Source organism: Hydractinia symbiolongicarpus, chromosome 11, assembly GCF_029227915.1.
Source record: "Hydractinia symbiolongicarpus strain clone_291-10 chromosome 11, HSymV2.1, whole genome shotgun sequence".
NCBI classification, from domain to species: Eukaryota; Metazoa; Cnidaria; class Hydrozoa; order Anthoathecata; family Hydractiniidae; genus Hydractinia; species Hydractinia symbiolongicarpus.
Genome location: NC_079885.1, coordinates 21,178,293 through 21,308,081, shown reverse-complemented (window position 1 = coordinate 21,308,081; position 129,789 = coordinate 21,178,293). Strand labels below are relative to the sequence as shown.

General features: G+C 34.1%; 10 protein-coding genes and 1 long non-coding RNA gene across 11 annotated transcripts; 7 read left to right on the top strand and 4 right to left on the bottom strand.

Annotated features, from left to right (window-relative positions):
* Positions 1 to 11,894: 11,894 nt before the first annotated feature.
* LOC130613516 (uncharacterized) lies at positions 11,895 to 14,577 on the top strand. The gene is made up of 9 exons (XM_057434849.1): positions 11,895 to 12,057; positions 12,165 to 12,339; positions 12,649 to 12,786; positions 12,856 to 13,005; positions 13,063 to 13,147; positions 13,315 to 13,569; positions 13,625 to 13,781; positions 14,092 to 14,226; positions 14,573 to 14,577. Exons 1-9 carry the CDS (start codon positions 11,895 to 11,897, stop codon positions 14,575 to 14,577), a joined length of 1,263 nt encoding a protein of 420 aa, XP_057290832.1.
* Positions 14,578 to 16,910: 2,333 nt separating this feature from the next.
* Positions 16,911 to 25,400, top strand: LOC130614510 (probable myosin light chain kinase DDB_G0271550). The gene is made up of 2 exons (XM_057435939.1): positions 16,911 to 18,320; positions 22,801 to 25,400. The coding sequence occupies exons 1-2, from the start codon at positions 17,475 to 17,477 to the stop codon at positions 23,908 to 23,910; spliced, it is 1,956 nt and encodes a 651-aa protein (XP_057291922.1). The 5' UTR covers positions 16,911 to 17,474; the 3' UTR covers positions 23,911 to 25,400.
* Positions 25,401 to 29,798: 4,398 nt separating this feature from the next.
* Positions 29,799 to 36,683, bottom strand: LOC130614579 (calbindin-like). The gene is made up of 11 exons (XM_057436004.1): positions 36,452 to 36,683; positions 36,013 to 36,083; positions 35,422 to 35,511; positions 34,604 to 34,690; positions 34,108 to 34,164; positions 33,690 to 33,767; positions 32,825 to 32,874; positions 32,565 to 32,604; positions 32,344 to 32,400; positions 30,978 to 31,049; positions 29,799 to 30,406 (listed from the first exon to the last, which is right to left on the bottom strand). Exons 1-11 carry the CDS (start codon positions 36,579 to 36,581, stop codon positions 30,293 to 30,295), a joined length of 846 nt encoding a protein of 281 aa, XP_057291987.1. The 5' UTR covers positions 36,582 to 36,683; the 3' UTR covers positions 29,799 to 30,292.
* A 2,110-nt stretch (positions 36,684 to 38,793) lies between these two features.
* Positions 38,794 to 45,839, top strand: LOC130613515 (uncharacterized). Its single transcript, XM_057434848.1, has 6 exons — positions 38,794 to 40,033; positions 40,161 to 41,249; positions 41,600 to 41,682; positions 42,044 to 45,389; positions 45,518 to 45,606; positions 45,758 to 45,839. Exons 1-5 carry the CDS (start codon positions 38,794 to 38,796, stop codon positions 45,592 to 45,594), a joined length of 5,835 nt encoding a protein of 1,944 aa, XP_057290831.1. The 3' UTR covers positions 45,595 to 45,606; positions 45,758 to 45,839.
* Positions 45,840 to 48,934: 3,095 nt separating this feature from the next.
* LOC130613513 (uncharacterized) lies at positions 48,935 to 53,109 on the top strand. Its single transcript, XM_057434847.1, has 3 exons — positions 48,935 to 50,668; positions 50,713 to 52,116; positions 52,897 to 53,109. The coding sequence occupies exons 1-3, from the start codon at positions 48,935 to 48,937 to the stop codon at positions 53,107 to 53,109; spliced, it is 3,351 nt and encodes a 1,116-aa protein (XP_057290830.1).
* Positions 53,110 to 56,049: 2,940 nt separating this feature from the next.
* Positions 56,050 to 60,929, top strand: LOC130614042 (52 kDa repressor of the inhibitor of the protein kinase-like). Its single transcript, XM_057435439.1, has 2 exons — positions 56,050 to 56,765; positions 57,124 to 60,929. The coding sequence occupies exons 1-2, from the start codon at positions 56,380 to 56,382 to the stop codon at positions 60,179 to 60,181; spliced, it is 3,444 nt and encodes a 1,147-aa protein (XP_057291422.1). The 5' UTR covers positions 56,050 to 56,379; the 3' UTR covers positions 60,182 to 60,929.
* Positions 60,930 to 73,162: 12,233 nt separating this feature from the next.
* On the bottom strand, positions 73,163 to 73,779 carry LOC130613512 (uncharacterized). Its single transcript, XM_057434846.1, has 3 exons — positions 73,713 to 73,779; positions 73,464 to 73,599; positions 73,163 to 73,382 (listed from the first exon to the last, which is right to left on the bottom strand). Exons 1-3 carry the CDS (start codon positions 73,777 to 73,779, stop codon positions 73,163 to 73,165), a joined length of 423 nt encoding a protein of 140 aa, XP_057290829.1.
* A 17,103-nt stretch (positions 73,780 to 90,882) lies between these two features.
* On the bottom strand, positions 90,883 to 91,574 carry LOC130614641 (uncharacterized). Its single transcript, XR_008975926.1, has 3 exons — positions 91,331 to 91,574; positions 91,040 to 91,069; positions 90,883 to 90,931 (listed from the first exon to the last, which is right to left on the bottom strand). It is a non-coding gene; the product is annotated as an uncharacterized LOC130614641 (long non-coding RNA).
* A 7,954-nt stretch (positions 91,575 to 99,528) lies between these two features.
* Positions 99,529 to 99,954, bottom strand: LOC130613511 (uncharacterized). Its single transcript, XM_057434845.1, has 2 exons — positions 99,943 to 99,954; positions 99,529 to 99,891 (listed from the first exon to the last, which is right to left on the bottom strand). Exons 1-2 carry the CDS (start codon positions 99,952 to 99,954, stop codon positions 99,529 to 99,531), a joined length of 375 nt encoding a protein of 124 aa, XP_057290828.1.
* A 117-nt stretch (positions 99,955 to 100,071) lies between these two features.
* On the top strand, positions 100,072 to 100,741 carry LOC130613510 (uncharacterized). The gene is made up of 2 exons (XM_057434844.1): positions 100,072 to 100,199; positions 100,264 to 100,741. Exons 1-2 carry the CDS (start codon positions 100,072 to 100,074, stop codon positions 100,739 to 100,741), a joined length of 606 nt encoding a protein of 201 aa, XP_057290827.1.
* Positions 100,742 to 114,515: 13,774 nt separating this feature from the next.
* On the top strand, positions 114,516 to 119,125 carry LOC130614602 (ankyrin-1-like). Its single transcript, XM_057436038.1, has one exon. The coding sequence runs from the start codon at positions 114,621 to 114,623 to the stop codon at positions 119,064 to 119,066; it is 4,446 nt and encodes a 1,481-aa protein (XP_057292021.1). The 5' UTR covers positions 114,516 to 114,620; the 3' UTR covers positions 119,067 to 119,125.
* Positions 119,126 to 129,789: the final 10,664 nt, after the last annotated feature.

The window sequence follows — 129,789 nt, the reverse complement described above, 5'->3', positions numbered from 1 at the left end:
ATATTGTTAAGTAGGTACAAGGATGTTATCTGGTTGTTAGTTGTGTTGTTTTAATGAATCTTGTTAAAACAAAAAACAGGGCAAAAAGTACGTTAAATCAAAAACTGTCGGACGTACGCTTTTTAATTATATCATCGTTTACCTGAATCGCTATGTTTTTATGACGAGTTTGAATGTAAAACATCATCTTTATGTCATTCATTGATACTTAGACTACTTCTCATGTTTTGAAAACAATTCTACTCAATGAAATCTTATTTTCAAGAAAGAATTTACTGTCGGACGTGCGTTTAATTTATTTGCAAGCGCATATTTGACAAATATCAGATTTAAATTTACTAGAAACAGTGGAAAAATGACTTTATCAAGGAAATAAAAGTTAAAACGTCAAAGTGATTCTACAATAACATTTTCATTAGTCTGGACTGACGTTAAGAACTGCGTACGCCGGCAGTCGAAACACAATAGATAGAATGGTGTAGGGGTCAGTATAATGATGTTAATTCATAATTAACAAATTTTACGCTGAAAACCGAAAAATACAATGTCTATAATCTTTGAAAATGAGCTAATTTATCCTTTTATGCGAATTTGGCGTTACTTAATTCAAAACACACTCAGTAGTTACGACTTTATATTTCTAAAAACAGGCGTGTATGTTTTGTGTGAGTGTGTGTGAACTTTTAAATCGGTTTCAATTTATCTTTTGTATACAAAGGGAATTCAGGCCGTTTGAAATTCGAATGAGCTTTTACTTGTCAAGTTTTGCCAAGTATGGTTCCTTTTAAATATGAAACTTCTCCCTAATTAAACTATTTAAAACCAGAAACTGCGGTTGACATAATTTGATGCCAAAAATGTTTGCAAATATTTAAACTTACGTAAACAAAGAAAAAAATTGAAAATAATAAGAATTATTCTAGTAGACAGAGTTAATAAAATTACTTTTTCGGTTTATATATCTTTCACACACGACTAAGAAGTTTTTGTGTTCACACGGGATCAATAAAACATCCATTAGAATTCGCCAGTCGCAGCAAAGTCGATAAAAACTATATTGCATTTGTTATTTGTAGCTTGAAGTCTTTCCGTGCGTGGTTATCAAGAACCATTTTTGACCGACAGACAATATACAGATATTATTATCGCTATAACTAAAGGCAAAAATACACCAACATTCTCTAATGATCATTGAAAATAAAACATGATGGTTTAAATTTATCCTTAAAAGACAAAAAATCTGTCAAAAAAGTTTGTACTTCCTGACATGAAAAAAAATTAGAAAAATTACAGGAAGTCTTCTTGGCTGGTATTACACTTCAGTTTACCAAATTCTAAAAGACTCTTGTAAACCGTAACATACATTCTTCAAAAAGTATTATTACATCATGATAACGCGGTTTTCTCCTTTAAGAGCACTTGGGAAACTTTAAATACATTTATAATGGCAACATGATTATAAACTGCATGGATTACAGATACATACAATTGCAGGATAAAGAAAAAAAATAGGTTTAGTGATTTAAACACAACACTGTGTGTCAAAAACTGATAATAAAATAATTTTGAAACACATTGCAATTTGCAGTAAAACTTGTCAAATAATATGAAACGTAATTGTATCCACTTTCTAAACTTGTATACATTTGTTCTTTATATAAAAAGATCCTCGTTGCCTTTATGGTATGGTTGGTTTCTTCATGAATTTTGATTGGCTAATCTACAAGAAATATATGCTATAATTTTATTCAATATTTACTTTCTACAGTCCAAAAAGCTTATATTTTCTTTTGATTGGTGAAGTAAAGCTATTCTTGAAAAGCAAAACTTGTCGGTAAATTAATTCCAAAAGTTTGACTCCAAAAAAAAAGTAATGAAACGAAGATAAATATTTGAATTTCAATTAATTTATTTGAATTTAAATTTTGATAAAGGAGCCACTGTTAGTTCACTGTGACTTCAGAGAGATTTATAACATGTTGAAGGACACTTGCGCTTTATTTGATTAATCAAAATAAGGAAATTTATCATAAATAAAAAGACACGATCATATATATTATCTTGCAATAACTTTATTCGCTGTCGAACAAAAAAGTTTATCAACCATGACTGAAATAGAACAATGATCTAACATTATTCATGCTCGGTTTATATGATAAACCAGTTCTTGCACTTTTCTGGAAAAATCTCATAGACATGGTCTAAAGCTGACACCTCTATATAACGGACACTATTCCTTGAAACGGACTGATTTCAGGTCAAAATCTCACAAGATAATCTCCATAAGGTGGACAGTTATAAGGCGGACACTTTATAAAACGGACACTTTTTTTCGCACCAAATGACATTTTTCCTTTAAAAAGCTCTGTGTAATGCGGACACATGAAAAAAACCAAACTATTTTTGACGAGAAAAGTCAAGAATGCTGTCATCAGTTTCAAAAAAATGGAGGAACTTCAAATATAAAAAAGAAAGCAAACTTCAATCCAAGATTTCTTCATGTAGATTATGAAATACAATGTATTTTTAGTTGGTATTTGTTTTTGTTTGTATAACAATACAGCGTATAGGTAATACAAGTTAACATTCATTAAATTATGCGTCTCATTTCCTTGATTTGAAAGGAATAGAACAAAGAAAAAACGTATATGTACAAAAAAGTCATGTTTTCCGCAAAATTTTGCTCTAAAGTGGTTTTTGGATACAATCTCTATAAAGCGAACACCTCTATAAGACGGACACTTTTTTTTGCACCAATGGTGTCCGCTTTAGAGAGATTCCACTGTACTATACAACACTGCTCTATTGCATATGCATAAGGAAATTCTTTAGTGTCCCACATCATCTTTTCTCGGCAATGCAAAACTGGAAAACCTGTCCCAAGATTATGGAAGCAAAATAGATTTGAATCTAATCTGAATATATTTTTTCCAGGGACTTGTTTATGTTGTGAAGCATAATTGCGCCCTTTTAAATATGTCTCGTCTTGTTGCCATCATTTCAAGCATACTACAGCTGAATCATTTGAATAAAGGAAATATATAGTAAAATAAAAGGAACAAGCATGTTCCTGTGTTTGGTGGATTCAAATTAAAGATGATCATGCACATAGAACTTTGCAGCATCAATCCCTCGCTCCTCGAGATACGTTTTCACGCGTGTGCAACGGGACATGCTGCATAGCACACGCATGGAGAAACTTTCTCGTGACCCCCTTACCTATATGTTTGACCATTTTTTCTTACTGTATCATTTTAATAAAGTAATTAAATGCGCAAAGTCATACAGAATGTTAATAAACAACCAGAAAGATATAGATAGAAAGAAACACAAGTTATCTTTTGTAACACTTGTAACAAAAATCTAATGGATGCGGGCTAGCTCAATTGCCGGTCTGGCTTTTGACTTGTGTTTATATGCAAAAAATACTGCCTCGGTTAGACGGGCTGGCTCTGAACAATGAAAACATTATTGATGTAGAACAAAACAAATAATTTCCATAACAAAAGAATATAATTACTACAGCATAATAAACCATCTTGCTTAGGCGCGCTAACCTGCTTTGTTACTGATTATATGAAGTTTTATCCAGCTGCTTGCCGAGATCTCGGGTAAAATAAGCGAGATCTCGGAAAGTGGGACATCTCGCCTCTCCATATAAACGAAATTTTAAATTCCTATGAAAATAGCATTTAGGCGGGATCGCAGACCTACAAGCGGGCTAGATCGGCTTCCATATAAACAGCCCCTAATTGATTGAAGAAAAATACGGTACACATTTTCCGTGAATATATTTATAAACTAATACAATTGACAACTCCTTTAATTCGCTTTTTTTTGAACGAAATTGCAAATTGCATTGCAAACTATGATATATTTTTTAAAACATACATTTAGACAAAGGCCGCCTAATTTATGCAACAAAGTCTCATTGCGCATGTGCATAAGCAACCAGTATCGTGGCACTTGCGTGCACTGAACAGCCGCACAAGCAAGTAAAAAGTTCAGGATCGTAGGCACGTAAACACTAAGGAAGATAAAGCACTATGGAAAGTGAGCACGCAGACCTGGATTGCTTTACACACAATCTGATGCCCCATAACTATTCTTATCTCGATATTGACTACGTGAGCAAAGAACAATAGAATTAACCAATCAAAAAGCCTCAGGAAAATTTGAGACCCAGCTTAATTTTTCCAACCTTCACTATTCAGATAATCTGGTGATAAGAAAGATTATGCTTGGGTAATTGTACTGAAGTTCTCCTTGCAAAGTTGTGTTTAGAAGAACACTGCGCTCGAACGTTTTCTTTTTATTATCTATAGGAGCCTTAATTCGGACAATTTTAAATGAGTAGCTTTTTAAAAGAAATTCCAGTTGGCTGAAGTTATTTTAGTGGGGAGGTCCCCTTTAAGTGTTGAATGGTTTTTAATTAACATTTAACAACTCTATAAATCAGTATTTAAGAAAGAAAAACAAAGACATTGCCACAACGCTATTATTGAAGAATAAAATTCAAACACTGTCTGATTTTTTCAGACACCATTGTTTCACTCCGGATGTTGGTTATTTTTTTGCCAAAAAAGTTAGAATTATGGACAGTGCGTGCTGTTCTGTGCCTATCTTTAATTCCTTTTGCTATGATTTGTAAACTCGGCCTCGATTTGTAATCTTTTTGGTCCCATTTGTAATGACCAAGTCATACCCTCTAAAATAAAATTTACCAACTAAAATACCAACTAAAAGTCGATAATTTCAACGTTTTCTGTTTTTACAAACTATATTTTTCATAACAAATGGTAATAAGCCATATTAGCTAACACAAAGCATGGATGGTTAAAGACTCTACAGAACGGCTGTTTGTTTTCGAGCTGATAACGGCGAAAAACAAAAATGGCTATTTTTCCGGCATGTATGTAATTTACAAACTCGAACATATAGATATATTTACAATTTTCATCTTCTCCAGCCTAGGTCATGTTTTCATTCAGAATGAGTCTCGCAGAAATATTTCTTTGTAATATACTTTTCGAAAAAAAAATTGAACCAGCGAGCAAAGTGCGCTGGTCTGTTCATTGCGCAAAACGCGTTTTCCGGATTTTTAATATGTGCGCGGGATATACGGAATGTGAGCATCTTACCCGGTTCGTAGCCCCTTTAAAGTTTATAGACTCTGCACAAATAAAATCTATTTTTATAATGCAAAACCTTACTGGCAACGTATACAAAAATGGAGACAATCACGAAAAATAATTTGAAAAAAGGGATGATTTGAGGAATACAAAACCGTACAAGAAGAGAATACAAGCTGGGACAAAGAAATTATGAATCGAGGTAAATGGACTAGAAACAGATAATTAAAAAAATAAAAATTAGGTTTATTCGATAATTAAAAATTGGGCAAGAACAGAATACAAAATGGGATAAATTACTGCAAAACGCATAGGTTTCGCGCACGCCACTCCCCTCAAACTTCCAGCAACGCATGACTATTAAAAATTAAAAGCACTTTATACGCTATCAAGTTTTGTTACCAAGTAAACATATCATTCTAAATTTTTTCCAACAAGTAAAAACAATAGACGATTAGTCCGTCCTATGAAGCGCATTTCGGTTTACATCTGAAATAAATACGAGCTAAAAAAATGAAAAAGGGCTGGTAATAAGTTGACCCTTGTCTTTTTCTGTTTGCGTCATTATTCTTAGTTTTCCAGTACAAGCTTAGCCTAGTCAACTAAGCTTTCTTCGGAGATATCTAATTCAGTTTCTCTCAAACAAGAGCTTAGACGCAAAAAAAATCAGAGCAAATCCCTAAAATTTAAATTCCACAGCAAACCCCGAATTACAAACAACCAATAAGCACAACGCCGGCGTGGTCACAATGCAAAATAAACAATATAATAAACAATACAAAAATTATCTATATTTGTTCAGGTGAGTGAAGCCATTTAACTTAAAGATTTTGCGCACGCTTATTATCGACAAACTTAGTCGGCATGTAAAGTCGGTATAAAAAGTTTGATCGGTACAAAATGTCTGTGTTTATTAACTCTATTGACTTTACTCAACTAACAAAGGCGCCGCCAAATTCATTTTTAAAAACCTTGCATATAAAAAATTCATCCCGGACTCAGACAAAGCCAAGACTCGCCATTAAAATTGTTGTTTACATCTGTGACAGCCTTGCTAATGCAATATTACGTCATAAGTCTACATTATAATTTCACGACGGCTGTGTGCCAAAGAAAGTAGATAAACGTAATCTCCCTTCATTATCTTGCACGGAATTTATGTTTTTGCTGTTTTTATTTGGGACGAATTTGATTCTACACTAGTGCATAAAATAAGAAGGAAAATAGAATTAAAATAAATCAGAAAAGAAAAGAATGATCTTTGGTACGTTTTTTGTCACTTTAGGGGTCGTGTTGTTAAAAGAAGTAGGAAATTAAGCTTCAGAGTTGGGTCTTTATTTTTTCACCTCCTCTTTTACTTACAATTCAATGCAGGATTAATCTTCGAAATACAAAATATAATTTTACTATGAGAATTTTTATAAGAGGTATAAAAATATCTTTCCTGGAAGTCAATGATCGTAACAAATGTTTTATTAAAAATTCGCGAAAATTAATGCACGCAAAAATCAGTACGCTTAAATTAGTCGTAAAATACGCTGTGTTATGGCTTTATGCTCTAGCCAAACAAAACAAGTAGTGTCAATATTTTGCGCAGCCATACCATTCCTCTTAAGACGTGTTTTTTTCTGTACTCCAAAAATAATAGTTTGGAGACTCTAAAATAATGTTAAAAATCATTGAGTTTTTTTTGGAAAAAGGCTCTTTAACAGAGAATTACCAACATTCTTTTTTGTTCCTGTCTATTAGAATCACATTACGTCTCACACATTCTCCACTCAGCTTTGGTTTAAATTGCGGTGGCGAGGCATAAACAAACTTCTATCAAATTTGCCCAACTTTAACGCTGATATAACATGTATAGTGGTTTTTGACGCCAGTGATCAAAACAAAGCGAGAATGACGAAAATATCAACATCTTCATTATTTTCGTTCTTAAACAACGAGTTTAAGTTCAATTCATCAAATCCAAATATGTGTAAAGATTTACGCCATCTGATATACATTCATTTTAACTTTAAAATTAAGACATTTTAGTAAATTTGAATAAATTCGTACGTAATAATTAGGTTAGGTCGTTTTTATGCAAAATATATTTTTCCATATATATTTCCAAATGCAAAGCATTGTTGGAAAAGAGATATTAAAACCAACTAATCTTTAGTCTTCCGAGATAAATTTTGTTGCGCCTTGGCAAGGTGACAAAATTTTGTAACATGATACAACATATTGAAAAAAAGTAGACTAAACGTAGTTGGCAATCACGCTGCTCTCATACTTGAGAAAATTATCATTCGATTCACAAATGGCATCCTTTACCAAACAAATTAATCGGCTGCAATGTTTTTGGAACAACATTGTAATTTCATTGGCATGCAATCGTCTCATGATGATGTCACTGCACTGTGGCATTTTAAAACAGCGATGCACTTAAATGTTATAGCCAATCAAAATTTACTTTAAGTGGATCTATCTTTGTTATGACGAAAGGGAAAAAAAAACACACGTCATCATGTTTTTCTCTTCATGTAAACCAATTCAAATATATTTCTATTTGTTGCTAAAAACTTTTAGTGTGAAAGAAAAAAAAATCCGCTTTCCTAATAGGCTGTATCACCGCACGATAGAGGTAAATCAAGCTATTAAGACGGACATTTTAAATAGTAAGTCGTTGTCACAGAAACAGCCGAAACATGGTGGAAATACTCCAATACTAATGGAACATTAGTCCCAGTCTTTTTTTGTAAGTAACTTAAAAACGCCTCAATCACTTCATTTAAAAAAGTAAAAATTATTTTTTGATGTAAATTTATACACAAACTGAGTATCATAACATCATATCGTAACAACACCATATGATAACTTGTTCCCATCGTCCCACGCCTTTCTTCGTTGTTTTGTTAAAGCGTATAGTCTTGAGTTTGGTACAAATAGAGTTTGCTGCGTCCCTACATGTTCAAAGATTTAATAAGGGTGCGATTAAAAAAGAATGAAATCACAAAAACCTAGTGTTTACCTGGGTTATACATTTTTGTGGAAGTAATTGTCAGTAAATTTACTGAAAATGCAGGTTAATCATTTCACGGTTTTTCTATAACAAGATATTTTGCGGGTTTAATGGTTCTTCCTTCATCCGTAGAATAGACCGCCTACAACGCCACACCCCTCAACCGCCTCCGACGTTAACCGCAATGAAGATAACATAAATAATACTGCCATAAAATAATAATATATCAAGCGCTTAAGCATTTTAATCCAATTTAAAATCTGATGAGCCCATAAAGGTATTGTAGAAATATAATTATCTTAAAAGTTTTTTCATTTGTAAAATAAATTGAATTATTTTGTAAAAAAATTTACATCATACGCGCAAAACTTTGGAGGCATTATTATCAAATCACTTGAGACGAGGTTAAAATCCTTCAAAAGGTAAAACAATTCGTAAGCGCAACGAGTTTTCGATATATTCCTTGTTTTGAAAGTTTGGCAAGTGTTGCACGAAAAAGAGATTTGAAACACATTTTAGTCGATAGCATCAAAAATAAAAAATGTGAATTTGATCTTTTAAAGTAGATTCAACAAGCAACAAGTCAGCAACTGAAAGTTTAAAAGAAAGCTTTTCTTCATTGGTTTATGTGTAACTGACTCCATTTAATTATTATCAACAAAAACGCAAACTTAAATATAACTTAGATATATTGCACTGGTAATGAAACAAAATCTAAAAAGAGTCTGTTTAATTTAATATTATAATAACAAATATTATTTATAATTTATATAAGTTATATCTTTGTACCCACTTTTTTCAAGGAAAAGAATATAATGCAATGTTAATCCACCCTGTAAACTTCTAAATGGTAATCAGCACCATAAACCCGGCTGATAATATTTATCCTGTCAAAAACTAAATACAAACAATGTAAATAAAAACTGCAGTTGTTTTACCCTAACAGGGCGTGAAATTAAGCGACGCCCATTACAGCTCGGTGCGATATAAGGAACCTGCAGTTTAAACGGAAATACAACGTAACACTTCCTTATGAATGAACCATCGCTTACAGCACGTGTGACTCACAAGAAGTGAATCGTGCCATATTATAAGTGGTCTTCTTATCGGCGGAACAATCACGTGCAAAAGCAGTACCACGAATATTTAATATTTATTTGGAAAACGTGACGTGGTTATTTGACTGTGGACAAAGAGATTAATAATAAATCTAAGTTTATTAACACGTCGTCAACATTATACCACACACCGCTCTTTCGACTGTTTACCTATTAATGCTTGCTATTTGGATTTGTTACTCATTTCACTAGAGCAAAGGTTCTTTTTTTATTCTATAGATTTTATCAAAACTATCATATTATAGAAACTTAGTCGGTGACCTGTGAAAAAATCCATGAGTTCGCCCGTCCTTTTTATAACGCATTGCGTGCATCTCGCTACATGTGGTAACATTTTGTATGACAGACAGACGTGTGTATTAAAGTCAAATGAAAAAGAGCCTACGAATTGCAGAGGGTTGTAATGGGGGGTAATACGGACATATAATACGTATATTCAAGACTCGTGTTGATTGCTAAACCTACATAAAGGTGAATGTCCACTCCAAAGCAAAGTTAAATTTGATAGGTTAGCTGCTAATTCAGTTCGCTTGCATTGTATCTTTTTGTAAGATTATGTCAGCATACTGTTTACATTACTAGCCACTGATTGCCCTAATTTCATTGGCGTTAACTCTTGAAGTTGACAAACCACGTTAACTTAATTGACGTAGAAATTTTCACGTGTTTTACCGTGTTAATTTTATTGACCGATATTCTTCAAAAAGTTAATTTTCTATAATATATCTGTTTACAGTTAGTACCGCTCAATAAAAAAGATTTACCTTAAAGATAATATATGCACCATTTTTTTGTAATTTAAAAGGAGCAAAAACTTTACCCTTAACCTTTCTAATACCAACTAGCAGCTTTTACTGCCTTTTGGTTTGTAATCCATGAGATAGTAAAGCACAATAATAAATAAAGGTATGCGATGACTGAAAATATCTGAGTATTTTTTCACAGCTAAAAACTAGTTTAATTTAATTTTCTTATATAGGCATTGATACGTTTAATTTTTTTAACATTGACGGAGTCGATAAAAAAGATAAGATTTACAATATTTAGTCAGTAGGTATGAAGTGGGAACATAAATTAGTCACTAAAAACTTCACCTTCTTTTTTTTTGTGATAAGTTACAAAACTAGTCTATTATGCTAATTCTCTACTTCCGCCAGTCAGCCTGTGTGTGTGGCTGTAGCTTTTGCAACAGCAACTGAAGTATGAAATGAAATCCACTAACCATGTCTTCCTTCCTCTAATTGAAAACAAAAAAAATAGCTTGGTTTATGAAAAACTCCTTTTGAATATCAACGTTCAGAAGTTTTGAGACAGTCGTCAAATATTAGGATGCCTATGTCTGCTCTTTTGTAAGCACTGTTGGTCAACATGAGTCAACATGACATCATGTCAAGTTGCTCATATTTGTAGCTTTGTGTGAAAAAAAAAGATTGGCGTTTTCTGTGTTTGCATTCTGTTCAAAACATAAACACTTCGTTAAATGAGAAACATGTTATAGGAAAGTGTCGCTTACAGGTACTTGCTAACGCCCAAATACTAAAGTTTATAAAAAATCATGTACGGGTATTACTAGTGTTGTTAACATTTTTAAAGGCAAATATAAAAATACAAAGATTCCTTCGCTGTGTTTAAATATTGTTATAGGGAATTAAAACATGTGATTTATGAGAGGAAACTAGAGCGCCAAGTTTCAGTCGGAAAAATAACAAAATAAAATTGTCTTCACTGTGTATTCAAAAATTTCATAGTACTTCATTGTGCACACACAACGGTAAGTTTAACTTTGGATCAAAAAGTAGCTTTCCAACGATGGATTAGTTATCGCCTGTGTGTCCTGATGCAAAATAGGATAGAAACCAGTATGAAATCACTACAAAGGGTTTTAAACCAACGCAGGAGCCTATATTTTAAAATTTTCTGTAGGTAGGACCCAGTTTAAAGATGAAATGAAGGTACAAAGTATCAAAACGAAAACGCAGATGCGTACCAACGTAGCTACGTCATTAGTCGTACCTACCAAAATGCACAATCTTTTAATTTAGCTGAGACTATAAATAAAATACTTGATCCCCCTTAAAGGTTTAAAAGAGGTAAATGCTTGGGTAAGCAGTAACAGAGAGTATACACGATACATCTAGCAAAAAGGTTCAAGGGATCGAAAATCATCAATACGCTTTAAAATGGCGATTCTCACTCGGTTTAATGCCCTGAACAAAGTTGTTTTATTATTTTACCTGTTTGAAAGAAACTTTATTTAACTAACGAAATAACTTTGGCGATGTATTTGACACACTCTGACAAAAGAAAACATCGACTACTTGTTCGGAAAGAATGACTTTGATTACGTTTTAAACAAAAATACTCAAGTGAGAGAGATGAGTGTGGAGTTTTTTGCTTTTATAAGCCAACAAATATTCTTAAACTTATTTGCACTGGGTGAGTGCCACCACCAACTCCCTTTTTTATTATAACACCGAAAATGCTGCTCCAGCAGAGATTTAAGTAGAAAAAAATATTTAAAATCAATAGCAATTAACATCATGCCGCCACATGTCATCCTAGGAAGAATTCTATTACTAATTATCTGTATCGTATCAAAAGGTAATGCCATGAAGGGCTATAACATGGGAATCGTTTATGAAACAAAAATTGATAATCAACCCAATCTATAGTCAAACTTTTGACGAAAAAGTTGTGGAGATAAAGAAGGCTATGAAGAAAGTGAAAAACAATGAAAATAACTATGCAGCAGTAAGAGCTCAGAAATTCGAAGAAAAAGTGATTAATTTAGAGGACAAGAGTTGAAAGAATAATCTGAGGTTTTGGAATAATAAAAAGTATCGTATCAAAAAAATTGAAACTAGAAAAAGAAATTTTACAACTGAACAAAAAAAATTTTTAAACAAGAGCTTTCTTTGAATGACTGGTCTTTTATTAAAGATATAGAAGATGTAAACTTACTGTATAAATGTTCCTGCAACTCTATTTTAAAATTCTATGACAAAAGATTTCCGATTCAAACAAAATCAGCTAAAATAAAAACACTACAGACACCTTGGATAAGTAAAGGAAAAAGAAAATCGTCTAAAAAGAAACAACGGCTTTTTATAAAGTTTTTAAAAACCAAAACTCACGTAGCAGAACAGGAATATAAAGATTAAAAAAATTAAAAAAGAAAAGCAAAAAGGAATTTTTATTCAACACAAATAAAAAAACATAACAACAATTCTAAGAAAACTTGGGAAGTAATGAAAGAAATAATTGGAAAAACTAAAATTAAAGGAAAACACGTTTCCTAAACTATTACATACAGAAAACGGACCAGAAGATAGTCAATCTAAGATGGCTAAAGAATTCAATACATTGTTTACTAATATTTGACCTAAATTAGCTACAATCAGGGACATAAATATGTGGCCAAACAACAAAAATATAAGCTCATTACGCAGAAACTGTCTCCCTGCCTGCCTATATCAAAGTTTCAACGAAATTCAGTGCATGACACAAAACAAAACATTGATAGTGGGGGGTAGGGTGCTACAGTTAATATTTTCACTATTTTTGATGGTTTGGTCACATTTTTTACCCCTGATTGTAGTAAGATTCCAGATGTTTCTAATTCTATTGAAGATTATCTAACAAGAACTGAAAATAAAATTGGTGATAGTGACTTAACATTTGAAGAATTTGAAACGGCGTTTAAGTCTACTCCAAAAAAACAAAGCAACTGGAACAGACAGCCTCTGGTGTAACTTAATGATAGAGATCTACAAAGAAATCAAAGATTCACTTTTTTTATTTTCAGTAAATGTATAAATAAGAGTATTTTTCCTGACGATCTCAAAACAGCCAAAGTTATACCCATTTTTAAAGCAGGTGATTCAACTGGAGTAGGAAATTACCGACCTATATTTGTTCTTCCAATTTTTTTAAAAATTTTAAAGCGCATTATATGTAATAGAACTTATTCGATACAGTAAATCATGAGATCTTATTACAAAATTAGAATATTACGGTGTCACAAACAAAACTCACAAACTGTTAAAAAATTACCTAGAATAGAAAGCAGCATGTTTCTTATGATAATGACAAACTTTCAGAAGCTTTGAATATAATTTGTGGAGTACCACAGGGTTCAATTCTTAGACCACTGTTGTTTATAATATGTATCAACGATCTCTATAAAGCCTCATCAAAACTTTTTAACGTCATGTTTGCAGACCATACAAACTTATTTAAATCAGGTAAAAACGTTCAAGATCTTTTTGTAGAAATGAATCTTGAACTCCGAAAAATTTCATTATGGTTTAAGGCAAATAAGTTATCATTCTAAAAGTAAATACTCAATCTTTCATTCACAATATCAGAAGAAAAATATTCCTTCTACCCTTTCAAAACTTCAAATTGATAATACAGAGATTAAGAGAGACAAAGTTACAAAATTTTTAGGGATATATATTGATGAAAATTTAACATGGAAATATCATATTGATACAATATGTAGCAAAATTTCCAGGAGCATAGGTATCCTATATAAATCAAGAAACTTATTGCCAAAGTATCTGCTTAAACAATTATTCTTTTCCTTCGTCCATAGTCACTTATCATATGGTAATATAGCTTGGGCAGGTAACAATAAAACTAAGCTATTAAGACTTTACAGGAAACAAAAACAAGCAATCCGAGTTATTACTTTTGAAGATTGTCTAACACCTTCTAAGCCACTGCTTGAAGGATTAAAAATCCAAGCCCTAATGGAAATTAATATTTATCAAAACCTTTGTTTTATGTTTAAATGTAAAATAGGCTTGTATTTTTCATAACTTGTATACAGAAAAGTTATCAGGAAAATACAATACAAGATCAAAACAACTCAAAGAACCAATAATAAAAACAAAGTATGAAGAATTTTGCATCAGCTGTCGTGCACCACACATATGGAACAAAATTACACCTTTAATTTTAGAAGGTACAGAAATATATTCTTTAAACGTTTTTAAGAATAAAGTTAAAGCAAATATCAAAACCTTACAAGAAATTGATTCATATTTTTAAAATTATCTTGAAAAACATGATAAGAAAAAATATCTTATTATTCTACTAAATCGAAAGCTTTAATTTAGAGAATTAACCAGTTTTCTACATCGGTTCTCGGTGACAAGACTCACATGAAGTCTTCTTCGAGTTGCCCGAACTTTCTCTACACTTACACGAAACTATAGAAAACGACACGCGATTTATATAGTTGATTTTGATTAGTCAGCGTTTTATTTAGTATATTGATGTTATTCACGATTATTTTTTTTTTGTTTTAGACTAGATTCTAGTTAATGTAGTTAAAGTAGAAATAAGCTATCTATCTATCTATCTATCTACCTATAATGGTCAGCAGACAATGACGTCATAGCAAGAAAAGAAATTTTTACCCCATCAATCAATTCAATCAATCAATTATACTATACTTCTGCCATATTTACTAAACATAGCCTTTTAAAGTTATTTGAGGTGGTTAAATTCTTTCCTCCCAAGGAAATGTAAACAGAGTTACACAAAAATATTCCCTGATTTTTTAGTAGGTCAATTTTTCTATAGACCCGTTTGTGACCTCCCACAACGATAAACAAAGTTAGATCGCTAGTTGAATGAAATATGTTTGCGCGTTATTAGCAACGAAAGGGCTTGTTGATCTAATTAGCTTAACACAACATTCATGTTGGCTAAACAAACAAAAAACAGCCTAGGAATTACTAAGTACCCTTGTGTTTGAGAAAAAAATGAGAAAAAGAATTTTGCTGCGAAGGAGAAGTACATATAAAGGCGGATATCTTTTTCCAAGAAATTTTTTCGCAGGTTCTCATAGTTTGTACACGTGTGTTTTATTTGGTTGTTTGAAACTTTAGGAATGTATGCTTGACATCAATTATTATCATTTTTTTGTCTTTTGCATTTCAAAGACTTAAACTGTTCTTAAAGTGGTTCTGATAAATGACAAAGTGAGAAACTATCTAAGCAGCTTTAGCAATGTTTCCAGTTTAGAAGGCAAACCTAGAATGTATTTGTTAAGTTCTTGAACAATCAAAATCTCGTGTCTTGTTTAACAATCACAGAACTCTTTATAACTTGAAGTCTTTTTAACTTTCATTACAAGTTATTCTCTAAAACTAGTTAAGATAGTATTAATCAAAAGGTAGTACCTAGCTACATTTAAATATTTGAACTTCCAATTCTCTGAAAAATTCCTAAAGTCCCTATGTAAAATATAAATTAACCTTATTGAGACTGAGTCTTTTAACTAAAGTCCAGCAGAAGGAGTGGAGAGACGGTAACGGGAGAGGGAAGAGGAGGGGAAGTGTAACTCTTCTTAACGGGAAGAGTAATAGACATGGCATTATGCGCGCACATAGCCATTAAAGATAACGTTTGCACAAAAGTTGGATGACGTCCTCGACTTTATAATGACGTCATCTTTTATTAACAAGCCTGTAAATACCTTTCGTGCAATTTTAGCACTAAGTAAGTCTTGCATTACGGTTATATATATATATATATATATAGATAATATACTTGTTATAGAAATTATAAAAAAATGGCATTCCTACAATATAAAATAATTTTTTTAGGTTACAAATTTTCTCAAATTCAGGTCGTAAAAGACTCTTACAGAGTATTTTCTTATATTATTACCTTGGTGGCGATTCAATATGGGCGAGTGAATGTTACCATATCTCTGGCTTAACTCAAACTATGTGAGGGAAATTGGGGAGATGGCGCACTTTGTGGGCCGTTGGATGTAGCAGGGAGTTGTCTGTGGACTCAAATTGGGTCTGCGTTGCTTGAAATAAGTATTAAATACTTTAGGACTCCTCATCGAAGCCATGGCCCCTCCTGGAAATAATAGACAAATTATACCCCTCTATATTTGTGAAGCTAGCTGTGTAAAATATGCACATCTCTCTCTCTCTCTTTATTAAAACTGACTACTTTAGTTAGACGAAAGAACTAAAAACACAACCATAATAATGAAAATAACGGAAACCAACAGGAAAGGCTAAATTTAAGACATATTTTTGCCAATCCAACATCACAACAAAACATAGAATTTTTTCTGACTGATAGCTTTGTAAACCTTCAATGAAACAATAACAAATTTCAAAAAGAATGAACGAAAACAAAAATAAAAATATAAAGTCAGTTGAAGTGTAATTTCTATATCTCATGTCATCTTTATTTTTTTATTTGACCATACAAGCTTAAGACTTGTCTTCATCAGTGTTTTTGAAGTGTCCAACATTCCAAACTAATGGCGAACATTGCATCACAAGTAGAATATTAGGACAAGATATCGGAGCATTATTTTGCCGGATGACCAACGTGGTATAAGAAGATGAACATCGCTGTATCACAACCAAAGGAATAATATTGCATGAGAAGAGGAACATTGTCAATACTATTATCAAATTTAAGATTATTTTTACTTCATCAAATGTTATAGGAGTGCTATAATATCATCTTATCATGATTTTTTGACAGCCCTGATTTGACGAAGACGCTGGCAGCTCTACTTTTGGGATAGTTTTTTTTGGTGCCAGTATTTAGTGCAACCTCTACCTGCAGATTGTAAATAGACGAGCGTTGATGGTTTGTTTATGAAAACCTTTCTACTGGTAAACGCCATAGCGCCAATAAACACAACGTAAAGAAAAGGCGTTAATTAAAGTGCTCAGGGCTTCTGTTTAAGGGCGTTTTAAAGCAGTTAAATAAAGTTTAAAGTTAAGTTATAAATTTGGGAAAGCAACACGTTAGGTATCGTTTAGAAATAGGTAGATGGCAGTGTTGGTGTACTTGTGACGTCAAGAGCAATTGGTAATCGACGTCAAAGTACCACTTCTTTATCGGCTTTATGATTTAAAAAAGGCGTCACGTATTTACATCTTTACAAATCAATCATTTTAATTTTTTTGCTTGAAGTATATTCATGGTGTCGAATTACAAATGTAAGCTGTAACAAGAGGCTTGGTGAAGGGTTAGAAAAGACTGGAAACTAACTGATTTGTTAAACAAATATTTTACATTGTTTTTCTAGTGTTTTATTTACAAAAGTCGAAAGCTAAACAATATTCTAACAAATCATAACACACGATTTCAAACAAGTTGGAACACAAGACGAGTGAGAGTTGATATAAACATTGAATCGCGCGGTGAACTACATCATTTATTATGGGCTGTCCAATAAGCAAAGGCAGTTACCAGGGGAGAGGTTATAATGGCTATTTTGAATACATGCCAGAAAATAATGGGAAGAAAGTTATAAAGAAAAAAATGCAAGAAAGGACGTTGAGTACGCGACAGAGCAAAATAATTAGAGATCCGAAGTTAACATCTAAGTACGACATTAAAAGCTTAATAGGTGTCGGGACTTTTAGCGACGTCTTTTTTGTTGTTGACAAAGTTACCAAGTATCCGTATGCAATAAAGGTTATTGAACTAAGCTGTTTGAAAACTCAAAGAGTTTTTCAATCTGAGTCTGAAGCTCTCCAGAAGATTCAGGAAGCTTCTAAAATCTCGCATCCTAATCTTGTGAAGTTAAAAGAAATTATAACATGTAATTTCTCAGCTTATATTATTATGGAACTAGCGACCGGTGGGGATTTATTTGAACGGATTCAAGTAAGCGGACACATTAAGGAGACTGAGTCGATAAGAATAACGAAGATGCTACTTCAGGCTGTATCCTTTCTCCACCGTCATGGCATAACCCATCGTGATTTGAAACCCGAGAATGTCCTATTTTATACTCCCGGTGAAGATTCGAGAATTATTATAACAGATTTTGGTTTTGCAAGTTGTCGGGATCCGAATTCTTTACTTGAAACTTATTGCGGGACTTTAGAATATCTCAGTCCTGAAATTATACTAGGTAAAGCTTATTCAAACAAAGTAGACATCTGGGCTATCGGTGTGATTGTATATCACATGTTAAGCGGAACAATCCCATTCTACGGACGGGATGTTGTTTCTTTTTACGAAGAAATATCGAAAAGCCAACCATCCTTTAAACGGGAGGTAAATTCTTTATTTTTTTATATTGCATTTTATTTTACCTCTTAACACATCTATGTTTGTTATTTTGTTCTGTATATTACTTTTTATATGCTGCCACAGTTTTGATAAACCATTGATTTTTTATCGATAAGTTGAGTCGACGGCCCAACGCAAAAAAACATTTTATTTTTTCTCAGACATACTTGGAAGAGCTGCCAAAATCGTTTTAATTTCGATTTTCAGATTCGTCTTTTCGTTTTTGTTTCCCGTGAAAGTGCAGCTCCTCTCAAATTTCGTGTCACGACTAGCTCCACGCTATTGCATGGATAAAGAAAACAGACGAAAAACCAGACATTAAATAAATGGAAGAAAAATGAATAGCTATTTTTAGCAATTTGATTCTCCCCTTCTTTGTATAAATGCATTCAGAAGCAGTAGAAAGAAATTCCAAAAGATTTATGTTATAAGTAGGGTCTTATATCCACGACTAATATTCTTAGATGTTTATTTTCGGTTGTTATTGTCTTCTGTGTTGTGGCTGATAATTTATGTGCCTTCAATCTTGGTGCTTTGAGTCCTAATTCGTGACAACTCTAATTGAGTCTTCCAACTTTTCTAATTCAAGGGTAATTTTATTCGGGGAAGTTTCATTACTTTTCTCCGAAAAATATTTTCCTAGCAAAGCAACGTTGTGGCAGTACACACCTATAAAATTAATAGTGGGAAAAGAAAGCTTTGAAGGAGAAATTTTTCTAGTATCAATTTCGGATTAAGGTACAAACAGTCTGTGAAATGTGACTAAAATTAAGCTCAGTGTCCGTTTTGCCGCCTAACGTCAGTGGATTCGCACCCAATAAATAAAAACAACACAATTGTTGTAGGAATAGCTTAAATATTGCCTATTTTATCTCAAAACATGCTTGTTTCGATGAAAAAGTATTTTTCTCTTACTTTTTTCTGAAACTAGTCGGAAAAATGTGTGCAAGCGATTAGTGTTTTCACCACCTTAAGATTTTCACGACAACGTTTTTGCCGCCTCTTTTTGATAATGCATGCATAGTAGTAACCAAAGCATACAAACCACTGCCATGATTTAATAACTATGTCTGTTGTTTATGCATCCCAGTGTATGTACCTCAATCCATTTTTGTTCAACAAATACAGTAACTTAATATTAAGCCAACACCTTCCGCAACGTAAACTGTGTGTCTTACTTCATAGACATCATTCATCGTGGCTTATGTGTCACAATGTATTCACATCTGTGTTAATAGGGACACTGAATATTGTAAAACTTCTCGAGATATTCTCAAGTTTTGCTAATTAAAGTCTTTAAGAAAAATTTCAAAAATATTTTAGACATAATAATTGTAACACCATAAAAGCACATTCTGTTTCTATTTTTAGTAATGTTTTTGGGTATTAAGCCACGTGTCTTAAACTAGCCGTCATGCTTTTGCTTACGCTTCTTCTTTCATAAATTATCCTTATAAAACGGCAGATTTTAAAACATGATCTGTAATTCATATATCCTAATTCGTGTGTCTTAAAAAAACATTACATTATTCATGTTAAGAAGACAATGAAAACTAACGGACCGTAACATTTCCAATGATGATGTCCTGGTCATCGTCACTGCATCATAAGCTTAAAGAAGCATTAGGGACAGGTTACTGGAGAGGACGAAAAAGTCAAGAAAGAGTCATAAAGCTCCTTTAAAAATTATAGACACAAAATGGGAAAGTATGAAACACAGATTTTTTAGGTTTAACTCGCTGTTGAAATGTTACACATCTTTAAATTTGAAATCCTTTAACCTATTGTTCAAAAGGGCAATAACGTGGGCTGAAAAATCAGGAAAGTTCATTTACAAAGACACATTTGTAGTTAAAAAAATTAACGCCAACGTTTTACCGAAATTTGGCAACTGATGGTTTCACATCTCTCTTATAACAGAAAATAGCTGTCAGGCTGTGGAAAGATCTACTTGTTGCAAAAGAAAATTGGCACAACAAAACAAATGACACTAACTTTTAATTTGCACAAATCTAAGTCACACGCACAAAACATAGTCACAAAATTTATCAACATAGTTAATTTTTGCCGCAAAATCTTCTCGAAAAATTGATAAAAACCCATTTTTTAACAATCATACCAGTAACGTAATCTGATAAATTCCCCTTAAAATATATACTGAAAATATTCGACATTTGTACCCTTTTATTCTGGTCGTTAATGCACTAAAAAAAAAGGAGCAAAAACCGGGTAAAATTTAGTCAATAAAATTTTTTTTTATCAAATGGCAGTAAAACATTTAGGTAGGTAGTACATATTGATCACTGGACGAAAGTTTGGTCACGTTTACCGACTGCTTTGTACCGATAATAAGGCAAGAAATCTGTAAGTTATTTAGGCCATCAAATTTCCAATCATCTTTTGAACAATCTAATCAAGAATGAAAATGAAGCAAAAATCATCCGGGCTCTTTGTTGTTTTTTTAAAAAAGATTAAAATAAGTTTGACGACGATGTTAACTTTTAGTCGCTGTACGTCTGCACGTTGTGGCTATGTTAAATTGGCTAATAAGTTTTATTAGGAAAATCTCAAACAGTCTATCGTTTAGTGTTGTATGTCAAACAATTTTTGGTCAGACCACACGGGCTTACAAAATGGAGGTCATGTAGTTTCAGTTAGTTGAACTGTCAAACCTCTCTTTCTTTTCTTGTTTTGAAGAGAGAAAAAATATTTGTTTTGTTGATAAATGTAAATAAAAATATAACAAATAATCATTTTTTAAATCCCAGAGGGATTTTAATCTATTTTACAAAAATAAAAGGTGACAGCAAGCACCAGCCTTTTTGTCCTTCTGTCCTGTTGACAAAGGATCTGTCAAGGATCTGTTAGTATTCCCTGCAGATTTTGAAGCCGGTAGTGTTCCAGAAAAAGACTTGCTAAATCTTGCCACAACAAAGGAAATAGATATGGTGCGCCAAACATAGATGTTTACTAGCCAGCGTTTGTTTCGAAAAATACCATTCATTTTCAGGAGTATCGGTACATCCGCCATTTTGTTTCCAGTGAATTTACTTTTTTTTCTCAGGCACTTTAGGTGCCGGTATGTGAGTACATGCTTGTTTAACAGGAAGCTCTAATCAAGTTGATGTTGTTTCTACGGCTCGGTTCAAATTTCAGGTTTCTTAGATTTTTTTTAAGTAAAACAGATTTTGTCAACTTGGTTTTAAGTCAAAGCCAACAAATCTGTTCCTGGATTGCACTTTCCATTCAAGAAGGTTTTTCCTCTAGAAATTATGCACGTGGAATTGCAAGAAATTTTTTTTTGCGAAAGCTTATATAAGACATGAAGGTCAAGATGTCCATTGATATAGTTACCGAAAACTGAATGTAATTTTAATTTCAATCTTTAGACCTTTGTAACTTTTTTTAAGTAATTAAGAAATTTATTTCGAAAAAAAAAACACATTACTAGACCACCCAAAATTTGAGAAATTTTGAGACCAAATATTAAAATCTTTCTCTATAAGAAGCGATACAGAAGGGAAAAGGAGGAAGATTTTATTATTAAAAATTTCTTAGTTTTGTAAGCACCATATTTTGCAACTTAAAATTGCTATGTAAAAGTTTTACGAAAGAAACTTTCAGAACTAGACTCTCCCCAGTTTTTTTTTTACATAATGAAGAACCGCTGTTTGGAAATTTTCCAAAATTCATTCATGCTATTAAAAGTTACGGTATACGAATTTTTAAATGTTGACAAACATCTGTTTTAAACATAAACAGTGGTTTGTTTACTTTGGCAAATTTACGGACAAATAAATGCTCATTTAAAAAAATAACATTTCTTGCATAAAAAACCCCCGGAGTATTTTATCACCCTCGATCTCAGTGCTTTTTTATGTACAGGAGAAGCTCGAGTGTGGGCTTACGTCATATAGTATTTACACGAGTTATGCTCTCCAGCGTTGCCATCTTTTCCATAACTTATCCGGAAAATTTCCCTTCGAAAACAATTTCCGTTTTTTCACGGCGCTGCCTTCCTTTTTTGAAGATATTTGAGATTTAAAAACATGTGAAGGAGAGTGATATGTTTGTTTACAAATATCATGTTGAATTCCTGAGTAAAAATTGTTTAATTTTTGTGAAATATTTAGCAAATTTCACTGTGTGTAGAATTTTAAATAATTTTCCCCAACTTTATATTTCGACATGGAATATATACGTGTAAACACTAGTATTAAAACGTTAAAGCAGTAATGCTTTGAAAAACCGAAAAAGATTTTTTTGGAAAGAGTAAAAATCTATTTTGATTTAGAGCCTAATGCCACCCACTTTGAATTTTACTTGCTTGTAAGTCACTAACCAAACATGACTAAACGGTAGATAAACAAAATATACTTATATTTATATATAAATATATACTTATATATTTTATACTTATATAACCATGAAAATATTTAACAAATAATATTTTTTTTCTTTCTAGGTTTGGCAAACGATTTCTTTAAAAGCAAAGCAATTTATCCAATGCGCGTTAACAAAGAAGGAAGAACAACGCTTTGACGCGGAGTCAGCGTTGAATCACCCATGGCTGAAGAAGACATGTCGCGTGAAGAACACCTCACACAAAGGTAATAACCCTGTGAATTCTTGTTCAATGCATTCTCATGGAAAGAAACGAGAAGTTGTCGAATTCGATGAATTACCAACCATAGAGGACGTTCAGTCATTAAAACCACAAGTTTCCGAGCAAACCATGGAATGTCGTACGTCAAATACTGATAAGATGGAATGTCGTACGTCAAATACTGATAAAGAGACGTCAGACAATACGAATAATTGCAACACAACTGGCATTTGTAATAAGGCTTACGAAAATAGTACAAAGGTTAGTACGGAGCATAATTTTAGCAATACGTATCTAAATCCTGAAAAGGTTTTCGTGATACCTTGGAAGGCAACGGATAACAAGCGTATATCAAAAGAGGATTTATTTGCGGACACAAACAGTTCTTACTCGACTTATTGCGAAACGAGACAAAGCGAAGACGTATGCTCCCACAATGCAACGCCTTCCCTAGATGCATTATCTTACCAAGAGACAACCAATAACCAAAGGATACAAGTATCTACAACAGAAAGAAATATATGCAAGGATAATGTGTCTCCAAATGATGCAAGAAACTCACAAATTGTCCAACTGCCTTCTCTATTTAAGCGTTCATTATCAAGTACCCCAGCCCTGAACGTGACCCCTTGCTCTGGACTTAAAAAATATTCAATGCCAAATATCAATATGCCTGTACAAGCTTTAGATCATAATAAACTTGACGCGTTGTTTGCAGTGCGGTCAAGGTCAACTTCACCAAAACCGCCGCAACGAATCAATGCTTGGTCAAACTCACAAACTAACTCAGTCAACAAAAAGAGTAGAGTTGAGGAATGGCTTAATCATAATGAAAATAAAACAGCTGGAACTGATTTAGGGTGTCTTCCATACGTCAAGAAGCATAAGTACAGTGAACAGCGCGACCGTCAAACATGGATGAAGTTAAACGAAAAAATGCCTTCTGAAGCTTTATCAAAATCCTTGTGAAACATAATGCATCCGATTTATGTTTCAGTAGATAGTAGATAAAAGGCAAGAAATATTTAAAATTCTGTTCGACTGATTACGCATAATTTGATGCATCAGAATCTTCCTTAAACGTTAAGGGGTAAGGTCTCTTTCTTTAAACAGATCTTTATAAAATAGATTTACACGGAAAACATCAAATGAAGCCTTTAACACATACGAAGTTCACTTTCTTAAACAAATAAACAAAATGCTTTGTTAGGAAGCCATCTGAAGCAGAAAATTTATTTTTGTTTTTTTATTTTATTTGTTTCTTGTTGTTTTGTTTCAAAAGATACATTTATTTGTTTATTATATATATGTTTAATATGCCCGTGCATATATAAGCTTGTTTCGCATATTCGTGACCAGCGGATCGTGTATTTGCGCCTTTGTTGGGCATATCTGCCTTCTTTGATCTTAAAGTTCTCGATTTATTTATTCAAGTGTCATGAAGAGTATTAATTACAAATAGAATCTTTTTTATATTCTTGCGAAATATTACTTTATAGACTTGGCGGAATAAACCCATTTATTACGTGTTATAAAGCTGTTACATGTATTCTCACAGATAACGTTTTCTGGGAACATTCGTAACCATTCCGCGAATATTATTTTTTGCAATCACCTTCCAAGAATTGTAACAAATGTATCATTTACATGTACAGACTTGTATCCTTACAGTTTAGGCAACTTTTTTAACTTTTTGAGAGTCAGTTTTGTTTTTTTCTTTATCTGTCTCAAACTTCTTGTACGACCATCTTTTTTACACAATTATTTACTTCATGTAATTTAATCGGTTACCGGCAATTTTTTGTTTATATAAAAGCACGTGTATATATTTTGTATATCATATATTATATATTAGCTTTTTGTTACAATTCGGTTGTATAGATTATACATATTTTCTATTATTCATTTTTTTATAGTAATGTATATAGCATTTTTTGTATTTTTGATTTCAGAAATTTTAATTAATAATGGCAGATTGTGAAGTTTCACACATGCATATATAATCAGGTTTGCGCTAAGAATTATGGGTATGCAGACAATTCTGTAGCGAAGTATTCTGAAATTCTGATGAAATTCTGATGAAATTAAAAAAGAGCTTTTCGAATTTTTTTTTAAATTTTCAACAACAAGTGAATCGTCGTAATATTTTTAGCAAAATGATGCACTCCTTCCATCTACAACCTTGTCTATTTTGAACATGGTGGCTTTTTACCAAATTTTCTCTGAAACTTTTCTTAATTTCGACCAAATTATTCAGTCCCTTGCGAAGTCGATATGGCTAATAATTATTTGTTTCTTATTGACTCTTTTTACATTGACATCAATTTTTACAACATGGCGTAAAAAAAATCAAAGTTATGACGCCAATATTTAAAAACAACGCAAATTATGGCCGGTGTATAAAGAGCCAATGAGATTTTTATTTTGTTACCCAGCCGTTGTAAATATGTTTATATTGGATTCAAAGCAGAGTAATATATCTCTTCAGAAATACATACCATATACAACAATAACTGTCCATGTTTCAAATTTTTTCTAGTACAGAATCCTGTCCAAATACTGTACAGAGGTATCAGTATTTTTTCGTTTTTCGTAAGGATTATTCCTGACAACCCATCGTGTAAACTGCCAAATGGATACTACCATGCAGACGTGACGAAATAAAGGTTTTAAAGCAAATGTAATTAGAAAAGATGGAGGACAGTGCTAAATAATTATACCTCTATATTTGGTACGCATGAAAAAGACAAAAGAATCTAAATAAGGATATTTTGCAATGACTTTGTACAAAACCTTATGCGTGTGAACTTTAGTTTTTTTCTCCGTTAAGCACTGGGTAAGATTCACATATCAATTCCTGCAGCTACTTACCATCACAGTTTCACAGGTTTATCTATTGCCGTATCTAATGCGGAGGTCGTGTAGTGTTAACGCATTCGACTTGTAATCATAAGGTCTTTGGTTCGAGTCCCCACTCCGGCGCACTTCAAATGTAGTGTTGTTGTAGTACTCTTCAAATAAGGATATCCAGATAGAATATTAAAGTATCATGACAAAAATGAAGTTTTTAGAGCAATATAATATTTTGGTTGGATTTTATTTAGATTTAAAGAAAGTAATTATTTTGAAAACGATGCTACTCTTAGGAAGCTCGGCTATACCTGAAGGGCTTGATCGTAACTTTCAGCTCGGAATTGAGGCACTTAACGAACGATAATATTTACGAAGTTGGGTAATTTGTTATACCTTTTAATAAGGAATTCAGGGATAAGAATAATTTTTAGTATCGACGTCTTTAATTAAGTTTGGCATAATTAAGAAAATAGGGAAAAGTTTATTGGTGCCATCTACTAACCGCTAACCGGCTTGTGTGGCAGGCAAGAAAGCTAAAGCAATGCTATACGTATCTCTTGCCGTAATGTAACATAGTCGGAGGGGAGGAAGAGCCAACCATTAGGAGGGAATCCACAAGGACATTAAAACTTCCGTTACTTACTTACTTGCTTAATGTTATTGTTTATATTTTGGCGCCAATCCATAATAACAAGTCCATCTTCTGTCAAATTTTGAACACTCGAAAGTGGTGAACTCTACTCTTTGGGCCAATGTTTCGGGCTGTAAAGGTTTGAATGAACAATATCATAACATCAGGTCAAACAAAATTGGCTCAATTTATTTCGGCGATTGGTCAAAATTAAATTACAGTAAACGTTCGTTAATTCGAATGTCGCTTAATTCGAACTTTCCATTATTTCGAACGGATTGCCAAGTCCCTTGAGTTTGGTTTACTAAAGTCTTATATTTTGAGCTGCTCTATTGGAACTCCGATAATTCGAACATTTCGCTAATTCGAACAATTTTTTAGTCCCAGGGCTGCATTATGCTCGTTAATTCAAACTTTTGTGTATCGATAAATAAAATCTTATGCGAAAATAAAAAAAAAGTGAAGATGAACCTGTGGAGTGCTCCAGCCGAAACGAACTTCTCGATCTGGTAGAAATAATGAAGCAATTTGCATTATTTTCACACATGACGGGGAAGGTCAATCGTATGCTAATAGGATTCGTCGCAAAATTGCCCAGCATTTTGCGCAAACAACGTTAAAAGATTTTTATAAAAAGTTGTAATGAAGTTATATTAACATAAAACATTTCTGAATTTCCGATAATCTGAAGATTCGTCAATTCGAACAAATAATTTAGTCCCTTGCAAGTTTATTAATTAACGAACGTCTACTGTATTTGACGTGAATTGAGGTTTACGAAGGGTAAATTTGGCGTGAATTTTAATTCAGTAACTGACTAAATAATTTTGAATTGGAAACTTCAACAAGATTTAGATGATAATACATATTACTGAAAACATATTAGGAATGGAATACATGATGTTGAAATTATTGTAGGCAGCAAAAAGTTGCATTTTTAATTCTTAGAATAGTAAGTAAAAGTTTTGCCTTTATTATAACTTCCTGGAAAAAGATTACAGCATGCTATAGCGTGTATATTTGCATGTTTATCAATGTTCAACAAGGATCTGCATGAGTACTTTTATCTAAATGAAACTTTTATTAAACATTAACTTTCAAAATTTCATCATGAAAAACAAGATTCTTCCTCCAAGGTTACACGCACTTTACAGGCATGTATGTTATTCAATTTTTGGATGATCAGTCAGTGCATGTAACGACCATCATCCACTTCTAAAATGACCATTTTTCTCGTTATTCTTGTGCATGGTTTGACAACTTCATAAGTAGCTGCATTGATGCAAATTCATAAAGAAATTATATCAGAAAGACCTACTGTCAAAACGTTTTATTTCTACCAATAGGAGGCTGTCTTTTTCATAGCTGGCTAAGAAATTTATTCTCTTATTCTTGGTGGTCATCCCCTTTGCGTCCGATCCAGGTTAATGTGCTTAAAGTTTTGGCGTGCTTATAAAAAAAAAAAAAAAAAAAAAAAAAAAAAAAAATAGGTTGTTACAAAAGATGAAAAATTTTGATTTTATTTTCTCATAGTTTGGTTTCCTTTTTTATTCATGGCTACTGGTTCCACTTGTGATATATGAAGAAAAAAGAAAGAAGAACTTGTGGATATAAAAACCACAAATTTAGAAAAAACATTACTTGGCATACTGTCTCATATGGTTATTAATTTAACCTGACTGTGCAATAGCATTTTTAATGTCGCAAAATGTTATTTCTTTGCTTGTTTGTTTAAAGAGTCCAATACTTTTTTTTTGCGAAATTTGTTAATTTTTACTTTTTAGCAAAGCTACCTACTATTAAAAGATTTGGGCTAGCTTGTATAAATCCTGTATTCGTCCCCTGCGAATGATGTATCTATGTTTGAATAGGAGGAACTCCCTTTCATGGCATACACATAAAATTACAAATTTTAATTTGGTCAACATTTCATCTACTGAAGATGGCAAATAATCAAATTAATAAAAACATCAGGTGCTTACATTGGCGCAAGTAATGTTATGAACACAACAAAGCAAAGCAGGCGAACAATATCGTTTTTGCAAAATTAAAACATGCTTTTATAGAAATGTTTTATGATTTGAACTTTAACATTGTCTTTTCCCTATTCGCAAAATTAAACTCCGCAATGTTCACTTTTAAGAGCAAAGTGCAATAAGTTCCGCATTATTTTTTTTTACAGAAAAATACATTTGAGATTTTTGAACACCGCGAGTAAAACGATACAGTTTATAAAACATACTTTTGATGTTTGACACGATATTGCGATGCACTAAAAAATATTCTTCCCTTTTAGTTTCCATAAATAAAGGTTCCAAACCCAAGCACAAATGGCGTTGTTTTTCGTGAGAACTTCAAACGCAGAACAATGTTTAACATAAACACATTCTAGTTGTGAAAATCGTTTTTGCAAAACACAGGTTAATGATAAAAAATATTGGTACAAGCAGACATATACCAGTGTACTTAGTTATATATAGCTAAGTATAATAGCAAAGTCCATTGAAAAGCAAGATCACTGCCGTTCTGCACTGGTGTTCAGTAACGTTCACTCCACTTCAATAACGGCTAACACTTTGGATATTAATTTTTAGATATTCGGGAAACGTAGTTGTAAAAGAAACATTATTCATTAGCTTGTGACTTTTTGTGAAATTTTGATTAGGGTGTTTACGAATATCGCGCACAAGATGATAAATTCAAGCTAGAAACTGTTTTCCGAATAAATTCTTAGGACAATTTAAGGGGATTGTAGTTAATATACAGATATGAAAAAAATTTAACGGATGAACTTTTTCATTATTTCGAGTAAAATCTTAGATTTGTCTCAGTACTAATTTAAGTTGATTAATTTTTACTAAGTTTATTTTCTGCGAATTTCAACCATATTCGCAAAAATCTATGAAAAGACCAATTCGCGAAATACATCTTTGAGATTGTAACTAATCCAGAATAATGGTAAGGTAAATTACTACAAGAATCCACAGAATCTAGTGAGACAAGACGGTCAATTTTAAAAATTTATGTAGGTCGTTTTTAAGCTAGGTACAGGTAATTTGAACTTGTCAAAGTTCACTTTTATAATGTACTTATTGTTGCTAACGTCAGTTTGACCATTTTTCTCAAATTTCGTGGCGTTTGCGGGCCCGGACGTGGATTATATCGTAAAGCAGACGTATTGAAACGCTGCTTACCTAACCTTCGCATTTGAAAAGTAAGACCGTCAGGCTGCGATGTTGTTTTCCAATTTTGTAACATAGTCAAAAAACTGTCGTTGTCTAAGTATTTTCGTAAGGGGTTGTAGATAGCATCAAAAAAGCTAATTATTTTATCTATCAAATTTTTATCAAAGACTTTAACCAGAAGTCTAGCATTCAACGGTTAACCCTTTCTTTATTTTGCAATAAATTATGCAGTTAATAAAATCTCTGTCGTGCAGAAAATTATTACAGTTTTAGCCACACTAGTCACTAGCCTGTGGAAAATCTTACAAAAATTACCTGACATATTCCTACATTCCTATTTCGTGCATTCTTATTCGCCTGTCAGCACAAAGTAATAAAAGTACTAGAACGAGGCTTATTACCAGAACGAGGCTTATTATTATAGATGCGACTTTAATGGTCTCTTTGATCATAAAACCCTTAAATTATCAAAATAGAAACTTGGAATACTTTGGCTTACAGACAAACAGACAATGTGTATTATTAATCAAGGTTTATTTTAGTACACATAGAATTATATAAGATTGTCCTTGACATCCAAAACTATGTCTACGTTGCTTTTTATATGTCCAAGGATAAATTATGCCGAAATTCTTCTTTCAAATAATATTTACATTATTTTTTCATATTTTTATGTTATTGTTCATAAATCGTGTAAGTGTTTGATATGCATCGGCAGTATCGCTCCAGTTTCCGCTCCACCAGCACGTTTCAGCATTTCATCCGTCTTTTGTAGTATGTACTCCAAATCGCCGCCCTAAATGTTCAAAAAGTACATGTAATTTAAAAAATATCTATAATTTGCCTAACCCTAATAAACCGGGGAACTTTTGTCCTCGTGTAACCCTTTTAAAGGGAAGTGGGGTTGGATAAAGGGCCCACGAGCCATATATTATGAACTACTTTTGTCTAAGCGATGAAATCGGCACAAATGTTTTTATACAACCACATTTTATGGAAAAGACTTGTTCTTTAAATTCAAAAAAAAAGAACTACTTCTGTCACAAAAATAAAATTTTCTCCCTCGAAGTATAGAATTTTCCAAAAAATGTTTCTCACAAGCGCTAATAAAATTTCAAAGAAGAACTCACCTCTTAATAGAATTAAGCAGAGAAAATTTGGAGTTAATTTAATTTAACGAGGAATGATCAAATATTTAAAATGTAGCATAGACTTTATTAGGCCAATCTAAATTTTCTTCAATACTAAATTTCCACCCTTAGTCAGTAAGAGAATCCACTTTGTTACTTTCCCTTCCAGTATACTTCATAGAAACAGAGCTTGTAGCGACCTATTTTCAAATATAAAATGTGAACTGTAAAAATCACCTTCTTGTTTCTTTCTGCAACGTCTCTTATCAAAGCTTCTAACTCCTGACCACTAAGACTTCCATTGTCATCCTGTTTAACAGAAATATAACCATAAGAAAAATATTAAATTTCCATTGCTACATTATATTGCTACAAATAATTGTGTAGAATTGTATATTCTTGTTCAATATTTTGTAGGGATATAACCACGAAGTACAATGATGATACAAAGGGTTTATACTGAGAGTTCAAAGCATGTAATATTTTTGGAATCAGTTCAATTCTAAAAATCTAGTAGCAGGTTCCTATTTACTATGTGATAAATTAAATTTCGCGCTTAAGCTTATCCCCGAAATTGAGCATTTCGCTGGGACTTATTTTCGCGGATAGCCATTTTATAATATTTGCGGGTACTTAATTTCGCGTTTCGACATTTTTGACTATTTTTTAAAACTGGCAAAATTAGCTCTCGTGCAAGCAGCCAAATCTATTGTCGAAAAATCTCCAAAAACAATGAATTTTCAACGGCGATCGTGACATTAGAACAGCATTCTGGAATGCCGCCACACGAGATCAAAATCAACCAGCCGAGAAAGCCAAGCCAGGCGAAAAAGTAAATACTTTTGTAATCGATAACTAAGAGGTAGTTTAGTTTAATATAAAGAAGAGATTATGTCTTATAATTTTTACTGTTTCTTTTCTTATGGGAATACAGGAAAGTGACAAAGAAAGTAAAGAAAAGAACGAACGAACGTTTGTGGAAGGTTGAGATTTCGACCATGGAATTTTTTCCGACATATTTTTATATAAATTTCGCGGATCAGGCAATTATTTAAAAATTTGGCAGGGATAAATTTTCGTGGTTGGCTAGTTCTCAGATATACGCGAGACTTAATATTGCGAAATTTAATCCTCGCGAAAATTTATCCCAATAAATTCTTTTGTTTTCTGCAAATTTAAGCATTATCAAAACGAACTATTGTACATAATTGTATTGGTATATCATTTCCTACAACTAGCTAATTGCGTATTATTGTACACAATATATCGCAACATTGGCAACTTCCTTTAAATGTAGGTTTCCATTAGCATAACGAGTGCCAAGCATTACCTTTACGACTGTATTGGAAACACATGTTATGCAACAAATTGGGACAATAGATGTTGCGCAAATGTTGTAGAGAAAGAATTTTTCTTTATCTTTTGCGGAATGAAAAAGAAAAATACTTCATACAATAAATAAAAAATAAAAAAAGAAGAACAAATTCGCTCTTTTTTATATCTTCCCTAATGTACAAGATACAACCTATCTAGATCGTAGACTACGGTTTCTTATCGACTAGTCTTCTATAATAAAAAACAGTGTATAATGCATATAACTTACAGGGTCATAGTGGCTAAAAATCCGTTTTGCATCAGCTTCAGTCAGGGCGGACAAGTTCTAAAATATAAAGAGAAAATACATCATGCGCGTTGATTAAAAATGGACGAGATATAAATTGCTAAAATGGACAACAAGATTTTTTTAATTGCAGCTGTTTTTTTCTGTAAGTTATAAATAAATTTACTGGTTTCTAATAAAGATAACAAACTGTAAATGTTTACCTGATATTGAGTCATGAAATTTTTTTCGACAGGCAAGCATCTGAATTAAAAATGAAAAAAAAAACAATAACATTTCGATATCCAGTCGTATAGTAAAAAATAACTGCATTTTCTAACAAGTGATACGCGATGGTATTACGAAATAAAAATCAGATCAATAAAGGAGAATTCTGACAGTAAAATTTTCAAAGTTAATGTTGACTAGGAAAACAAAACTTTAACTTCGTGGAAAAAAAATGTATAAACACAAAGAAACTTACCTTCTGAACGCAGTAAAGCTTATTCTTCCGTCCTCATCGCTGTTAGAAAGCTAGTAAATGAGATAATTTTTTAGGTAGCGTTCCCGAAAGTGCTCGTACAAATGCACGTACGCAATAAATTTGTACACATGCTATTTTTATCACATGAACTTTTTAGTCGACGGTGAAAGCACATTTCGTCGTAGAGATAAAACCCAATATACTGTACAAACTGATTTCACGACAGATCCAGATATGGTGATGTATTACGCAAGGTATGACGGGATTAAAAAAGGGTAAATAAATATAGACGCACAACTTTTTGCATTTTTTATATTTTTTTTATAACCTACATTTTCATTCGCATCAGAATAATATAACCTATATTAAAATTTTACAGAAGTTTATTTTGTGTGAGTCCCAAGATCTAACATTATTTACGACAAGTATGAAGTAATAATTTCCTATGCGGGATTTATAGCATGCATAGCAAATCAAAACCCTAACGAACTTGTAATGTGTTTTTATATAGTCCTGAGCTTATGCAGATGTCAGATTAAAGTGTGATGCCGAAGGATTTTTTATTGAGGATGTTCTTCAGATCAGTACGGAGCAGTCAGGATATTATTATAAACCACCGTATTTCGAGAATATTTAAACCTGTTTTTAGTCTATATTCTCTCATATTATATTCTGACGAATAGCGATGTACTGCCGATGTAAAGAAATATACTCATTAAAAAAATTAAACTTTCAAATGAGTATTGGGAATTCGAAAGTTTCAATCGCTTGAGTTAGCCTTTCTCTCTTTTTAACTGCACAGAGGACAAAAAACTAATCATAAAAAAAATAACTCACCGAACGAAAATCCATTAAATATACTTACTACTTTTTTGACGAGCAACTTGTGTATCTTCGGAGCACTCTTTTGTTCTATATCTGTCAACATGTCAAATACTAAGACCTAAAAAGACACAATCATGCGTCTAGTTCCTACAAAGTTATTTTACAGTATGTTGAAGTAGAAGACCTTACTAGAATTAAAATGTCCACTTTACGCTTATTATAAAAATAAATTAATATCAATAATGCTGCAACAACGACTACAGTTGTGGACAATACATTTTAAAATATTATTTGTCAAATATTACGTCGCAAAGACTTACCCACGTTTTTCTGGTAGGCTAACCTTGTATTTGGCAGAGGTTTTGTTTTTATAACATTAAGCTTGGGCAAAGAGGGAGTCCGTCTCAACGTTTTTGTCCATAATTACTATTGACTTAAAGAATTTAAATTGATCATACCTCGACATCTGATTTATCAAGATAACCAGTGTAATCTGGATCGTATCTTTTCCAGATCTAAACATCAATTTGTTAGAAAAACAAACTATTTTTAACATTGTTACTAACAGTGTTAATTTGCAATATCTTGTTCACATTTACAATGTTGGTCTGTCTCTATAAATTTCATCCGTCTTTGTATTCTATGTCTGCGTTAGTATTTTCTGTGCATCTTTATAGCGTGAAGTGTTTTGTAAATCTTCTCAATATGACAAAGTAAGCCGAAACTAAAGCTGAATTATACGTTTTTTTGCTTCATTTAATGTATTCAAGAAATGCTCGCTATCTCAAACAAGAGCTTCATTTCCTTCTGCAGTAATATCTTATAGCTATCCCTAACGTTTGCTATCTGAAATAAGTTAGTCAATATTCTGAAAACTCAAGATAACTAGATAGCTAGATGGCTAGATATAGTTATTCTCTATCTCCATCATTTCTCTATCTCCATCATGCTTACCAACATAAAATCTGTTGCTGTGTACGATGCTCTTCCACGAAATTTCAATAAGTAGTTGGGCTCGATCATCGGAATGGTTTTAAGCAACTAAAATAAAAAATTAATCACCATATTCTTTCTATTTAACGTCCCTCTCTAATTAACGCTTATCCATGTTTAATGTAAAGGGGGTGCTTATTAGAATGTACTCTAAATCTCAGTGATGATCGTTTAATTCACTGCTTTAAAGAAAATCAACCAATCCTTCGCTGGTAAACAGTTATTGAAGGATCAATTAACTCTGTTTAACGACCAGGGCCTCGACGAGGACCCATTCGCAGAAACGGATTCCGATATCGAAGAAGCAAATGTAGAATTCAATATCATAGATCAAGACGAGGATGGGGAAGATTTTTTAAATGATTTTCTTAGGTATTACTTAAAATTTTCAATTGTTTTTAATGAAATCCCACTCTCTAATTACCGCCCCTCTCCAATTAACGCCCACCCTGAAATCTCGAAAATTTATTAAATAGAGAAAATACGGTATGGTTTCTCGTAAAAAGCAGGAGACAGTGTTTAGTTTTGTGTAAATATTGCTTTTCCTGTTGTGTAAAGTACTTTTGTTTTTTCATAAAAAAAGCCAACGTTTAAAAAAAAAAGAAAATAACTATTAAGTAGGGTACCACAACAAAAAGAGACTGACACAAAGTTGCTCCCATATTTCATTTCATTGATATTAGTATATTTATTTGTAAGAATGCAGATAGAACTTATCTCTTTATTTCCTTATATCCTAAACGATGATTACACGAGTTTAACATGAAACAGATGCTTACCTCCTTTAGTGATATCCAGTATTCTTTCTTATGTTCCATGTAAAACGTATAATCTCTTATAAATGATTTCATCATGTTGAAATCCACACCCTAACAACAAAAACAAAAAACACGAAAAACAATATGCTGTCCCATGTTAAGAACATACCTGACAGAGTGACAAAATGCTTGTCACTCTGTCAGGTTGTTACTTTTGCTCAACAAGCGTCTGGTAAATTTGCCATTAAAAAACTATACATTTTAGAAACTTTGAGTTTTGTCCTGCATAAACAGGCAAGCTCATTGCACAGACAACAATGTATGCCACCGTGTTATATCCAAAGGTAGATAGAAACAGAGGTAAACAAGGTCACAATAAAGTTAATAATATATATATATATATATATATATATATATATATATATATATATATATATATATATATATATATATATATATATATATATATATATATATATATATATATATATATATATATATATATATATATATATATATATATATATATATATATATATATATATATATATATATATATATATATATATATATATATATATATGTACAAAAACATCAATATATTTAACTAACCATTTCTTGTGCATTCTCAAACAAGAGATCAAGAAATCTATGAAGATCGTCGATACATATATATCCTTTATCTAAAACAGAAAAACGTCTATCAAATAATTTATGCTATTTCAACCCAGTTTTTCACAGAACCAACCTTTACGCTAATTTAACCTTGATATTGCTTTTTTGACCAATTTCCTGTTGATTCTTATCATTAAAAATTTTAAAGTATTAATTACCTTTGTTTTGAACAAACCTATGGCTATGCAATAAAACAGATATTGCATGCCTATTCTTGCTGAATATCAGATCATTTACTGCCGGTCAATTAAACTTTGCCTCGAGTCGATAAATGCAAAATATGCTTATTATAATATAAATGAAATCTGTCATATAATTATATAACTGAAGATAATTAACTACATAACGATTAAATATTTCAAGGGAAAAGTGTTACCTGAGCATTGAAGTTTTTTATATGCTTTTAAAAACTGTCGGCTTGTCACGAATCTTTCACCAGCCCACTTTGGTAAGGTTAATGAAAAATACGCAAACAAATCAATCTCTTTCTTTTGGTCTTTCGTCATTTTTTAATAACAGAATTAAATTTTTGATAATTTTTCGTTTTATCTTGTTTATATTATAATTTGTCCTCACTTAAATGTATTTAACTTATTAACACATTTAACACTTTTCTCTCTCATTTTAAGACCGATAAAATATTCATGCGCAATTAATGTATTAAGAATCTGCAATTGAAACAATAAGTTAATTAATGAATACCTATCAATATTTATGTCGGTTTGTTTCCATGGTTTTGTAAAGCAACTTTGTTCTATTCCTTTTCGTCTAATTCCATAAAGCTTAAAAGAACATTTTGTACATAACATTTGCCAAAATGAGATTCTATTTCTCAGATGACATTAAAAGTTTTATAGCAGGTGTAGCGAAGGCAACAGCACACCAGGATAGCATCACATTTTGAAGTTAAGAAATGCTCTTACACGAGATTCAGTAAAGAAATTGTAATAAAATATTAAAAGTAGAGAAGTATAAACACTCCACGCAAACATTACAAGTTTTAAGTCAATTCCTAACTTTGTTGTAAAAGTTCACACTAACCACTATTTTTAACTTTTTTGCTTATGACAGATGTATTAATTTTTGAGTTTAGCATCTAATTTTAATTTCAAACAATTTATTCCGATTTCATTTTTCCACGTTGTACGTTTTGGTTTTAAGTTTTAATTTCTGACAGCGTTAATGTAGCGTAAAGACTCGGTTAAGGGCTTGTTTTGAATTAGGTCATCATGCTTGTTAAAATAATAAATCTCTTTAACTTCACTTGAATCATTAAAATATTTAATATATGAATATTAAAGAAACTAAAAATATTAACAGTTGATAGCAATAAAGTAAAAAATTATTTTGAAAAATGATCATAAAGCTAGGGATTTTTTTACACTATCTGTCGGACGGACATTTTTTTTTGCCACATACATTTTTCTGATATCTTCTATCGGGAAACATTAGCGGAACCATATCTCAATCTAATTTCAAGTCAAGGTTCTTGAATTGTCCGTCCGACAGATTTTTAAACACCTTTAGTTCTTTTTTATAGTCTGGACATGATTCAAACGAGTACATTTTTGCCACACTATCGAAGAAAATAATGGGCTATTATGCGCGGTCATTAAAATAGTCAATGGTTGGATTTTTCAAAAATAAAACGTGCTAATTTTTTTTTCCCGTCCGACAGGTTTATTTTGAAATTTTTATATATTGCCGAAGTGAGATTTACGGAAGTGTCGATTAAATGAAAACTCTAAAAATCAGTAATAATTTTTAATTGAAGGTAACTTTTACCGTTTCGCTTTGATTTAGAGTACTTTTGCTTTTGCTTTTAAAGCAAGATGATTCAATAAAATAAGAAATGTCCGTCCCACAACATTATTCGTTGTCTCTAAGTTAAAGTTAAAGAAGGCTTGATGAAGGTGATTTAGGCAACACCAATTGCGAGATGAAAACCCAATTAAACACAGAGAACTTAGAGGCGTATTGTGTCATTTGCTATTGGACTTATCACAACAAACAATTGAAGTCATTGCAGTGAAATTGGGACGAATATTTTTCCGAATTAGAATGGTTACTTTATGGAATGTGTGTTCACTTTGGCGCCAGTCAAGACAAGATTGTAGACACATTGTGTAAAGTATTGTATAATCGAAGCATATTTATTGCATAATCGAAACACATTTATTGCATAATCGAAACACATTTATTGCATAATCGAAGCACATTTATTGCATAATCGAAGCACATTTATTACATAATCGAAGCACATTTATTGCATAATCGAAGTACATTTATTGCATAATCGAAGCACATTTATTACATAATCGAAGCACATTTATTGCATAATCGAAGTACATTTATTGCATAATCGAAGCACATTTATTACATAATCGAAGCACATTTATTGCATAATCGAAGTACATTTAAGTTTGAAATCAAGGTAAGAAATCACATAGTTTTTAACATTTTTATCCCTCAGTTTCCTTTCCACAAATTTATTCGTTGTCACTCAGATATATCCATATTATGCCTTTTAGCATAGTCATAAGAAAAAGAGATAGTCTGGTGAATCGCGCGGCTCTATGGTTTATGTTTTTGTTAGCAGAATATACCTCGTACCCAGTGCTTTGACTGCACGCTCGTGTTGAAAAATGGCGCATTTAAGTGGTTAGTTACTGTAAACAACATAGGATTAACAAACATTTAAACAGAATTATTTTCAACATGCCTGGCGAAAATTGCTCTATATACGGTTGCACAGTTTCACGAAGGGCTAAATATAAAGGTCTATCTACTTTTAAAGTTCCTGCTGGTGAGAATCAATTTGACAAGTCGTGGAGAGAAAAGTTAGTTGATGTTGTGATAAGAGATAGGGAAGTTGATCATGCTCTAAGGGATAGAATTCAAAGAAAGAAAATATATATTTGTGAAAAGCACTTCAGCGAAGATCAAATGAATCGTAACCACTCTAGCAGAACCACACTTGTTCCCGGTGCTATCCCCACAATAAACCTTCCTATCAAAAGTTTTCCTTCATCCTCCACATCTTCTAAGCCGCGTCAATCAGCACAATCAATTTTGCAGAAAAAAATTGAACCAGTGGAAAATGTCATTACTGATCAGTACAAGTCATTTACAGATTTTATTTCTAAAACTCAGTTATTGAAATTAGTCGGTTGGAGTTTTACCTATACAAGTGATTGTGCTTCTTTTGCCTGCCATGATGCTATCCACTCAGTTCCAAAGTATGAGATATATGTTGATAATAATCTTGTTTTTACTGTTCGTGTTTTATTATGGTCTGTTCCTGCTAAACACGACAAACTTATTACAATCACATATTTAACAAGATTAATTATGGATTTGAAATTATGCCCAGGTTTGACAGACCACTTTGCTGGTAGCTGTCTTGAGCACTGTGTTCCAAAAGTATTTAACATCAAGGATAGTACTAGTGCACCTCTTCATCAAAGCAAATGGTATCGATCTCCAAATTGCATAGTTCTTATTCCACCTTCTTATGAAAAATGCTTGGAATGTGTTAGGTCGGAGTCAAAAGAAAGCCTAAGTTTGAAAAGGAAAAGGGACAATTTAATTTCACCTGCCAAACTTAAAGCACCAATTTCCATGACTTCTCCAGACCGAATCATAAAAACCCTTCAAAATCACCGGTTGGAAAATAAAGAATTAAAGGAAGAGTTAAAGAAAATGCAAGATGAAATTTCCACTTGTGCAGTTCCAGTCCAAAAAAGTCTTGGTGATGATTTCATAAAAATTATGTCAACAACTAATCGCAAGATACCACCATTCATGAAATTTTTTTGGGAAGAGCAGCAGAAATATTTATCATCATCGAAAACTGGTGTTCGCTATCATCCTATGATCATTCGTTACTGCTTGGGTTTAGCTGCAAAATCCCCCGCCTTTTATGATGAGATTCGTGTTGACGATAAGAAAGACAGTGGTTTCTTGGTACTCCCTAGTAGACGTCGTTTAAGGGACTATAAGAACTATATTCGTCCAAAGAAAGGTTTTAACAAAGACAAATGTTGCGTTGAAAAAGGTTGATGAAATTGCATCTCATGTCTTAGTTTTTCTTGTGAGAAGCATTGTAAATCCTTTAAAATTTTCATTTGCAAATTTTGCTACTACCAATGTCACATCAATTCAATTGTTTCCTCTCTTTTGGAAAGCGGTTGGCATACTGGAGGAAAAATGTGGCATAAAAGTTGTTGGTGTCACAAGTGATGGAGCATCTCCAAACCGACGAATGTACCATATGCACCTAAACATGACCCGTGTAGCTGACATTAATGCAGGAGTGGACGTAACATACCGCACTTTGAATGTTATGGCGGATGAGGAACGGTACATCTACTTCATCTCAGATCCACCACACTTAATTAAAACAGCCCGCAATTGCCTGAGTAATTCTCTGGCAGGAAGATGTACCAGAGGTATGTGGAATGATGGAAGTTATATCACCTGGAACCATATTTCAAAGTTATTCCTTGATGACTTAGACTGTGGATTACATCTTGTTCCTAAAATAACAAATGACCACATCAAGTTCACACCATATTCAGTCATGAATGTACGTCTGGCAGCACAAGTGTTAAGCGAATCTGTCTTTAACGCTCTTCAATTATATGGACCACCAGAAGCTAATGCAACTGCCAAATATTGTAATATGTTCGACCAATTTTTTGACTGTCTTAACGTCAAGAATACCAAAGAAGCAGCAATTAAACGTAAACCATTTCTTAAACCGTACACATCTGTTGATGATGAAAGATTCTTATGGTTGACCGAAACATTTCTAGGATATTTCAAAACATGGAAGGATTCAATTGCTTATAGGCCTGGTAATTTTACGGATAATACTAGAGCAAATATGTTTATTTCACGGCAAACCTACCAAGGAATCAAAATCACTGTCCATTCTACTGTTGAATTAATCCAGTATTTAATTAATAATGGTGTTCCATATGTACTGACAGAAAGATTTTGTCAAGATCCCCTTGAAAACTACTTTGGTCGTCAACGTGCCATTGGTCATAGGAAAGATAACCCATCAATCCGTGATTTTGGTTATAACGACAACACAATTAGAACACAAAAGATTTTCCGACCCATAGCTGGTAACTGTCATGAAATTGATATTGAAACTGTGCCATGCCGTAAGAGCAATTAAACACACTTGGAAGAAAGAAGAAACTAAAAACGGTTATTTTTATAGCCACACATTTATAAAAAACATTAAATTGGCTTAATAAGCAAGAACAAGCACTGTATTTCTGCTTAACACAAACATTAATAAAAAATATTGTGAAATACCTTAAAACCTATATACACTACCTGGACCTTTTTGTAGACTTCCATAATTATTTATTATACCATGTGCCAAAATAATATTGTTTTAAAATTTGTTGCTATAAAAATAGCAGTTGTAACAGGTTTATAGTCACTGTTCTGGACTCTTAGTGTCAATGTCCATCTGAAAGATTGCTTGAAGATTTCTTGATTTCAGTGCGTAGAGATCGAGCTTTTTTCTGTTTTGATGCAATTTTGTGCAGCTCACATTTATCTTTCACAAATGAAAAAACACGAATAGTCCAGGAGCTCATAACAGAACTTTAGGTCCCATTTTCTACAAAAGGTTTGACCCTCTAAATAGGTTGGTAGTATCACGGACAATAAAAATCACATGGTCAGCTGACCCAATTTGGGGGCGTTTGGGTCCCAGGCCCCTAAAATTACCCTAATTCGAGACTCCTATTTGGTCCCATAATTCTCAAAGCTTAAAAGTTAGTAACGTGTGTCATTATATGAGAGAATCTGAAAAATGATAAAGCTTACCGAAAAATTGGGTCTTAAGACTGGGTCAGACCCCCCTCAAAGACCATATTTAGGACCTTAATTTGTCCCCATAAGCTACAAACTCCAAATTTTGCACAAACATTCTCTAACATAGTGTAATGTCAGTGGTCATAAAGCTGACCAAAAATTTGGGTCTCTTGGCCTAGTCAGATATAGCATTATCGAAGAACTAGAAACAGAATTAACTTTTACATCAACAAAGGCCGGGAATGCCACACCACATGGTATGAAACTAATGTCAAGTCTTGGAACAGGCGTTGCATTCGACAACTTTGACAGATTTGTTGAAACTTTAAGTGGAAAGGATACCTTGCATGATACTGTTGGGATAGCGTACCAAGTTGTGTCACAAAATAATGACAAATCATTGGAAGAAGATGACAATTCTACCCTTGGCAATTCTCAGCTATCTGGAAAGAAAAAACGTAGATCATTTCTGGCTGTAGGATTAGACATAGAGCCGTACAGAAAAAAACCTAAGATGTTAACAAGAATAATGCTTCCACTAGATGACCAGAGAAGGGCGTCAGAACCCCTTTCATATATCAAAGCACGCATGTACGATACCTTGTGGATGATGGATTTTTATTTTTCACCCGACACTACACCAATGTGGGTTGGCTGGAATTCTATAATTTTTCAAAATACCAACAATCTGCAAAAAGTTTGGTACCTGCCACAAATTAATCAGTCTCCAACTTCTATAGCTGTAGTAGCAGAAACATTGAGGCGTGCACAGGTGATTGCGAATGAATGTGGTAAAAAAAACATTTCAGTAACATATGATCTTGCGATTGCCAAAGTGGCTATGCAACTTCAAGCAGAAGAATCTCCAAAGTTTGACAATATATTTGTCGCTCTAGGTGCATTCCATGTAGAGATGGCCATGTTTAGCGCATTTGGCAAGTACATCGCTGAATCTGGTGGTCCGCATATCCTAAATGAAGCTGGTGTGATTGAAAAAGGTTCTCTCAAGTCATTTTTACTGGGAAAGTGTTACAAGAGAAGTAAAAGATGTCACCAAATACTTGCACTTGCAATGGAGATTCTTCATTTTCAATATTTTCTTCAAGAAAGAGAGGAAATTCAATTAAAAGAAGATATCCAAGAAGAAATCAAGTTCATAAAATCCCAAGAACCCTTGAACTTGCATGAAGGACATGAAGTATCCAAAGAAGTCAACAATGTCTTGCGTGAATACAGTCAATTCAGGCAAGATACAGAGAAAGGAAATCATGGTGCAACAGCACAATATTGGATGGGGTACGTCGAGATGATTCGACTTTACCATGATTTTAGTAGAAGCTTGAGGGATGGAAACTTTGATCTGTATGTGTGCTGCTTGCCTAAAGTCGCAAACTATTTCTTTAGCATGAACCATCCAAATTACGCTCGTTGGATTGTCCGTTATCATGATAATCTTCTCAAACTAAAGGACTCTCATCCCGAGGTTTACACTGAATTTCAAAGGGGATTATTTTCGCTGCGAAGAACCCAAAAGTCATTCTCAAGATTACCAATCGACTTGACATTAGAGCAAACGATAAATGCAGATGCTGCATGTCAGCGAAAAGGTATATCAGCTTTAACAAATTCTATTTCTGCTCGTCAACGATGGGCACAAAGTCATTCTATTCGAACAAGTATTGTGTCATACGTGTTTGAAAATTTGGGGATGACAAAACAGGAAGACGTGTCTCAAGATTTAAAGGCCAGCAGAATGCGACAAAATTCTAAAGATTTACATCAAGTTATAAACATGGTCAAGGAAACCATGAATCCATTTAACGATGCTATTGAAAAACAATATCTTTTTAATATAGCATCAGGAAAAGCAGCCTCACCAGACACAACAAAGTTTTTGCTCAACATCGTTAGTGTTGGAAGCAAAGCACGTGATAAATTTATTGACGAATGTTCTAAAGATCCAGCAAGATTCGAAAAACCTATACGAAGACAAACATTACACACATTTGCAACTGGGGGAACGAAGTATAATATTAAAGCTGCTGACAACAAAGTGGTTGCTGTAACGATGATGAGAGATTTGTTTGGTAGCATCTTGTACCATTCGCTACAAAGGAAAATTGATATGGCAGAGGTACTGAAGTATCCTCTAACACCTGTCCCTTTATCTCTTGGACATGTTGATGGCAAAATGCAAAAGACCCCTAAAGTCAAATTATTGAACGAGTTAGAAGCAAAAGTAAAAACTGACGATCCAAATCGCGTCGATGTTAACATAATTGATGGAATGTTTTTCCTACATCTTTTTGTTGACCTTCCAGCAACATTTGGAGCTCTGGCAACATTCATTTTGAAACGCGTTTGTGCTAGCAAGGGAAACATCATACATTTTGTTCTAGACAAAATGGTACACCCGAGTATCAAGGATTGTGAAAGGGATTTGCGATGTACTGAGAGACATGGAGCTTATCAGATAACTGGACCTGAGCAAAAAAGACCTTCAAACTGGTTGAATGCATTGAGAAATGATCACTTCAAAGCAGCATTGGTGGAGTTCTTAGCCTTCTTTTGGGAAAACAACATGCATTCAACAGTACTTGGAAACAAAACAGTCATAATGAATCGCAATGATACCTGCTACATGTTTAGAGTTGAAGGAGAGATCGTGGTCAAAACCGAGATCGTTAAATTGTTTTCAACTCATGAAGAAGCTGATTCCAGAATTTTGTACCACCTATCTTCGATTCAAACACCAGCAAACGTTGTGATAAGAACCATAGATACTGACGTGCTGATAATTGCTCTTGGCTGCCTTAGTAAGTTACCTAACAGCTTGAATATTTGGATGGAAACCGGTGTTTACACTAAAAATACATTAAGGTACATAAGTATTAATCAAATATACCAGAAATTGGGCAAAAATATTTGCATGGCCTTGCCAGCATACCATGCTTTCACTGGATGTGACTATACAGCATCGTTTAGTAGGAAAGGAAAAATTCGACCTTTCAAACTACTAGAAAAAAATGAAAGTGTGCAAGATGTATTTAAACAGCTAGGAACAAATCTTGATGTCACAGATGACGCTTTTGCAACGTTGGAAAAATTTGTATGCAGCATGTATGGAAAAAGGAATCTATCATCTGTAGATGAAGCTAGGTTGGTAATGTTTTTGGAAAAGTATAAACCAAAAGGAGAAAATGAAGCAATTTCCTGTGTTAAAAAGTTTGATGGAAGTTCTCTACCACCTTGTTTACGAGTGTTGCGTCAAAAGATTTATCGAACAAAGTATGTTGCACAGTTATGGATGTCATCAATAACGTCCGAGCCTCCAAATCACCTTCCTGAAGACATGGGTTGGCTGCTGAAAGATGGCAGCTATATCATTAAGTGGTACGAAGGCGAAATGTCTCCAAAAGCAGTAGATGTCACCAGCAATGAAAATTATTATGGATTCTCCAGAGAAGTAGAAGGTAAAATTTTGGATATTAAGTTTTACAATCTAGTCACTTAGTTTTTTAATTATTACTCGGAAGCAATTCTTTATTTCCGCTACTGCCGCCGCTATTTTAAATATTAAAAGTATTTCATTCTCCTTAAGATTTTGAAGGGTTTGATGAACTGTCAAGTGATGACGATTCAGACAGTGATGACGAAACTAGTGACGAAGACGTGTAATGATAATTTAAGGTTAGATTTTTTTTGTGGGATATGACAAAAAATTTACAGAATAGGATTCAATGTCATATATTCTAGAACTGAGTAACCTTTTTAATATTTTTTAATGTTGTATTGTAGTTTAAACTAGATCTTATGACTGAATGACATTTCTCATCTTTAGATGCTGATGCAGAACAATATCAATCATGCTGCTATAACCTATTGTACATATTTATATTTTATTAAATGCTATCAGAGCATTTCTTTTTTAATTTGATATCGCTAACTATTGTCTGACCTGATCAAGAGACCGTAATTTTTGGTTTGCTTTTTGCCAAATCACAATAGTCTTACAAAATTTTAAGTTTGTACCTTATGAGGTCTAATTTGAGTCCCTGTTCAGATCTTTGTCTGACCTGCTGATAGGACCGCATTTTTTGGTAAGCTCGACCATTTATGTATTACATAGTTAGTATAGAACACAAATATTGAGTTTGGGCTTTGTAGTCATTGGGATTTGGGGCGAGACTTGGTCTGACTAGGCCAAGAGACCCAAATTTTTGGTCAGCTTTATGACCACTGACATTACACTATGTTAGAGAATGTTTGTGCAAAATTTGGAGTTTGTAGCTTATGGGGACAAATTAAGGTCCTAAATATGGTCTTTGAGGGGGGTCTGACCCAGTCTTAAGACCCAATTTTTCGGTAAGCTTTATCATTTTTCAGATTCTCTCATATAATGACACACGTTACTAACTTTTAAGCTTTGAGAATTATGGGACCAAATAGGAGTCTCGAATTAGGGTAATTTTAGGGGCCTGGGACCCAAACGCCCCCAAATTGGGTCAGCTGACCATGTGATTTTTATTGTCCGTGATACTACCAACCTATTTAGAGGGTCAAACCTTTTGTAGAAAATGGGACCTAAAGTTCTGTTATGAGCTCCTGGACTAGAACACGAACATAAAGCATGATGAGATGCTCAAGTAATTTCATTTGTTATTCTTTTGTGACTTTTTCGGTTGAGTGTGATGTTATTTTGTTGTAATTACAAAGCACAACAGGGTTCTCAAGCAGGTCTGAAACAATTTTCTTACTATCAATTGTATGGTGAAAAATAGCAGTTGCAGCACGAACTTCAAGTTCTGCACAACAAAAAATTCTGAAAACATCATCGGTTACTGACCATAACCCTCCTCTGTCCTTTATATTTACTAAATCAGAATTTTTATCGTCTTTCACAAGACATGACTTTCCAGCTAATAAGATGTCCAAACTTTGAACTCCAAGATAACTTCTTGATTTTTTTGATCTCCTAATGCGACGATATAGGGTACTAAATACATAACCACTTAGATATTGAATTATGTTTCTTTCTTTGGGTGAAAAATTCACATGGGAAGAAAATTCTACAGTGTTTTCTTTTACAGTTGAATTAGTGAGATGAGCAAGTACGTGATTAGCCACTTCAAAACCAAGGAGAATAGAGCTTCGATTTGATAAATTTTTGAAAACAATATTTTCAGACACAGATTTATAGAAGGCCGGATAAAACTTTTCAGCATCGCCTTTAAAACTACCAATCACATCTCTGACAAAACTATAGGAAAAGTTTGTATCGTCGTTTGTAATAACATAATTGACAAATTCATTTCTGGTCTTCTCACTATAGCATTCATCTTTAGAAAGTTTACTTGCACTTAATTGGGTGTACTTCTTAAAGTATAACGGATGGAGCTTGGTTACAGCAGTAGTGAGGCTGTCGTCATTTAACTGGTTTTGTGGCTGACGATGTTTCGCATTTCGGTGTCTTGTGAGTCCCCGTTGTGTTTTGCATGTTTTGGAGCATATATCACAGGAAAAACAGCTTTCAGAAGGGTCGTCAACTATTTCTTCAACAATTTCGGATAATTCTTTAGTTAAATCACGATTTTTCTCTAATAAATCTTCATCAATAACAGCCAAGATTGCATCAAAATCATCTTCACCAAAGAAATCCTCCCCATGGGCAGCCATTATTGATAATTCCGTGCAGTCTTAAACTGGCCACCCCGATTTAAGAAACATATCTGCTTGTGAACAATAGGAACACATTATGGACGGCCCGGAATTACCAGACTCTCTTTTTCTTATGACTATGCTTTTAGTTATGTCTTTAGTTCATCGATTTTTTCAAGTTATCAAAAGATGACAACCTCCGTACACACATTATATGTGGTCATCAAGACCATGCTGAGATCAACGATAACACCACGTTTGGTCATTGTTTGGTTACTAAAAACTTTGAAAAAGAGACGGAGGAATTGCTTTGCTGCCTATTATGTAAAAATTGGTTTCACGAGAGCTGCTTTCATGAATTTTAATTGCATTACGATTTTATTCTTGTTTTTTTTCATTTCATTTCTTTCGCGGCTTATTTTTTCGACATAAATCTGTCGGACGGACAACTTTTTTCCTTTGCAGTCGTTTTTATTTGCCCTATTCATTTTATATACGCCAAAAGCCTAGTACTGTTTATAAAGAAACACTAACACCCCAAAAACACAATTTTTGAATGAAATTAGTAGTTTTATATCAATAAAGCACAATATCTGTCGGACGGACAGTTTTCTTTTTTTTTTAATTTCTTCAAGTACCGATTTTACAGCGCGTCTTATTTTTCCAAACACACCGCAACTATGTTATTTATAGTTTGTATGGTACATTTCAACTGATTTTTTAATATAAAAATTTTTAGACAAAGGTGTCTGTCCGACAGTGTCCGTCCGACAGGAAAATTTTTAAGTTGTTGACACTGAATGAGTAAAACAAATTTCGAACAGCCCTTTGGAGTCAATGTTTATTAAAAAAAGGATTGTTTTATTTAGATTTTTACAAAAAAAACTTGAGATTCAATCAATATCTCGATAGATATGCCAAAAAGAGTACAAATTGGGTTTTTTCATTTTTTTATCGCGTCCGTCCGGCAGACGAATTCTTTAGGATATTTTTCAAATTTACAGTTATTGTACACTAAACATTTTATTTTCTCAAACCCCATGAGCATTAAGATGCTAGTCTTTTTTCTTTTGTCAAAGTACTTGAATTGCTTTAACATATCGGAGGTCGGACGTGTTTGAGGTCGGACGTGTTTTTTACAAGAGCTGGATTTACTTGTGTTCTTTGATACGATATTACTTATTTAATCACTCACGAACTTGCAGCTATTAATATTGATTTAGTTGGTATTTGATATTATTATTCAGTGGGTTTATGATCGTTGGTTGTCTACAGAATTACAGTTTTTGACTCATGGAAAGTAAAATAACGTAAACGAAAAAGTTTGTCATAATTTTCTTCACGCAACAAATCATCTACGATGGAGTTCAAGTGTTTTCAGATTATTTTAGTTCTATTGATATTTAATTATCGCGATGGGTCAGATTTTGCTATCACTGATCAACAGCATACTATATCGCAAACCCCTAATGGCGGAAAAGTGAAAAGATGTAAATCTCGTGTATTGTATTATGCTAACCATTGTGCCACGCAACAACTTGTAATGAGTGGCGATGTTGAAAGCAATCCTGGTCCCGCACTCCAACGCGGATTGAAAGCTCCATCTTGTTCAATCTGTGAGAAATGTGTTAAATGCAATCAAAGACGATTCATTTGTGATACATGCTGGGAAACCACTCACGCTGCTTGTTTGAACCAATCAAATTTAGTACTCAATGGTAGAATTCCGAAATATTGGACCTGTTCAGATTGCCATTTTACTGTGCTTCCCTTTTCGAATGTACGTGATGTTTGCGCATTGTACTCATCTATTCTGAGTGATGGTGGTGAATACGAGGAATTAATAACCATACCAAGCAATCCAAAACATACGAAAATTTGCCATCTAAATACGCAATCCTTACCGAGCACATTTGACGAGTTCTCATACATGCTCGAATGTCATAAATTTGACATAATCACGTTGTCCGAGACATGGTTAAAAAATAATCAGGTATTGATTGATTATGTAAACATTCCAGGATACCAATTTGAATATAAAAACAGAACTGATAAACGAGGAGGTGGTGTTGGAATGTACATCAAGGACGAACTTATTTACAAAACTAGAGACGACATAACCAAACTCGACAATTCTATCGAACATGTCTGGATCGAAGTGAAAGGTAGAAATAAAAATTACTCATATCTAGTTGGAACATTTTATCAGCCATCTTCTATAGAAAGAGAAAAAAAAGATTGGCTAGAACGATTTGATATTCTTTTGCGTCACATCACCGCAAAATGGGACGGTATTATCATAATTACAGGTGACTTCAATATCGACTTATTACAAGGTGATAAATCCACAATCGAATTATATCAAGATACACTTATGACTTATGACCTAAAACAACATATTACAAAACCAACCCGAAAATCGACATCCCTTATTGATCATGTTATTAGTAATATACCGGAAAAGGTAGTTAGTGAGAACGTTTTATTGTGCGATGAAATTTCTGACCATGATGCCCCGCATATCGTTATGAATATCAAAAAGGATAAATTCGAAAAACGATACAAATTTATACGTGACGAGAAGCAGTTGAACATCGATGAATATATTAGTGATATCGAGAAGATTCCTTTTTCCTTGATAGATACTTTTGATGATCCGGAAGATCAACTGTATGTTATGAATGAACTCATACTGTCCTGCATTAATAGCCATGCTCCTTTGAAAAGGTGTAAATTTACACGACCACCAGCTCCCTGGATGAAGGACCCATCCATTGTATCGTCGAAACTGAAACTTGATGAACTTCGTAGTGAATTAAAATCTTGTGATGACAGAGAGGCTAAACATGAGTATGTTGAAACGAGAAATAAATTGAAGAAGGCTATCAAACACTCTAGAAGAACCTTCTATCAAAAGGCTTTATCAAGTAACCGTTCAAAGGAAGTATGGAAAACCATAAGAACTATTATTAAACCACAGTTCAAACAAATCAGGCAGAATCCCGATACCATCAATGATTATTTCAATTCCATTGCAATAAAGTTAAGCAATACAAATGAGTTAAACATTTCTCCCACCATGAATGATGAGGCTGTACCGCAATGGATTTATTTGACCTTCGTCACGCTACCCAAGAGGATGTTCTCAAACATTTGAATTCATTGAGAAGTGATTGCTCTACTGGTGGTGATAATATAACAGCGAAATTCATAAAACCAGTCGCAGCCCAATTGTCGCCAGTCCTAACAAAGATTTTGAATAACTGCATCGATGCAAACGTATTTCCAACATGCTGGAAGAAATCACGTATCTGTCCGGTACCTAAAGTTCCAGGTGCTTCACAACTAGAAGATTTTCGTCCAATATCAATACTTCCTGTACTGTCGAAAGTATATGAGAAAGTCATTTTATCACAGCTTTGTGACTTCATTGATAGATATAACATTTACGCTTCAACTCAATCTGGTTTTCGCAAAGGTCACTCGTGCATCAAGATACTCTTAAAATTAAAGGACGACATTTTGAAGGCTATGCAAAGAGGTGAAGTAACTTTATCAGTGTCAGCAGATTACTCCAAAGCATTTGATACTGTGAAATATGACGTTCTGATTAATAAGTTGAAGAAACTCCAAATGTCTCCTGCATTCATCAATTTGATCTCTAACTATTTGTCAAATCGCCAGCAGTTTGTGCAAATTGATGACAAAAAATCGGACACCTTGCTGATCAAATACGGTGTTCCTCAGGGATCTATTCTTGGTCCGATCTTGTTCAACATCTATGTCTCTGACCTATCGTTGAATTCGTCGTGTAATTCTATCCAGTACGCAGATGACACAAATCTTTACATACACTTCAAACTAAAAGAAATGGATATCGCAACAGCAAAGCTTCAAAGTGACATTAACCAAATAACAACATGGTCAAAAATAAACAATCTGATGTTTAATTCCATAAAGACAAAATCAATTATGTACTCGACAAGCCAGTTAAGCTGTATAAACAATTTAAACTTCAGTAACTTATTCAAATTCCATAGTAATGGTGCTGAGATTGAGCGGGTATCCTCTCTCAAAATACTGGGCATAACATTCGATGAACATATGACGTGGTCTACACATGTGAATAACATCATTAGATCATCATACGCTACGATTTCGACATTAAAGCGATTGAAACGTTTGGCACCTTTTCACGTGAGAAAGAATCTCGCTGAAGCACTGATATTATCAAAGATAGACTACGGAAATCTTGTCTATAATAATATTCCACAATATCAAATGAAAAGGTTACAAAGAGTTCTAAATGTCGCTGCCAGCTTTGTTCTTCAGAGATATGCTTCCACTAACGATGTGTTAGTAATACTGAAATGGCTGCCAGTGCAAGAGCGTGTAAATTTATCGATACTAAAACTGGCACACAAGGTGTTGTATGACGAATGCTCACCTGAATACCTTACACTGAAATGGTACAAAAATGGTCGAGGCCTGCGATCTGATACAGAAAACAAAAATAAACTACAAAGCGACATTCCGAAAAACGTTTATGGATTGCTCATCAGCGTTTTTTAATGATCTTCCTGGCAATATTCGTTCCGTTGTCAACCATAAAGAATTTATCAAAAAAGTCAAATTATTTTTACACGATAGTGCTTTGTGCAAACTTTTATCCAAATAATGTGAATAACTCTATGCATGTAGGCTACCTATTATAGTTCTACCTTTTTTTGTGTGTCCTTACATCGGTGCCATCAATTTATTTATTTTTAATTAGTCTCTTCTTTTTTTTTTTTTTTTCTTGTTCAATGTGTCTACTTACTCTACCGGCACCATTTCGTACTCTGTGAGCCCATTTATTTCATTATGCACTTAGATTCAATATATTTTTTTACTGATCTTATAGATTTTATAGATTTTTATAGTTTTTATTTTTTTGTAGGCAGAAGAACCATTTGTAAATTATGGATGCCAAATATATGTTTAATAATAATAATAATAATAATAATAACTAAACTATCGATTGTCCATCCGACAGATTTTTCTAATGCAAAACGCGACCCCTCGAATAAGCGCTCCCCCCCCCTGATTAATTATTTATATCCTTGTTTGTGCAAAAAAATGTTAACCCGGATGGTGACCATACAAAAGGTTTTTTTTCGTTGCATCTTGCAGAATTCATTTACTTAAAATAAGAAAACCGCCGGCGAAGAAAAAATATTTTTTTTAGGTAATTTAGTAAATTGATTTTATTTCTTTCGAATAACATTTACTTTCAAGTTTCGAGAAGAAGGACGGCCATATTATATTGCTTATTGTTTTTAGTTAGGCACCTTTGAGCGTCAGTGGTTTGAAGATATATCGAAGAGAGAGGACTATAGCATGGGTAGCTCCATGGATGACAATGTGGAGAAGTTGGTTGGAAATCACGTTGCTCTTGTGGGGCCAATGCATGACAGTTATTTGCTTAAGGTGGGTGATAGCATAATAGCAAAATTGACTGGATTGGCAGTAGCTGTCAATTTGTTCATTCCATGACAAATATGCGATACCTAGTTTTTTTATGTAAAAACTATGGGGCAAAGAGAGAATACATAGCTCCGAAGAACAAAAGGAAAAGCCTAGGGAAAATAAAATCAAAAACAGACGATGCTAAAACAGCCAAAAATATTTTAAATCCATGAGGCTTTGATGAAATTATTTGTCAAAGCGCAAATTCAAAAAAGGTTGATGGAGGCAGCACATATAATGGCATGGGTACGCCCCTTTGCATGGAATATGTTTATAACCACCTGAAAGTTTTTTTTATATTCAGCGACGGTTTTGCAATTGACACCAATGTGCAAACGTTGATGAACAAACAGTTGCAGCAGTTAAGTTATGATGTACTTAATTTGTATCTGTTATTTGTTACTTGATGTAGTTGATGTAGTTACCTTAAGTGCAGTAGGGACTAAACCCTTTCTTCTAACTTCTACAATATAAAGAAAGAATGAAAGTTACAAACAGCACGCCAATGATAAACTCGAGCAGTTAATTCTTTAAATTTAAAGCCTAGAGGTTTTGCTCCTCTAAAGAATATGCTCATATAAAAAAAACACAATTCTTTCTTTCTCCAATGAGATAATTGGCACAAAAAATGAACAAACAGGGAGAGCAGGACAGGACTTCTATAAGGGTACAAGGGTTTCGACTCATATTCCTGAACCAAGGTACCCAAAATGTCTAGCTTAGTCACCTCAAAAGAGGTTTGCGAACAGTTTTCAGCAAAAATGAATTTAGCAATAACTGACTTTAGACACATTCATATTTGCCCTTTTATGACGGTGAGAAAACAAAACAGAAAGCTGTAATGATGGGACAAGTCTACCGACTCTTTGTTTTTGAATTGTAGAGGTTACATCCTCTAGAGATCTATATTCAGTGCAAGATCTCCCTTTTTACAAGGATAGTCAGCAGAATCAAGGTCATTGAACTAAAGACCCTCTATATACATTACATCACAAACACCTACTAATAGTTACAGAGTGCTATACAACATAAAAAGAAACTAATAGTTATGTTAGATATAAATATAGAATGATTTTTTACGTATGGTTTACCATTTTTGTTGCTCTTGAAAAAGGTTTGTTTACCCGTACAATAGGTCGAAGGCCAAATAGCAGTGCACCATGCATGACAGGATATGCTAACAATTAGGATTACTTTCAGAATTGGTGGTATATGAGTTAGTATAGTTTGACTTGCAACATAACTTAAAAGAAACATGTCTCAGTTATCGGTAAAACCATTTCCATTTTACCTGTGGTTATTGTGGTGTAACAAAAAACTCTCCCAGTTGCAGTATTTATATATGATGGATGATGAGGTGACAAAAAAGTTGGCTGTAATGATAATACTTGTCAAATGACAAACGGTAGAAAAATGTAGAGGTCCAAACCTCTAAAGGTTGTGTGTCTAAGCAAAATCTGCTTTATTACAAGAATTTTTATTAAATAAACCATTAACTATGGTTGGCAGGACAACATTAGGAGCACAATACAAACGTTTATAAAAGGGATAGACACAGCAACAAAAGAGCAATTCAAACCGAATCAAATAGGTACATATAAAATAAAAAATAAATAAATAAAACTTATCGAAACTAAGGTATCCTAAAACGGATAATATTTGAAATGATTCTTAAAAAATGTAAATTGAGGTAATCAACTATCTGTGCGCCAGGACTTGTGAAGCTGGACGTAGCTTTCCACATGTGTAACGGGTACATAATAATCAGCCTTACACAGATAGTTGTTATGGTGGGCCAGCCACAGGAGAGTACTAGCCTATCCTAACAGGGGTAGTGTCCCCAAATTGTAGATAAAAAGGACAGACAGAGTAGGGAAATTTTGAACAGTGCAGCAAGGCACAATGAGATACTCAACCTGTTAAGTTTTAGGGTTAAATCATAGAGATTATAACCCCATAAGGCAACTTAAACCATGACTCAGCGCAGCAGGATCGTCAATCCTGTAGACAAAGCGACCAAACTATGTCTCCCTACTGAACTGGGGTAACAAGTGAGATATGCAAATGAAACAAATGAATGTCAGGCTATCCTTCTTTTTTAACAATAAAACAATCTTTCTATCAATCAAATTAATAACAATAGTAGAAGTATTAGTTATCTCAGGTTTATTTATATATATTAAAAGTGTAAAATTGTAAAAGTTTAAACAGCTAGTAAGTACACTTTCAGATCATCAGTTTGTTTTTATTTTTTTGTTAATTAAGAGCCCATCCTCTTAATTAACAAAAAAAATCCTATGAGCTTAGTGGAAATAAAAAAGGTTGAGGAAATTAAGGTGCAATTACTCCATTAAAAGCCAAATTACATCACCTTATGTGAACAGTACGTTATTTATGTTAAGAGGAAATAACTTACAAAGAGGTGGCAAGCCACCCCAATGATGAACTCAACCTGTTAGGTCTTTGGAAATAAACTAGAGGTTGTACTCCTCCAGAGAAAATGCCTCTAAAGGCACAATTCTCCCTAATTTACAAAGAGGTGGCTAGCCACCACAATGATGAACTCAACCTGTTAGGCCTTTGGAAATAAGCTAGAGAAAATGCCTCAAAAAGCACAATTCTCCCTTTTTACAAGGAATTAATCAAAAATATAAAAAAATAAAAAGGACACAACACATTTGAAAAGATGAACAGAACTTTAACCAAGGGCAGGTAGGTTTCTACCCATATTTCTGAACCTAAGTACCCTGGATGTCCAGCTGGGTCACCTCGAAGAGGTCCGCGGACGGTCATCAGCAGAAACTAGACATCACTATCTTCCTAAAGTAAACTTAAATTGCTTTCTATTCAACTGTGCTATTCTTTGTTCTTAACTCAGGTAATAATTGGAGTCGTTACTCTCCAAAGACAAGATCATGTGTGATCAAACCCCCCTTGTTATTTTTTTTTTTAACTGGGGTAATAAGTGGCAGGGGCGGATCTAGGGTTAGGCAGCCTAGGCAATTGCCTAAGCCTAAGCTTGGGCAAAAAAAAGGAAAATATGCCATATAGCATAACTTGTGAAAGTAATAAATATTTTTGTAAATTTGTCTTGTAGTGCTAACTTTGCTTCGCCAACCTGGATGCGCGTTGTTAGGAACTGTTTTTTTTTAAAAATTCAATAAGAAGTAAACCCGGGGCGATTTTAGGCAAGATACCGATTCGCCTAAAACGTCCGTGGGTTTCCAAGTTTTAAATGAATGAAAATCACGGGTGGAAGAAAAAACGCCTAAAACGTCCGTGGGTTTTCAACTTCAAATGAATGGAATTCTTATTTCGGAAGAAAAAACGCCTAAAACGTCCGTGGGTCTTCAACTTCAAATGAATAGAATTCTAAAACCGAGAAGAAAAACGCCTAAAACGACCGCGGGTAAGTTTTACATAAATCTCTGTGCGGCCAAGGGTGTGTCCTTCTTTTTCAACATGGATTCCCTTGATCAGGAGTACACTGTTGAAGAAGCTTTCAAGTCAAATGATTTGAATAAATTGAATGAGTTGTATGCAAAATTGAAAAAAGAAATTCTGGATTCAGCTACCTTTTCGGATAATGAGAGGATTAATAATGTTGGAAAGAAGTATTTTCGCGATCTAGTTGCTGAAACCTTTATTCCAACCTTTGCTAAAGACAAATTTATTGCTTTGAAGTAAGTAGCTAGATAATTTTTGTAGCTTTTTCTGTCTTGAGTATTAGGTACCTCTTTGTGAAAAACATTAAAAGTTATTAAGCACCAGCACTGATTGTTATGAAATAATTAACCCCCACCTCCACAGATGTTCTTACAAAACGTGTTATTAAATCTTTCTTATCAAAACAAAAGCTTCAATTAATAACCTCGATCATATGAATAGTTTGTTTTTTTAAAAACAAGATAACTGAGACAAGTGTAATCTTGTTTTATGTTTTGATGAGTTTGTTAAGTTTAGTATGGAGTATAGCTAGCCAGCAGCTGCTTGTGTGATAGTTGGGAATTTTGTTTAATTTTTAACTTTTACTTTCTTTAGGTCACAAGCCTCAGGTAACTGTTTATACAGCTCTGTATCTTTGTTTTTGTGTGGAGATAACTCTCTTGTTCGAAAACTAAGAACTTTGACATCGTTAGAACTGTATTTAAATAGTGGCTTTTATATAAAGCATCCCACTATAATTTCGGCATATGAGAAAGGCAAAGGAGTTTATTTTAACAATTTCAGAAACATTTTAGGTGGTCTCTTAGTTTCACATGCTGCTTTAGATTCAGGTAAAACTGCTGATGCTTTAATTAAAGTAGAGGCAATGCATAATATAAAAAACTTTGAGTGGTGTAGTTTTGTTTGTGTTCTTGCACTGTCCTCAGCAATTTCGAGGAACATCATTACACTATATCCAGACTGTGGTCACGCAAAATTGAAACTTCTTTACAGTCAAAATATTGAACCTAGAGATTCTGCAGTTTCTTCTACAAGTCTTCACATTTTACTTTGTTATTGTGGTACTTTACCGACACAAATTGAATTTAAACATAATCATTTTGTGCCTCTATTATGTGGTGTACATCCAAAAAGAAAAATCAAGCAACCATTGCCAAAACCTGTGATTAAAAAAAATAAGCAGTCAAAATTGCCTTTCTGGGTAAATAGACATGGCATGAATGACCTAGGTATTGCTTCTGACAGACCTACAGTAACATTTCCTGCTGTCAATATGTCAACCAAAACAAAAAATATTCCAATGTCATCAAGTTCTACTGTTAAATCAGTGACTAGTATTAGTCCTGTAACTAAGCAATCCTCTGGAGGTGCAATAAGTTCTATTATTTCTGTGTCAACCGAAATAACCTTAGCCAACGATATAGCTTCGTATATGAATAAAGTTCAAAACATGGAATATTCAGAAATAATTAAATTAATAAATGAAGTTTTCATCCCTGATAATAACTATAAATTTCCTGTTAAAGATGGTCGTTCCTTTAAATTTGATTGGTTAAAACAATACACCTGGCTTTGTTATTCACCTGCTTATGATGGTGGTTACTGTTTGCCATGTGTTCTTTTTGGAAATAAGTTTCCTAATTTGTTAAAAAACATAAGAAATCTGGTAACACAGCCTGTTAATGCAAAACGTTGTGCTACAACGTTGTTCAAAAACCATGAAAAAACATCTAGCTCTGTAAAAAGTCTTCACCGGGCAACATTTTCACTGCTTACAACATATTTGAGCCAGCATTCTGGTAAAAGCAAACCAATTTCTGAACTTGTTGATCAGCAAATAAGTAAACAGATTTCTGAAAATAAAGCCAAACTTGAGCCAATCATCGATACAATTTTGTTGTGTGGAAGACTAAATATCCCTTTAAGAGGTCATAGAGATGATAGCAGTTATCATCCTGAAGTAGGCAGTTACTCATCTGGGGGAGTAGGTAATTTCATAGAAATTTTAAATTATAGAGCTCGTGCAAACCCTGTTTTCAAAGAAACTCTTGACAACAGTGCAAAAAATGCTACCTACATTTCAAAAACAGCTCAGAATGAGTTGATTAATTGTATTGGTGAAGTCATCACTGAAAAAATTGTTCTTGAAATAAAAGGCAGTAAATTTTTTTCTATTCTTGGTGATGAATGCATGGACAGTTCATGCAAAGAGCAATTTTCTCTTTGTATAAGGTTTGTTGACCAAAATTGTGATGTTAGGGAAGAATTTTTAAGACTGGTTCATTGTGGGGAAGGTTTGTCAGGTGATGGTTTATGTAAAATTGTCCTAAAATGTCTCGCAGAAGATCTTCAGCTAAATATAATGGATTGTAGAGGTCAAGGTTACGATGGTGCAGGTTCAGTGGCAGGTTTTAGAAATGGTTTGGCAGCAAGAATCCTACGCATAAACCGAAAAGCCTTGTATACGCATTGCCATAGCCATCGATTAAATTTAGCAATCTGTAAAACCTGTGGCATTCAAGCAGTTGAGAATGTTATGGGACAGATTAGAGACATTTCATTTTTTTTTAATTACTCTGAAACTAGGCGGTTGATTTTAGAACGTAATATCAAGGAACACTGTCCATCAGCTACAAAATATAAATTATTTAATGTTTGTGCAACAAGGTGGGTTGAGAGAATTAAAGGTATGGAGGTATTTAATGACCTTTATGTAGCTATTGTAAACACATTAGATGAAATGAATTTAAATTTAAATCATGTTTGTAATGCTGACACATCCTCTAAAGCTCTTCCTTTTTTAAAAGTCCTAACCTCATTTGATTTCATGGCTACATTTATGATCACTAAAAATATTTTTTTGATGACTTTACAAGTAACTGAGCTTTTACAAAGCAGAGCAAATGATATCATGGATGGTATACACATGATAGATGCTCTCAAGTCTCGTACTACCATGGTTAGAAACAACATTGACTACTACCATGAAAAGTGGTACAAAGAAGCTTCTGATCTTGCTAAGGAACTACATGTTACTGAGGCAAGTCCTCGAACCTCGGGTATAACACTTTTTAGATCCAACACACCATCAGAAAATCCTTCTGATCATTATAAAAGGAATATTACAATACCTATGTTGGATCATTTACATTCCGAACTTACTGGCAGGTTTGAAGAAAAAGCATTGTCTTGCTATAGTGGGCTAGCTATTCTCCCAGAAAAAATGCTGAGTCTTATCAAAGAAAATGTAGATTGGAAAAAAAGGTTCAATGCTTTCTTTCAATTCTATCTAGAAGACTTGCCCAATGTTCAATCTATCGAACATGAATTGGAACTTTGGGAAATTTACTGGAAATCATATGAAGGGCCTATACCTAACAACATTTCCTCCACATTGAAATCTGTCAATTTTACTGGGTTTGAAAATGTAAAAGTGGCCTTGAGAATTTTAGCCACTTTACCTGTGACTTCTTGCGAGTGTGAAAGGACATTTTCAGCCATGAAGAGGTTAAAAACATTTACTCGCACAACCATGGACTCAGATAGACTAAATGGCTTAGCCTTAATGCATGTACATCAAAACATCATTCCTAATATTTCTGATGTTATTGAGAAATTTTCATTGAAAAATAGACGATTAAACTTTAAGTGAATTACATTATTACCTTCTTCATAAAACCTTACTTCAAGTTATTGTAGAACACTTCTTTTATTATATATACATATGTACCTCTTATTTTACCATACCTATTCTTTTGCCTAAATTATACTTATATTAGTATATGCCTTATCATTGCCTAAATTATACTTACATTTTTATGTACTTACCTTACCTATTTTTGACAAAAATGTTTTCTGTAACTTTAATTCTCGAGTTGCCTTTGTGGCCTCTCCTGGAAGCAATTGACTGTAACAAAGCACCTCCAGAGTAAGGTCCAAATTTCACAATCAATTTACGTAATTACTTAAGTTCTGTTTTTCCTAAATTTTGTGTGTTTTTTATTATGATTGTTTTTACCTTTAGCCTTTTACCCTATCATTTTGACTGGTCTTGATGCAAATAATTGTATCTGTTGAGTGGCGCTCCATTCACTTCATGGTTTGTTGTTTGACAATTGATCATTTATTTTGATTTCAATGCTAGATTCATTCGTCCATTGGTATTACTTCTGTTTCTGCTTATATACAAGTGAAGAAGAAAGAAGAAAGAAGAAAAATTGTTTGCCTGGTTATTAGATTAACCTCAAATTTATAAAAAACATTATTCTGGCATATACAAAACGTCGGAAGATAGTAAAAAGACGGGAGTAGTTATCGCATTATGTATCAAAACTTTTATTTGTATTTTATATTATTATATAGCCTTAGTAGCCGAAAAGCACTTGTTACCACCTCGAAAACCTCTTTCTGGTCTTCTGGTATCTCGTAAAAAAAATTGAAAAAAAAACAAAATTTGCCTAACCATAAAAAAATCCTAGATCCGCCCCTGAGTGGAGTCGTCACTCTCCAAAGACAAGACCTAGTATGATCAAACCCCCTTGCTAACTTAATTTTTATTTGATTTTGTTTTATTTTTGACTGGGATAATAAGTGGAGTCGTCACTCTCCAAAGACAAGACTGAGTGTAGTCAAGCCCCCTTGCTGACTCATTCCGGTTAAAATATTCTTATCTCAGCTCTTCTAAAAAGAAAACATATGACTCGTGACTGTTAATAAGGCGGTCATCACAGAAAATTACTGCTCTATCGTTGCAATGTATCCACCTGTGTACCATTTAGTCGAAGGCTATGGTTGTGTAGTGACCATTATTTAAGTTGCCGCAATGGTTGATAATAGCCCTTAATTGAAAATTTTTACGAAATTTCACTTCTCCATCTACGGTTAAAGGTATGGAAAGGGTACCAGGGTAAGCAGTAATACGAGAGGCAATTTTTGACACAAGGCCGTTGGCACTGGCAAAACGTTTTAGCTGTAAAATGAGATGGGAACCGCACGACACCACTTCTTTTTCAACTAGAGCAGTATGATGAGCGTTGCAAACATGGCAGAAGTAGGCATTGGTGTCTGACAACTCCTCGCTTTCGAAGAAATTATCTAAGGAAGATTGTAACGTAGGGTGCAGAAAAAGTTGGATGCATGGTGCTATAACTTCTGAGGAGCTGGTAATATGACATGAATTGCAAGTGGTTGATGTCTTGATGCCAATACTAAAAAGACTTCCAAGAAATGGAAAGTCTAATGACAGACCAGGTAGGAGATATTCAAGAACCTCGGGGACGTCGTGCGGAGCAAAGATAATAAATGCACTTCCCTTCGCAGCTGAGATATAATGTTTCATAGCACGCAAAAAATGGGAGGGATCAACTGGACTTCTAGAAAGAGCCAAACTTTGAAGAACACCTACAAATGCTTCGCCTAACTTTGAGGTTGTTTTGCTGACAGAAATGGCTTCTTTAACTTTTGGAAGGTTATAAAAACATTTCAAGATTTAGTTTGCAAACATGTGTTTCCCAGGTTTTTTAGACCGCTATTCCTAAAATTAGGGTTAGATGGCAATGCCACTGTTGTTTTGGAAGACCTTGTAGCAAGTTTTTCGGGTTTTTTGATTTTACAAGATTTTGTGTGACTTGCAGAAGATTTCTCAGAGATTTTTGGTTTCTTACATTCCATATTTGTAACAGAGGAAACCTCAGGAATAGTTGGGGCCTTTTTAACCCAAGTGGTAGAATTTCGAGACATCCAGATGTAAAAATAAGCACTCATGGAGATAAATGTTAGGGATTTTACTAGGGAACGTAAAAGCTTGTTAGGGAAACCAAGGCGACGAAAAGTCCTTATTGATTCTGAACAGAAACCTATTTGTGCCCACCTCAATGGTAAAGAATTCCAAAATCCATCGATTGTTTTTTATAGCATAACAAAATGAAGAATATTTGTTAAGCTTTCGTTCGCGTCACAATATTGATATTAATAACATGTCTGGGCATAGTTGTGTTATTGCAATGTATGGTGGAACGACTAAAACAGAATCTAAATCTGACAGTATTTTCCAATCGGAAGCAATGTGCAGAAGGCCTGGACACTTGTATTCCTCTTCTTAGATGGTGATTGACCGGCCGGAATGTACTTAATTTCGTTGCACTTGGAAACCTTAAGTGGTTCATATGATACCAAAAACTCTTTTAATGCATTAGCCAAAACAATTGAAACCGAGTCATGGCGGTATGTGTATCTACCCTGCGTAAGGGAGGTCCTACAGGCACCCAATATGTGAGAGACATTTGAGGATGGTTTCTTGCACAGAATGCAACTTTTGTCTTTCTCAATTCCCCATCTCACAAAATTGGTTGGAGAGGGAAGGGTGTCGTAGGTTGCCCCTATACAAAAGGAAGTTAGACATTGTGGTAGTGAAAGAATTGTTCTCCAAGATAAATCATTTTTCACATAAGAGCACCATTTTGTCCAATTGCCTTGCAAATGCAATTGTACAGCTCTGGTATGGTAAATAACTTTTTCGTTTTCTTTAATGATATTGGAAACAAGCTTTCGGTAAGCATAAGTTCCTTTTGATGGTATATTTTTGTGGTCTAAGAGCCCTAAGCTATAAATCTGGAACGCAAAATCTCTTAGTAACAGATGTCCACTGATTTTGGCAGATTTGAGAACAGATGCAAAACATTTCAGAGGAAGAGGACAAGCCTATGTCGAGGAATATAGGGAAATGTTGGAAATTGAATGATGTAGTTTTAATGAAAACAGAAAGTCTTTGCTCTAGTTTTGTGATGGTAGATACGGAAACTTGACAAATTAATAATGGCCAGCGGATTCTGGGAGAAGAATGAAAATTACAAAGTGCACGCACAATGATAATGGCCAGCGGATTCTGGGAGAAGAATGAAAATTACAAAGTGCACGCACAATGATAAACTCGACCAGTTAAGTCTTAAAATTTAAATTCTAGAGGTTTTGCTCCTCTAAAGAATATGCACATATAAAGGAACACTATTCTTCCTTTTTTCCAAGGAGGTAATTAGTACAAAAAATAAACAAGGTTTCGACTCATATTCCTGAACCAAGGTACCCAAAATGTCTAGCTGAGTCACCTCAAAAGAGGTCTGTTCTACTCTGTACAATCTTGTGTGACTGGGGTGTCCATCCAATGAAGTGTCCATTCAAATTCAAATATGGCCTTGAAGGATGGTCAAGCGATAAAACTTTCCTGTTTCACCTGATGGACTTATATATAAAAAAACATGCATATTACCATTAAATGCAGTTGTTACTTCTTTATATGAAGTAAACCATCTCAAAACAATCAGGCTCCAAACTACTACCTGTTACTACAAGTAGGTTTCAATGAAGATTTTTGCAAATCTATGCATTAAAAGTTTGAGAAATTGTTCATCAGAGAAATTTTACCTGAACTAATAACTCCAAAAAGAAATCCAAATAATGAAGAAATGGAAAAATTTTTTGCATTTGTTGCAGACGGAAAAATTGCAAAATAGAATGGTTTCACTATTTATGTGTGAAGGTTGTTAAAGCTCTAAAACATAAATGGTAATGTAAATATAAAAACTAATGAACATAATGTTACAAAACGGATAAAACCTCTATAATAATAGCCGTATTTTGTGTGTTCAAAAGGGTTACCGATACTCCTTTGATCTTTCTGCGAATTTTTAGAAACCAGAATAAATTACAGAAATTAATTTATTTCTTTACATAATTTAATTAACTAACTGATAAACCTCTAATTTAAAAAACAAATTAAGTAATTAAAATAAATGCATTATTTTAATACGCCATTTTTAATAATAATTACCCCCGTGACCTCAATCGCCGTTTTTGCTCAGGAGCTAGAGAACAAATGGTACATTTTACTGATAGTTTTACTGACTTTGTTTTGACCGCTCGCACACAATACACTAATCAAAACGCTTGATTCTCTTTGAACCAATCCAAGACTTTCGCGGCCTGGGCAAACGAAGAAACATGAGCACCGAAACATGATGGTCATTTCAGTTTTTAAGTAATGCTGTTCAGTGCTGTTTGTAAATCTGTTTCACCTTTTTGTCTTTTATAGGCTTTTTATTTTCGTAACATTCGTTTTTTGTATGTTCTAAACTGTTAAGATAAATATATTGTCATGTTTTTTAGCTACGTACAGATCTTAAACGCACCAGTTTTAGGATTTTTGGCTAGAAACGAATATTCTATTAGCTAATAGCCTTACTTTTTACTAATTTTGTTTGGCATAGGAGGTTTTTCTCCAACCCAACATTTATTTTTACGTCGAGGATGTAGCCACTTAGCTAGCTCATATATTTACCTAAAAAGTGAGAGTATAAAAATTCAGTTTGGCTATCAATATGGCAATATTCTCAGCAATAAATCTTATGCCAAATGCAGTTTAGCTAGGTAGCTACATCTTTAATTATTTTCCTTAAAAATGTTTTTGCAAATAAAATAGCAGAGCAATTGCTTTAGCTGGAGGGGTAACGACAGGCTGTTTCCTGTGTTGTCATTTTAACCGAAGTTGATAAAGTTTTTTTTGAGAAAGGTACTGTTCAAGTCTGTTTAACTGTACTAAGTGGTTAGGTCAGTTTTAGCAATCGCCTGTTTTTTTGGAAAAGGCTGTTACGCCTATGCGGGCCATCCCACTGTGACAATTAATTTTTAAACTTTCTTGGGAATCACGCCTGTACGAATGTGCAACAACGTTTACCTGGACTAACTGCTTAGCCCTGTGCAAGAAGCGAAGGACTGTTTCTTGTGTTTTCATTTAAATAGAGTCTGCAAGAAAGATTTTCAAAAGGGTATTATCCCTGTACACCTGTGTAACACTGTTTAACTGCACTAAGCGCTCAGTCCCGTGTCACGATTAATTTTTCAACTTTTACAAAAACTTATTCCGCAAAATAAAATAATATTGACCAATTGTTTTTGCTATGACGGAGTCACAACGGTTTTAAACTGTGTTTTTTTTCTTCAGCCTTTGTTGCGGGAAAGTTATTTTTTAAAAATATGTTACAGTTGCAACACTATAATGGTGTCTGCGCTTCACTTGATTTGCAACATACTGCATACCTGCACTAAAGCGCTCCGCCTGACTGTGTCGCACAGTTTGCAGTTCTTTTTAAGCGCTCCTCAGGGCGTTCAACAACAGTTACTTGTGGCTCATTCCGGCGATTCGACGCCGGGTTTCCCGGCTAGTGTATATATAATACTATAACTAATATTATTTATTAGGAACAACACTTCTGTTTAGATTGACAAGGCCACAAATACAGACCATGACGTCATAATTTAACCAGAACTAGAAACAATTGCTCCTCAGCAACAAGTTTTGGTGATAGCGTAATATTTTTATTGTTTATGAGGTACAAAATCCATTGAAATAACTTTTTGGATGAAAAACCAGTATAAAAGTTTAAAAGAATTGGATCATCCTTAACATCAAAGTACAAGAACATTTTTTTTTAGTTTTTTTTTTAATTTGTTGATACCTTTTGAATTTAATTCTGCAGTAAGCTGTGTCACTTTATTTTTAAGTTGCTAAATCTCTGGTATCTGGCTCTGTTTGGGTTGTTTCATCAACTACCTGATTGTTTAAAAAATCAAAATGTTTAAAATCTAAATTAGCACATTTTGAAGGTCCTGGCTCATCTTCAGTTGATGCGCTCCTCTCCCTTCTTCTTTTGAACTATTCATATCGCCCTATTAACTGTTCTGACTTTTCTTCTCTAATTTTTTTGTATACAAAAACATTAGAGAAGTACATAATCAGGGTTGCTGGGGTCACTTGACTTGTCACCTAGATATATACAAAGAAAATTATTAAAACAATGTCAGCTAAACAAAATTTAGCTTGACATGCTAGCTAAATAGCTACAGGCTTAGCTAATTCTATCACTTAAAAAACCGTCAATCTTTGTTAAATAGTTATATACAATGCATAAACTTACCACTTATAAAATGTGCACTGCATAATCTGGCATTTTCAATCTGCTTTTCTGACCAATTTTACCTCCTTATGGCTGCCAACCATGCCTTTCTACGTTCTAATCTTTCCTTATTATTTCCAAACGGAATTCTATTAAACTTTAGTACGATAGCACTGAAGGGTCAAATTTCTATCGACATTTTCGTAACTTCTATTTAACTTTTCGTAACTTTTATTCATCTTTTCGAAACATCTATTCACATTTTTATAACTTCTGTCCTACCTTTCGGGATTTTATTCATGAGCCAAAAAATCCTATTTAAACATTTTAGAACTTCGATTTAAGAGACGGAACTTTCTATGCAAGCACTTTCGGAAAACTTCTATTCAAGATGGGGAACTTCTATTCAACTACTTTTGAAAAACTTCGGCACCGTGCAAAAGTCGAGACAGATCGCACGAGGCAGAATTAGTTCAAATTGGTGGCATTGATGATGGACAACGTTATGAGGAGTATTGTACAAAGGGAGTTAAAATAGCTATGTAACCTTCAACATCAAAAACCGCAGCAGTGACATTACAACCAAAAAAGAAAACTGAAGGTCGACCGAACAATCTCCTGTTGAAAATCAGGAGCAGTGGTAGTGTTAGTAACTCATCAAAAAAAAGGTAAAAACAAAAAAGTTTCAACTGAAATGGTCAAGATAAAATGCATTTAAGGATTGTTAAGTCAGGAGTTGGTGGAGGCTACAGTTTCTTGGAGGTTGAGGAAGGATAACCTAAAACAGTTGAAGCATTAAAGGCTGATGCAGTCAAGCTATACTTTGATAAGGATGGTAGAAATAGCTTTTCAGAGCACAAATCAGAATGTTATATAGCTTTGTCTGACCCTGATGGTGAAGAATTGCTAGAGGACCTTGATATTTGAACATATTTGATAAAAAAGGTTTATTCCTCAGTAAATGTGTTTTTATATTGTCAACTAAATTAATGGATTATGATGAATTCACAAATCCACACGAAAATGAGCCACATGTGTCATGAAACATCATTTAATGTTAAGCCAAATAAAAGTGTGGAATTCAGGGTAGGCATCTAAAAGACGAATATGTACAACGTGTGCGTGTACATACACTGGAACAGAATTTCTGATTTGTTTACAGAATACAGAGTTTAATGCTTCTAACACAGCAGACACAATCAAAACTCAAGATCTTTTTTATTCTGATTTTTTTTACACCTTTAAGTCCTGTGTTAGTAGAAGAACAGTACACTGCTCCATCGATTCAGATGTTGAGAGAAATTAGAGTGAGAAATTTGGAAAACAATAACAATTCTGAAGAGAATCCTGTCAATGATGCAGCAATCAACACAACATTTAAAAAGAAGTGCTGTCATTTTAATATTCATCGTTTGACGTTACGATCTGATCTGATTGAAATTTTCAAGAACAAAGAGGTAAGTAACCAGAAAGAATGAAAATTACAAAGTGCACGCACAATGAGAAACTCGACCAGTTAAGTCTTAAAATTTAAATTCTAGAGGTTTTGCTTCTCTAACGAATATGCTTATATAAAGGAACACAATTCTTCCTTTTTCCAAGGAGATAATTGGCACAGAAATTAAACAAACAAACAGACAGAAAGAGTAGGACAGGACTTCTGTAAAGGGTACAAGGGTTTCGACTCATATTTCTGAACCAAGGTACCCAAAATGTCTGGCTGAGTCACCTCAAAAGAGGTCTGTAAACAGTCTTCAGCAGGAACTAGACATTTCTTACATCCATAACTTTTCATCTGTCCTACTCTATACAATCTTGTGTTGCTGGGGTAGGAAGTGGAGTCGTCACTCTCCAAAGATAAGACCAGTGTAGTCAAACCCCCTTGCTGACATAATTTTTTTTATTTTGTTTTCATTTATAATGACAATGTTAATTTTATGTGTTTGGTGTGGGTTGTCAGTGAAAGTAAAATCTATTTCTCATTGATCAAACTTGCAGTGCTCATAATCTACAGTAAATTAGTATGCATTTTCTTAAGCAGTAAAGTAATTTTAGTGGAAGAAATGCTGTGATTTTGTATCCAAAATTTTTTCTTTATTTTGCGAGAGATAAAAATTGATTTAAAAAATTTTTACTGTCTTTGGTATATAATTGGGTATGCATTATAATAAAAGCATGTACACAATGTGCTTGTTATTTTGTTTGTTGTAGATCCATCAACAAGACTTAGTTACCTTTGGATGGATAGATCCTCGTGGGAATAATAAAAAAGGCTGTGGGAGTGGTGTATCCAGAGATGTGTTCCCTTTCTTTTGGAGGGATGTGATTGATTGCTTATTCATTGGAGAAAAGGAAAGAGTGCCATACGTCAGACATGACCTTTACAAGGCAAAATGGGAAGCAATTGGGAAAATAATCTTGAAGGGATACGTTGATTCCCAATATTTCCCAATCTTCATTAGCAAAGCCTTTCTTGAGCTTTGTTTATTTGGGGAAGTCTCTAATGAAGTCCTTTTGGAATCTTTTTCAAACTACCTATCTAATGATGAACGAAACTTGATGAATGGTCGTAAAAAGACGCTTTGACTAATTGTGTTGACATTTTATGTATATTTTTAAGGTTTTTTTATTACTTTTACATTTTATATTGGCAATACGCGTCTTTATTTATTACGTTTATCATTTTCAGTAGTTTTTTGTGAAAAGTATTATTCTGTTAAAATGAAAACATATGTTTTACTCTAAAGTACTGTTTTATTATATCTGACCCAAGAAAAAGTAATACTCACGAAAAAATCAAAAATGTAAATAATTCCTTATTATCTACCTCAGAGCGAAATTTCATTTACACAAAGAAAAACATGGAACAAAGCATAAATCTGTGAATGTTTTTAATGAAACTGCTGTTTTTTCAAAAATAATTTAGAACGTTTTACGGCATTCACGAAAATTAATACCTGCGAAAACTAAACTTTTTTTGTCCTGCGAAATTATGTACCCGCAAAAATTAGTACCATTAAAGTAGATGAGCCTTAAAGGAAAAAAAAATTGAAATCAATACTTGTAGTATTAAAAAACATACAAAATAAGCAAAGCAAAGCTATTGTTAGGAATGTTGTCGAATTCTAGAAAGCGAAATACGTGTACAATTGCAAGCTTTCAGAACCGTTGTCTGGAGTTGTCATCCCATCTTGTTGCATAATTTTTTCGGCAAACTCACTAAACTTTGCCGATACATCATTCAAAAGGCTCCCAATGACACATGGATAAAATTGGTCAATTTCTTCGGTATCTACAGGGATAAGAGAATCTTCTACTTCATAAAAATTTGGTAGACGGTACATTACGTTTGGTCGCCCTTCACGCTTGCTAAATCTTTTCGCAACAAACCCATTAAACAAAATCGTATGCATTTTACTAACACCAGATCAGAATTTGAGAACATTCCTAGGTCCACTAAATCTTGGAAAAAACGTTTCCACTATCCCACTTGATCTCGTTGTAAAGTGGACCAAAACAACTTAATTTTTTGATTTTCAGAGGAAGAAATTATGCTAAAAGAATGCGGCCCTGAATAGTTGTCTAAGGAGCGAAGGTAAATATGAATTGGCTCGATTACCGAGTGCTCTGTTCCCTCATCTGCCTTGACTAAATTTGGAACACCTTTAGCTTCCGTCACTGCATTAAGATAAAAATTTGCAATAATTTCCAGTGACTTGTTTGACGCCCCCACCTTCAGCCAAATTACCTCCTTGAAAAGCCATCTATGCAGCCATGAATTGAAAACCCAAAAGGCTAAGTTTGTCGTGGCCATCTACATGCCACGCATGGTTTGGTCTCTTAGAGATTTATTTTCTATCTTGGAGTCTTCTCTTTCTCCGAAGATCTACACCAACAGGGTCTAACTTCTTCACGATTTTTCTAATGTCTTCATGTCGGAAAATTATGGAATTTGAGAAAAAAGTTGCTCGTAATCTTTTATACCCGATATTTGATCCACTCCCATTTAATTCTTTTTGTACAGCTTCATCGATTTCTCTTTCAGAACTACAGACACTGACAATAGCTCTTCGCTTTATACCGTGACTTCTCAAACATCTCTTTAGCGTTGATAAGCTGATGTTGAAACTGTGATGAATTTTAAGCATCTTGATGATCTCATTATATGATAGTCCACATTTAAGGGAGTCTACGAGTACATCCATTTCTAACATCTGATGACCCGTGGTGCTTGACCAACGAGGTCCGTCTACCTTAATCGAACAAATTTTCGCGCGGAGAAATTTTCGCGGTTTTCGCGAATTTTGCCCAAATTCGCGAAATTAAATCCTCGCGAAATATTTGCAAACAGTCAAATCGCGAAATTAAATCCGTGCGAAATTTTTAGAAAGCCTGAATTCGCGAAATTAAATCCTCGCGAACTTTTTTTTAATTTGTACCATCGCGAAAATTAATACCCGTGAAATGTTTTGTTCTCGATTATTTTTTTCTATGTAAAACTTACAACAAAATTCGTAAAAAAATACGGTAAATAATATTATTTTATCTCTTTTGAAAAAAGTTTCGGATGTCTTTGCTCCCTGCTGTTGGTTGTACTGTTTTTTTAACGCATTTGCGTTTTTTTACTCTGGCTGGTTCGGTACGGCCAACATTGTTCTCAAGAAACGAACCCATGATGACCTAATTCTTCGGTTGACAATATAATTCATCCACCATATCTTGATAGCGTCGAAGAAGCATGTGCCCCTTGATACTTGCTGGCATTGAAACTGTTATTTCGCAGGCAATTTTAAGACCTCCTTGAAATAGAGGCGATCTTCTGTAGTGGGTGGCTGTCAGCTTTGCCACAACCGTAGCCCCTCTATCCAAAAGATATTTGGTAGGGCGAGAAATTTCCCTTGGTAAATGACCAATTGTTTCATTATTTTCGATGCGACATGTTTTGATCGCGAACATATCAAATATTTTGTTTTTCTCAAAACGACATTCAAGCTCTTCATTTTCATAGGGATTCCAAACATCACCCAAGCTATGGATAAAGGTCAAGAGCTCGAAACGATTGAAGTAGCACTAAAGCTTTCGATTGTCAAACCGTTACACGCGAAATGGCTTATTGAGATGTACAATGAAATGACGTCGGATGATGGGAAACAGGTGTGCTTGAAGGGTTGGCAAGTAGCAGGTATAAAGGATGCTGTAGCCAAGGGTATGTCTGGTTTACCAAGCCTTGATCCGTTTAACGACATCGACCCAATGTTAGATGAAGAACCTAATGTTCAGGCTGTCAATTCTTCTGGTTTGTCCACAGCTTCAAAATACGTCAGTGATTACAGGATCGAAGACGAAAGCGACGAAGAAGAATGGGTCGAAGAAAATGAAGAGGATGAAGATAGGAATTTTTTTGATGTTTTTGATGACGAAGATGATTTGTAAATAGATTTTAACATGTAACTCGGAAGAAAAAGCATGATTCTTGATACTGATGACAATAAATCATTTTCTTTCCTTTACAATTTTTACGATATTTAAATGTTTCGTGAAAATTTGTTTTAAGTTAAGACAGAATTCGCGAAATTAAATCCTCGCGTAATTTTTAGAAAGCCTGAATTCGCGAAATTAAATCCTCGCGAAATTTTTGAAAAGACTAAATTCGCGAAATTAAATCCTTGCGAAATGCGATTTATTTGACCTCGCGAAATTAAATCCGCGCGAAAATTTGTCCGATTAAGGTATTTGGCTCTCTAACAAAGAGATATTAGTTAGATTTGATTATTTATTATTATATTTTTTGAATAAAAGTTTAAAACTTTTTGAATAGAGGTTTCAAATTTTTGGAATAAAAGTTTCAAATTTTTGGAATAAAAGTTTCAAATTTTTTGAATAGAAGAAGTTAGCTATATTTTTTTAAATAGAAATTTCACCTTTTTTTGGATGCATAAAAGTTTCACATTTTTTGAATAAAACTTCCAAAATATTGAATAGGGGTTCTAGAATATTGAATAGGAGTTCCGAAAAATTAAATAGAAGTTCCGAAAAGTTTAGTTGAAATTTGACCCTTTGGTGCCATCGTATTTTAGCGAAAACTTCGTGTTTACGCATTACCTACTTTTCGATTTTGCTACACGATCTTTTTAAAAGTGGATTTTTGTAAGTGGAAACTGTACGGCAATGATTATGAGATAACAAAACAGCAGGCTGTAGTGATTCGACTATTCTAATGACTCTTATTGTAAGTGGTAGAGGTTAAACCCTCTAAAGATCTCCATGCAAAGCAAGATCTCCCTTTTACAAGGATGGTCCGTACAACCAAGTTAATTGAAAAAGCAACCCTCTGGACAATACAAATATTGCAACAACAAAACAAAAAACAACAACATATATTGACATAAAACGTTTATATATATATACAAATAAAAACTATAAAAAGGGGGCAAACAACTACCTATGCGCCAGGACTTGTGAACCTGGCTGTAGCTTTACACGTGTTACGGGATCCCAACACTCAGTTTTAACAACATTGTACCCTTACAGTTTCAAGTTTCCCCTAAGGGCTGGATAAAAAAATTCTAGAATCATTGATACTTTTCATTTTCCTTTTTTGTTATAATACATAGTTCATTACTGCTCTTATTATGCTATTTACAAAATACCTTATTCGTATTACTACCCGCAAAATAGTATGAATACTAGGAATAATAGTTCCATTGCCACGCTTCATCAATTTCGGAAGTTATAACATCGGCTTCATTATCTTTCCCTTTGAAAATACTATAACTGCCATTATACTCAGGAAACTTTTGTCTAACAGCTGTAGCCACGCATGATTGGAGAACTCGCCTGACACCTCTACCAAATTTTGCATATAAAAACCAAGTGAACTGCCTATAGGCGGCATATCTGAAAGTTCTAAACCAGAATAATAAGTACATGGATACATAGATATTAACATTGTCATATGTGGCACTAAATCTAGTATGGACAACTTACATATTTGGGGCAATATCTATAGACCTGGGAATATGGGCACCTTCTTGATCGTCAAGGCTAACGAGCACTACCCACAACAACCCTTTTTGTAGACATACCAGTGGAAAATCCTCAAGATTCGTTATGCATTGCACGCCTAAAATAGAATTTTAGAACATAAGATAGCTGCATCATGCTTATTTAACCTATACTCAACTGTCCACATAAAGGGTAGTATTAACGAAAAAAGAACGAGATAATAAACCCAACCTGAGTTTAGAAGTGGTTTTATTTTATCGATCTTTTGATAACACAAACACTCCTTATTGACAATCATTTTTTTTGCATTTATTGCATTTGCACCACAATGTTTCGTCCTCCAGTTCCACTCGACCTAACCTCGCGAACCTTCCCCTCATTTCTTCTTCTTCCACCGATTCGTTTTCATTTTCTATATTTTAATTATCTGAATCTGATTCATTTGAATCATCGTCTTCGTCTGTTCTTTTTGGCTCAAATTGGTAAAGTTTTATTCCAGCTGCCATCACGATAATACATATATGAAATAATTATGACTATACTACAAAATGTTTTATTGTTTTTTTTTTCAAATATATTTTTGTATTATCAGCAAATTTGGAGAGGACATCACATTACGTAACATGCGAAAAAGAGTCTGAACCTAGCATGCAAGCGGTGGATAAAGAGTTCCGTCTAAATTTTTGTTTGTTCTCTGATCCCTGTCGAGTAGGGAGGCCAGGTTTGCTCACTTGGTCTACAGGGTTAACGATCCTGCTGTATCCATAGTTATTATTGTAAGACGCTCTGCAAGGGTGTGTGAAATCTCTTTTATGTCTTCGTGGTTTTACGCCCACGCATATCACCCCAGTAACTTCAGGCTGGTCCTGACCAAGGCTGGTCCTAAGCATCAATCACCCGTAAGGGTACAGTGTTGTTAAAACGTCTGTACTTTTCTCTTCTTTCCAACAATTCAGTTTTAGTTGCCAGAGATGCTTGTTGAAGAGACATGAATGCGCGTTTTGTTAGAAAAAGATATTTCTTTCCCAACATAGCTCGCCCAACGGATCCATGGATCATCCTTTTTAAATATGAATAATCTTTCTCCAAAACCTTACTGACAACATTTTTTTGTGTTGCCTTGTTAAAAACAACCTTATTTCTTAAAATATCGTCAGCCGAGATCGGTTTTAGAGGAGAGGCATCGCCAATTACTTTCGCCCTGGAAGATAGGGATGTCTAGTTTCTGCTGATGACCGTGCACGGACCTCTTCGAGGTGACCCAGCTAGACATCCAGGGTACTTAGGTTCAGAAATATGGGTCGAAACCCACCTGCCCTTGGTTAAAGTTCTGTTCATCTTTTCAAATGTGTTGTGTCCTTTTTATTTTTTATATTTTTTAATTAAATCCTTGTAAAAGGGAGAATTGTGCTTTTAGAGGCATTTTCTCTAGAGGAGTACAACCTCTAGCTTATTTCCAAAGACCTAAAAGGTTGAGTTCATCATTGTGGTGGCTTGCCACCTCTTTGTAATTTATTTTCTTCAGGTTTTGCGAAGTTCTAACTTTGGACTTGGTCATTTCCGAATTTGAAGACTTCCGAGACAGAGTAGAATTTAAAATCGAAGCAGCAATCGATCTAATCTGTGACAACAAATCTTTTTGATTGACGGATTGACAGCCTATACTTTTTGTTGTGCGTTTTCGAACGCTACGTTGCAGAGTCAATGTGCTTGTTTCCGCATCTTTAGTATAGGGTCTCTAACCATTATTGGTTTGAGTTGAAACATCTATTATTGTGGGAACAACATTTACCCCTTTGTCAACATCTGTACAATTGCTAATTTCCGTTAACTGGAATTCGAATTGGTCATCCGGAATGATTACATGATTCAGTTCCCCGATTAGCTAATAAAGAAGTTTTGAGAGTAACTATTTATATAATGCTTTACAAGTACGCCAACACTAATTTTCAAATTTTCTGAACCTGTGCCTGTTCACGCTGTGCTTCCCTTTCAATGGATTTTTTGCGTTGTTTTGATGGCTCACGGTGACTAAACACAGTGGGTATAGCGTTTTTAACTTTCTTCTTGTCAAATTCATGCCCACAATACTGCAATTTCAGTGAAAGTGAAGCTTCAAAACAGTTTTCTTCAAAGTGATTAGAGCAGAGGAGCACTTTCTTTCGGTAAATTAGTTCGTCCAATCGTATGCACCCATTTCTTCTTCAAGTCTGGGTTTTTCGGAAGGCGATGATACGAAACGCAGTTATTGTTTCTACGCTGATTATGACAATTAACAGCTGCACAATGAACCATAATGTCTATAAGTCCCTAAATGTTCTTAACCGCAATTAAGGTTTTTAAAAACAAACTTTTTTAATTAACACGTGGCTTTTCCAGACATTTAATAGACAAAGGCCAAAAGATTGTTTTATTGTGTGTGCATGTTTTACTGGTACGATTCGAATGTGAGGAAGAAGGCTGAAGTTCAATTTTTATTATAACTTTCTCGTCTGATGCACTCACAATATTATTTCCTGTAAAAGTGCGAGACATAACCTTATGTCTCAGCATTTGTTGAAGAAAAGTAATCTGGAACCGAGAATACAACGCGGTTGAGTTTGTTCTACAAATGGCGCCTATGAATGCAGCATGTTTTCAAGAATAACAAACACATCAGTAATCTACATATAGTAAGAGCATGTTTTTTAAAAGTTTCTTACTCTTTTTCATTGTTTTATATTTATTTATATTTTCATGTTAGGATCCCTTTAAAGGTGCCTTGAAAATAGAAACATCAATGCCTGCTTCCAGTGCAACTCTTCACTTCGATATAAGGGTTAATACAACCAAGTAAAAATTGAGTTTTACCACTGTCACGCCACGTTTTGGTGCGGAATAAGTATTCGTCCGAGGTTTGTACCACACAAAGTTCAAAAAGAACTACCAGGGATTTGCCTCGTCTTTAACTCAAAGTTTTGAGAAACTAAAAGTATTAACGCTAATTGCTTTTCTCATGAAACAGACATCAAAGCTGAGAAAACGAGCAGTCCAAGCCCATGCTAACAACATAACTAATTTGTAAGGTGAGTTGCCTGTTGCTCAAATTTGCTTAATTAACTTTTCCTTAATAGAGTTTTCTCACTTTGCTTTCAGGATTGACAATCCTGCTGCCCTTAGTCATTTTAGGAGCAGTTTTGCTAGGGGGTTAGATTTTCTTATCTGGTCTTTGTGGTGTTACGCCCACGCATATTACCCCAGTTACGACAGGCTGGTACTGTCATTAGGCAGGTCCACAGCAACAATTATCTGTGTAAGGCTAAGTATAGGAGCTCCGTAACACGTGGAAAGCTACAGTCAGGGTCACAAGTCTTTGTGCACAGATAGTTGTTTGCTTTACCTCAAACACATTCCGTTAAGAATAATTTTAAATTTATCTGTTTAAAGACATTCACGATAAGATAAGTTTTATCTCATTTCTGCCAAAGTTGTCCAAAGTTCACTGATTACAGTTGGGAGCGAAAAAATTCCATCCATTCATTCTAATCCACTTAGGTTTTTAGGCAGAACAATAAACTCATCCTTGTCTGATTTTGCTGCAATACGAATTTCTAAATGATGCCAAAGACAAACTTATAGGACAACCCTGCTGTCCTTAGTCAAAACATCGACAGGCCGGTCCTGTCGTGACAACCTCCTGTGTAAGGCTGAGTGTTGGGGGCCTGTAACACATGTGGAAAGCTACAGCCAGAGTCACAAGTTCTGGCGCACAGGAGGGTCTTATTTAATATTTTGTGCTTTTTGAGGCATGTTCTCTAGAGGAGTACAACCTCTAGCTTATTTCCAAAGACCTAACAGGTTGAGTTCATCATTGCAGTGGCTTGCCACCTCTTTGTAAATTATTTTCCTTCTATATTTTTGACATATACATTTTCCTATTTGTGCTTGATCTGTAACCAGTCCATTTTGTCTTGTGTCGTATTGTTTGTGATAGAAGGATTGTTTTCTCTCTTTACGATTTTCTTAAAGAATAGTTTTAGGTCCAAGTTGGACAGTAATCATGCTTGTAAGAAGCAGGAAAGTGTATTCGGCACCTTCTTCTTTGAGCCTAACCCCGGTTTTGACAACCACCGTCCCTGTACACAAGATACATCAGTGCAGCTTGCTGTATTGTAAACCTTTTTTTATCTATAGACATCTTTTCATAAAGAAGTACATAAGGTTTGGTTTTTACACCATCTGTTAATTCTCAGAATCCGCTGGCCATTATTAATTTATCAAGTTCCTCTATCTACTATCACAAAACTAGAGCAAAGATTTTCTGTTTTCATTTAAACTACATCATTCAATTTCCAACGTTTCCCTATATTCTACGTGCTTTGTTACTCTTAATCTCTCTCGGCATGAGGCTTGTCCTCTTTGAAAAGTCTTGCATCTGTTCTCAAATTTGCCAAAATCAGTGGACATCTGTTACTAAGAGATTTTGTCGACCCTTGTGTGTCTAAGTACGTTCCAGATTTAAAGGCTGGAAATTCACTACAATGACAGAGCTGTGACACAATGTAACGTTCAGAAGGAAATTAACAGCAAACTGTCCTATGTCTTTTTTTTTATAATAATAAAAAATAAAATGAAAATAGAAAAATAGAAAAATTTAAAAAATATACATTAAAACGTCACCTAGCAAGTGAGTTTGACTTGCTTAGTACAATTTTTACAGGTTCCTACAAGTCTTGTCATTGTGTGTCATCACCCCACTTACTACCCTAGTCAACCCATGTGTTATATTCAAATAGATTTGGCAGATAAAAGAATATTTGATGACAGTAGATAATTCAAGGGCCTCCTGATCACTTAGTGGACCTCGGATTAGAGGTGCCCCACATAGAAACCTGACACCCTTTGTTAAGGCTTTGGGGGCAAACCGTTTGGTGTTAAGGTTGGTGTGCAATCTTTGTGTGTATGTGTGTTGTTTTTTTTGAAAGATAATAAAAAAACATTGTGGCATAATGATTTATTCGGGAAATTTTAATGACCAACAACGCAATTTTATTGAATAATATATTTCGAGTTTTTGTAACTCATCATCAGATTTATTCTCTAGAAAACAAATAAATAACAGTTTAAAAACAGTTTTATTTATTTTATGCACAGCTTAAAAACAAATACTAACGAATGTTATAACACATCTAAATCAGATTTTAAACAATAATTATAATAAACTATTGCCAACATCCCTGAAGACGTCGTTCATCATTATATTTTAATAACTAATGTATGACTTTTATATTCGTCCTTTGTGTTCAAAGTATGCTTAATTTGACGAATATATAACGCTTCCAACACCATTTAATGACGGGACGAATTTGCTTGATGAAACAAGTATGATAACGTCATTTAGGTTTAACTGTCTTCTGGGCAGTAACTTTGGAAGAACAAAATCTCTATGATTTAACCCTAAAACTTAACAGGTTGAGTATTTCACTGTGCTTTGCTGCAATGTTCAAAATTTCCTCTTTTACCTCAACAGGTGGGTTTAATGGGACTAAGTAATAATTGTGTCTAGTGACCACTAGACCCCTGTTGTGTTTTTGACTTACGCATATGAAGCATTTACAACGCAAAGATTCCTTTTCCAGGTCTTACGCAATTTTTGGAATGTAATGATTATCTATCTGTACCCCTAGTAATATATCTAATATCTAAATAGTGTATGACAGATGCTCTTAAGCAGATGTTAATGCCGATTATTACTACTTTATAAGAAAGATACTTACCTAATAATTGACGACAAGACCACTGAGTCTTGATTAAATTCAACACTAAATGTACATCCCAAATAAAAGCATTTAGGCTTAGAGGGTCTTAATTTTAAATACACCATTTACCAGGGCACATACCTGGTTATGTTGCCCTACTTGGATCCCATCCACTGTTTGATTATAGACCGGAAAAGCTGATCTGTGACATTTTATTGTTCTATAAGCTAACCCTTTTTCAATTAAATAACCTTAATATTGCCAAACTTTGTTTACATTACAAGAAACTGGATCAATTTGTTGTCTGCAGAACCAGCTAGCGCACTGTTTCTAGGATAAATGATTCCAGCTGGCACAACAAAGAGCTTTGAAAGACGTCTTTTACAATACTATTTAAGCATAAATTGGAACTCTAGAAAAATCTTAAGCATATTAAGTTTAGGACATAGGAAAGAATAACCTTAAAAATTCTAATGAACATTCCTAGTAGTTAAAATTCGTCGTAACGCTTGCAAGGCCGAAATAAACAAAATAAATATTCAAAGTAATAAAAAAGGTCAGTTCAGAAGAAATATAAAACTAAAATATATTAAATGTATAAATGACATCCATATGTTTTTTTTGGAAATTTATACATTTAAGGTACCCCTTATGTCCCTGGTCTTTTGACTGGGAGCATTTGGCAGCTTGGTGCCAATCATGCGTCGCATTTCTTGTACATTTGCATCTCTGAAACGCTCGTTGACAGATTCTAGAGAGAAAGAAATGTATTTATAGATAAATAATGGACTTTTATGAACACTTAGTAAGGAATAATAATTTGGCATAATTTGAGTTTGATCCCGGTCTGCGATTGGATGATTTTGTTGGTTAGCGACCCAAATACAAAGCTGTGGAATGAACATAGCCACATTCCTGTTTAAACCAACCATTAGATGCCGACTTCTCTAATGCCAAAAGCCAAACAACCAACAGTAACTAAGCCAAATACACCTAAAAAACCAGGCCCAGACTTACCTACATACAGCAAAGCAATTCACACAGGAGTGATAAAAAAATGGGAAACACCTGTTACGCCAATTTCATCCTGCAATCATTAACTGCAATCCTATTATTTTGGTTACATTGTGCTTTAGAATCCTCTCTTGTTTCTCCTCTTTTGAAGCCTGATATGCTCAGCCTGTTCATGCTGTCTAAGTCTTCCACTGCTGTTGACATTTCCGCCTTCTTAAGGGCCTTGCAGCATGAGATGTTCTACATTAGAAAGACCCCATTCAACATTAATCCTTCGCCACCCTAGGAGCGTGCTACTTTGGGCATTCATTAAAGATCGCAGCTGTGGCTCATTGTTAAGATGTGACGTTAAAGCAGTTAAAAAGGGAGGGTTACTGTTACAGACAGTCCACCGTGAACTTAGAGTTTGCTTACTCTTCACTGTCTTATGGAGTAGTCATAAGAAGTTTACCAAAGTGGTTGCTTGCTTTCTTTTATAGTTTCTATTTATTTGTATATAAATGTTTAATGTCAATATGTTGCTTTGTTGCAATGTCGTTTGTTTTACAGTGTTTCTATAATATTGTTGTGTGCACACTATTTGAATTGTCCACAGGGTTGCATTTTCAATTATCTAGAGGGTTTAACCAGTCATTAGACTTGTTATTAGACTTGTTATTGTTATCTCTTAAAAATACCTTCTCTTCAACCTCGGCCTGAAATTGTCCAATCTTAATGTTTTGTTGATTACTAGGGGATGGGGTTTCCTCACTGCATCTGTCAACAGTTTGTTTTAAATTGGTAATAAAAGTGGTCTCCCTACAACATTCTCGATATTTGAGATGGACATGATGGAGCTACTATCATCATTTTAGAACTTTCTTCTAGTTTACCTTGCTTAGCACCCTGTTTATCAGGGCAAATGGAGAAAATGCATAAAGGAGTATAGATTATAGCCACGTTTGCTGCAGAGCATCTGTTCGATAGTTAAAGGGTTCCGCCCTTTAAGCTATGTACATCAGTAATTAATGAGATAGACAAGAGCTGAATAAATCCAACCCTGGAGTACCCTTTTAACGACATATCTGTTGAAACACCTTGACAAATCCTGACTGTTCTGTGACTGCCAATGCGCTGATATTTAGGGAACTTGGCAGGTACTCTGCAGTAATCGTGTTCCCCTGCATCAGATAATATTCCCAAATTTCGTTGCTTAGTTGTATTACTTTCAGGTTCCTTGTACCCCCCCCCCCCATCTTCATAATGTAAGACAACACAGTTGTGTTCTTCATCTGAGGATTCATTCTAAACTTCTGAAAAAATCTGTGCTGGACCCAACCCAAAACAGAATTCTAGGGCCTAACGTTAGTCAAAGCTCATGACACTTTCTTTGCCTCAAACAAAAAATCCGAAAATCACGCGACTGTGCAAGGGTATGTATCAAAAACAGGGGGTTTCGATTTTAGAATTGACCAAGTTACTTGGGAATCTAACGTCAACTATGTTCACAAAACATTTCTAAATCTCTCAGTGTTTCCTTTGAGTTATTATGTGAACCATTTGACAAGGCTTGCAAAGCATGATATCTTCTGTAATAGGTAGCTTGATTGCAAGTTTGTCCTAGCATTACCACAGTTTGTTCTAAGTTTTGCTTTAAATTGTCTAAATTAAGTTGTATATGGGCTTGGCCAGACTATTTACCTTGACCATTTTTTAACTAAGCGCTCCATGAAAAAGATGATAAGGACGAAGAATAGGATTTTTCGGGTTTTTTTCAAGCTTTTCTCTGACTTTTTCAGGAGAGGCACTGGAGTTGGAACTCTGACCTTTTTCTCTCTTTTTTTCACTTTCTTCGATCCATTAAGTAACCTCCATCTGCGATTTTCCCATAGTGTACTTCCTTCTCCTGTTTCTTCATTTTGAGGAGTTCCATCTGGCAACTCTCGGTAGCTATCTCCCTGATCGGCATTCAACCCCAAAGGAGAATGACCATCATTAAAATTTATCAGCTGATCCTTTTGATTTTCTTCTTTAGCTCTCTGATTATTTTGATTCTCCATATTTTTAAACAGTCTACTTTCATAAACAGCTGTATTTTTCTGCTTTTTATGAAAATCCTTGCAAAAAAGGAGATTTCGCTTTTTTTACTAAAATCTTCAGAGGGTTGCAGCCTTTAACTATAATGTATAACCAACTGTCAATTGGCAAGTAATATTGCAGCTAGCTGTTTTGTGTCACCTCATCATTAAAAGTTAAAAGAGGACGGGAGGCTGTGTTTTAGCCTGGCAAGGTTAGTTAAGAACACAGTAGTAGTTAATAAATAAAATTATTATGCCACATTTTGGTCACTTTAAATCACAAAGTAAATGGGGGAGGGAATATATTACCCTAGCGGTTTTATTTACCGCTGCTGATCTATGTTCGTCAGTGATCCGTAATACAAAATTTTGATCATTTTTTTCTCCATATTGAGAACGTGTATGAAGCATTCATTGGTATTATGCCATACTCGATTTCATTGACTTTAAATTATACAAACCAACACTTTTCAAACCTAAAAGAACCCACCATCACATTTTTGTCATGTATTTTTGATAGCAAGGCTATTGAAAGAATTAACTATTGGAAGCTGTGTTCCGTCTCATGCATGCATCTTTAAAACGCCAACAGTGGTTTACAACCTGACACAAACCACGGGTTCAAAAATCTCAATAAGTTCAATAAGTTTGTTTCTAAATTTGACATCAACTCTTTTAAACAGTGTCCCCATCTGTTTTGCCATGTAGTTGTAAAGGATCCCCCTTTATTGACAAACACTATAAGTCATATAATGACAGGAGGTCTCACACAGAACCTTAAACAGTTGAATGGCAAGCAGCTCAGAAATGCATCCTGGATGGCGTGAAAAAATGTGCATCTACTTGGTGTACAAAAAACGGGGGGAAAGATGTTCTGCTTAAAGATTGGGTAAAATTGGTGTTTAAGGTACTGTGTGAGCGTACAAAGATTAAAGACAAGCAGAATACTTTGCGTGAATTGCATTATTTTTGTTGATTTGCGCATACACCATTCTCACATGATCATCCTCAGCTATAAGCGGTATGATTTGCTTTACAACTGTTAGCGTTAAAAACGTAATAATTACTCATAAATAATTACTTATTTTTTTGCCTTTGGCTTCCGCCAATATGAGCTTCAATGAAAACGTCTCCGTTAAAGCATTACTTCGTTTTCTCGTTGCCGAAATTGTCGTAGCAGGAAGAAGCGTAGCTATATGTAAAAATAAAAAGCTATAAAGGCAAAAATTAATCACCACATGAAGAAATAATCAATTTTATAAAAAGAAAATGTCACTTTATGTGTTTTTACTTTTCACTTGTCAAAATTATGTGCAGAATTATATCCAGAGAAATCACAATTAAAGAGTTTAAAAAAATACTGAACCTTTCTTTAGACGTTCACCTCATGAAAAGAAAAAGAGCTCTTTGATTATTTCACCAATATTTTCATAGAATTAGAAACCCATTTAAAACCTAAAATGTTCTTAACTTTTTTTATATTGTTAGTCAATGTTTTTATGTTCTTATATTGTTTCTTCTTATGTAAAAAGATGTGTAGTAAGTAAAAAGATATTTTACCCAGGAGTGCTTCTTCTCGCTTGAGTTCGGAAGATCCCAAATTGTGGTAATATAACATCTATGTGCTAAGCGTTCCTTCGATATCCTGTAACTCAGAGCTACCGAAATCTTCTGTAAGGTAAACTGTGTCTGCCTTGAAGCTATAACATGATTTGTGTATGTCGAAGGAAGGTTAGGTTCATTTAAGGGTGTAAGCCACATCAGATGACAGATTAATATACCTTAAATATCAAGCCCTTCTACTGTTACTTGCGATTTTTTTAATGTCCTATTCATTCCTCTTTCACTATCAATACGAAAGTTTAACGTTGGATTCATAGCTTTATCGGACTGTGTTGTGTTGTAACAATGTGCGATGCGCCTTTTATTGGTTGAATTCGCGTGCATTTCCGACAACAATTATGACGTAGAACACTAACACCTTATATGGTGTGCCGTGGAGCGGAGTATTGTTTGTTGTGTGTGAAAAAATGAAACACAAAAAGAAGAAAAAAGGACCGTACCTAAATACCCGTCAAGATAAAAATATAAAATTTAAAAAATATTTGAACATTGAAAATAGTCGTGAATCCAAAATTGGAAAGTGGAAACTTGAAAATCCAAAATTGAAAAAAAACAAGATTGAATTTTAAACAATTGGCCTAACATAAAACTTTTGTCTTTTCTTAAGAAGCAATTATACAATGACACAGTCAGTTAAAACACGCCAAAAATGACCCTTTTAACATCTTCACCTGCAGCACTTTCTGCAATTTTAACAGAACTATTCTTGTAAGAAACTCTGCAAGGGAGTGTGAAATTTCTTTTTCATGTCTTCGTGGTTTTACGGCCACGCATATCACACCAGTAACTTCAGGCTGGTTCTGACCAAGGCTGGTCCTAAGGTTGTAAAAAGGGAGAATTGTGCTTTTAGCGGCATTTTCTCTAGAGGAGTACAACCTCGAGCTTATTTCCAAAGTCCTAACAGGTTGAGTTGGGATCCCGTAACACGTGTAAAGCTACAGCCAGGTTCACAAGACATGGCGCATAGGTAGTTGTTTGCCACACCAGTAACTTCAGGCTGGTCCTGACCAAGGCTGGTCCTAAGGATCAATCACCTGTGTGAGGCTGAATGTTGGGATCCCGTAACACATGTAAAGCTACAGCCAGGTTCACAAGACATGGCGCAGAGGTAGTTGTTTGCCTCCTTTTTATAGTTTTTATTTATTTGCATATATGTACGTTTTATGTAAGTATATGTTTTTTTTGTTGCGATGTCATTCCTTTTACAGTTTTTTATTTATTTATTTATTTATTTTTTAATATTGTTGTGTGCACATTATTTGTATTGTCCAGAGGGTTGCTTTTTCAATTAATTAAGAAATGGAGATCTTGCTTTGCATAGACATTTTAGAGGGTTTAACCTCTACCACTTAAAATAACAGTCATTAGACTAGTCAAATCACAACAGCTTGCTGTTTTGTTATCTCATAATCATTTTGGGTATGCAGTACTGTCAACAGAATTTTCTGGGTTGCTAAGAACATTGTCGGTCCACTTTTCTTTTATAATGCCATACATTCTATTGTGTTCTTTCAACAGTTTTCTTTAAGCTGTAATACCTTCTATCTATTATTAACACCCCCACTTGAGTGACATCCTACCCATTTATATTTATGAAGACCCCCCCCCCCCCCTATTCTAACATTTTTAAGTGAAATACCCCCCCCCCCCCCCTTGCAACTATGTCCCAGAGAGTATAATGTTGGATAGTTTGATTTTTTATTTCTTCCCATGTTGATACAGTGCCTTCAATTTCTTTGATAACCAATGTAAAATGCATAGGTCGGTTCACTTGAAATCCAAGTTTATCCTCTAAGTATTAAGTTTAACAGCATAACTTTGTTGTTCTTATTGTAGGTCCTCCACCCTGTCAGGGATTTCTGAAATTGATTCTTAATTTTACATGAATAGAGCTTCGTTAGCTTTATTTATTGCATCTATTGAAAGTCAAACGCTCCACTACCATTGTTGTCGGCTTGATTGGTGAACCGGTATTTCATCTGATTCTTGATGGCATATTATCGATAAATTATTATAAGTATGAAGTATTATAAAATCATATTTTCCAATAGTTGGAGGTGCTAATGATTGAAGATGCTTTCAATACAATTACATAAAATTTGCAGTCGATTTTATTTTATTCTCATATATTGATACAGGTCCACACTAATCTGTTATAATTTCTATCATTGTGTTTTTCGATTGAGTGTTCCATTTTCCAGTGAATGATTTGAAGTTTGACCTTGTTTCTTATACCTCTTTCTGCACTTGTCGACATGTCCCAGGAATTTATTGTATGTCACCACTGCTGCTGGTCGGTCGTGGAACATCAATTTTCTTCTTTTGTGAACGATCGTATTTGCTACATTGATCGGTTGTCCAAGGTAGTTGAACAGCATAACACAGGATTACTGTCTACCCACACGGTGATAACAATTCGGGATTTCTCGATAACAAGGTCGATCATTGTTTTTCTTGGTTCCTTCATTAATTCATCCTTCGGTATAAGACAATTTCGACTACACTTGCAAGAGGGGAAACAGCAAAAATCCCTTACTGTCTGTTTAAGTAAACAGCTAGATCAGGCGATGAGAAATAGTTGTCATAAAAAACAAAATGTTAAATGTTTGTTTTTTTCTAGGCCTTTTGCAAAGCCTCATCACAAACAAATCGCTTTCCCCACACTTCTCAGGAACTATTCTGTTTTCTGCGGGACCAATGGCAGCTATGTATCCTACATCATCGTTAGAATCATCAGAAGATGGCTCATTCTCATTGTCCTTCTATTCTTCATTGTTTTCGCTTATTAGGATTTCGGATCGTATCCGAATTCTTATTAAAACCGGCCGATTTTCCTCCTTTTTCTTTATTTCTTCGTCCGGCAATTTTGACCAAAAAACGCCATCGATGCCGTTTCCGTTGCGGGGGCAACTTCTTGTAATGACGTATAATGCAACCAATCAGGTTCGAGTATTTTTTGTGACGGAAAGGACCACCAATCAGGGTTCAGGCCAGCTTGCTTTGTGTTAAAAAATAATAAATAGGGCTGTACCCGAAACATATCTCAATTTTTGCCACATAGTTAACACAAAATTATTTAAAAGTTATAAAAGTATTAAATAAGGTTACATTTAGGGTAAAGAGGCTATTTCATTCATACGGGACCCTAGTAGGTTGTATTGTTACTTCCTTTATTCTCCTCATATGTTACCCCCTTGTCATAAAAGCGGAATATGGTACAGAGTAGGACAGATGAAAAGTTATGGACGAAAGAAATGTCTAGTTCCTGCTAAAGACTATTCGCAGACCTCTTTTGAGGTGACTCAGCTAGATATTTTAGGTACCTTGGTTCAGGAATATGAGTCGAAACCCTTGTACCCTTTACAGAAGTCCTGTCCTACTCTCTCTGTCTGTTTGTTTATTTATTTTTTTGTGACAATTACCTCCGTGGAAAAAGGAAGAATTGTGTTCCTTTATATGAGCATATTCTTTAGGGGCAGGATCCTCATGCACTTATTGGCAGTATTCAAGAACATTTTTGACTTTAACTTTAACGCAAGCTACGAATTCGAAATCTTTAAGCCTGCAAGGGCTTTTTATTCTTTATTGTTTTCGCCATCCGAATTGCTGCTTTCAACATTTTATTTTTTTCACTGTTTACACTGTATCTATCATTATCTGAATTTTAGTCCATGTCATTATCACTAATATTGGCATTTGATAAGGGTATCTGGATGAATTCTGTTTCGTACATGCTGCCCATCCCCACCATAATGGCGTCTGCCATTTTGAAAGAGGTTGTCACACGCCGGAAAGTAGTTACGGTACCGAAAGAAAGAAAAACATGTACTTTGAACATGTCAATTACAATTTCCGATGAAAAACAACCTGTCTATAGCAAATAAGCAAATAACTATGGGGTACTATGGCACTAAGGTACTATGGGGTTATTTTGGAAAAGTAACTAAATTAAATCTCACCTGCTTGCTTCTCTTTTGGTGCTACTAAAGATGAAAAAAATATAGTTTTCCCAAATTTCAACAGATCAGTTGCAAGTATATTTTGTTAAAAACAATGAAAAGTGTATATGTAATGTGAAAACATATCAACAAAAAGTATACCTCATGTATCACGTATGAAACCAGGATGTATGCAGCCATGAAAGTGATCTCTTTTCAATCAGTTTTCTCTGTTCAAGCAAATTCCTTCAATATTTGAGTCTCTCACCATGACATTTCACTATTGTAGTGTATATAGAGGGTCTTTAGTTCAATTACCTTGATTCTGCAGACTATCCTTGTAAAAAGGGGAGATCTTGCACTTAATATAGATCTCTAGAGGGTGTAACCTCTACAATTCAAAAACAAAAGAGTCAGTAGACTAGTTCCATCATTACAGCTTGCTGTTTTGTTATCTCACAATCAATTTAAAAGCGTACAACCGACACTTTTCATAGCATCCCTAGCCAGTTTTGAATTCTGACTAGGGTCTCCGTCCTGTATGAATAACTTGTCCTTTTGTGCACATTGAAACATATCCATGAAGTTATCATCAATGAATGACTTGAAGTACTCACCATTCATCTTGTGGTATTGTTCGCATCTTATCACCCCTTTATCGTAGCTGATTGCGACCATCAAGTGAACGACTTTGCCGCCATGTCCAACTTTTGATCCTTTTGTTGTACATCCACGTGTCAATCCTTCAGATGGCAATCTCCATACACGCCCTTTTGGTGCACGTGCTTGATTAAGTGGATGCGTTTTGAACACGTAACTCGTGGCATCTAAGTAAAATCCAGTTTTGTGCGTCCAGACATCTTCCCGATAGTTATTTAACATATGACGTGCAAATTGTGTTCGTTGTTTTTTATCTTTGATTGACACAAGTCCCTTTTTCCGTGCTTGTAAATAATGGTAACCGTTTTTGTTGAGAGTCCGTCGTACCGTTCTATCGGACACGCTAAGGCCGGCTTCTTGTTTAATACGTTTTGCAGTGAAGTTTCCTTCCGTTTCTCGTAACTTTCTATCTCGAGTAGCAACTTTCTTTCGTCTTGATCCGTCAAAATTGACTTGCGACCACGTTTTTTGGGGCCGTGTTTTTTGTTGTTGGATGTGTCGAACCACAAGCATGTCGGTAGATAGTCGCCTGCGAATACTGTTTACATCGTTTCACTAAACTTTTTATTGGTATACTACTGTCCTGGTGGAGATATTACAAGTACACAGACATCTCAACTGGTATTTTCTTCTTGAACACCATTGTTCTGTTATTGTTTTGTTTATATACCTGTAATTATGAGCAGAAAACATTATCGATGAACAAGGGAGATGTAGACTTGTAGTAATTTATGTTAGCTATTATAGCGTCTACTAGTCGATAAGGCCCGTGGAGTAATCCACTTAGGCAGAAGGACAATAGGTTGTTTTAGATTTTTTGCTGACGTCAGCAGTGCAAATACAAAATAAATAAATTGAGAAACTTGTTTTCATGTTGCCTCCATTGTGTAGAGCTTGAAGCGCTGATCAAGAAAATGTATATGATAATGCGCTCTTAATGAACGGTTAATAAGATATATGGGTTTAAAAATTAGCTGACGTCAGCAACGTCCACATAAAATACAAATTTTTTTTTAGAAATTTGTATATTTGTTGCCGTTATCATATAGAGCTTGTTGAAACGGAGATCAAGAAAATGTATAGGATTATGTACTTTTGACAAACGGTTGCAGAGATATTGGGGTTTAAAGTTTTTTTGATGACGTCATCAACCCGTTTTTCATGCTAACTGTAAAAAACAACACATTAGTCAAGGTAACAACTTAGATGGAACAAAAAAAACTTGACATTAGATAAGTAACAATATTTTAACATATATCTACAATTACAATAAATTTTGTCAAAAATGATTGAGGATTTTCTGTTTTACAGTTAATGTTTAACTGGCAAAATATAAAGGATTAATCTTCTTAAATCTTTTTTTGTTGAATTTGAAACTTCTGGTGCTGCTCCGTGTATTCTTCATTGAACGGCTTGGGCGTTAAATAAATTTTAAAGATTTTCTAGTGGGCATTGCTTAAGAAGGGGCGTTAATAAGAGGGCGCATTTATTTATTTTTATAAAATGTTATTTACATTCTCTCAATTTTTCCTATCTCTTATAATAATTTTAACAAAATAGGAAAAAATCCATAACAAATGAGATTGTTTTTTTTTTTAAATGAAGAAAATACAGTTATAGCTCTGCTTTTTAGTTATATGACTCGAAAAGACTAATGGATAAAGCTGTGTTTCTGTCCACAAAGAAACAAAACAGCATAATTTTAGAGGCCCACAAAATCTGTTAACGGTTTTTTAAAATAACTGTTGTCCTATAAAAAAATTATAATTTCTATTAACTACAAATATTAAATATAAAAACTGATTAAATAAATAATTAAATAAATAAATAAATAAATAAATAAATAATTATTATTATATTTCTTCTTTTTAACTATTATATAGATATAAATATATATATATACAACAAACAAACAAACAAACAAAATAAAATATTATAATCGGAGAAATACATTTCCAAAACTGGTAACAGTATTAACAAATGAATTGTTGCTTGGATTGCTGGTATCAATACAGGTAGATATTACCAGTTAATGGTAATGTATTTCCCCGATTTCACAGTGCCCAGAAAATGTAATATTCGTACTTTTTTTTGTGTGTCTTTTATTTGTTTTTTTAAAATATTTTTTTTGATTTTTTTAAACGTTTTTTGGGGTACCCGATTGTACCCCTCATAGTCTTGGCCACCGTTTTTCTTCCAGCATTTAAAAGCACGTTTTGTTTTAGACCCAGGGTGACTTTTCCTGTAAACCAGGAAGTTTTTGTAAGTAAAATCAGATTCTAAAATGCGAGGAAAACAATTACTTTTATTAATAATTGTAGTTATTAAATACACATCACTTTTTATAACATACTTACTGTCACCACTGGGTCCATCCTTCTCACTCTCCTCACTCTTCTGGTTATCTTTGTTAGCTAATACTAAAATGTATAAATATGTAAATAAATTAAAAAAAATATATATATACATAACTTAAAAAACAAAGATAAAAACACGACATAGAAACGGTGTTAATAATAATTAATTACCGTTCTCTTGTATACTGTTTTCTTTAGGCTCTGGTAAAATTAAAGAGGATAAAAATTAATGCATACAGTATTACGCATTGCTTTATAAAAAAAAACATTATTTTTAAGAAACATAAAATGTTAATATTGGCGCTGTTTATTCACGAAATTTTAGGGAAAATTGATACAAAAATTCTGTAAATTTTCACAAAAAAACCTTAAAATTAAAAAGTTATTTACATTAAAACCAAAAAGTATGTTTTCTATAAGAATTACGTGTCACCCAAACAAAATAAGGTAAGAAGAAGATACCTTGAGAATTTAAAAGTAATCTTTCAATGTCCATCGTCTCATCTGAATCCATTATTATTATTAGTATTAGTAGTATTATTTATCTATGATACCTGTAAGTAGAAGTTAAGAATATAGAGTTTTTTCATAATAAACAAAAAGCAAAGCAATAGACATTTTGGTTAAAAATAAACATAAAGAATAAAACAAACTTAAGAAAAACTTAAGAAAAAATAGTAGCTAATAATGGGACCAACAAAGAACGCACTTCCGGTTACGTAGGAATTTTTGACAAAAAGGTTAATTCTTTTATTTTTATAGTGACATGTTTTGTATGAAACAGTGGAAACTTTTAGACTATTTTTTAGCTTGTAACTGACGGTTAAATCATTTTAACATGCCACTGCCCTGACTTTTAGTTTGAATTATTTCTTTTAGTATAGAAATAATTCACGTAACGAAGCACGCCACGGGAAGGCAAGCCATGGGACTTTGTGCTTCACCTAAAAAGAAAAAACGCAAGCATTAGAAAATTGAGGATTGTGCAAGGGCGCGAAGCGCCCGCAGTGCAATCCCGATTTTATAAATAAAATCGAAGCCAACGATCTAATACTGGATAAACGCCCTTTCACGCCTTGAGTAAGAAAGTCATTATGAATACATACTGCAGGACCTTCGATTTTATTTTATATCAGAGTTGACTTGATACTACAAACATAAAATCGCATATGAGCCAATTCAGAAACTTGATTTTGGCATGGGAATGCAAAAGAACATAATGAAAGAAAGTTTGTTTATATTTTCACAAATAAAGTATACAGATTATGTACTGCCGCGACCACGATTTCCACGGTATGCACCACGAAAAGAACCTCTGCCTGAAATATAAATAAAAGTAAATAAATAAATGACGAGGTGGCTGTGAAGCCTGGGTGGGTGGGCAGTATTAGATCGTTGGCTTCGATTTTATTTATAAAATCGGGATTGCACTGAGGGCGCTTCGCGCCCTTGCACAATCCTCAATTTCATTGCATAAAATCTCCGCCCGATCTAATACTGGATAAACGCCCTTTCAGGCCTTGAGGCTGAAAGTCATTACTCAGGACCTCTGTTCAAAGCGTCAAGACAGCAGACTCGAATATTTCAGGTTCAACTAGGATCTCCTTTCTATAGGTTCTTTCAAAAGTTGTAGAAGTAGTCCAGTGACCTTTTTTCAATATTTCGGTCATAGGTACGCCCTGTACTACTGCCTTGGAGGAGGAAGCAGATCTAGTGGAATGCCCCTTGAACGTACTGGTATCTATGCCAGATAGAGTGAGGACTTCTAAAATCCACCTTGAAATTGTACAAGGTTTAACCGCTTTATGAGGTTTCACAAAGCTCAAAAGGAGTTGAAAATTTTCACCTCTCCAGGGAGAGCTCCTCTCTAGATAAACATCAATGTGATTGCAAACACATAAATTAAGATCCTCTTTGAAATGCATAAACTTCAAGGGAGGACGAGGCTTACGTTGCTTGGCTGTTTTAGTAGGCTTGCCAAAATGAAATGAATAACCAGAATGGTGTTTAACTAAATATCTGACGTCCAAATAGGCCACTTTATGAGCCCTAGCAGCGGAAGTCAAAGCTAATAGCATTGTCAATTTCAAAGTTAACATTTTGTCAGAAATGTTCTGCAGACTAATTGATGACAAAAATGTCACTACTCTTTCCACATCCCAAATGAAAGTATATTTAGGTTGAGGAAACCGCTGATTGTGAACACCTGCCAAAAGAGAAGATACCAAAGGATGTTTACCCACAGCAACCCCATCTATGGGCTCATGGTAAGCAGAAATAGCTGATCTATACCCAGCAATTGTGCTATGTTCTAATACCTCGTGAAAAGAGTCAGATAAAAATTCGATTACAAAATTTATAGCACATCGAACGGGATCAACTTGTTGTCTACGACACCAGCTACTCCACTTATTCCAGGCCGACTGGTAATGGGAGATTGTTCCAGACCTTCTGGATGCTGTGATAAGATTGGAAGCTTTCTGCGAAATTCCAATTGTTTCGAGACTTCCCCTGAAACTGTCCAAGCCACTAACTGAAGAGTTCGATTTTGAAGAAGCGGGTGGTTTTGTCCCTGTGGGTTTGACAATAAATCCTTTTTCAGAGGTAAAAGTATCGGCTTTTGTACAGATAAGTGGAGTAACTGAGGATACCAGGTTTGTGTTTGCCAGGCTGGAGCAATAACAATTAATGTCGCACAGTCGTACTGGACCTTCCATAACACTTTTCCTATTAGGCAAAATGGAGGGAAGGCGTAACCTCGGATATGTTTCCAACATGCCTGAAATGCATCCTGTCCCTTGCTGTATGGGTCTATTTTCCAGGCATAATACAGGGGCACTTGATGAGTCAATCTTGAAGCAAACAGGTCTATGCACGGAGTTCCCCTTGCTTTGCACAGCGCCAGAAACACATTCCGATTCAACATCCATTCGCTTGAGTCTCTCACATTCCGTGACATTAAATCTGCTTCCACATTGAGCTTTCCTGGGAGGTACTCCACAGTAATCGTGATCTGGTGGTCCAGAAGATACCTCCAGATCTCCCGAGTCACTTTGTTCAATGGTTCGCTTCGAGTGCCACCCATCTTCTTGAGATAGGTTAGTGCCACAATGTTGTCCATCTGAATGTGAATGGACAGAGCTTCTGGGTGTAACTGATGAAATGAAAGTATTGCTAGTTTTGCCGCTTTCAATTCTAGAACATTTATATGCAGGTTTTTCTCCGAAGCGGACCATTGACCTCCTGTTTTCTTGCCATTGCAGTAAGCCCCCCACCCCTGAAGGGATGCATCCGATGATATTAGTAGTTGAGGAGGACATGACACCAGACACCGCCCATTTGACAACTGTAGGTTCTGGCACCACCAATTGAGCTCCCCTTTCACGTCCTGTGTCAGTGTTATCAAAGAGTCGTAACTTCCCTTGGCAGACAGCTCTAAAATTTGTTGTCTTTGCATAGCTCTGTATTGCAGGGGTGCTGGAAGTACCGCCACTGCTGATGAAGAAAGAAGACCTATCACCTTCATCAGATCCCTTACTGAGACCTTTGATGCAGACAATAGACCTTTGCACTGGGACAATATTTTTTCCATCTTCTCCCGAGGTAAACCCAGTTTCAAATTGTCGGAATCCACCTCTACTCCCAGAAATTGAATTAAATGTGTTGGTTGTAACACGGATTTTTTCAGATTTATTGAGAATCCTAGATGTTGAAGAATGAAAATCAAAGTGTCGCGTGCCATCTCTGCCTTTTGGGCTGTCTCGGCCAGGATTAAACAATCGTCTAGATAAATGATGAGGCGGACATTTAGTCGTCTCAACATTGCTATTGGAACCTTCATCAATTTTGAAAAAATTCTTGGAGCAGGTCCTAGACCGAAACAGAGGCACACAAACTGGTAAATCTTTTGTCTCCATTGAAACCTTACATATTTCTGAGAGCGTTGGTGAAGAGGAACTGAAAAATAAGCATCTTTCAGGTCTATTTTGCACATGTAGTCCCCTTTCTTCAAGAGCTCCTTCAACAGACCCAAGGTTTCCATCTTGAAGTGCTCGTATGGAATGTTCTGATTCAATTTTTTTAGATTTATGACCGGTCTGTACCCCCCATCCTTCTTGGGAACCAGAAATATCGAGCTTAGAAACTGGTTCCGACCTGGGGAAGCAACCCTCTTTATGGCCCCTTTGGCTAACATTTCCTGAACCTCTTTTTCTACTAGAGTCTCCTCCTCTGTTGTTAACTTGGGAGGACGAGGAGGATGAGTTTGTTGAGGAACTGACAGAAAAGGCACTTGGTACCCTTGGACACATTGAAGAATCTCTGGATCCTGAGTCAGAACCTCCCAATTCTGAATATAAAAGCTTAGCCTCCCTGCCTGAGATAAATTCGGTTGCAGTACTTGTGGAAACAAGTCTCTTACTAAAGGATGAACCTTTGTCAAGGAAAGAGGCTCCTCGACCTTTGAACACACAACAGGTACTGAAATTAAAGGAAGTAGTTTTACCTCTGTTTTGGTTGCTTCCTTTCCACAGGTTGTTCCCCCTGCCTCGCCCTTGAAACAGGGGGCCTTTCCGAAAGGGCCGATTGCCTGAGAAACCTGATGATGATGAAGCTCCTCTGGAGGAAGAAGTTGATGTCCGTGGTGATTTCAATCCGGTGAAAATGCCTTCAGATTTTTTTAAGGCTTTGCTATCTTTGATCATTTTTGATTCAAAAGCGTCATCGAACAAACAATCATTGTCTGCCGCATCTAATTCTTTAGATTGGTTTTTCAAGATATCCTTCACTTTAGTAGTTGAATCAATCAAAGTCGATAACACATTCTCCCTTCTGTGGTAAGCCATAGAATTGTGGGTTTGAGCCAATAGAAGAATCGTTTGTTCAAATAAGTTTGACACTTCTTTCAGAGTCTCGTCTTTGGGATTCTGCTCTTTTTCTGAATCCATCATGGCCCAAATTTTGGACAGCGGTCCAAAAACCAAATGCAATTTGTCGTGGACATTTTTGAATGCTTTTTCCATCTTTAATGTGGAATACTTAGAATTGTCCTGTAATAGTATCTTTATGTAGGAATCCAATTCTGGTACCTTCCGTATATTTGACGGCACTGGGTTTTGAGCAAGAACTTTTTCCTTCACATCCTTGTCTGGTATGTGGGATTTCATGTATTTGTGGACGTAGTCGCACAAAGCAGCTGGTAACTCCCATGAATCATGGGAATCATCGTCGAGCTCGAACCGTGCTCTTTTAGCAGAGGGTTCCTCGACATGCTCTTCATCTCTCTGGGTATCACCGGGCGGAACCTCGGGATCCACAGTGTTGTCGTCATCAATTCTATGATACAAACGTTTAAACATCATCAAAATCGGAAATTATGACGATATGCATTCCTCTTATAGCCGAGGATAACAAAATAGTACTATCTCTTACCAAACACGGAATGAATGAAGAGATATTTGTGGATTTAAAATTTAAAATATGAAAGAAACTTACGAAGCGTCCATCTTAATTAGCGTGAATTGGCGAAAGAGGTCCTGAGTAATGACTTTCAGCCTCAAGGCCTGAAAGGGCGTTTATCCAGTATTAGATCGGGCGGAGATTTTATGCAATGAAATCATTAATAGATAATATACATTAAGTATTATTAAAATATTTATAAAAAATACTATAAAATTGGTCATATGTTGTCAACATTGTATCAGAAGAGTATAGGCTTCGTGTTTACAATACATAAAAACGCCTAAAAATCACATTTTAAATCATTTAATAACTTAGAGAAGACAAAATTAATAAAAAGAGAAAATTAGGTAGAATTGATGGATTTTCAATATATTGATAATAGAGGTGGAAATTGCAGGAGTATATATATATTTTTTTGGCAGATAACGAAAATATACCAAATACCATTTCTTTCAAAAAAGTATATCGTAATTAAAGGAGCAACATATAGCCAAGTAAAGGACACTTCAAAAGAATGTTTATACTGCATTGACATGTCATTGTAATTAAAAACCACTAATACATCTGTTCTCATGTCCCTGTACAGTAGGACTGACAGACGCACATATAGTGTACAATAGCACGACACACCTATAACGTCCACGTCAGCAAGGTTGTACATAACATGTGGACATATAGACGATAGAAGTGTGCTGAAAAATGTAATATATACATGCTCTGATCCAAATGATAAGAAAAATATTCTCAATTCAGAATTTGACGGTAAACAATATTTTGAGTATAACATTTCCCATTAAAAAATCCTTGCTTTGATGAGGGAACAACACTTACTCTAACATCACCAAATGCTCTTGCTCTAGAAAAAGCAACATACAGCTGACAATGAGAAAAACATGGCCTACGCAACAACCTTGTGCCTTGTTTATTGTCATAGCATAAGAGAGCCTTAGTTGAAGCTGTCTACGACGCAAAACAAAAGGCATACCTGTATCCGAAGGTGCAAGTTGCAGCCTTGGAATAAGTACTCGATCACTAATAGCATTCCCAGTAAGTACTTCAGCATCGACACAGTTGTCGTGAAGACGTCTTACAATTAGGCGAGTGCCATTACATAAACCTTTATTTATGTTTATGTTTCTTAATAACATAACAATAGCACCAGATTTTAATTTAAGACAATGAGGAGGCATACCTGAGGGTGTGATACTATTTAAAAATTCCACCGGATATTGATTCCGTTCCTCCTCATCATCACAAACAACATCATCTGCACTGAAATAATTTTTTTCTTCATCTGGCAATAACACCAACACCTGATCATTAATGAGAAGTGAATCATCATTTGTAGGTGTTAGTATTACAGATGATGCCATATTTTCTGGGTGAAAATCCCTAAACAAAATATCAACAATACATTGATTTTGTTGTAACACACAATTGGGTGGCACCTCAATTGCACCTTGGAATGGTGGTTGTTCCCGAACAGGTAAAACACCTTTCCCAAGTTGCAGAAGCCATGCAGCAAATTCTTGTTCTCCTGACCTCGTTCTCATGTTGCGAGTTAATCTAAATTCTGCTCTTTCAGCCTCCATAGCTATGTCAATGTTTTCAGCTGGAGGTATTTCATCTAAACTTGGAAGATTAAAATCAGTAAGAGATTTACCAAATTGTCTCAGTACAGAATGAATATCTTGAAGCACCCTGTACTCAGCTTGATCCTCGTTCATTTGGCGAAGATAATCCTCACACATAGAACCCTTGTACCTTGTCCACAAAGTAAAAGGATCAAAAGGTTCACAGTGGATAAGTATTATTGCAAACAATTGTCTTAATTGCCGAGGCATCTGAAAGTTGACAGCCTCCTGCAAAGTATTGTTCCATTCGGTATCATCTTGCAGGAGTCCACGCAATAAACAGGTTTCACGAAATGTCTCAGCGACATTACCATCCACAGTTCTTAAATCTTCATAAGATGTTGCACCACGCGTATCCAATAATAGCATACGTAAATAAAAAAGCTCACCTGCGCGAGGACTCACACTATACATTCTAGAGACAATTTTAAGGTTAAAGTTTCGTCTTGGTGTCCAAACTTTCCTGTTGTTATTGAAAACGAAATGAAGAGGAATGTCTGGATACAAATATTGGCGAGCATTGTGATTCTCTCCATTTAGCACAAACCAAGCTGTTAATTTAGTGGCCTGATTTGCAGCTCTGTTCACAGCTTCTTCAACCTGGTCTGGCTGAAAATAAACAATATAATTATTAGGCAAGTGCACTGGCAGTCTATGGACAACATGAGATTGCTGATGCATTTTAAATTCAAAAAGACGCCATACTGCTTCTGGCGCACTGACATACCTAGCGTCTAAAAACGTCTGTACCTCATTGTGATCAATACGTTCATTGATCTCAATGTTGGCACAATCATGACCTTTATAAATATATTTATAAAGGTATTTCACAGATTTAACAGACATGCAAGCCTCTAAGTTTATATGTGCATTGTATTTCTTGGAGAGCCATGGATTGTAGGGAACAACCCATCGATTATCTACATCAACATTATTGACATTGATATGTATTCCATTATTACGACGTTTATACAATGGATATCCATCAACGTCAGCAACAGTAGACACTAAAAATTTTTTTGGAAAGTTTTTTGTGCAAACACCATCCTCCATACACCTGGAATTAGGATTCAGATAGCCACATGGTCCATGAATCATACACGACCAAATAATTTCAAACAGCTCAGGTTGTTCCTGTTGATTAGGAAATAACACTGTCTATGTCATCTGCATCCCGAAGTTTATCATTGGGATCTAAATGAAGTAACAAATGACAATGAGGTAAACCCCTTTTTTGAAATTCTATAACATAAACATGTGATACAGTTTTACCTAAAACACTCCTTTCAGTAACATCTTTTAGGAGTTCATTTAGTTTCAATTTAAAAACTCGAGAAACTAAATCAAGTCGATCATGTGCATGTTGGCCTGCAAACAAATTTTCTGTAATCTCGCACCATTTTGGATTGCAGGTTAAAGTCAGAAAAAAATCTGGTTTTCCAAATTTATCAATGACAGCCATAGCATCTTGATAGTTTTGAGCCATGGCACGTGGACTTCCTTGAAAACTTGAAGGAAGAACAACAATACGTTCCGGTTGAAGACCTCGCTCTTCAGCTCGTGCATTCAAGTGTCATCCCTACCTTCACTCTCATCACTACCTTCACTCTCATCACTACCTTCACCCTCAACACTACCTTCACCCTCATCACTACCTTCACCTTCTTCACTACCTTCATCATCATTACTCTCATCACTACCTTCACTCTCATCACTACCTTCACTTTCATCACTACCTTCACTATCATCACTAACTTCGCCCTCATAATTATCCTCGCCATCCTCACTACGTGACGTTTCATCATTCTTCTGATCAGTGATGCTTTCACATGTATCACTTGAATTGATTTTTACTTGCAAATTAGAACGCCATGTCAATTTCTTATTTCGTTTGGCTTTTTGTGGTGTCAGGAAAATGAGTTGAAAACACTAATTGAAAATTTAGAAAAAAATATTCAAAATACAAAGTTTACAATTGACAGATTCAAACATAATGAAACACACTTCAAATTTTACACTGGATTAGAATCCTATGATATATTCAAAATAATATTGGACTACTGGGAACCAGCAGCTAGTAAACTAGTTTACTGGGGGTCAAACACAAATATGGAAAGTAAAACATCAGAAGAAATAAACAAAAGAGGACGAAGTAGAACACTCAATTCAGAAGAGAAATTCTTTCTTGTACTGGTTCGACTAAGATATGCTTTCCCGCTGGAAGAATTAGCAATCAGGTGCAATATGTCACATCAGTAGAATAATTATAATATGGATAGACGTTTTGCACTCTCAATTCAGAATTCTCACTATTTTGGCTACTAAAAAAACCGTACAAGATACAATGCCGAACTGTTTCAAAAAAGAATATCCAAGTACGCGTGTTATTTTAGATTGCACACAAATTTTTATCGAAATGCCGACATCTTATCGTAGCCAGTCTGCTACATTCTCCAGTTATAAACATCATAACACCGCAAAAGGACTAGTCGGGATAGCACCAAATGGAGCAGTAACGTTTGTATCTGATTTGTATGCTGGTCGATTTTCAGATAAAAAAATAACTAAGAACAGCGGTATATATAACTTGCTACAGAATGGTGACTCAGTTATGGCGGACAGAGGTTTTGAACTTGATGATGATCTTCCGGAAGGTATACCACTGAATATACCACTTTTTCTGAATGGAAAATCACAGGTGAGCTTGGAAGAGGAAAATGAAACCAGACGAATTGCATCTGTTCGAGTACATGTTGAGAGAGCGATAGAGAGAGTATAAAATTTCAGAATTTTACAAACAGTATTTCCATTATCTATGACACCAGAACTTAATAAAATCTGGGTTGTTTGTTGTTATTTGGTAAACTTTCTACCACAATTAGTACAAAACAAAGACTGAATATGACTTAAGTCACCATTCTGTAAATATTAGTATATAATGCGTATATATATATTAGATAAAAAAAAAATAGTAAAAAATTTTATCCATCAAAAAATCAAAATAAAATTTTGTGAAGTCTTGGAAGAAAGCAACCTTCCCATCTGAGTGCATCAAATTTTATTTTTTAATGTGTGTATCTATATTTGTGTATACCATGAAGTCCAATTCAAGAGTCTCTGTGACTGCCATTAAACCTTGACATTGATAATAGTAAATATGGCTGTTTTTCAATTTCGGTGTACCGTTTTCCATTTTTAAACAGAAACTTTTATCTAAGCAACATTCTTTTATTGATACATCTCGTTTTGTAAATGGACATTTTACTTGTAATATTTTATAACATTCGTTATTCAATGAAATCAAACCATCGGGGCTTGCACCTAACCAAGGAAATTTCGGATTAACAATAAAACATTTGGTGACTGTGTTACTAGTGATGTCTTCATAACGTTTGATTGCATTCTTTTCATTCTCTTTCCCCCAATCGCAAGCAGTTGATTTGAATTTTTTACTTTGCAATAAATTTTGTAATAGTGATTTTGGGTATATGGTTGGTCGTCAATTAATCACAGATCCAAAATTTGTTGCAGTGATACGTTTTTTCGTTCCTCATACCAACGGTTAGATGCAGCCTGGGTTAACGTTTCATTTTCAATTTGTATTATCCTTTCCTCATTAACTAATGCTCAGTAACAAATTTTTGTTGTTTATCATCTAATTTACTGATATCCATATTATTTACTGCAAATTTCAATAACTGCATGTATTGGACGTTTATTTTCTTTCGATGTAAGATGTTTGTTGGCAATACACTGCGTTACAGATGTGTCCAAAAATTACATGGTTTGTAATCATTTCCCTTCTATAAAGTTGCAATTATAACACCTTTTCCAGTTCATAACAAACTTTCACTTAATTTTTTTAATTTTTCTTCTTTCGGCGTGTGTGCGAACAGTGGTGTGTCACAAAAAAATCTATTCCCAGTGACTAGTGGTCTCTTACGACTGTTCTTGTCGTCTTTGTTTATGTCAGCTTTGGCAAATATCAATTCTGAAAATTTTATTGGTTCTTCATTTGCTGATCCACCTGGAACATGCCATTTTTGCAGAACGTCAGTGCATGTTTTGTCATCAGGCACGCTTTTTACACCAAGTGTTCTATAATCAACTAACTGATATAATTCAGCTGCAACGTGTTTACAGCAGCCTCCGCTACCAGCTTTGCAAATACATTTTCCATAAAATATATCACCAGTTTCTTGACATAGATGTATGTACACAGTATATTTTTCTTTTTTCATTGAGGCAGCGACATAACATTTAACAAAAAAACAAAGTCTCTCAACTTTCACTTTTGCTTTCACTTTCAATTTTTTCACGTAGTTCTCTTTAAACAACTGGTAGCCCAGGGTCTTATGTTTCTCTGCACCCCTTGATTTATTGTCGAAACTTTTTCCAAGCACAAGATACTTATAAATTCGCTCATGTGATATGGGGGGAAGATGTGACAGATCAGTGCTTCAGTCTTTGACAGTATTTGTGGTATCTTCTTCAAGTGTTTCATCTTCACCAGAGTTTTGTATTTCTTTGAAAACTGGTCTTGGACCCACGCTAGAGCTTTGAGAAAAGCTAGGATCCAAGTTTTCAGATGTTATGAAAAGATCAATACTTTAATGTAAATCGATTAAGTTAGACATATCTGCTTCGTACTCTACGCTTTTTCCCTCTCAATTGGCTCGAAATACAATGTTTACATATGAATAATAGCCTGCCATTATTGAGATATTGCGAAACTGTTAAAAATGGAGCGCAAATGTCAAAATAGCTTACAGAGATTATTTTATCGCCATAATAATTAGCCGCCGCTTAATGAAGACAACAAGAGTCTGAGCAAATTTGTTCCATACTATAATACGGTGTATTAAGACGCTCTTTATGTTGGTTTTTTTCCGCATCTAGATTGCCTGAATGCGTAAAAGTGACATCATTAAAAATGTTAATAGTTTTTGATATGTGGTCACAGATTCCATTGTAAAGAGAATGTTAATTTATGCATCATCTTGAAATTTTTTTAAGAATGCCATTGTGCAGCAACCACTTGCGTCAGAAAGTATTATTTTTAGAAGAAAATATTTTAAAAAGGTACTGAATGTGCACAACAAAAATTTGTGTAAAAGTACAAAATATAAAAAAAAAATAATAAAAACCCTGAAAAACAAGTGTAAAAAATAATTACCTATCATTTTCAACGTTTTCTTTTCCTTTTATTAATGTCTTATAATGTAGCTTCGACTTTATTCCTTTATCCCGCAGATACTTCATTTCTTTGGAAATCTCCTTCCTAATTCTAGCTGTGTGCTCTGAGAATTCCTCATTTATGTAAGTTTTATTTTCCCACAACCTTTTTTTGTAGTATCTTGATAAAATGTCCTCTTTGTCTTTATAGTTCAAAAATCTTACAACTACGGTTCTCTTCTTTCCGTTTCTTCGTCCTGCTCTGTGCGCCTTTTCAATTTCCACAGCGTCACTTCTTTCCAGTTGGTTTATAATGATACCCTTAACTTTCCTTTCACTTTCCTTTCACTTTCCTCCCATGTCTCGTTCTCATTTTCTTCTACGTTATCAAATCTTAAATTATTTCGTCTTTCTCTATCTTCCAGTTCAGATATGTTTCCTCAAAAAAGTCATACTGTTTTTGTTGTAGCCAATGTACCTGCTTTATTCGCTCTTTTTTTTGATCATGTTTTTCGTTATTGAAACTCAGTCCCATTTTTATATCCTCGATCTCCTTATTTAACTCTTTGTTCTGATCTTTCATTTCGTTTCGAATTTCTTGAATTGCTCTTTCAAAGCGAGCCTCTTGCATTTTAACAACCTCAAAAATTGTGTCTTGTTGCATTTTAAGTATAGCTTGTAGTTGTTCAGTTGAGAAAGTTGTTTTCTGTTCTTTTTCTTCAGTGATAGTTTCGGCAATAGATTCGTCATGTTTGTTGTTGTTAGTGTTAACTCTTTTTTTGGAACCTTTTCCACTCATGTTAAAAAAGTTATAATTAAAGTTATATTTGTATTTCATTTTTGTTGTTAAAAAATTTTGTTTTTGAAAACAAATTTAACGAGCATGCAAAAACACGTCTTCTCACTACAACATGTTGCCACGGGTAAAAAGTATAGCTAGCAGGGCCGTAGCCAGAAAAAAAATAACCTTAGTCGAACCATTAACCCGCAGGGTCAACATCGCACCACAGGTGCGATAAAAACCAACTGGGGGTTTAGGGGGCGTTTTGACCCCCCCCCAACGGGTCCAGCCAACGCCTTTTTCCGCCCTTTAAGCACTGAAACGCCATAAAACCGACTCCGTGACATACGCGGTACACGTTAAGCATTGATCAAATTGATCGAAAAAGGGGAATAAATGACAACATAAAATACATTAAAATCTTTATCATCAAGGGTGTAATCAAACCAGCAATAAGACAACACAACACCATCATAATGTTTTTTATAGATTGAAAGTTATTAAAGCAATAATTAAAATTTTCATTCTTCTTTCTTCATATTTAGCACCAAAATAAAGTTTTCTGCAGATTGAAGGTCATTAAAAAATAAACAAATCAAAATCTTCTTTCTTCATAAATATAATAAAATATTCAAAAATATAATGAAATGGAACCATGGACAACATGCCTTCATACAAATCATTGAAAACCCTCGTGTTAATAATACGTTCCACACACCGTGTTACAAATATTAAAATTATGGGCATAGTTGGGATTATTAGTTAAGTAAGGAACATTCTTGCGTATAAAATTTTAAACTACTTTTGGAAAATTTGTAAAAATATGTTACGTTTGATTGGATTCATCATGTTTCAGAAATAATGTACAAAGCATGAATTACAGACAACTAAATTTAAGCAATGAGAAGAACAAGGATATGTATAAAGCTAATCTGTTTTGCTTTGAAATGTTAGCATGACAATTATTAATTTTAACAGATACATTGCCAGCATCGTCATAACATTGACCTTATCAATTCTGTATATATATCAAGAGAAAGTTCATAAGGTTTTTTAAATAACCTTTGAAAAAGACAAACCTTAGAGCCTTTACTACAATGAATAAACCTAAGACGTCCTCTCGCAAGTTACAATGGGAAGAATAATCGTGATCACTGAGGTGTGGAGCTTGTCGTAGTAAGTGCCTACATTATATTTCCCAATAAAGCCTGAAGGGAATGAATCTACCAAGGTTCTGCAGATAAAACTTGTTATTACAAGCTCGTCAGCTTGTTACAAGCTCGTGAGCTTGTATTAAAACGCAATTGTGTCCCACAAGAATGGAAATTTTTGCCTCTCTGAGCACCGAAACGGGAGTAGTCGTGTGTTCGAATCTCATCTTGGTAATTATTTTTACTTTTTTTTGCTGTTATATAAGATAAGTGTTCAAAATCATTTTTTAACTAACTGGTAAAGTAAAAGTGTCTCCATCAAAGTTTACAAAGGTGAATGTAAGCAGACTTAAGGTCTCCCAAATGCCTGGAAAGTAGTCTGCAAAATTTCCACAACATTACGTAAGAGAGAAACGAAGATAACCATCAACTTTCTGCATTCCTCTTCTGGGCTTCAAATTCGAGGAGTTTTCCGTTCAAAAAGATATCACAAATCAATTTTGAAAAAATAACTGCATAGTGCGTAACAACTATTATAGCCTATCTAAATAGGATAATATGTCGTTTCTAACTTCGTAACAGAAATCACAATCTGATTGACAGCTTTTTGTAAACTTTATTCGCGAGGTTGTTTACGTATATCATACGTCTTGTACCACATTGATTAACTAACGTTTGGGCTAATGCAAAAGGAACAACTTCGAGATGATACACACGTTCCCCTTTTTCTTTTCTTTTGCTTTGTTGTCATAACATATGACAACCTAGCTTAAAATATTGAGCAGAATGCTTTAACGTAGCTTTACTCAAACTTAAAGAAACAGAAGGGATTAGGTTTAAATTGCCCAGAATGTTTGTCATTATCGCAAAATAAAATAGATACTGGTTGTAATTTTTTATTTGAAGGCAGATGAGGAAAATCTTCTGATTTAAAACCGTCTTGAATCATAGCTGACCACAATCAGGATAAAAAGTTAAAATATTTCCCTTAAATAAACTGTTATAAAGGGTTATAAGAATACCTTTATTCTGTATAGCTACAAGATCTGCTGTCTACACAGAGTTACGGAAGAGGATGAATAGCTAGCTAACTGAAAACTTGAAAGTGCTTTCTACACAGGAAAACAAATCTGAAGATTTACATACAGATACAAAAATTGGATGGTTCGAGTATAGAGAATTTTCATGAAGCTCTATACAAGTTATAAAGCTTAATACGGATCCACGTTTGACAGCAACATCATGCTTTCTTCACCTTCACAACTTCGCTAGCCTTGTTTTTTTTTTGTTTTTTACTTTCTTGCGTATGTTCTATAGCCATATATGGAGCGAATTTTTAACCTCTCTGCGAAATTTACTACCCAATAGGATGCGTCCAAAATGACCATAAATGGAAGACACAAGACTACATAGGAATAAATTCGCAGGTAATCCTGCGAAAAAGACTATCTGCGAAACAAAGTAGAGATTCAACACCTCAGCCTGCAAAACAAAGTGGATACTGTTATATCCTGCGAAAACGACGTGTGAAGCGCGAAGCTTGTGTGCGCCGCCCGGGAAAAGATTTGTGCGGGATGCACAATTGGTGCGCCCATTCATGTGTTGGCGGTGGCGGTGGAAAAAACGACGTGTTGAAATGAAAAAAGTAGGTCAGTCGATCGCAGAGCCTGACTGACGCTGGCTACGCCTCTGGATAGAACATTTGTTTTAAAGAACAATCCTTATTAAGATTCAGAAGAACATTCTAAAAGGCGATTCGCCGATAACTCCTAATAATTTCAAAATTTATGTTTATTTTAAAAATTAGATATTACTTATTCTGTAATCAGGACCTATTCTTTAATCACCTCGCGTAGAAGTGTCATTGTGTTGAGAACAAAAGCATAAGGACCATGTTAGTGTGTTTTTTATATAGATGTCAATAAAGTTTGCAGCGTTAAGTATATTGACCCTTTTGAGCCATCGTACTTTACAAGAGTAGAGTGCAGAACCCCAACAAACTCAATACTAAGAAGATTAAAATGAAGGAATAACTATGGAACTATAATACAAACAAACTTGAGCTGTTATATTTTTACATAAAGTTGATATCGTTAAAGTAGCGCTGAAATTTTGCGGAGTTACATAATTCAAGAATGAATGGAAGTGAGGATGGGTAGAAACAAATTTTATCTTGCTTTTTATAACAATAGAATCTTGAGAAATAATTAAGGAAAAGCATAAAATCACTCCACATTGGCTTGGCGATTAAAGATTACATAACTACACTATTTTAGTACGAGAAAGTTTAATTCTTTCTCTTGCACAATTTTTTTTCCCTTTCTGTCCGCACTTTTAACAGCAAGGAATACTCGTCATATCGTTTCACCAGCTCATTCACTTCACCTTTCGCTAACACGGCGCTGAATGCTTTCTGAGTAATATTTTGCACATCTGCTGCTTCAATCAAATGTCTAAACTTGGCTTTTAGCTTTCCCAAGTCTTCCTGGGCAAACACAACACGCTCTTTTCTTTTTTGCGGCCAACTTAGACCACTTTCATTGTCATATACATTACGTGTTTTTTGGTGCTGACTTGGATCTCCTTTTGATTGGTGCTGGCATCATGAAATTACTTACTTGCTAGCTAGCTATGGAGCTAGCTACACAAAATAGTGCCTTGATTAGAGTTCCTATTTTCTTGAAGAGCCAGCAACAGCCTTTGTCCTGCTTTGCGTAATTTTTCCATTACTGGACACCCGACTCCACCGGACTCCTGTTGTTATGGGGAAAGGAGGGAGGGGGGGGGGGACTAAAAAAACTTCCAAACAACACTTTGTGGGGCTACTTCTGTCAGATAAAAAATATATTCGCACAGGATTTTTTTTATATTTTTTGCAGAAAAGTTGTCGAAACAAGACAAAAGTTTATTGTTGCTGTACCGAACAGTCAGGTTGAACTGATGATTAACCTGTAACAATATATATATATATATATCTAGCTGATGCAGGATAATGCTACGCATAGTATAATTAGCCGTTAAAAGCTTACTTGTGTTCTTAACAGCTAACTGTTGAAGAGTCCTAAGAGTATTTAATACTCATTTTGAACTACGCAGACTCAATTAGGGTCCGCCCTCTACCAGACAACTCCCTGCAACATCCAACAGCCCACACAGTGTGCCATCTCCCCTATTTTCATCACATGGTGGGTTAACCTAGGGCTATCGTAGCATTCACTCGCCCATATTGAATTGCTGCCAAGGAAAATCGGACCCCATTCTCCCGCACAAAGTGTAAGAGTTATAACCACTAAACCACGGTGCCATTGAAAACGACTAACTATTCTGTTACTGGATAATTATCAGTTCTCCTTGTGCCTAATTTGCTTGAAAATCTTTCTTGAACTCACCCAAAGTATCACAAAATATTTTTCTAAGATTTCTTAGAAAAGACTTGATTTTTAAAAATCTCACGAAAAGGACCATCGATTTATCAAATCCGCAAGTTTATTGTGTGTTTACCCTTTTTTGTTTCAACTTGTTGAATTCAATCTGTCAATTTAAAGCTTACCTCCCACTTTAAAAAAAGTATTCGAAAATCAACTCAAAATATTGTACTAATAACGAAAAAATATTTCTTTTGTACTTTCTTTGATTTGTTCGCAAAATATTCGTTGTTGAAGTTGTAAAATATTAGCTGAAGAAGAAGCTTCGTGCCAGTCGCCATCTTGTGTCCCGATTTTAAATAAATTCCTTCGCGGGAGGGCTTGTGACGTCAACTCCCGGATGATAATTTCGCAGACTCTGCCGTTGGCCCATGTTTTTATATATACAAAGTGGTTTTATATATGACAAAGCGGTTGTTGTTTTTCAACATTTGTAACGGGTACTGAAGATGAGTTTGTAACAGGCATATACTGAAGATAAGTAAACACTTGTTTTTTACTTCCCTTTTTAAAACTGAGTTCCCGTGAAAAAGTTGTGGGCTTTCTTAGTTTTGAAGTTTCGGCCAGTAAAAAGTCTACAAAACCTGACAGTGAATCAGAAACTAGCTGGGAAAGCTGATATGAGGATGAGAATGGAAGTTGAAGCAATAGCTTAGTAGTAGTAAACCGTGGCCTTTTTAGCTATTCCGATGCTCTCAGAACGAGATTGGCTCTTTCTGACTTGTGTAGAGACTTCAATGCCCACAGGAGACGGGTCGCGGCGCCGGAAAGTATATTTTAAAGTGAAAAAGAAGCTATTTAGGGCTATCAGAGCAAACCATGGCGGGCGACATTTTATTTTACTCTTTCGAAAAATGCCGCGCTGTGATCCCTAAGAGTTTGTGTTGGTTAGAAGAGTTAGACTCTGAAAGCGTTTTTAATGTAGAAGATTTGCAGAAAACTTGTTAATAATCACGACCATGCGGAAGTAAACATAGAAAGAACGGGTGCAAAAACACAACCCTGGGCTTATTACAATAACAAATCAAGCAATTTATTCCAGGGCCTATAGCGTTCTTTGATATGAGAATGAAACGCGACACGAAAAATAAATAAAAATAGATTAATATAAGAAAGTAAAAAAGAAAAAAAAAGAAAGAAGAATCAACAACGCGCGCAGAACAAAATTATAATCCCGTAAATCCCCTGCCTAGTGTACCACAATATAATAGAAAAGTCTTAGATGCAACGTAGAAGAGCGAGCACCTATACCAGAATTTTCATATGGCCTAATACAAAGACTAGTAGACAGAGATTTAGAATTGCCAAAGCCTTTTTTGCCAACGTTGATCAAAACATTCTAGTGATTAAAACTCGACTGAAAGGTATCGACTCTGTTAATGAGTACACGCAGCTTTTTTCTTGCCTGTTGGAAGACTGGCAAAGGAATGCTTTCCAGCGCTACTTCTATTATTCTTATTACAAAACGCCATAGCACAAAAATACATTTTATAATTATTAAGAAAATTAATCTTAGTTGCAACAATTTACTCTTTTTCTTTTTCTCTGAGTTATTGTTTTGCGGCAACATGTTCAGGGGGCCTTTTTTTGCCATCCGGGAGATGACGTCAAACTGGGTTTAATCCGAAAAAAGAATTATCATTATGGCGGCTTTCGAAAAGGAAGCATGCTGTAAACACAAGAAAATGTGGCTTTCTATTAGCTTTATTATTTCAAATTTTACTTAATAAATGTTAAATTACAAATTCTCAACATAATATAAACAGAATAAGATGAACTTTTTTGAAGTGAGAGGTAAGCTTTAAAATTCAGAAGTAATTTCTGAAGAATGCAACTAATCAGACTCTTTGAAAAAAAATTCAAATTTAAGAATTGGAATAAAAAAACGATAACAAACAATTAAATTTTTTGAATTCAATAAATCGCTTTCCACAAAATAAATCCTGTATTGTCCACAGGTTTCAAAATCATGGATCGCCTGCTTAATATGTTACTTGTTTAACAAAAATATCAAAAACCAGCTTGATTAAATTTATATACATATACTTATATATATAATATACCTTGTGCATCACATGGCATTGATTTGTATCTTTTTAATAAGTTCCAAATCAAATCAAAGAGGCAAGGAGAGGTTAAAGAGGCAATTATTAAACAACCTTATGGCATTTCAGTTCATGGCAAAAATGTATTCTTGTTTCTCATTTTTAAAACGTACTTTTTTTTTCAGATCAGCTGTTATCAAACCATGCATCATCAGCATTTAAACAAATCTTCAACAGGAGAGTAAATTCTGAAGGCCTAAATACTGAAATATTTAAATGCTAATATGTATTTATTGCTGAATTAATTAACAATGAACTACTTCCTTCATTCAAATGGAAATTTTATTTTATTTTTTATTTATTAGATTGTATTTTAACATTGCAGGTTAGTTACAATAATAATTGAGAATTGGGATGCTCAGTGATTTGTTTACCCCATAATTCTCCGTTTTCAAGGTCCACTTTAAATTTCAATATCTTTCAGGCTATTGACGGAAATCTTCAAGTAGGGGGGGGCTTCTTGTTTTGTTTGGTATCCCTTACATCGGTTTAATGAGAGATTCAGTGAAATTCAGCTAGTATTTATATTATTTCCAATGTACACAGTACAATACAAGTTTTTGCTAATGCCATAGATCAGCTTTGGCCACCAAGACTTTTCTTTATTATGTTGCTTTTAGAATAGACACGATAAATTTGCTTGCTCTTAAAAAAGGTTCGAAACATAATGTTTTGGGAAAAACATGCAAAACAGATGTAGTTAGCTAGTTATATGTCATTTTTTTCTCCATGAACTACAATGAATTTGAACGTGTGGTGTCGTGTGTAATGCTGAGTCCCACAGCTATAAGCCAGTAGGCTTATAGAGCAAAAGCTAGGTAGGTGGTCTTTTTCACTCAGAATAATTTTTATGTAGCTAGTTACACCCAGCCTAAGCTAGCTAGTTATACAACGTTATACAGTAAAGAGTAGTATATAATTAGCTGCAAGTATCTGTTTCGTAACATGAAATGAATGAATTGAGACATTGTTAGCCAACTTTCTTTAACAACACAACTATTATTAAAGAACTATAAAATTAAAAGCTCGTGAAATAAACTACTTACCCTAAAAAATGTCTAAGCTTGGCTTGGCACTCACTGAACTTCACTACGACAGGCTGTTACCATCAGCGCTGTTATGTTGTTATGTTTTCGTGTAAACAAGTCACTTTCGATTTAGGGAGCAGTTTTTCCGCAAATAATTTCTTCCCTTAAGGTAGTCAATAAGTATGATAGTCATGCATTATATCCTTCACGCCAGGAACAGCTGTAAATCAATTTTTAGGTTTTGTGAAATGACCCCGGTATTATATTCAAAAGATATTGTTGCAGGGATAATGTGTAATTAACATTGACATGCGAAATAGTATGCAGCTCCTCCATCTTGTTACAGTAGCATACAGACATGTCACTGCTTTTATTTAACTTAGTGGTTTTTGCAGAAGTGCCAAAAAGAATTTATATTTGTCGAGAAAAAAATCTATAAATGTAAAAATATATTAGTATTATTGACACAAACACTTGCAATACTAACTATCTTTTTGCCAATATTTAAACTGTTTAAGATCCTCTGCTCTCAGAGTAGTTTTCCTTTGTTATAATGAACAAGAACTTATCTTTTCATTTTTTTATTATATATTTTCTCTGCCATGCATTAGACAAATAATTCAGCGAAGGCAATTAGAAGAAAATTGAAATTTTGGCTCACAATATTTAATCATTTTAAGAATGGAAAAAAATACGTTAGTAATCAGAAATGTAAACAAATAAAAACTGTAGCGTAAAATGAAAAAGTATGTTTTTTACCAATCATTCGTAGCAACACTACTAGTTCCCTATAACAAGAGGGCAGGAAGTGTTTGTAATTCAGTGAAAGTGCTAGTAAGCAATAAATGTAAAAACCACTGAATTTAAAAAATGTTTCTAAAAAAAACCCTGCGTAATTGTAAAGTTAAACAAAGGCAACACTTGCTATGCAAATGCCATCATACAAGCTTTAAGTGTGTATGGTGTTCGCTGGTCTAACTTTGATAACACTGTCTCGACTATTGTGTCTGGCAAATTTCCTTTCTGTGATTCTTTAACAGAAATGGTTCAAGTTCTTGAGAAAACAATATATAACGAGGAAACATGCACTTTCGACCACCAAAAGTGGTATAAATAATTCTGGGAAAAATCGAAGAACCATTCACTTGAGTAATTTAATAAAACAGAAAAAACCTCTGGCCACAGAAATTATTATTCTTCTGACTTTAACCATCGGCAGCAATTACAACAACTTCTCTTTGATATAAAGGCAAAATTACCTTAATGAGGCGAGCAAAAAGAACTAGTAAAAAGCGTCTGAAATTCAAAAAGGTTCAAACTGCATTTAGGAACAACCCTTACAAGGTAGGTAAGGATCTGCTTGACTCTAAGTGCCACACTATGTTAAAATTTGATCAAGACACCGTGGACACTTTTAAGACTTTCTGTCGCCAGAAACTATTACTATAGGGTTACACATTTTCTTTTCATTACGCATTATATTTTGCTTACTAAAAAACAGGAAATTTAACCAAAATCTGTTCACCATTTCGGATGCGTGAAATGGTACATACCCTAACTATAATTCCCAAAGGAATTTCCCTAACATAATTAAGCATATTAAAAAAAAACATTGCGTTTCTGACATTTTAATTGTCTTAATTAGTTCTCATTAACGGGAAAATCTTGTCCACTCATCACATAAAAATACTCCGAGTATGGAGAATATATATAGCTTATATTTATTTAATACAGATAAACCTAATACAATAAGGCAATTAAAAGGCATATAAAGGCAAAAGAGTAGCTGTCGAAAAGATGACATATGATGGTTATCTTTCTCACGGAAAAAAAATAATGCAATTTAACCATAGCTACAATTTCTTTTACGCTTAATGTACTCTTAAAGTAGGAAATGTTAAAGTTGTAAATATCTTTTTTTGTTTACGCACTTCTTTCCCGTTTAACAATGGTGTCATAAAGTTGTTCTACTCGCTACCCTTTCTTTTTTGTACTCTATCTAGGGTAATGGTTTCATATATAACATTTTGCATTTTAGTTGTAAATGTACAGCTAGACATAAAGGTACCAAAACGAGCTAGATAACAAGGATTTTTTCCTTTGTTTGTCCCTTGATAACAGTGACGAACGAACACGCAAATAAACAAATAAACAAAAAAGCAAACAATTTGATAAAACTGTTTTTTGAAGATCTTCAATTAGCTATTCTGGTTAATCTGGAATGCTTCTACTTTACTTTATGTGCCGAGCTGAGCCTAATTTTTTTTTGAACAAGGTAAAAAATATCATATTTAGTGACACCAAAATTTTTCCTGAATTGTTCTTAGTAATTAATATGTGAAAAAAGAACTGTTTTTAATGTTCCTTGTTTAACCGTAGAACTTTAACATCTAGTGATGTAAAGAGTGGCTGTTGTAAATATGTGCGCTGTCTAATTTTTAAGACAATCATGGAAAGACTAAATGATTAGCCACATAACAATGTTTTTAGCTGAATTCACCGATGGTGAAAACCTAACTTTAGGTTTTTTGGCCAAAAATTGTCTTCGTAGGTGAAGCGAATTATAGAAACTGATCTACGTTGAAGACTTTCGGCAACTTTTAGTTCTTGTAATTAAACGTATCACATTTTTTATCTGCAAATTTCCTTTTTAACTATTTGTCTCATTTAATTTTTTTTTAAGTCGCACGTTCAATTTGCACTTGGAAATGACAACTGGCAGTTTAAATTGCTTAACTTGCTCCTAAGACATGCATCATAGGGGTAGAAACTTGCAACTCTTTAACAAAACTGAATTACTCTGTTTGCAAATATACCAGAGACAGCGATAGAGTGAACTCTAACTAGGAAGTTTAAAGAAAGCTAATTGCCCAAAGAATACATAATTGCGAGTAAATTAATGTTAATTAAAAAACATTACAATGGTAGTAAAGTAGGAAGCTAGACCTCATATTCATTTAAGCATCATAAAACGAACATGAAACCTCAACGAGATGTGGGAAATGAGCAGTTTGTACAACTCACTTTCAACACTAACCAAACAAACAAAGGTTAACACAGGTTGTAAAAACAACATCACTGGAGTACAAAAAGAAATAATTCAAAGAAAATTATTGGATGCTGTTGATAAGAATGATTTAATTTATCTAACAAGAAAGTTATATCACGTCAATGAATTAGTGGATTCTCTTATTGGTGGAACAACTTTACTGTGTTCAGCTGTGCAGAAAAATAAATATGGCATTGTTAAATTGCTTTTATTTAATGGAGCGAACCCAAACAAAACGGATGACAGCCATACAAGTCCACTTCATTATGCAGTAACGACACCGAGTAATTATATAACAACTACCTTATTGCGTTATGGAGCAAATCCTTTGCAGAAAGACAGTAATAACATGTCAGCGTTAGATTTATCCTCAAATGATACAACATTCACCGAATGTTTAAAACACTTGCCTGATTTAAATGCTCTACCCTCAAATTTTCCAACTAAAGATCTTAAACAATCTGAGAAATTAGCGTTTAGGAGGGCTTTAAGAGAAAGAAACATTGCTGCCTTAAACATACTAAAATCAAGAAGCGTAATAGGGGATTCCATTAACCAACAAGATATAAACGGCGACACGAATCTTCATCTTGCTTTAAAAAGTCGTGATTATAAGCTTGCGTACATACTAATTGGATTCAATGCTAGATGTGATCTACAGAACAGTTTAGGGGACACTGCCATTCATATCATGGTAAGGCAGCAGAAATTTCAAATTTTAATGCATTTATTTCAGTTTTCGTTTGTGGCTACGGATGATTCCAGGAATAAGTGGTTGGAAATTTTGAAAATCCGAAACAATGTAGGCAGTACGTCATTACACGAAGCTGTTCATGTAAAAAACGTTAAGTTCGTTTATCACATCTTACATGAGTTGTGTTCCTGTATAGATCAGAAGCTGTTAACAATCGAGAATGACCAAGGAGAAAGTCCAGTTCATTTAGCATTAAAAACACAAAACAAGAAATTGACTGTTGCCTTATTTAAGGCCTTTGTTGAGATTAAAAACTTTGATGAGCATTCTAAAAAAACCATGAAAAACATTCTCAATTTGATTCCACTTTGGAGGTCGACGCCTATTTATTTTCAGTACATAGAGAAGGTAATTGATCAGTATATGCAGTACGCTATCTGTGAACATGCTATTATTAACAGGTACTCCGATGCTCTTGACTATCTCTTAAAAAACGGAATTCGCTATGACATAAAAGATGACAGTGAAAAAAACTTATTACATGTTGCAGCGCAGTATGGTAGTCTCGAAGAAATTAAAGTCCTTTTAAAAAACGGAGGCAATGTTAGAGAGAGGAATCAAAAGACAGGAGATTTACCCTTACATTACGCTGCATTAACCAATACACTAGACGTTGTGACATTTCTTTCCCAACTTACTATTAACATTTGCTTTGCAAACCTTGTAAATCAGACACCGTTACACAAAGCCTTAATTCTAAAGCGAGATGCTGTTGCGTCTATTTTAATAGATGCTATGCCTTATATGTGGTTTGAGGATCTTGATGGAAACTCTCCCTTGCACCTTGTTCTTTTAAATTTTACATCAATCAGAAACATACGCCAACTTATTGCAAAAGTTACTTCAATCCGGTTACTTACCGTAGAAAATAAAAAAGGAGAATCACCATTACTGTTGGCATTAAGACTTAAGAACATTGATCTTATGAAATACATTTTTGATAAAATTCCAGGTTCTATGAACACAAAGTACATAACTGATAGTATGTGTTCAAAGCTTTTACAAAACCAAAATCCGACCGAAAACACCATAGAATTTTTTAGGTTGCTATTTCAAGAATTTAGAAGTAAAGGATATGAATCTGGGATTTTTGAAATTTCTGTTAAACTTATCTATCAATCATACAAATACGGCTTTAATGACCTTGCCCAATTCCTCATTCAGGAAAATTCTTCCTTCACCACTTTTATGTATAGAGCAGTTTTTCATAAACTGGATAGAAATTTTATTAAGTTTTTGGCGGTAAATAGTGAGGATGGTGGTTCCCATTATAACCAAAACCAAAGAGCCTTAAACGTGGAAATAGTTGCCAAGGAAGAAAAAGCAGTCAGATTTCTGTTGAGACTTTTCACCGATATAAATGTTTCTAAAGAAGATAAGATTTCTTGTCTGGTTATGGCACTTGAAGATAATACTCTCAGGGACGGATATTTGAATCATGAAACTCTGAATGAAATTTCCAAACTCCTGATTGAAACTCTGCGCTCTAATTTTTACAATGCTACTAATTGTTTTCTTGATTTTTTGGAAAATAATGTAATAAACGTTGACACTCTCACACTTAGTGAAGCAATTAGAGCTTATGATGGCACAGAAGAAAGCAAAAGCCAACTAAATCGATTATTAAAGCTTGTCGATGAAAACGTACTTGACAAAAATGGGAAGCTGGCTTTAAACGTTGCAGTTAAGTTGAATAAAAAGCAGGTCGATGATATGTTGTTTAAGAGTTATGCCTCTATAAATATACCTGATAGTAATGGACTCAATCCTATTTATTATGCTATCCAGGGAAGTCATTATGAGATAACTAACCTATTCTTGTTAATTTGCGAAAAAAATTCAATAGCTGTCGACACTTCCAATCTTACTGAAGCAATCAAAGTTTACGATTGCACAGAAGAAAGCAAAAACCAACTAAATCGATTATTAAAGCTTGTCGATGTAAACGTACTTGACAAAAATGGGGAGCTGGCTTTAAGCGTTGCAGTTAAGTTGAATAAAAAGCAGGTGGTTGATATGCTGTGTGAAAATTATGCCTCTATAAATATACCTGATAGTAATGGATTTAATCCTATTTATTATGCTATCCAGGGAAGTCATTATGAGATAACTAACCTATTCTTGTTAATTTGCGAAAAGAATTCAATAGCTGTCGACACTTCCAATCTTACTGAAGCAATCAAAGTTTACGATTGCACAAAAGAAAGCAAAAACCAACTAAATCGATTATTAAAGCTTGTCGATGAAAACGTACTTGACAAAAATGGGGAGCTGGCTTTAAGCGTTGCAGTTAATTTGAATAAAAAGCAGGTGGTTGATATGCTGTGTGAGAATTATGCCTCTATTAATATACCTGATAGTAATGGATTCAATCCTATTTATTACGCTATCAAGGGAAGTCATTATGAGATAACTAACCTATTCTTGTTAATTTGCGAAAAGAATTCAATAGCTGTCGACACTTCCAATCTTACTGAAGCAATCAAAGTTTACGATTGCACAAAAGAAAGCAAAAACCAACTAAATCGATTATTAAAGCTTGTCGATGTAAACGTACTTGACAAAAATGGGGAGCTGGCTTTAAGCGTTGCAGTTAAGTTGAATAAAAAGCAGGTGGTTGATATGCTGTGTGAGAATTATGCCTCTATTAATATACCTGATAGTAATGGATTCAATCCTATTTATTACGCTATCCAGGGAAGTCATTATGAGATAACTAACCTATTCTTGTTAATTTGCGAAAAGAATTCAATAGCTGTCGACACTTCCAATCTTACTGAAGCAATCAAAGTTTACGATTGCACAGAAGAAAGCAGAAACCAACTAAATCGATTATTAAAGCTTGTCGATGTAAACGTACTTGACAAAAATGGGGAACTGCCTTTGAATATTGCAGTCAAGTTAAATAAGAAGCATGTTATTAATATTCTCTGTGACAAAACCAGTTACGATGTCTCTGTAAATTTATCCGATGGAAATGGATTTAGTGCCATTGACTATGCTATTCAGAGAGACGATTATAAGCTAACTAGGATATTATTGTCATTGTTGAAAGAAGGAGATCGACGTGTTAATTCGAGAGGTAATACATTATTGCATTCAATTATCGAACAGAGTAGTAACCGAATAATTTCACAATTATATCGTCAACCTGAATATTTTCAGCGTTGCAGCCATATTAATGTGAACGCCACAAATTTTGATGGAAATACACCCCTTGATTTAGCTTTACTGGTGGGGAATGAAGTTGCGTTAGATTATCTTCTAATCTTCGAAGCAGATTTAAGTATATCAACCAGGAACAAACAAAAACTCATAGAAATATTTCAGCAGTCTCCCACTAAAATTTTAAGAATGATAGAATTGTTAGTAAAAAAACAAATTCCTGAAGAAATGGAGTGTCCTATTTGCAATGAGATTTCTCAACAGATGTTCACATGCGTGAACGGGCATTCTATTTGTGATCAATGCGCAAAGCACCCGAGCATAGAAAACTGCCCGATGTGTCGAGTTCGCTTTAAAGGAAACTGCACGTGTAATATTAAAAACGAGAGGTGGTTCAGAGCCATGTTGATGCAACTTGAAAGACAAGGATCCTATCATTATATTCCACCTTGCTCTTGTTGTGATTTTTGATTTTCTGGCATGACTGGAATATTTTGTATTCTTTTGACTACTAATTAATATTAGCATTACTACAATTCATTTGTTGTTTGCGTCCAAACATAATCAATAACTCAACTCATTGTTATACGTTTAGGTGAAAAACAATCTTCCTTTATTGTTTGTATATAAAACCCTTAAAATAGTGGGCCAATCACACTTTCTTTAGGTAAGCAAAATTGTCACACTTTCTTACACGTTTGCCTTACCGAAAAAATTTGTGAAAAAGGCCACGCTGACGTCATGCCGAAATTTAAGGGTTAGCCAAAAGAAATGAGACACTCTGCTGTGAATATTGACAAGTTTAAATTGCGTGTACCTAGTATTATATACTTGCGAAAGCACAATTCGAAATTTGCCTCCTTGTCTTCAGGCTCCATCAAAAGTTAGAATAATCAGTTTTGTCAATACTAGCTGATAAGGCTCACCGCGCGTTATTGGTTGGTTCTTTTTTGTGATGCTCTTTTTTCAATGCCAATCGGTTCAAATATACTCGGAATTGTGTACATGAAAGTTGTGTGACGTGTTGTGTTGTTGCTATTTAAGAAAGGAATAATTTGCTTCCTATGCACGAAATTGAAAAAACAAACTTTTTTTTATTACGTAAAGCCTGTTCGCAAAATTTAGCTTGTCGTGATACAATATAATTTTTCTTGGCACCGTATCTATATAATAGTTTACTTAGAATGAGTTACAGTTGTGCTCGGTATCTGGGAAATAAAAAAAAACAAATGTCAACTGTGCCATTAAATCGGGTAATAGAAAATGTTTTGTTCCAATTAGCTAGATGGTAGATGGTGTCCGCTTCCAATTAGCGGACACCATCAGTGTATGACCAAAGTGTCCGCTAATTGGAAGTGTCCACTTTTTAGAAAGTTTTAGTTGTTATGTCGAAAATAAGAAAATAAAGCCGATTTTGTATCACAAAGGAAAATTACAAATGACAATACAATAAGTATATGTAATTGCACGTTTACGAGTGCAATTAGGAAATAATCGAACGAGTATTTTTTTTTTTTTGCTTTTAATTTGCCGAGTCCGTTCGGACGAGGATAAATTTAAAAAGCTAAAAAAAGGTTTTTTACAAATAATGGATAAATGATTACAGATTTTATTTTTAAAATTAATTGTAGTTTTCTGCTATTTATCTTGACGATCTCTCCTTAATGGAGGAAAGAGTTGCTCTTTCATCACTATTGAGATCGTTTAGTTCTAGAGGTTACTGTTATTAATCGCTTACATGGCCATGACAAGTTGATAAAGAGATTGATAAAGGAAATTGAATTTGAATTAGAAAAACTATTCATTTTTGTCTATTTTTCTTTGCTTGCTTTTAAATTTTTTGCACTGTCGGCTAATTGGAGAGAAAAAATTCATATTTGTTCTTTTGGTGCAAAAATATTGTCCGCCAATTAGAGTGTCCGCTAATTAAGTGTCCGCTTTTTAGAAAGTTATTTATGAGACTCTCACTAGGAAACGGCTGGTGTATGGTCAAAGTCTCCGCTAATCAGAGGCACCCGCCTTTTAGAGTATCCGTTAATTGGAGAGAATACTGTACTGCCAAAATCAGTAAACAACTGCAAGATGCATTAAGCACGAGCTGAACCGTCACGAAATTGATAGCAGTTACCCGTGTCAAAAAAATCTCTATTCCCTGGTATGTTTACATCGCCTGCTACTTTCTTTGTCTACATTAGACTATACCGTCCGGGCTCGGGATATACGGGAAACCGCGCATTTTCGGTTTCCGGCGTTTAAACTGCTTTAATTCAGCGTCTGATCAAAAATGATACCATTTTTAAAAACTATAAGTCTCATGCGTTTTAGTGGTGAAACCCACATTTATAATTTCCTACAACGTCTAAATGCAAATAAAATATTTTATGTGGATTTTTGGCAACTCAATTTTTTTGTCCTTCTAGTGGGGATCGCTACACGCAAATCACACAGGATCAAGGGATCAACACATTTACATGTAATCGATGACCGATGGGATAAAACTTTTAATTAAAAAATAGATAAAGACAAAGAAATTGCTAATTTGCATATTATTTTCTCCTTTATCACAGCAGCCAGCTGTTTTGCCACTTCATCATCGACTCGTCTTCGTCATCATCATTTTTGGGAAAGTCCCAAATAATACAAATAAATGCAAAATAATTAAAAGCAACAAGAAAAATTAATTGATTGTCATAAACAATTATAAAGCAGTGATCAGTTGTTAATGAGCAATTCATTTTAGTAATCCTTTCACTCAGCTATTATGACACCACACAATTGCTATCTATCTACTGCACTCCATAGATTTTAGATTAGCCATGAGTAAGATATTTGATAGGACAGGGACATAATATTCCTTACCATCAATTTTTACACTCTCTTGATTCGCTGTTGGTAGACATACATACAGCGCAAAAACGAATGTTGTCAAAGCTTACACAGAAAGTTGGATATAGTTGAAATAAACTTTACAATGATTTGTCATCATGTCAGAGATTACGAATTTTACTATTTAAAAATCCCTAATGAAGTTGAATATGACAAGCAGCGTCTGCGGAGAAGAACAAATTAAAACGACTTTGTGGCAAATTCCTTTTTTAAATGAAGCTTTTTGAACAACAATCACCTTTAACCGTTTATTTTTTCATTTTTTAAAATTTTTTTTCTGTGTTTTTCTAATTTGTGAAGAAGGAACAAGGGAAAACCTTCAAATTCGAGTCAAGTTGATCATATAGTGTTATTTTAATTAATACTGACAATCCCGTTGCCAGAATTTTCTGTCTCTAGTTTGTGCTGAGCTTCTTGTTAAACCTTACATAAAAAGACAAAGAGTAAGGCTAAGCTATAGATAAGATTACATGTCTTTAGAAACCCATAAACATTAAAAGTTGTCTACATAGAAAATGAACGAACTTGTAGGTTTCCCCTGGTAATTTTGGATTGGCAAATTAGCTACATTTATTTCCGGGATGCAAAATAAAAACAATTTGATTTTTGGGAACAATTTAAAAATAGTACAATGGCATTTAAAATGAAAGAGTTTTGTTGATACTTGTGGATTGAAAATTTTATTTCATTTTTTTTTTTTTTAGATTTGTAGAAAAGGTTTTCTCTTACTGAGAAAGACATATTTACATCAAAGACATAGACGTAGATAAACATATTTTCGATAGTTGTGTTACGGCTGCCAAGAGGATCAAAACACAAGGAGAATACGCACATTATCATATATTTTGTGGCTAAATAATCGCTAAAGAAATCGTGATACAGACATATGAACAAGCAAACATAGATACTAAACAACTTACTAGCTACAGGTACTTGAGTCGCTATTTGACTAGTTGCGAACCTTTGTTCGTAATTTTAAAATGTTAGACATTACTAACAGATTTTATAAGAACTTCTACAAAGACGTTTCTCTGTAGACTGAGAAAACTAACATAAAATTCCTATTATAAAGCATACAACATTACATTCTTGGGACATACAAAGTTACAGTACAACACGTATAACAGGTGGCCTCAGGCATAAAGAACGTATTACAACCAGTTTGTAGACAAGTACAATCCAACATAATAAGACCAACATAGCTTCACAAAAAATATTAAGATAAATGTGTTTTTAATTACTTAAAGTATGCATTTCTGTTGGGTCTGTAATATTATTTAAAATTCAAATTAGCCGATAGCCGTTTTCTGACTGTTCGAGTTTACTTACCAGTTTTTCGCTTACGGCAAACAGAAAATCAGGAAATAACGGGAGGTACGAAAAACGGGGTGGGGTGTAGGGGGTACAAAGCCAACTTTATGGAACTTTTAGCTAACCTTTATTACAGCTGCTCGGTCCAAACCTATTTGTTCTAGTACACAAAAAAATACCCTACCTTTTGTGAAAATATGACAGTGATATTTCCTTATGCTGATTTAATATGATTTTTTTGCTATCGAAATTTTGAGAATCTCAATAATTCTCTTGGTATACTTCGCGTAGCAAACGTGCTCCACAATTTCGCTACGCTCGCGAAGCTCAATTGCTTCGGAAAAAGTAAAACGTATTTTTAAGTTTTAACAAAATTTAAAAAAATGTGTTTTATTTTTTATAGTAATAATAAAAAAACTAGTCGTTAGCCCGTGGAAAAATCCACGGGTTCGCCCGTCCTTTTTATACCGCATTGCTTGCGTCTCGCTACCTGCGCAGCTAAGCTACCATTTTGCGTGACAGACGGACGGACGGACAGACGTATACGGGTATTATAATATAGATTAAATGCTTAAATAATAAGCCCCTGTTTTGCGTTTTTTTAATTTAGTAAATTTTAGCGTATGCGACGCTTTGGGAAGATAATGCATGTAGCCGTGAGAAAGTGACCTGTGATTTTAGTGCCGTGAATAATATAGGACGGCTAAAATAATATTCCGTGTAAATTGTTCCTCGGCCTGAATTGATTTCTGTCTTACCTTTTTGTTGGACTTAATTTACATTAATTCGTTAAGTTATATTTCTTCGGGTCTGGAAAAACATTCGCAAAAAAAACCGTAAAACTACCTCCTTTTTATGTTCGTGTTTTCTTACGATTACATTGTAGGAACCTGTAGAATAAAAGGGAAGAAAAAAAATTTAATCAACCTAACGCATGTACGATTTCAAGCTGGTGGATTTATTAACAAAAAATACCCACAATCTCCCTCAACGGTTTTTAAAATTTATAGAGTTTTGAATTAAATCCCATATGGTAATCAAACCAGCGGCCCTTTTTTAAGGGCGGATGTTTATTAAAGCGGAGAGCTTAGTCAAATATTGACAGTATAAGGTTTATGATAGGTGCACAAAATAAAAGTCGCAATTCAGATTAAGTGCTAAAACCAACTGATTTTTCATATTGACTGGTTTTATCCTTAACACAATTTTATAGAGGAAGAAACAACTCCATGAAAGGGCTGAAGGAAGATATTATTCATGCTATAAGAATATCAAAATGCGTTAGTCTAGTGTAATGAAAACTTAGATCATTTTATGTCTTTTACAGGGTTCGCGTCGTGAGGTTTAATTTTGTGTGTTCAAAGGAGCTGCACCGCAGCGTTATTTCGTAAAAACTCCTCATTTCACAGTCGCGACCTCAAGAAAGAAAACGTGCTACGAAGGCCATTTTTTGGGAGGGATGGTGTCCGATTTTAGGCCTCATTTTCACCTTTTCTTTTCTAGATACTTTGTATCTATAGAAATATTTATTTTCTGTGTGTTTTCACATGCTAAAATAAATATATTATCACGTTTTCTACTTATGTTTAAATCCTAAACAAAACGATTTTAAGACTTTGGCTACGAGCATAGAGCCAACATCCCTCCTGAAGCCAACTACCCAGCTATAGCTATCCTTTTTTTATTAATGGTTTTTATTCAGTTTGGTATATTATTATTTATTTTCATGTTGGAGTCGTGCATATCTAGCTAGCTCTTTATTAGTTGCCTCCTAGGTAAAGAGTGAAAGTAGGAATGTGCCGTTGGCTAAACAAAATTTTTAATCAGAAATTCGTAGGTAGCTACTTCTTTTATTATTTTTACTAGTCGATTAGGCCCGTGGAAAAATCCACTTAGGCAGAAAAACAATTGAAAAGTTCTGTCATTTGAATTTTGATGACATCAGCAAATATTTCAGTATATTGAATATGCCTTTTACTAAAAAAATAATCTGAAAATGCATAAAAAGAAAGTATATAAGTCATAATTTAACAAAAAAGTTCTTAAAATCTAACACAAAATATCAAATGTCAAATCGCATGAAATCCTCCCAACAAAACGTCAGACAAAATATGAAAAACAACGGCGTGCAAGGTGTAAAATCTAGTTAGTAGAAAGTTACAACATTGACAGTCACAACCCAGACAGTTACGAAAACAATAATAATAATGTCAGAAATAACACATCTCAAATATGTATACATCTTATTATGTGATTATGTTGAAAACCTTCAATATTTTAATCTGAAATGTTGAAAAGAAAGGCTTGCAACAGTAAGCACAGATCTATGAAATAAGTTCTTTATGCATTTTAAACATTGTCTTTTCCCTAAATGCTTATACAACAATACAACCTGAACAACATAAAAAAGCCAAACTTAAACAAACCCAAAACACCAAAAAACAATAAGTTAAACTTTGAAAAATCATTTATTCGGTTGCATACCATCCTCTCCCGCAAAAATATGCACAAAATGTAAAAATTAACCGGTTAACAAAACAATTTTTTTGTCTCATGATCCGTACTGACTTTACCAAACATTTTAAACTGAAATGTCGAAAAAGCAATGAGCAAGAAGTAAATTTCAAATCAACAAAAATCATTATTTTGAAAACATTGTATATATATATATGGTCCTTCCTCACAAAAGTTTACAATAAATGTAGAACACAAAGGTTTATGAGGAGCAAATTAAAATATGAACAAAAATCAGTTTAATTGGCATGTTTTATATTGTTTTCACCCATAAAATCTTCCACAAAATTGATATGAAACCCATCAAATTCAACTCAGAAAAAGCAGTCATTTAAGTGCATACAAAAATACAACTTGTAGAATATCAAATTATTATTTTTAGTATATATACTTGCATATGGTCCTCCCTCACAACAGTTAAATTTTTGCACAAAATTTGCAACACAAAATACAAATTCTAAATAATTCCTATGGTTTTCCTCAAAAGTTTAATCAAAATATAAAAGATGAGAGGTGAACGACAAAATCAAAGTTTGCAGAATTTAATTATTTTGGTATATATATATGTCTATTGATATATGCCCTTTATCCAAAATGTGAAAAAGAAAAACAGTTTGCAACAAAATCAGTTATTCTGATGATATTGCATACACTTTTTCTCCACAAAAGTGTAAAAAAAGAATGGTTGTAGGAAATACTTCTGATTCAACAAAAATCAGTATTTGCATCTTGTACTCATTAAATATTACCCAAAATTTCAAAAAACTGTGATTTGGAACGCATCAAATTTATAAATAGAGAGGGATCAGTCATTTCGGTATGTTGTACAGAGTCCTGCCCGGTAAGAATTTATACAAAATATAAAAAAAACACAAGTTTTTTCGGTGTTGTACTCCCTCAAAAAAGTTGAAACTTTTCTTAATTGAGACAAAATGCCATAAACAAAAACATTTTAGTCAGAACATCTAGAACAACAAAAATCACTACACTTAAGGTACCAGAATTACTACATGTTAAATAAAAATCGTTTCGTCATATTGCATGTAACCGATGTATATATATAAGTTTAGTTACACAAAATGTGAAAAATACATTATTTGCATACACAAATTGTGAAAAATACATTATTTGCTTAAAAACAGGCCTTAAACTCTTCTTAAATATTATGTAATACTTTTTTAAAAGTTGTTGTGGCTTGTTAATTTAAGCTTAAAATGTCAATTAAAATAAGTTACAGTCACATTCTTAGCAAAGACCACTAAGATTAGCTTACATGTAAAAAGCAACATAAAACTGAAGCTAACATAAGGTAGCTACAGCAGCTAATAGCTGGTCACTTAAATATAAACTGGAGACTTAGCTAGGTATAAAGAACATGGCTACATACTTATAAATTCCTAGCTACCTAGCTAGTTGTTGTTGGTGTGGTTGATGCTAGCTAACAAACATGTCTCGCATCAATAATATCATCAAAACTTTAAAAAACATAAACAAACCTTTCTATACTTCATTTATATACCATGCCCCTTTTTAAATGCTTTTGCAAAGATTTATTTTGAAGGCAAGAGAAGACAAATGCTTAAAAAGGACAGCCATCTTTTTTGCAAACACAATTTCCGTTACTTTGTGCTAGAACTTCATTTAACAAACCACACAAAACTCGCGGCTTTTCAAGACAAAGAAGACATATTTTTTTCGGCAACATCAAAGATTTTTTTTCGGCAACATCAAAGGAAAATGACGATATCAACTTTGCCTGTCACAGAGACACGGAACTGGCGTATTATTATATAGACTAGTAGATTAGGCCCGTGGAAAAATCCACTTAGGCAGAAAAACAATTGAAAAGTTCTGTCATTTGAATTTTGATGACATCAGCAAATATTTCAGTATATTGAATATGCCTTTTACTAAAAAAAATAATCTGAAAATGCATAAAAAGAAAGGATATAAGTCATAATTTAACAAAAAAGTTCTTAAAATCTAACACAAAATATCAAATGTCAAATCGCATGAAATCCTCCCAACAAAACGTCAGACAAAATATGAAAAACAACGGCGTGCAAGGTGTAAAATCTAGTTAGTAGAAAGTTACAACATTGACAGTCACAACCCAGACAGTTACGACAACAATAATAATAATGTCAGAAATAACACATCTCAAATATGTATACATCTTATTATGTGATTATGTTGAAAACCTTCATTATTTTAATCTGAAATGTCGAAAAGAAAGGCTTGCAACAGTAAGCACAGATCTATGAAATAAGTTCTTTATGCATTTTAAACATTGTCTTTTCCCTAAATGCTTATACAACAATACAACCTGAACAACATAAAAAAACCAAACTTAAACAAACCCAAAACACCAAAAAACAAAAAGTTAAACTTTGAAAAATTATTTATTCGGTTGCATACCATCCTCTCCCGCAAAAATATGCACAAAATGTAAAAATTAACCGGTTAACAAAACAATTTTTTTGTCTCATGATCCGTACTGACTTTACCAAACATTTTAAACTGAAATGTCGAAAAAGCAATGAGCAAGGAGTAAATTTCAAATCAACAAAAATCATTATTTTGAAAACATTGTATATATATGGTCCTTCCTCACAAAAGTTTACAATAAATGTAGAACACAAAGTGTTATGAGGAGCAAATCAAAATATGAACAAAAATCAGTTCAATTGGCATGTTTTATATTGTTTTCACCCATAAAATCTCCCACAAAATTGATATGAAGCCCATCAAATTCAACTCAGAAAAAGCAGTCATTTAAGTGCATACAAAAATACAACTTGGAAAGTGTAAAATATCAAATTATTATTTTTAGTATATATACTTGCATATGGTCCTCCCTCACAAAAGTTAAACAGTTTCAGTCTGAACATTCAGTAATTTTTTATCATCACCAAATATTTATTCCCGTAATTACATTACTTACAGTTAGTTTAAAGCTTAAAAAAAGTTTATAAAACAAAATATAAAAAAAATCCAACTTCAGCTCACAGTCTAATTGTACAAAAATTTGTTCTTTCAGTATTTTGCATGTGGTCTTTTTCCACAAAAGTTTACACAACATTTAAAAAACAGCAGTTTGCAACACAAACAATATAATCGGCAACCATACTATTCTCTGCTGAGAAATTTTAACCACAAATGTAAAAAACCCAGGTAAATTTCCCAAAAAATGTCAACAAACTTTGTAAAAATATTAACCACTACCCTTGTAAAAATATATAACCTTGTAATTTACATGCGAGCTTACAGAAGTTTAACAGGATGTCAACAACAAAACAATAAAACTTACTCCAATTAACGCACACACTTTAGTTTAACAAAATCATTCCTCTTAAAGTAAAATTTTTCCTCACACTACCCTAAAAGTTCAATAAGTCTTTGAAAGATTTTGTGGCTTGTTACATCATAATTTGTGCTCAAATAAGATCCCTAAGTTTGACTACTAAGGTGGATATAAATAGCTAAAAGAGGAATAACAACATTAATCATCAGTTAGCTAGCTAGGTTTAGATATGGAGCTTGAAGGTAACATTAGATAAGACAGATACCCAGTTAAATATAGTTAAACTGGGAAGACGCCAGCTAGCTATTTATGCTTAGTAAAACACATATAAAGAGAAACAATAGCAATATAAAAATTATGACATTTGCAGCAAGTTCAACAAACCAAAAGTTTCGCTAGCACATTTGTTTGATAACATTAATTATGCAAAAAAGTGTAAAAAAAAAGCGGTAAAATATAAAGAATTTGAAGCTCTTAAGTGACTTTTTCCTGGCAAATGCGAGTCTCCCTGACACGTAACTCTAGCGACATAAAAACATAACGTCTAAAAATATCTAAAAAGTTCTTACTATTTGTGAATCCAAATCTACTTTAAACCCAAGCTTTCATTTTCTACTTCTAACTTTTCTTTACTACTTCTAGCTCCACTCTTCACTTTTGAATTAACTTCTTGTGGCTTCTAACTTTACTTGTGTACTTCTATGTTCACATAAAATATATATAAAAAATATATATGTCTATTGATATATGGCCTTTTATAACAATATTTCAATCCAAAATGTGAAAAAGAAAAACAGTTTGCAACAAAATCAGTTATTCTGATGATATAGCATACACTTTTTCTCCACAAAAGTGTAAAAAAAGAATGGTTCTAGGAAATACTTCTGATTCAACAAAAATCAGTCCACCCGTTTCCAAGTTATTTAGCCTTAAATTACATCAAATTACACAGAACATCTAGAACAACAAAAATCACTACACTTAAGGTAAAGGTACTACTACATGTTAAATAAAAATCGTTTCGTCATATTCCATGTAACCGATGTATATAAGTTTAGTTACAAAAAAAAATGCATTATTTGCTTAAAAACAGTCCTTAAACTCTTCTTAAATATTATGTAATACTTTTTTAAAAGTTGTTGTGGCTTGTTAATTTAAGCTTAAAATGTCAAATGTAAT

Excerpts from the sequence above, each read along its gene's own strand:
- LOC130613516 (XM_057434849.1), top strand. The coding sequence starts at position 11,895 with ATGAAACAAAAATTGATAATCAACCCAATCTATAGTCAAACTTTTGAC. Across the intron at positions 12,787-12,855 it reads CAAAACATTGATAGTGGGGG|TAAGATTCCAGATGTTTCTA; the intron begins GTAGGGTGCTAC and ends CCCTGATTGTAG. Across the intron at positions 13,782-14,091 it reads CAAAATTTCCAGGAGCATAG|AAAAGTTATCAGGAAAATAC; the intron begins GTATCCTATATA and ends ACTTGTATACAG.
- LOC130614579 (XM_057436004.1), bottom strand. The coding sequence starts at position 36,581 with ATGACGAAAGACCAAAAGAAAGAGATTGATTTGTTTGCGTATTTTTCA. Across the intron at positions 34,691-35,421 it reads ACTGGATATCACTAAAGGAG|TTGCTTAAAACCATTCCGAT; the intron begins GTAAGCATCTGT and ends TTTTTATTTTAG. Across the intron at positions 30,407-30,977 it reads TTGCAGAAAGAAACAAGAAG|GGCGGCGATTTGGAGTACAT; the intron begins GTGATTTTTACA and ends TTGAACATTTAG.
- LOC130614042 (XM_057435439.1), top strand. The coding sequence starts at position 56,380 with ATGAATGGAATTCTTATTTCGGAAGAAAAAACGCCTAAAACGTCCGTG. Across the intron at positions 56,766-57,123 it reads GACAAATTTATTGCTTTGAA|GTCACAAGCCTCAGGTAACT; the intron begins GTAAGTAGCTAG and ends TACTTTCTTTAG.
- LOC130613512 (XM_057434846.1), bottom strand. The coding sequence starts at position 73,779 with ATGATTGTCAATAAGGAGTGTTTGTGTTATCAAAAGATCGATAAAATA. Across the intron at positions 73,600-73,712 it reads AAAACCACTTCTAAACTCAG|GCGTGCAATGCATAACGAAT; the intron begins GTTGGGTTTATT and ends ATTCTATTTTAG. Across the intron at positions 73,383-73,463 it reads ATAGATATTGCCCCAAATAT|AACTTTCAGATATGCCGCCT; the intron begins GTAAGTTGTCCA and ends ATTCTGGTTTAG.
- LOC130614510 (XM_057435939.1), top strand. The coding sequence starts at position 17,475 with ATGGGCTGTCCAATAAGCAAAGGCAGTTACCAGGGGAGAGGTTATAAT. Across the intron at positions 18,321-22,800 it reads AACCATCCTTTAAACGGGAG|GTTTGGCAAACGATTTCTTT; the intron begins GTAAATTCTTTA and ends TTTTCTTTCTAG.
- LOC130613513 (XM_057434847.1), top strand. The coding sequence starts at position 48,935 with ATGGAGTTCAAGTGTTTTCAGATTATTTTAGTTCTATTGATATTTAAT. Across the intron at positions 50,669-50,712 it reads CCACCATGAATGATGAGGCT|GATGTTCTCAAACATTTGAA; the intron begins GTACCGCAATGG and ends GCTACCCAAGAG. Across the intron at positions 52,117-52,896 it reads AAAGCGACATTCCGAAAAAC|TTAGGCACCTTTGAGCGTCA; the intron begins GTTTATGGATTG and ends TATTGTTTTTAG.
- LOC130613515 (XM_057434848.1), top strand. The coding sequence starts at position 38,794 with ATGCCTGGCGAAAATTGCTCTATATACGGTTGCACAGTTTCACGAAGG. Across the intron at positions 40,034-40,160 it reads TGACGATAAGAAAGACAGTG|TTTTTCTTGTGAGAAGCATT; the intron begins GTTTCTTGGTAC and ends CTCATGTCTTAG. Across the intron at positions 41,683-42,043 it reads CAAATGAAAAAACACGAATA|TGTAATGTCAGTGGTCATAA; the intron begins GTCCAGGAGCTC and ends TCTCTAACATAG.
- LOC130614602 (XM_057436038.1), top strand. The coding sequence starts at position 114,621 with ATGTGGGAAATGAGCAGTTTGTACAACTCACTTTCAACACTAACCAAA.
- LOC130613510 (XM_057434844.1), top strand. The coding sequence starts at position 100,072 with ATGGAAAGTAAAACATCAGAAGAAATAAACAAAAGAGGACGAAGTAGA. Across the intron at positions 100,200-100,263 it reads CTGGAAGAATTAGCAATCAG|AATTCTCACTATTTTGGCTA; the intron begins GTGCAATATGTC and ends CTCTCAATTCAG.